The sequence below is a fragment of the Aricia agestis genome, chromosome 15, assembly GCF_905147365.1.
Source record: "Aricia agestis chromosome 15, ilAriAges1.1, whole genome shotgun sequence".
NCBI lineage: Eukaryota > Metazoa > Arthropoda > Insecta > Lepidoptera > Lycaenidae > Aricia > Aricia agestis.
In genome coordinates this window covers 9,234,369-9,356,264 of record NC_056420.1, presented here as the reverse complement: position 1 = coordinate 9,356,264, position 121,896 = coordinate 9,234,369, and the positions used below count along the sequence as shown (strand labels likewise).

Here is a 121,896-nt window from a genome sequence, read left to right as displayed (position 1 = left end):
ACAGTCAGCAAGTACAAAGCTCGACTAGTAGTAAAAGGCTTTCGACAAAGAAAGGGAGAAGACTACGACCAGACTTTTAGCCCTGTAGCCAAGATGGCAACAGTCCGAGCGGTATTGAGTATTGCTGCTAGTGAAGGCATGAAACTAAGTCAGTTCGATGTTTCAACAGCTTTTCTTTACGGATCTCTATCAGACGAAGAAATATATATGAAGCAGCCAGAAGGGTATGATGACGGGACGGGTCGAGTCTGCCTGCTAAAGAAAAGTTTATACGGTCTGAAGCAAGCTCCTCGTTGTTGGAACAGGACTATTCTGGATTTCTTCAAGGAAATTGGCTTTGAAGTCAGTGAGGCAGATCCATGCCTCTTCAAAAGAGACATTGGATACGAAAAGCTGATAGTGGCTCTCTATGTCGATGACGGGCTGGTCGCTGGTACAAGTGAAGGTGTAATTGAGAAGTTCCTTGAAAAACTAAAAGAGAGGTTCAAAATTACAACGAAGGCAATCTCGTATTTCCTGGGAATAGAGATAGAAACCAGAGAAGGTGGTGATATAAGAATCCACCAGACAGCTTATGTTAAGAAAATTTTGAAACGGTTTGGAATGCAAGAATGCAGGCCGGTATCCACTCCGATTGTTAAAGAAGAAGTAGTTCAGAAACCAGAGAAGGACGACGACTTTTTTATCAGGAACTACAGGCAAGTGGTTGGTGCACTCGCATATCTGATGGTTGGCACAAGACCCGATATCGCATACGCTGTGAGTGTGGTCTCCAGAAAACTAGAAAATCCCACTCCAACAGACTGCGTAAGGTTGAAGCGCATTCTACGCTATCTGCAGTATGCACCCGATTTGGGAATACTTTATAAAAGGAATTTTAAAAGGGGTAACATAGAATGTTATAGTGACGCCGACCACGGCGGAGATATTGCGACAGGAAGATCTACTTCTGGAGTTCTATGCCTATATGCTGGTGGAGCAGTATCGTGGCTCAGCCAGAGGCAACAAAGCGTTGCAATATCTACCACAGAAGCCGAGATAGTCGCTGCCAGTGAAGCTGCAAGAGAAAGCATTTGGCTAACTCGTCTTATTGGTAGTTTGGTGAAGACGGAAGGCCTACCTGTACTGTATGTAGACAACGAGGCAGCTGTACGTCTTGCTGAGAACCCTGAGTTTCACAGAAGGACAAAGCACATACGCATTCGGCACTTTTTTGTACGAGAGCTAGTGGCGAATGGAACTATAACTGTGAAGAGGATCAGCACTGAGCTGCAGCTGGCAGATATTTTTACAAAGCCTCTAGCTAGGACTCGGTTTAAACATCTGGCGAACTGTCTTGGCCAGCACATCTAGAGAAGGTGTTGAGGTAAACCTCTTTAGTGTAAGATGGTGTTGGCCGTTCAGATTTTAGAAGATGTTTATTTCCTATGTTTTTGATATTCGACACTTTGTTAGTTTTGAGTTCTGTTGATTGTCTAAAGAAAACCAATATATGATTTACTTTATGTACATTGCTTTTTATTAATTTCACAAAGTACTTCATTCCACCGGAGCCGAATTAGGATAGAAAACGACTCCCTGTAAAAAGGAGAACTGTCAAAAATGACGTTTTTGTATGATAAAAGCGTTAGTTCCTTTTCTCGCCACGTTCTTTTACAGCCTTGTCGAACTCTAACAAGTTCTGACAGAAATTGTTAGAATTTTATTGAACATGACACTCAATTATGAAGTTGACAGTCAGCTGCCAAACTGCGAAAAAATGAAACGAACACGGCTATTTTGATGCAGCAGGAGTTAGGACTGTCAGGAGTGTCAGGACTCAGGAGTCATCAGTCAGGACCGGCCCCGGGGCCCGAGCCCGACCCGCGACCGCCCGGGCGAGAGCTGGAGCAAAGATGAAACTTGAAAGGACTAAACTTTATACTAAGGAGCTGGCGCCTAGCGAACAATACTGTTTGATCCACGGTTTGATTAAATCATATATTGTATTATCATGGTATTATCTATGGATCCAGTCATGATTTATGATTCATTCCATATTCATTCCAACAATTTTCAACAACTTTTTAATTTTTATACCGTAGTTTTTTATCTCAAAGCATAGACTATCTAGAATCTAGAGAATAAATCAAGGAATAAATACATTCTGACTTATTTCAGATGGTTAAAGCGCTTATTCCTCTTGTCCTATTTAGAAAGTCCTAGCTAGGATCCTAAAAAAATTAGTCAAGTGGAATAACATTTAGAAAGCTAGGATCCTAGCTAGAATCCTAAATCGGAAAAAAATGTGGCTCCTGAATGACTAAATCAGTGTTGCCAGATGGTTTTCAACCTTTTATCTGTAGTGGGAACTGCTAAATCTGTATTAAAGTCAATTTATATTATGTTATAAGATCTGGAATCCATTCGTAGGCAATTTCTTAAGTCTGCTGGTTCCAAGTAGTTCAGAAAGTTCATAATTCATAATTTTACGTGGAGCAGAAATTCTTTCAACCATCTTTTTCGCCTTTTATTTGTTTTTATTTTCATTGAGCCAATAGCTAAGCCTATGAGAAGACCAATTTTTTGTTGCTTTGATAGAACTGGAGCCATTAAGAAGACGTCTGACCAAAATTACAACTGATTTACGGCCGTTCCCAATATTTTATCTATCTCTGGTTTTGCCCTACTAGAGATAGGAATAGCTCAAATTAGACATTAGAGACATAATATATTTTATGTCAATTGTGAGCTATTCCTATCTCTAGTAGGGCAAAACCAGAGATAGATCAAATATTGGGAACAGCCGGTAGTCACTAATTTAGGACAAGTGGAATAAGAAGCGAACTAATTAGTCTCCTATGTAGGATCCTAGCTAGGACTTCTAAATAGGACAAGTGGAATAAGCGCTTAAGGATGTATATGTCGCAGCCGACTGGTTTAAATAGCCGTTCAATCAAACAGCTAGCCTTTTGACTGAACAACGCCATTCAATCACACGGCTATTCGGAACGTGCACGTCAGTAGTGACATATTTTAAACGAAGTTTTGTGGGCATGTGTCAAAAAATAAACAACAAGAGTTTGTTTATTTTGTAAATATTATAGCAAATAAAGTATATTTAGAACAATATATAATGATATTTGTTAAAAGGTTATATTTAAATAAAAACTACTTGTGGAAAATGAATATAATCATAAAAACCTGGTTTTGAGAGTGTAAAACACTCAATAAGTTTCAAGGCCCAATCTATGCTAAAAGGAAATAAATTGGTGTTAGCAGGACATGCAAGGGATGTAGAAGAACTAAGAACTAATGGCAATGTTATTTAATACGAGCCAATATAATTCGCCGAACATCGGTGACTTTAGCACCCTATAAAACAAGTTCAACCGTAAGTACTCAACCAACCAAAAAACGTAACAAAACATTTGGATAAAGCAAGTCTAAACATTTTTATTCATTCTTACAGATATAGATAATAATGATCGGGTTGTTGCTGAGGTAAAATGCAGCTGCGTTTATAACCAGAGCGGCAAGTGCAAACATATTGCTGCTTTAATCAGTAACAAAAATACGAGCAATAATTGAAAAAAAAAAATGTAATGTTTTTAAAAATCTTGTTATTATTTATTTTTTACAACATTTATACTCTTGAAGAAAATCGAAGTCTATAAATCTCAATCACTGCAAACATTCTTGATGTTTCTGAGTCTTTGCATTAATACACTTTCAATCAATGAGTTCCTAAAATAGTAACATAGAATATCATTGCTTTCAATATGGATTCTTACTCAAGCAATATCATAAGTCCTTTCGGTTTCCTCCGTATAGCCGTGTGATTGAATGGCGTTGTTCAGTCAAAGGGCTAGCTATTTGATTGAACGGCTATTTAAACCAGTCGGCTGCGACATATATAAGGTCAAATTCCACACTACATCCAATTAAATTATGAAAGTACTAAATATGTAAAAAATTGGACACCCAGACACTTATTATGAATTCTAATGATTTTTTTATAATGGATTTTTAAAGAACTATTCGATATTTAATTATTATTGAAAAAAATTTTGTTGTAATTTGACTATCGCAAATGGCGGCCAAGAAAGCTCGGCAAAGCTGGCGGCTGGCTGGCGATGCAGGTGGCGAAAAAAGGAACTAAGGCTGGCACATACAAAAACGACATATTTGACAGTTCTTCTTTACCAGCAGCGCCCCCGCCCAAGTTCATATAAAAGTCTTGACGCACCCTTCGAAGGATAATTTTCATAAATTTCAATTTGAAATATTTCCTCAGAAATACCGGTGAACCCACTTTTTTTTGGGCTTGAAAAATCGCAAATCGTACAAAGAAATGAATAAGCAGTTTTTTAGCTGTTCATCTTTGATACAAAGTTCCCAATTCTGACGAATTCTCAAAAATTGTAACACTTCCGGCAAACATTACGTATGATAATTGATAAATGGAAATTTTAAAATGAATTATTTCACGTAACTTATCGGTAAGGTATTGATTTTTGGTATCAATCGATGCAGGATGTTTTATTCTACTATATATTTCGAATTTAGGTCAGAATCTTTGAATTTATAAATGTTATATACATCCGTATAAAAGAATTGGCTTCGGCCTTCACTATCATTTATAATGGCTGTATAGGCAACGCTCCCTTTGCCTGTCCCGACCGGGACGAATTAAAAAAAAACATTCTGACTCTGTCAAGTGTCAAACAGGTGTCAAAACTCAAATGACAATTATTTTCAAACACACGTCATTTCCCTATTGTTTACAATAATTATAATAGATTTGCTTAGATTTAACTTATTATTGAATAATTATTTCATCATTACCATGTATTAAAACAATGATTATTATATAGCAATTAGAATTTCTTACTTTTGTGCCGTAATTTACGACATTGAGTAATACAAATGTCTACGAAGGAAGGAAATATATTTGACCGTTTATGCAACTTTAAGAACACATGGAACAAATTAATGAAAAATAAAGCTTTTAAATTCGGCTTACCATTCGTAACTTTCGTAATAGGAGGATCCTTTGGTCTTAAGGAATGGACAACAATAAGGTGCTTTAAATTTGCTATTACATAATATTTTGTTCAGATAACTAAACAAGATAACAGTGTTCCATGGTGTTATTATTGAACCTTGTAAATAACTCTTGATAATACTTGCAGGTATCAATTTGCTAAAGTCAAAGGTGTAAGTAAAGAGGAAGCAGAAAAAATGGGTCTACACAAAGAGAGAGATGTTACGCTAGAAAGCACATACGAAGAAATCCAAAAGTTAGATATAGATAACTGGGAAAATAAGAGGGGTCCAAGGCCCTGGGAGGAAAGTGGCCAACAAGCACAAAGTGGTCACAAAAAAAGATAAAAAATTTATAGTTTTCCTTAGTTTTCTTGTAAATATTTATGTTATGGAATAAATGAAAAATAATTAGATTTTTGTTAACAATATTTTCTCTCTTCTTTCAAATTCCTTAAATACCATTTTAACTTAAATTAAAATAATAATATGATTGGGATGTTCTTGGGCACTTCCCTCCCGATAAAAACCTTGCATGGACTTCCATGAATATTTCAAGACTTCTTCCTAGTCGTATCCTCATGACTGAGGGATTTCATAATGTCTAGTCTTGGGGTCATCAATAGATTTTCAATTGTTATGTGGAAGCCGGCTGTTGCTTGGGGATTGATGGGTAAAGTTCTTAATGTGAAAGGTAAAAATGTGGCCTATAACTGTCCTGAAATAGTCCTAGCACAAGTCTTAGCCATCAGGTTGGCTCTACACTTGTTTTACAGTGCCTATGAGGATAATCCATATCCATACTAATATTATAAATGCGAAAGTATCTCTGTCTGTCTGTCTGTCTGTCTGTCTCGGTTTCACGCCAAAACTACTGAACCGATTGCAATGAAATTTTGTACACAGTTATTCTAGAGTCTGAGAAAGGACATAGGCTACATTTTGATGTGGGAAAATATCTTATTTCCATGAAAATATTGATGAAAATTAATTCGCATTGCGCATGGCCAGCGCTCATCCCGGGGGTCCTGGGTTCGAGTCCCGCAGGTGGAACAAAAAGTTTTCAATGTTCCTGGGTCTTGGATGTGTATTAAAATAATATTTCAAAAATCTTAAATATATTTTATGTATAATATTATAAAAAATCCAGAAATATATCGATGCAATGAACATTTTAGTTCAAATACGATTCAACAGATGGCGTTTTATTTTTTACTTCATTGTTACATAGAACTGATCATACTTATTAGTTATTATGTTTTTGTTTATAGTTTTTAATACGTTAGAATATTATGTTGAATAATATTATCACTTGGTATAATCAATCTATCTTATCTTATAGAACTCCTACTGCATTTCTAATATATGTGACAATTTGACAACAGAAGGAGTTCGAGTGTACCGTGTTGGCCTATATTCCATCCAGAAAATCTATCAATGCAATCAACATTTTAATTCTAATATATGAAAACAGATGGCGTTTTATTTTTTACTTCATTATTGTAACAGAACTAATCATACCTACTTTATTATATTATTATATTGTTTTTATTCATAACTAGCTGTTGCCCGCGACTTCGTCCGCGTGGACTTTAGTTTATAGCGCGCGGTGTCAACAAAATTTGTGTCAAATTTAAAAACTTTTTAAAACCCTGGTAAGTGGTACCCCTCTTAGGGCCCCGCTACACTGGAATGGCAGCGCTGAAAGTGCTCGCCTCGCCGCTGCCATTCCGGTGTAGCGCGGCCCTTAATTAATCAAAATACCCAAAAAAAGCTGTGCAGTGTGCACATAATCTATACTAATATTACAAATGCGAAAGTATCTCTGTCTGTCTGTCAGTCTCGCTTTCACGCCAAACGCCAAAACTACCGAACCGATTGTAATGAAATTTTGTATACAGATAGTCTAAAGCCTGAGAAAGGACATAGGCTACTTTTTTACTGGAAAAGAGGGTTGTAAGGGGGTAAAAATGCGTAAATTTGTTCAAATTAAGTTAGTTCCAAAAATTCATAATAGATGGCGCCGTGCGTCTTCTACATCGCGCTGACGCTTGCTCAAAAGTCTTTCTATAAGAGGTGGTATCATCTTACATTTAAGTTTCGATTTTTTTCGATTGTTATATCTATTCCACGGTATTAATTAACTCAGTACTTTATCTGTGCAGTGACGTAACCATAAACCTATCAATGATAAATAGTTTATGGGTAAAGTTGTGTAATTGGGGGGCTAAATAAGCTATAAAATTTGGCATAAAATATAAAGTTTAATATAAAAAAATGAAATACTTATTGTGTGCACACTGCACAGCTGTATTGATTTAAGGGATACCAGGGTTTTTTTATAAAAGCTTTTGACACCAATTTTGTTGACATCGCGCGCTATAAACTGAAGTCCACGCGGACGAAGTCGCGGGCAACAGCTAGTATTATATAATACTCAATAATAATATGTTGTCAAGAAACAAAACAACAATAATATTTATTGTTGCGATACCAAAACATACAAAACAATAATGCCAGTGAACTCTGTTGACCATAGGAATAGCCCAGACATAGATAATTTGCTAATTTTAAATGTAACACATATTTTGGTCAGAACCACAATAACAATGATAAGAATAATAAGATACCTACCTACTTGAAAGTTTTTTCTTTATTGCAATATAAAGATTCCAATTTCCATTCCTTTATCACTATTATTATCATAATATTATTATCAAGGTGTCCTCTTTCACAATATTTTGTTATTATTAATTAAGTAAGTACTTTGTTTTTTCTAAGCAAACCTATAGATACCTCTGCCCTCTAAGGGGGGTATTACATTATCATTTATATTGGATCATTTCTATGATCATATATAGGATCCAATATAAGTATATGATCATTTGATCATATCTGCGTATTAAATTATCATATTTCATTGATCCTATTTTTTGAATTGGCTATTGAAACCACATATGACGTATCATATGTGGTTTCAATAGCCAATGGAGAGCGCTAACGCTGACAGGTATCCAATCTCTCAGCAAATGTCAAAAATCTATGATCAAGGAAGAAATGAATCGTATGTCTATATTCTACGTATAATAGTTTTTATTTTTCGTAGTCTATATTACATTATCCAATATCATTGACTCAATGATCTCGGATCCAATATATATGATAAATGATAATCTAATATCCCCCTAATGCAGGAATCCATACATGTGTTCATTTACCTTCTATAATTAAAATAAAGTAAGTACTTAGGATTAGTCATTAGACTCAGTAAGTCAGTAGTGTAATGCTATTAGGAATACAACTTTGTGTACCTACCTATTAAAACTCTGCTATTGACCATAATAATTATAAAAGTCCCTTTGCCTATGCCATGCTTATCTTTTTTTTTTACTTATGGACAACAGAGCAGTCCAATTTGATCCTAATTCTTCATACTTACAAAAATCTTCTTAAAAGACACCTACAAGAGCTGATAATAATAATTACTTAATGATGTAAGTATTTAATAATATAAGTATTAATAGTGATAAGTAAGGGGTTTGCCTGGACGTTATCTAATAGAATTCTGAATTACTTCCAAACTGTTTTATTATGTAGTAAGTAATATAATATAATAGGTATTGTCTTGAATCTTAATAAAATGTAAAGCGTTTTTGTTTATGTACGTACTTAGTACAGTGTAGGCTGTAATATTAGTGTGTACCGAATGTGTACCACCATAATTATAACTCCATACAAAGAGAATGTACTCCATAGTGATTATAATATTTTAGTGTGTACCAACTACTTTGGAGTTTGGTATAATTCTCGTAATTTGTTCTCTTTCTGCGAAATACTTAATTCAAAAATAATTTTAGTGACGTCATAAAGAAATTATTTCTGTAAAATTCTAGAAAACAAAATAACAAAAACAAATATTGCTATCTCAGATTGGACAAAGTGTTAGACAGAGATGGTAAAAAGTAACAACGGCTTCGGATTGGTTCGGACGGCATTGATTTTATGCCGTCGTTCATCGGCCTGTGTCGTCGACCAATCACAGGCAACCGCGCCGTGCTACTATTGATCGTCATGACCACTATAAAAACGATTGAAAGTTAAAATTTCCTTGTATTCTTATTTCAAAAATTATTGTTGACGTACGGAGTTGTTACTGTGAAACATTTTATTTGCTTACTGCAATAATTATAATATTTTGTTTTGGTGAAAAAGGAAAAAGGATTAAATACATAATCTGATAAATTATTAGTGAAAAGCAGGTATGTAAAAAATCTATTTTGAATTATTTTTGTTCTGTTTAGAGAAATATCTGATTGATCATTGAGGTATATTGCGCACCTTGTTCGTATCTTGTAAGCATTATTATAACAAAAAAATATTACAACGTTAAAGAACGTTATCCAGGATATCAAGGATTATATTTAAAAAGGTGACGCAACTTTGAAAAGAATAATTATTGTGGAAATAAATGACTCAACGCGAACTAGGTCATGCAGCTGTTGCAGACGCCATATTGTTGTTCTAACTAGGATGACGCAGCTGCAAAGAAACTAAGTAGTAACATATTAATTTTACTTTATTTTATCCATTTTAGTTGGTTCTGTAACATATTTTATTTGACAAACATTTATTCCGTTTCGAAAAACAAGTACTTACTAGGTACTTAATGTTATAATTATTTTATGAAGTTCTTAACAATTTGATTGAAAACTTCCGCATGGTATAAAATATAAGTAGCTAATATTATTGTGATAAGAAGTTCGAACTAGCGCGTACGAGCGACAAAATTGTCTTTATTAGTAATTAGTCGTTCAGAAGATCTTATCATCGAAATACAAATGAATTTGTATTTGTAAGATTTTTATTTTCCTATTCTGCAAGACATTACTGCCTTGATGCATATCGTGTTGAAGTTGATAGTAAAAATGTGACGCCCGTGTGTTTTAATGTTTTTGCAAAATGCATTGCCATCAATCATAATATATTTTAATTATTATGCAATAGCGGAAATCTATGAGTTGAGTTGTGACGAATGAACTAGCTGTTGCCCGCGACTTCGTCCACGTCAGCAAAATGTGATAACAAAGATAATAAAAAAGAGAAAAAAAAATCCCCTTTTTGAAGTTCCTTTATAAAAAAGTAAAATATATCCTCCTCCTTTTCGGAAGTCGGTTAAAAAGTAGCCTAAGTTATTCCTTACTACATCAGCTATGTGCCTAAAAAAGTCCCGTCAAAATCGCTCCAGCCATTTCAGAGATTAGCCGAAACAAACAGACAGACAGACAGACATACAGACAGAAATTGTAACAAATGTTGTTTTGGTGTCTGTACCCTATATACATACATTCATATGCATGTAGAAAAAAACGGTTGTTTCAATATTACAAACAGACACTCTTTAGACTTTTATTTATATACAGTATAGATTAGTTGTAACTCGTACGTCTTCTTTTTTTTTTTTTCTTCATTTATTTAAAGTCGCTTAAAACATCGAAGGTCATTAGCGACTACAAGTAATAACAATATTTAAATACATTAAAATACAGAATAATATTAGGTTAACCTTAGAAATTTTACAGTGTTTTCCCAACTTTATTTTCCTATTCTGCAAGACATTACTGCCTTGATGCATATTGTGTTGAAGTTGATAGTAAAAATGTGACGCCCGTGTGTTTTAAATGCATTGCCATGAATCATAATATATTTTAATTATGCAATAACGGAAATAAGTTTCGGAATTCGGAATTAGAGTTGTGACAAATGAATTTCTGTTGTAAGTGGAATAAGTCGAAGAAAATTAGGTTTTATCATTACCTATTTAATTATATTATGTACGTATTATTATTTCTTTTATTGATTGTGTACTTTCATTGTTACAGATCAATATGCAGATCTTTGTGAAAACATTGACTGGCAAGACCATCACTCTTGAAGTGGAACCTTCTGATACTATTGAAAATGTAAAGGCTAAAATCCAAGACAAAGAAGGCATTCCTCCAGACCAGCAGCGACTTATCTTTGCTGGCAAGCAGCTGGAAGATGGACGCACACTTTCAGACTACAACATTCAAAAGGAGTCTACTCTGCATTTGGTATTACGTCTGCGTGGTGGTATGCAGATTTTCGTAAAAACTTTGACTGGCAAGACCATCACACTAGAAGTTGAGCCATCAGACACCATCGAAAATGTTAAAGCCAAAATCCAAGACAAAGAGGGCATTCCACCAGACCAGCAGCGACTTATCTTTGCTGGCAAGCAGCTGGAAGATGGACGCACACTTTCAGACTACAACATTCAAAAGGAGTCTACTCTGCATTTGGTATTACGTCTGCGTGGTGGTATGCAGATTTTCGTAAAAACTTTGACTGGCAAGACCATCACACTAGAAGTTGAGCCATCAGACACTATCGAAAATGTTAAAGCCAAAATCCAAGACAAAGAGGGCATTCCACCAGACCAGCAGCGACTTATCTTTGCTGGCAAGCAACTGGAAGATGGACGCACACTTTCAGACTACAACATTCAAAAGGAGTCTACTCTGCACTTGGTTCTGCGTCTGCGTGGTGGTATGCAGATTTTCGTAAAAACTTTGACTGGCAAGACCATCACACTAGAAGTTGAGCCATCAGACACTATCGAAAATGTTAAAGCCAAAATCCAAGACAAAGAGGGCATTCCACCAGACCAGCAGCGACTTATCTTTGCTGGCAAGCAGCTGGAAGATGGACGCACACTTTCAGACTACAACATTCAAAAGGAGTCTACTCTGCACTTGGTTCTGCGTCTGCGTGGTGGTATGCAGATTTTCGTAAAAACTTTGACTGGCAAGACCATCACACTAGAAGTTGAGCCATCAGACACCATCGAAAATGTTAAAGCCAAAATCCAAGACAAAGAGGGCATTCCACCAGACCAGCAGCGACTTATCTTTGCTGGCAAGCAGCTGGAAGATGGACGCACACTTTCAGACTACAACATTCAAAAGGAGTCTACTCTGCACTTGGTTCTGCGCCTGCGTGGTGGTATGCAGATTTTCGTAAAAACTTTGACTGGCAAGACCATCACACTCGAGGTTGAGCCATCAGACACCATCGAAAATGTTAAAGCCAAAATCCAAGACAAAGAGGGCATTCCACCAGACCAGCAGCGACTTATCTTTGCTGGCAAGCAGCTGGAAGATGGACGCACACTTTCAGACTACAACATTCAAAAGGAGTCTACTCTGCACTTAGTTCTGCGTCTGCGTGGTGGTATGCAGATTTTCGTAAAAACTTTGACTGGCAAGACCATCACACTCGAGGTTGAGCCATCAGACACCATCGAAAATGTTAAAGCCAAAATCCAAGACAAAGAGGGCATTCCACCAGACCAGCAGCGACTTATCTTTGCTGGCAAGCAGCTGGAAGATGGACGCACACTTTCAGACTACAACATTCAAAAGGAGTCTACTCTGCACTTGGTTCTGCGTCTGCGTGGTGGTATGCAGATTTTCGTAAAAACTTTGACTGGCAAGACCATCACACTCGAGGTTGAGCCATCAGACACCATCGAAAATGTTAAAGCCAAAATCCAAGACAAAGAGGGCATTCCACCAGACCAGCAGCGACTTATCTTTGCTGGCAAGCAGCTGGAAGATGGACGCACACTTTCAGACTACAACATTCAAAAGGAGTCTACTCTGCATTTGGTATTACGTCTGCGTGGTGGTATGCAGATTTTCGTAAAAACTTTGACTGGCAAGACCATCACACTCGAGGTTGAGCCATCAGACACCATCGAAAATGTTAAAGCCAAAATCCAAGACAAAGAGGGCATTCCACCAGACCAGCAGCGACTTATCTTTGCTGGCAAGCAGCTGGAAGATGGACGCACACTTTCAGACTACAACATTCAAAAGGAGTCTACTCTGCACTTGGTTCTGCGTCTGCGTGGTGGTATGCAGATTTTCGTAAAAACTTTGACTGGCAAGACCATCACACTCGAGGTTGAGCCATCAGACACCATCGAAAATGTTAAAGCCAAAATCCAAGACAAAGAGGGCATTCCACCAGACCAGCAGCGACTTATCTTTGCTGGCAAGCAGCTGGAAGATGGACGCACACTTTCAGACTACAACATTCAAAAGGAGTCTACTCTGCACTTAGTTCTGCGTCTGCGTGGTGGTATGCAGATTTTCGTAAAAACTTTGACTGGCAAGACCATCACACTCGAGGTTGAGCCATCAGACACCATCGAAAATGTTAAAGCCAAAATCCAAGACAAAGAGGGCATTCCACCAGACCAGCAGCGACTTATCTTTGCTGGCAAGCAGCTGGAAGATGGACGCACACTTTCAGACTACAACATTCAAAAGGAGTCTACTCTGCACTTGGTTCTGCGTCTGCGTGGTGGTATGCAGATTTTCGTAAAAACTTTGACTGGCAAGACCATCACACTCGAGGTTGAGCCATCAGACACCATCGAAAATGTTAAAGCCAAAATCCAAGACAAAGAGGGCATTCCACCAGACCAGCAGCGACTTATCTTTGCTGGCAAGCAGCTGGAAGATGGACGCACACTTTCAGACTACAACATTCAAAAGGAGTCTACTCTGCACTTAGTTCTGCGTCTGCGTGGTGGTATGCAGATTTTCGTAAAAACTTTGACTGGCAAGACCATCACACTCGAGGTTGAGCCATCAGACACCATCGAAAATGTTAAAGCCAAAATCCAAGACAAAGAGGGCATTCCACCAGACCAGCAGCGACTTATCTTTGCTGGCAAGCAGCTGGAAGATGGACGCACACTTTCAGACTACAACATTCAAAAGGAGTCTACTCTGCATTTGGTATTACGTCTGCGTGGTGGTATGCAGATTTTCGTAAAAACTTTGACTGGCAAGACCATCACACTCGAGGTTGAGCCATCAGACACCATCGAAAATGTTAAAGCCAAAATCCAAGACAAAGAGGGCATTCCACCAGACCAGCAGCGACTTATCTTTGCTGGCAAGCAGCTGGAAGATGGACGCACACTTTCAGACTACAACATTCAAAAGGAGTCTACTCTGCACTTGGTTCTGCGTCTGCGTGGTGGTATGCAGATTTTCGTAAAAACTTTGACTGGCAAGACCATCACACTCGAGGTTGAGCCATCAGACACCATCGAAAATGTTAAAGCCAAAATCCAAGACAAAGAGGGCATTCCACCAGACCAGCAGCGACTTATCTTTGCTGGCAAGCAGCTGGAAGATGGACGCACACTTTCAGACTACAACATTCAAAAGGAGTCTACTCTGCACTTGGTTCTGCGTCTGCGTGGTGGTATGCAGATTTTCGTAAAAACTTTGACTGGCAAGACCATCACACTCGAGGTTGAGCCATCAGACACCATCGAAAATGTTAAAGCCAAAATCCAAGACAAAGAGGGCATTCCACCAGACCAGCAGCGACTTATCTTTGCTGGCAAGCAGCTGGAAGATGGACGCACACTTTCAGACTACAACATTCAAAAGGAGTCTACTCTGCACTTGGTTCTGCGTCTGCGTGGTGGTATGCAGATTTTCGTAAAAACTTTGACTGGCAAGACCATCACACTCGAGGTTGAGCCATCAGACACCATCGAAAATGTTAAAGCCAAAATCCAAGACAAAGAGGGCATTCCACCAGACCAGCAGCGACTTATCTTTGCTGGCAAGCAGCTGGAAGATGGACGCACACTTTCAGACTACAACATTCAAAAGGAGTCTACTCTGCACTTGGTTCTGCGTCTGCGTGGTGGTATGCAGATTTTCGTAAAAACTTTGACTGGCAAGACCATCACACTCGAGGTTGAGCCATCAGACACCATCGAAAATGTTAAAGCCAAAATCCAAGACAAAGAGGGCATTCCACCAGACCAGCAGCGACTTATCTTTGCTGGCAAGCAGCTGGAAGATGGACGCACACTTTCAGACTACAACATTCAAAAGGAGTCTACTCTGCACTTAGTTCTGCGTCTGCGTGGTGGTATGCAGATTTTCGTAAAAACTTTGACTGGCAAGACCATCACACTCGAGGTTGAGCCATCAGACACCATCGAAAATGTTAAAGCCAAAATCCAAGACAAAGAGGGCATTCCACCAGACCAGCAGCGACTTATCTTTGCTGGCAAGCAGCTGGAAGATGGACGCACACTTTCAGACTACAACATTCAAAAGGAGTCTACTCTGCATTTGGTATTACGTCTGCGTGGTGGTATGCAGATTTTCGTAAAAACTTTGACTGGCAAGACCATCACACTCGAGGTTGAGCCATCAGACACCATCGAAAATGTTAAAGCCAAAATCCAAGACAAAGAGGGCATTCCACCAGACCAGCAGCGACTTATCTTTGCTGGCAAGCAGCTGGAAGATGGACGCACACTTTCAGACTACAACATTCAAAAGGAGTCTACTCTGCACTTGGTTCTGCGTCTGCGTGGTGGTATGCAGATTTTCGTAAAAACTTTGACTGGCAAGACCATCACACTCGAGGTTGAGCCATCAGACACCATCGAAAATGTTAAAGCCAAAATCCAAGACAAAGAGGGCATTCCACCAGACCAGCAGCGACTTATCTTTGCTGGCAAGCAGCTGGAAGATGGACGCACACTTTCAGACTACAACATTCAAAAGGAGTCTACTCTGCACTTGGTTCTGCGTCTGCGTGGTGGTATGCAGATTTTCGTAAAAACTTTGACTGGCAAGACCATCACACTCGAGGTTGAGCCATCAGACACCATCGAAAATGTTAAAGCCAAAATCCAAGACAAAGAGGGCATTCCACCAGACCAGCAGCGACTTATCTTTGCTGGCAAGCAGCTGGAAGATGGACGCACACTTTCAGACTACAACATTCAAAAGGAGTCTACTCTGCACTTGGTTCTGCGTCTGCGTGGTGGTATGCAGATTTTCGTAAAAACTTTGACTGGCAAGACCATCACACTCGAGGTTGAGCCATCAGACACCATCGAAAATGTTAAAGCCAAAATCCAAGACAAAGAGGGCATTCCACCAGACCAGCAGCGACTTATCTTTGCTGGCAAGCAGCTGGAAGATGGACGCACACTTTCAGACTACAACATTCAAAAGGAGTCTACTCTGCATTTAGTACTTCGACTTCGCGGTGGATATTAATTTTTGGCTCTTAAAAATAAATACACGAATTAAATTTACTTTGCATTTTTATTATTATTTTGTTTTTGTCAATTTACCTAAAATGTTTTTAAGGAAAATATTAAACAACAACAAACACTGATTTACGTGCTTCTAAAGGAAGTTCTCCGGATTTGGATTCTTTAGTTGATTCCCTAGCACATTTTTATTTCTGCATATTTTTGAAATCACTAATCACATACAATAGGTATATAAAATTCTCGTGTCACAGACCACAGTGTATGTGCTTAACTCCTTTAACATTTTGATGCAGCGTAATATAATATTATAATTATTAATAACCGAAATGACTGGGAGAATTTATGCTATCATTTTGAAAAACTGAAAATAAATACAAGGAGTGGGAATTAACCCTTAATTAGGATATCCTAAATTCGATATTGAAGAGCTGATTATTGAAGATGAAAGTGCCTCTTCACTGTGACACCACTGATGTAACTACATGGAATATTATTTGGATGATCATATTTTATTAAAATAACAAAACCCTGTTTTTCACTTATTTATTTTTTGTATTTTCTTAAATAAGTATTTCCATAATAAAAAAAGATTGAGCTTCTCTCAGCTCTCACTGGTAATCAAAGTTGAACGTGGGAGAGCCATGCTTCGGCACGAATGGGCCGGCTCGACCGGAGAAATACCACGTTCTCACAGAAAACTGGCGTGAAACAGCGCTTGCGCTGTGTTTCGCCGAGTGAGTGAGTTAACCGGAGGCCCAATCCCCTAACCTATTCCCTTCCCTACCCTCCCCTATTCCCTTCCCATCCCTACCCTCCCCTATTACCCTATTCCCTCTTAGAAGGCCTGCAACGCACCTGCAGCTCTTCTGATGCTGCGAGTGTCCATGGGCGACGGAAGTTGCTTTCCATCAGGTGTCCCGTTTGCTCGTTTGCCCCCTTTTTTTTAATAAAAAAAAAGACTGGTCCAAAGAATGGTATGGACTATGGACTAACATAATATCGTTTTACCCACGAACATCTACAGAAAGTGCTAGAAACTACAGCTTTTTTCTTTTTTTCTTCTTCATAATCCAGCACTAAACTAAGCCGCGTTTGATCAAACCTTGAAACGCGTCGGAACACGATCAAACGGTGCGTCAAACACAACGAAAGTATGAAATTTCATCAAACAAGCTTCAAACACGTAAATGTATGACAAACCGTTCAAACTAGCTTTGTAAACGATCAAATCGGTTTGAGTCAAACCAAAATTTACGTGTTTGAGTCAAACCGACGGTTTGATCGTCTTCGGGGCCCTTTATTATAAAAGTCAATGAATGAAACTACGCAGTATCGTTTGACAAACCATTCAAACCGACATCAAACCATTGCATCAAACACGTAAGGTTTGAATCAAACCGTTTGATCGTCCCGCCCTTTTGATCACACACCTTAATGTATTTATGGCTAGCTCCGTGAGTAGGGTAATTTGTATTCTGTGATTAAAGTGAGTAGTGTGAGCTGTCAGCTGTCACTTGTGCTTGTTTTGAATTTTCGTGTAGGTATTATACTTCCATTTAATTTAATTTTCTAGCTTCTATTAAATTATAAGACAAATTAATTATTAAAATCAACCAGCTACGACAACTGTATTCTTGTAGGAATGTGTACAATTAGTTTTTACTAATACAATTTTTATAAAGTCTAAACAGTTGGCGAATGTTGATGGTTTTCTTGTGTCCAATTTTGTTATGAGAAAATATGGTACAAAACAATAATAAGAGATCCAAATACAAAAAATCTATTTGAACCTGTAAAAGTGTATAAACAGTTGTAGTCACAATGTGTATTCCTGCATTATTTGTAATTGTATTGATTTTTGGTGCAGAAGGTAAAGTATCATTTTTCATGAAATTAAATTTATTGTTAGGCATAAGTTGGGTTTGGTTACAAGTAATTTAAATTATTGCAGCATCTCTACATCATAATCTGAAACATTATGAGACACTCCATGTATCTAAATTCTCTCATCATATAGTTAAAAGAGGAGCAAAATTATCTAACCATCCCTTCAATACAATAAAGGAGCTGCACTTCCAAACTCTGGGAAAAAATTTTAGACTCATCCTGCATCCTCACACATCTATATTGCACTCAAATTTCAAGGCTTATTCTGTTGATGCAGATGGAAATAAAACTTTTGTACATGTTGGTATGTATTTATTTTATTCAGATAAAGGACAGATTGACATATGATAATCTACAATGAATAACTGTAGCCTGTAGCTAGAGATATTATTAGAATAAAGTTCAATTACTTAATACTTTTCAATAAGTAATATTTAAAAATTTTTAGACAGAGACAATTTTTACACTGGGCGTGTGTTTGGAGAGAGCTCGTCAGACGTGAAGCTACACATTCATGATGGAGTTATAACTGGAATCATACACACACCTGGGGAGACCTACCACATTGAGGTAATGTTAAGAAACATTATTAAAAACATAACCAGTTCACATAGATGTAAGCAAAAGTATGTACTATCAAAGAAGTTGATTCCTAGGCAGATGGCAGACCTAAGTAATTTGGTCACGTTAAGTCAAACCCATCCGGCCTATTACAGCTAACATTGAATTGATATACGCCGACCATATGACGTAGGTCCGTCAACTGCCTAGGAATCAATTTCATCGATGGTATGTAATATATTATGATTTAGTTATGGCAAATTTAATGAATATAGTTTCTTAATAATAATTTTGCCTCAGCTAAATACTCTTTTACATCTAGCTTACCTAAAAAATCCATTACATAGTACCTGTACAAAATATTTCAAATATTTTTTATATGTATAACCAGTAAAAGGTGTAAAAGATTTTTTAATACTTTATTTTATTTAAATATCATTTTAATTTGTTTCCAGCCATCATGGCGCCACTTGCCGGAGAAAGATGACAAGACTATGATAACATACAGATCTTCAGACATAAAGTATAGTTGGGCTGATCCTAACAATAGCAACAAAAAGATTTGTGGCTACGTCAAGGAAGGCAGAGGTAAATCTCCCTTAAAAATACATACTAGAGTCTAGACATTGCCTCTTGAAGACTTAACAGATGGATAAACTGTTACAATGATAGTGTTAGTTTTATTATGCAGAAGCAACTTAGGGCACTTATGCTAGGCGGTGAATTTTTGTAACATTAACTTATTTGAAGCTTAAGAAAAAATATTTTTATCATTTAAATTTTGCGCAATGTTACAGAATTCTTTAATGATTTTTTCTATTCTATCAGAGTTAGAAGAAGATGATGATGATCAAACCACAGACATGGAGGCAATGCTTCAACAGTCCGAGAAGGATAAGTATTTTGACAAGGATAATAATAACTTAAGTAAGGAGTCAACCGACGCTAAAACAGATATAAAGACTGGCAGGAGAGTGAAAAGACAGAGTGATTATGAGTACACACCAACTAAAACAAGGTGCCCCCTATTGCTGGTCGCAGATTACAGATTTTTCCAAGAGATGGGAGCAAGTAACACTAAAACGACTATAAGCTATTTGGTAAATATGTATATTAAATCTGTTAATTAATATTAACTTTTGAAGAATAAAACTAATTTAATTCACATACATACTCGTAATTTTTTCATTTAACAGTGTTTTGCCTATCAAGTTTGGTTAAGTAATAATTCATGCAGTTTTGCAGAAGCATAAAAATTGCACTATTATTTTCAGATAAGCCTTATTGATCGAGTTCATAAGATTTACAATGATACAGTGTGGCAAGATCGCCAGGTAAAAATATATTTTATAAATTAACACCCTCGATACTTACAAGGTCTACCTTTAAATGTAATAAATACACATATTTTTTAACCTATACAAGACAAGTACAAGAACTAAAATGTTTGTTTCACTTTCTTACTGTGCTTGTCTGCATACAGTGTGCACTGTGCACCTTTTATATACTGGATGTCACAAAAATACTTTAGGGTGTGTACATGTTCCTTGTAGAGAGTTCACTGTGAAAGTAGCAGCATTGAAAGAGCAACATTTTTTCTCACTTTTGTATGGGAATACTCGTGACGCTAGGGCGCTTGCCCATACAAAAAAAAATGGTATTTCAGCGCTGATACTTTCACACTGAACTGTTTACAAGGAATACGTACATACCCTAAAGTATTATCACTTAGTTTTGTTACACTCTGTACACTAACTAGTATGTAGGTTTGTGGCGGTACACGCAGGACACAGGTTTATAATATTTTGTTTTTTATAATTTATATATAAAAGTAGTGTTCTGTATTACCAGTATCTAAAACTAGTAGAAAAAATGGAATTGTCTAATTTTGTTACTTGATGCTCTAACAAAGTATAATGAATTAAATAATGTTGTATTTATAGGATGCAGACGGTTTCAAAGGCATGGGATTCGTGATAAAGAAGATCCTGGTACACTCGGAGCCGACTCGCGTGCGCGGGGGCGAGGCGCATTACAACATGGTGCGAGAGAAGTGGGACGTACGCAACTTACTCGAGGTACTGCTATTTTTTTAAGGGCATTGGGCCACCAGTCACCACCCATTCCTGTGGTAGGAAATTCCTACCACGTCACTACTGTCCTGCCGCAGGACAGTAGTGACGTGATACAGACTATAGATCCGTTTTGGCGCCAAAATTTAAATTGACAATTTTAAACCGCATTTTTAGCAGTGAATTCCAGTGTTTTAATTTTTTAATATACTTGTGGTCTATTAAATAAATATAAAAATAAAAATATCGCATCTTCCCTAATTTAATCACTCAATCCGTAGGTGTTCAGCCGCGAGTACTCACACAAGGACTTCTGCCTGGCGCACCTGTTCACGGATCTCAAGTTTGAGGGCGGCATCTTGGGGTTGGCGTACGTCGGTTCGCCGCGCCGCAACTCGGTGGGCGGGATCTGCACGCCGGGTATGTCACGTGATTGTCGTTTCCTGTTGGCGGGAAAATGTTTCAAAATAGTTTTATCGTTTTAGTTGGAACAAGATTACGCTCTACCGAATGCTCTGTAGTCTATACTACGCCTAAGTGTGCACCCCTGGTACGTTCAAGTGCCCGTGCGCGCTAACTATCTCTTTCACTCGCGCACGATTGTTATGTGCGTGAAAGAGACAAGTGGTGGTAAATTATTTTAAAATAGTTTTGTATTTGGAACAAGACTACGCTCTACCAAATACTCTAGACCAGTGTTTCCCAATTAGTGGTACGCGTACCCCCAGGGGTACGTGAAATTGCATCAAGGGGTACGTGCGGCTATCAGTAAAAACAAGAATAATTTCCGGATGTTAATCCAGGGTGTCAACTTACTACCTGTATTGGTAATTTCATCAAAATTGGTCCAGGCGTTTGAGAATGAAAAAGTAACGAACATACACACACTCACAAACTTTCGCATTTATAATATTATTAGTGTGATTGCTACAATAAGGGGTACGCAGGTTTGAGGTCTTTTTTGAAGTGGTACGCAGCAAAAACTAATTGGGAACCACTGCTCTAGACTCTAGAGTCTAATATTCTAGTGACTAGTCTACGCCCACGATTTGCACTGGGTACGTTGAAGTAGGTACACGTGACTACGCTACCTGTCTCATTCGTACGCGCACGATTGTTGTGTGTGTGAAAGATAAAGTTGCGAAAACGTAAATTAAACATTGTTTTCTTTTTGTCAAGATTATGCTTTTAATATATTTTTGTTTTAAAAACATCCTGTATAGTCAATATGAATATTTTTCTTTTACTATAAACAGCAAACCATTGTGTTGATTTTACACTTTTCATCGACTTTATGTTTATAGCACTTATTTTTGTGTGGTTTTTATATTGTGATTTTGTTAATTTATGATTTAATGTCGCTAATTTCGTAATTGTTTATTTTTCAGCTTTGTTTCGTTCAAAATGTGAGTGTTTTTGTTGTTTGCTTTTTTTACTTTTTATTTATCGCTTTGTCTTTTACTATGTTATTAATTTTGTTATATTCTTATTGCTTAATTTGTTTTTGTTATTGGGATAAACTCAACCTACAACTTGAGATTAAATTACTAAGCTAGTTAGTAAATTGAATTGAGAAAACTACTACAATTCATGCTGCGCCCTAGAATCAGCTTAAACAAAAATAAAAATATATTAAACACTCGTCCTAACATTCCTCCAAGTCTTTCACAGTATAGTCATTAAAAGAGAAAGAAAATATCTTTACCTACGACCTGTATTGTACGTTATTATCGGTCGATAATATCGCATGCGTTATTGCGATATCTGTATTCAGTACATTTTGTATTAGGATGGTCATGTAGTTACACACTGCTGCGATAATAACGCCGAAATGGACGTAGGACGTTGCGTTTCTCCGTCCTGCGATGTATACGACAGATGAAATGTATCACGTGGGTTCCGGCCTGTCCGAGCATCACCTCGCTCGGTCGGAAGATCTTCCTTTGTGGCCTCCATCCATTAACCCACAAAGTCTGCTGATTGAATCATAGAGTCAAAAGAAAGTGCATCTGAATACTTACAGAGGAACTTGGCGCCAAACCTCATTGAGTTGAGAAAATAAATTAGTGTTTCCTTGATTATTATTATTACGGATTATTGGGTTGGCGGGTTACTGAATCTTCTGGCGCAGCATTTTGTGTAATTTCGTAGAATCACTAATAAAATATAAAATTCTGTTTAAATTAACGTACGAACCAAAATGGGAACGTGAAAGAATAACAATATGCACTAACCTAACCTAACAGGATTTAGGGACAAACAATTTGTCTATTCTGACGAACGAAATTATTTCAGTGGCGTTAATAAGGCTTTCAATTGTATTATAATATTAGAGGCACTATCTAAAAGAAATACTAACACTAAACTACAACATATTTAAAACATTTTAATAGTGTGGAATAAACGGCTCTTTTTACATCAGAATACTTCAAGAACGGTTATACCCTCTACCTCAACTCGGGACTATCATCGTCACGCAACCACTACGGGCAGCGCGTGATCACGCGCGAGGCGGACCTGGTCACCGCCCACGAGTTCGGCCACAACTGGGGCTCCGAGCATGATCCTGATGCCGCCGAGTGCTCGCCCGCGGCCGCGCACGGCGGCTCATACCTCATGTACACGTACAGCGTCAGCGGATACGACGTCAACAATAAGGTGATCACGTGGTCATGCGCCCAATGTTCAGTTCTATATCGCTATGAGTTTCATTTGGGGCTCGAGCATGATCCTGTCGCGCGGCTATATCTTATTGTTTTCTTAGCAAATATTACAGGGTGCAATTAAACCTTCCTGCCAAATTTTGATATATTGACCCTTGTTAAAAATAAAAATACACGTATTTTTTCTTTTATAATCACTCAGTACTAAAATGTTGAGAAATAGCTTCCGAAAGTTATCCTAAAAAGCACTACAATTAATGGACACGACGCGTCGCCCGCGCGTGATGTGACCCCCCGCGCGCGCCTCCCCCCGCGTTACCCCCTCTCATTCCCCCGCGCCGCGAGTGACCGTTCTGCAACGATTTTAAATAGGATAAAATATGTAATTGATAAAAAAAACAACACCCAATTTTTTTTTGGGTAAATGGACCTCCTAGTGATACCTAAGCCCTGGAAAAAATTTAGCAGGAAGGTTTCTGCGATGAAACCTTCCTGCCAAATTTTTTCCAGGGCTTGCCTGTATATAACGCAAGGGGTCTTTTTCAGCCTGTTGCACACTTTGAAATACGTACATTTAACAAGCCCGCAAGAAGAAAGTATAAGTTATTTAATAAATATCTCGCTACTTACGGCTCTTAGCGCATACGTTGGAAACCTCTGGCAATTTTTATTAATTAATTATGTTATAATATGTATAATGTTATGTTTTAGAGGTTCTCGCCGTGCAGCCTGCGGTCGATCCGCAAGGTGCTGCAGGCGAAGTCCGGGCGCTGCTTCTCGGAGCCCGAGGAGAGCTTCTGCGGCAACCTGCGCGTCGAGGGCGGCGAGGAGTGCGACGCCGGCCTGCTAGGTAACGGCACAGAAATATAACATGTTTTAGAATTATCGCAATAGTTAATGACATTTCTCGTTAGTGTGGCCCGATCATAACAATATGCGAAAGTAGCAGCGCTGAAAGAGTTACTTTAATTGACTTCTATGTTGCTATGCGAACCCCGACGCGACGTCCACGTAATGAACTTGCCCATAGAGTAATAAAAAAAGTAACTCGTTCAGTGCTAATATAAGTTTACTATTAATTTTTTTGTTAAAATAATTATTATAATAACAATAACTGCTCTAATAATATGATGACTACAGGCACAGAGGACAACGACATGTGCTGCGACAAGAACTGTAAGCTGAGGAAGAACCAGGGCGCGGTCTGTAGGTAGCGTGTCGTATTTTGGTTCATACGTATTATACAAGGATATCATGTACTTTTTGCATGTGGTCACTAAAATTTAATTATAAAAGCAATCTTCTGTAAAGTTTATGTTAACGCGGACTTAATCTTTGTTATATCTGGCCTCTTAAAATAAAAGAATTAGTTTAAAAAAACTAAAAAAAACACGTTTTAAGCACGCACTAAGACAATCCGACATCCGCCATGTTGGATTTAAGTCACGTGACATTTTTTGTTGTATTCCTGACAGCAAAGTCTTTCATTTAATACGGTACCCATTTCATGGGAGTGCATTTCAAATAGCCTGTCCGCCATTTTGGGAGGCCGCCATATTTGATGTGTAATGACGTTTCTTAAAGGGCCCATTCACGGCAGGACTGCACGGCAGTCCTGCATTGAATGGGCCTCACTGATTGGTTCACACTCTGTGTTTCCGGCCGGCAACAATGGGCCTGCCGTGAATGGGCCCTTTTAGCTAGTCATGTATTGTCATCAGAACTCAGAGCGTGTGCAAAATTTCATCCTAATCGAAGACCGGGAAGTGGGCCAAATTAAGATTCCAAGATTTTCTTACATACCTACATATTTACTTACAAGTGAAGCTGATATAATTATATAAAGCGTGTAAAAAAAACGTAATCCTTAATCCTATGTGTACTCCAGCGACAAAAACTCGCCATGCTGTGCGGGATGCATGTTCGCGGCTGGCCTTTAAATATACAGTGTGTAACAAAAATAAGTGATAATACTTTAGGGGGGGACGTGTTCCTTGTAGAGAGTTCACTGTGATAGTAGCAGCGCTGAAAGACGATTTTTTTTCACTTTTGTATGGGCAAGGGCCCGAGCGTCACGAGTTTCCCCATACAAAAGTGAAAAAAATTTCTGGTCTTTCAGCGCTGCTACTTTCACAGTGAACTCTCTACAAGGAACACGTACACACCCTAAAGTATTATAACTTATTTTTGTTGCAACCTGTATAAAATCAGTAATTCTATTGCTTGTGTTCTTAGCGACAAGAACTCGCCGTGCTGCGCGGGATGCGTGTTCGCGGCGCCGGGCGTGGTGTGTCGCGAGGCGGCGCACTCCGCCTGCGAGGGCGAGGCCGTCTGCAGCGGCGCCTCCGCCGACTGCCCCAAGGTTAAAAAAAAACGCGAAATTCCAAATTCAAAGTTTTTATTTTTAACTTTTTACCTTGTCAGTGGTAAATTCTGCGCCTGTACCAAGATTTTGTAGCCACTTCGTTTTAGCACCAACAATCGAATCTTTCTTTTCGTTCCAAATTCTTTAAAACTGCCATCGAAATTGTTTAAACTTCCTTACAAAAAAAACAGTCTAGTAGTTTACTTGTCAAATAACAAAAAAAAATCCTCTTTATTACAATATGTGTATGGACTTTTACTTCACACTTGCAATGGTTTAAATACAGGCTGTAACAAAACTGATAATACGTAAGTGTGAATGGGTCCCCTATAAATACTGCTATGAAAGTAGCCGCGCTATGAAAGAGTTATTTTTTTAACTTTTGTATGGGAAAATTCATGACGCTGGGACGCTTCCCCATACAAAAGCGAAAAAAAGTCTTTCAGCGCTGCTATCTTCACGGTGAACTCTCTACAAGGAACACATACATATAGGTCAGTTAACTAAAGCTGGCACGTTCACAGTACTCACACTTATGCAATTCCACTATACAATATGTTTAAAAATAAATGATTTTGTAGGTAGTGCGTTGTACATAAATAAATACAAATATATGTGTTACTTGTTTATATTATGATTATTACATTATTGCCTTTAATCAGAATCGTAAATTAAATCTTCTACCCTACTCAAACTTTCATCGCTCGAAGAACCTGATGTTTCACCGTCGCGCATCGGAATTTCCTTCAAATTTTTCATTGAAAGATATCCACCGTCACTGTTTTTATTGTGATGCATGAAATAGTTAAAACATTGTACACTATTTCACGCGATTGTCCCGTTAAAGTTTTGCCGCAACCAATTCTTTCCGAAGACAATCAGACTAATCACACGCACCGCGCGCCGATCACTCGTGAGTCATGACTGACATTGTAACATCACGCTGTATTTATAAACAGTAGCAAAAGAAAAACAATAACTGTCCCCTTCATTCCAGCTCATTAGGTAGCCCGCGCGCGAGAGAGACGGGCAGACTTTTCATGATGCGTATGCAGTACGACGTCACGCCGCGCGCTTATTCACAGACTCTAGACAAGCGCAATGTGTTGATCGTGCCAGCCTTAGTTAACTGACCAATACCCTAAAGTATTGTGACTTTGTTTTGTTACATTAAAAAATATGTATCAGGCGCCGGCGATAGCAGACGAGCACGAATGTGCGGAGCGCGGGCGGTGCCGCAACGGGTCGTGCGTGCCGTACTGCGAGACGCAGGGCATGCACAGCTGCATGTGCGATATCGGTGAGTTGTGACATAATATTATCTGTTACTTCTGTAAGAGTCTATAAAACTAGTGAGAGTTTATTTAGTCCGCGGGTCACAACAAAAAAAGAATAGTAATCTATATTGCCCACGGCCGGATTTATATATTTTTTTGAATATAGGCCATTTTAGTTTTGCCGCCCTTATGTACGAACTCTGCCGCCATCCTTGGACACTGCCGCCTCCCCTAGGACGCCATAAGACGCTGCCGCCTGCCGCCCATAGGCCATGCCCAATACTGTCTTTACATAAATCCATGGCTGACATCACTATTCCTGCTGTTGACTGCCTGTCTTCACAAACGTCGACTTTCGGACACAAAACCACTCACATTCTCACGTTCACACATACACGGTCCTATTATATATCTCCAGACTTTGGTGTATCCTTCACGTTAACAACATTTTGATGCTTTTATTGTATGTTCAATTTAATTAAATAACAAATTATGTAACAGTTGCGGACGCGTGCAAGCGTTGCTGTCGTAAGAGTCTGAACAAGACGTGTTTCCCCGTCGCGCACAACGACATCCTGCCTGACGGCACACCCTGTATACAAGGATTCTGCAACAAGGTACGATTTTTTTCATTAATTTATGAAATACAAACGAACAAGATAAATATTCAAATGGAGCTCTAGCGGAAAGCCACGTTTATGTGTTGGAAAGAAGATATTTCAAAGGGTTCCATGATACTGATTTAAATAGCTTTTTTAATAAAAATTACAAAATTCCGTTGTAAAGTTGACTAATAAATTATAGGCGAGTTTTTTTTTAATTAATAACTAGCTGTCCCGGCAAACGTTTCTTTGCCATATAAAGTATTTCGCCCATATTATTTTATTGAAGTGACTAAATAAATATGTCACCATGGCAACGTCCATCGCTATCCCGTCGCACAAACAATGGTCGCCGTCAGTCTCGAGTTGTAATAATTTACTATTATTTATTCAACAAATGCACTTATCAATATAATAAGTACCCAGTAGCCGATTCTCAGACTCACTGAATATGCATATAAAAATTTGGTTAAAATCAGTAAAGCCGTTTCGGAGGAGTACGCGGCCTAACATTGTGACACGAGAATTTTATATATAAGATAATAAATGGCGTGTTTCGTTCAGGGCGTGTGCGAGAAGACGATCCAGGACGTGGTGGAGCGGTTCTGGGACATAATCGAGGACATCAACATCAACAACGTGCTGGGCTTCCTGCGCGACAACATCGTCGGCGTCGTCGTGCTCGCCACCGCGCTCGTGTGGATACCCGCTAGCTGTGTGGTAGGTGCCTGGATTTTATGTCATTTAGGACCTGTTTCACCACTTCCTCATGAGTGCCGGATAAGCTATCCACAACTTAAATCGACAGATTGATTATGGAGTATCTGTCAAATAAGTGACAAAACAACAGGCCCTTAAACTTCACATTTTTTGTCACGTGATCGCGATTTTGTTTGCGGTATTAGTTGCTTGCACTTATCATGTTAAATCGAAGACTACGATACCCTAAAACGGAACCCTAACCGACAAGAGTATTGTCAGTTCACATTACAAACGCACCGCGTCGATGCAGTGAGCCATTCAAAACTCAACTATATTTCCTACAATATAAGTTACACACTGCATTAACTATTATAAAACTGAAATATTCTATTTACAACACAAGAAGATACATCTTATATTGACAGACTTGCCACCCGCAGTTTAGGTGGGTCATTTGAAAATTAATCGTATTGATGCACCACGTTGCAATCTGAATTGACATTTTGAGTTTTTTGGCTTCAAATTAATAGTCTGGGTTCCGTAGAACAATTTTTTTTATTACTATCAAGCTAATTTTTGTGAGTAGCTTCATTTTGATAAGACGAACAACAATTTTATTTGCGAAAAGTCTTGAAAGTGGTAGCTAACAGAGATAGAAAGGATTTAATACTTTGATGGTCCTAAAATATGAATTGTTCTATTTATAGGACAATGTTACTCTTAAATTAATCCTTCGATCGTGGATTCTCGGAAACCTATTGTTATGCTATTGTGTTTCGCTCACCGGTGAATTTTTATTAAATAATTATTAACCTATCTAAAAAATCAGCTCGTTAGGGTTCCAATTTAGGGTTCTATAATCAACAAAACTTGGTTGACTACGGAACCCTAAAACAGAACTCTAACCATCTTGTCTTATAGATCAGCTATGTGGACCGTCGTCGTCAGCGGGCGCACTTGAAGTTGTCGCAGTGGGAAAGGCAGCGCGACCTCGTGCACCCCGCCTCACCACGCAAGATCATACACACTAGGTGAGCTGGTGTACAGGGTGATTTGGTATCTCGTGAATCGGATGACGCGACTTTAGTCGGGTGAGGCCAAACGAGCGTAATTTTGGGAGTCACAGAATTTCGGTCGCGTGAATTATTTTTCATACTAATCATGACTTACAAAATTACGCTCGTGTGAATGAAGTAGAAATTTTCTATGAAACTGAATACAGCAGAACTTCTGTCAACCGAAATTCTGCGACTCACGGACCCACGGAAATAAGGCACGTATTCATTAGTAAACATTTGTTAATAAACTGTTGCGTTGTTGCGTTAAACAAGTTTACAGTAAACACATGTTTCTGAAACTTGGTCCGGCGTCCACACTTGTCAGTTGTTTACAGCATGTCGCCCGATGCGCTGCAGCGACGTGTGTAAGCACCCTTAAAACAGACCTCAGCTCAAGCTATCTAAACTTGTAGCGTCTGCACCGTATTAACTGAGTGTTTCTCTTTCAGATTGCCAAAGCAGAAACCTCCGGGATTAAAAACTATTATTCAAGGGACGAGTCAAATTTAATTCTGCTACACTTATGTAATTTATTTAAGTACTTCTTAATAATATTTATTGATTTAATAAATAGTTCTTTCCATAAGAGGTGTTTCAATAATAAAACTTTGTCAAAGCGAATAATTTGCTTTATTATTGAATTATGCTTATTACATTGAATTTAAATAAATATTAAGGTTTATTTCCCCGTGTGGGAAGTAACCTTGAATAACATTGATATAATTTATTGCAATAAATATAGCTATGGATTACATAATAACGTAGTTTGGGATTAGTTGAGTGCAGTAGAGGTGAGTAACGCGACACCACGCTCGTAGAAGGCGTGCGGGTCCTGTGCGGGCGCGATGGGCAGCCGCACGGTGAAGAGCAGCTCGGAGCGCGCGCTGTTGAGGTACACCGGCAGCGTCAGCGTCTGACCCGCGCTCGATGTGTCCTCGCCACTTAAAGGAAAAGATAGGTTCATAAATAATCGACCTTAGGGCCTAATTGTTAGGGTCTTACACTAGCGGTTAGCAGGGCGGGACGCAGCGAACAGGTCGCGGACATGCAACAAGATAGCTGAGTTCCGTCAAACGCCGACGTGTCCGCAATATCCACAGTGCGCAGCCATGGCGTGTTCGCGACATATTCGCTGGGTGCATGTGTGGTGGTGAAAAGTGGTATTCGAAAAGAGGTACATAAAGGTGAGAGTATCTTTATGGACTTTATTATACGACATCCCCGCTTGTTGTCGAGGCAGCAGCCTAAAATACCGACTCCACTCCAACCGAACCACTGCATGTCATGGAAATGTAGGAAGTGACACTACGGCCCGTATAAATAGTCAATATTTAAGATGCGACCCGGTCTCAAGACGCGGTTGGACCCTGTGATTGGTCCAAATTTTGACAACCAATCACAGAGCCTGAACCGTGTCTTGAGACCGAGATGCATCTTGAGTACTGACTATTTATACGTGCCTAAATGAAGCTATAACGTAAGTTGGGTTGACATTGAGTCGAACTTATGTGCGATGACCGTAAAGCTTAATTGTACTCACCGGACCCACGTAAGCACAGTAAGCGGCAGATCCACCATGATGGTGTTGGTGAGTAGCAGCCGGTTGCCCTTCACCGTGGCGCCCTGCAGCTTCAGCCCCGTCACAGAGAACGACCACTCCGTCTGAGCGTTCTCCGTCGGCGTACCCGGGTCGGGGATCGTCACCTGGAAAAAGACAAAATTTTATTGATGTCTAAAAGAATGTAACTGGGAGGGGGGTCCTGAATTTTAAAAAACAACACTGCAAATTTCTGTTAATGTAAATAAAAAAAGTCCTGAACATTTTCACTAGCGATCAAGCTGATGAGTTATAACGGTAGCAAAAACGGTCAATCCGTTTGAATGCATTCTATGCCACAGACAAATACACATCTAACATGTCTTCGTTGATTAAAATAATCAAAGATTATTCAACTGATTTTACTTTGAGTTTCTTTATAAAATAAAAAACGGGTCATCTGATGGAAAGTAACTACCGCCGCCCATGGACACTTGCGTTATAATTAGTGGCGTTTTACCTACCAATAAAACGCATATTAATTTACTTACCTTATTCGAAGCTTATTTAATTGAGATAGGCACTACGTTTCCCGCCATTATATCCATACTATTGACTTCCGGTTACTCCCACTTTCGTCCCACCATGGTGAAGAGGTAGGGAGAGTTTATAAAAGCGAGCTAACTCGTCTGCCAGTTTATTGCGTCTATACTCACCAGGCAGAATTTAAACTATAAGCTTCGAATAAGGTAAGTAAATTAATATGCGTTTTATTGGTAGGTAAAACGCCACTATTAATTCCCTGTACCGTTATTCGAAGCTTATTTAATTGAGAATTGTTTGTTATCGCCTGGTGGGAACGAAAGTTTACGGAATGTAAATTAGACGCCAATGTGAAAGATACAAAAATATAATATAAATCAAATAGTTTATTTTTAACAACCAGTAGTACCAACTACTATGGGATCGCCAATTTCCCCTAATATAAATAATTTATATTGGAAAATTGTCCACCCAATTTTTCAATGCAACTGCTGATCAAATACTTCCCTGCGTAGCAGTTATACCTACATCTTTGAAAAGGGATTCGATCCATCCTGAAATAATGGTCCTTGAGGCAGGTTTAATCCGACCTCTGCAAATAATAATAAATTATGTAAAATGTAATGTAATTGTATTCCGCCTAGAATCGAGTACCTTAATAGTTCTTTATTAGGTCAAGATTGCCTGTAATCAGAAAAGTCAGTTTTTGAACCAAAAGATGGCCAAAAAATATTATTTCATTTGTATTTTGTATACAATGGTCATTATCAATCTTTAGCAGGGTTAAACATAAATTATTGTTCTACCAGAACATAAGAGCAGTAAAAACGGCTATATGTCTTTGTACTTGAAAAGGGTTGTCATGTTCTAAAGCGTAATTGCTTAGATATGATGCCAAACTATCTATATTCCATATTGGTGGTTTTAAGCTTGTAGGTTTTTGTAAAGCTATGGATTTTAACATTTACTCAAGTATAATATAAGAACTAATTTCTCCAGCCGAATTCGGGTTACAAAGAGTTGAAATAACCGACTTCGGTCTGATAAAAACCTGGCTACATCTTCACCCCGTGGATTACATGAATCGACTTGATTTTGGTTTGACCAGTGTAGCCATCGTTTCCAAGCAACATTATAAGCTTTTTTGTGTAGAATTACGAGATGAATGCCATGACATACATAGAAGATCTACTTACAGTTTGCTCCAGGTTCTTATGCGCTGACTCCACCTCCATATTTCGGATTTCTAAACTACCAGTGTCATCTTGTGGACCTCGGGTGATGGCAGACCCGTCGACGCGTCAATGAGGAACTTGTTCAGGCGTGGAATTGTGTATGGGGCGGCAGTCGCTCCGGCTTTCAGATCTGATCGCCAGTAGACTTTGCTCCAGCGGGGGACTACCAGCAAGTATATTCCCTGTGCGTGATCGAGATGATTCAAAACTTTGGGTATTAGACATTGTGGCGGAAATATCCAAGCTAACTGGAAAACCCACTGCAGTAAAAAGGAGTCTAGAAAGAGCGCCCCAGGGTTGATTAAATCGAGAGAAATGTTGTTCGTTACCACATGCACCCGACTGAAAGCAAAGAAGTCGATCACTGGAATGCCCTATCTGCTGAAAATTTTATTTGTCCATTCGGACGTCAAATGCCACTCTGGTTTCCGGCAAAGCTTTGACAAATTGCCGGCGTGGCTGTTGTAAATCCCTGGAATGTGAAAAACTGAGGTGTATTTGATATCGTTCTTAGATCCTAAGTTTTTGAGATTTGGTGCCGCCTTCGTGACGAAGGTATGCGATTACGGTTTTATTGTCGCTTTGTACTAAAACTGTATTATTAGTCATTATTTTATGATGACTTTGAAAAACTTTTGACATAGCTAATATTTCTTTCTGATTACAATGGAGCATGATTTTGTCTTGCGACAAAAAACAGGTCAGACTTAAATTATTAAGACGAGCGCCCCATGCGATGTCAGAAGCATCAGTTTCAGTTGTAAGATAATGCAATGGTGAAGACATATGAATAGCCGAAGGCTTACGGCAATTCTCGAGCCACCAATCCAAAATGTTCCTGGCGTCTGCCGGAATCGTACGTCATCTGGTGCCCGATTTTAACATTCTGTTGAGCAGCATCAAAAGCGCGCGGAAATTGAGCTGACCTGTGGGTACAGTAAAACTAACAAAGTTTTATAGATCAACTAAGCTCTGTATCTCTTTAAGGGATAGGTACACGTTGCTTTTTATGAATTTCACAAATTTTTGGTTTTTAGAATTTGTAATTTCTCTATAGGAACTCGCTTTACATTAGTAGTAGAATTCCACTCGACTCCTAAATAAACTATTGACTTAAATGGAACAAGGATCGCTTTTTCCTTGTTGATAATCCATCCTGAAAATTCTAAGGTTTATACGGCAACATGAACATATTATGTCTCCTTAACTCATTTGACCTTGACTGACATAATATTACTATATTAAAGCACAAATCAATAGGCGTGATAGTTTTTCCGTAAAGTGTACCACAAAATGTTGTGGGATATTCTAGGGCTCGCTTTGCTCGGCCTGATAAATCATGATACGAATACCTTTTGCGAAGAACTTAAGCCACCCAGTTGGTTATTGTCGCGAAAGCTCTTGGAGCAGTACTCAGTCAATAGTAGACACGTCATTTCCCAAAGTTGCTTTTGATATATCAAGTGTTAGAATCTACGAGACTCGAACGTGAAAGCATACCTGCGTCAGATCCACTTTGCAGAGCCAGTCTGAAGGAAATCTGGAACCCAAAACATGTTCAGAAGTTTGAACTTCGTTGTTTTGATGTAGTAATTCAGAGCCCTTAAGTTGAAGACAGGCTGTGCAGTACCGTCCGTTTTGCGTACTAAAAACATTGACGAAGGTAAGCTTGGAGATGGATTGCATAGCTCCAAGACGCCTTCGCTTATTTTATGGATAGTGGCAGTCATGTCGCGAGAACGAGGAATAATTTGTACTGTTCTTTTTTGCATCCCCACATAAATAAGGGGGCGAAATTTCTTGCGAAATGGTATACGATACCTGGAAATTATTTTCAGTATTGTTTCTGGTGCTCCCAACTGCCTCCATTAATCCACATACGAGTATTGAGCGAGACGACCGGCCTGATATTTCGTGTCAAAAACGACGTCGCTTAACTTAACATAACCGGTGTTGTGGGCATGCGACGCGGCACGTTTATGTCCAGATCCTCTGTTTGCCTTTTTAAAGTGGTTACGTGATATGCCACGTCCACGAAATGACCCACGATTACTCGGTAGGACTGAGTGAGAGCAGTGGTGACTGCTAGCTTGCGTTGGCAGATCGTTTGAGTAACAACCACAACAACCCTGTAAGGGTTTTTTATGAGATGCGTGCTCCTGAAAGGAGACGCTGGGCTTTTTACCCTCTGCCTGCAAGGTGACCGCACGCGATTTCCTCAGAAGCCAAAACACTTCCGACTACCAGCTTACCTTACCACGCTTCGTCTACTGTAGACGTATTAATCGTCGGATCGCGAACTTGTTTTGTTATAATCTCACGTCGGTGATGACATATAATATGCAACGTATCTGAGAAGATTCTCTGATATTCACCTTCAGAAAAAAGTTCAGCGGAGCTAAAATGGTCGCATTTCGCAATTCCTCTAAAATCAATTCAGAAACTGAATCGTCAAAACAGTCAAACTGACGAATGTCAAATTAGTACAAATTACTAGCCATGAATTGCAAGCAGACTGCAGAGTGACCATTGTGATTTAATAAATAAACAAATAAAATGAATCATATTATGATTCATAATATGATTCTCCAAAGCGACCATTTTAGCCCCGCTGATAATTTTTATTGCGTATAATCCGGATTCTCCTCCTTAAACCATTTTGTGTCGTCAGTGAGTGGTTTTTGTAATCGCGTTGTTTTATGACGCACATAGTAAGCACTCCAAAAGCCTTATCATGCCGGAGGATTGGAGATTTAAAATTACTTCATTAGTCTCCAAAGCTCGTGAATCTTGGAGATGATAGATAAGTTTTTGGCTCTCCGGCGGGGAATCGAACCCCGGTCTCCCGCGTGACAGGCGGGGATACTGACCACTATACTACCGAACTGCATACCTTATATCACTCTAAGAGGCGTCGTCTAGATGTTGGCTGCAACTATAATGTCAGTAATTTCTTTGTACATCCGTTAGTATTTACCAATGATATTCTATATTTTAGAAACTCATTGGTATTTACGGTCTGAGTGACACGTGCGTTTGCCCCCTCCTTTTTTTACTACGGTGCTTAGCGGAGTCTGAAGAGCTAGTGGATGAGCTGTCACTATCGGAGCTAGAAATTAGAAAGTACGTCGCGGTGCCGATGGATCTGCAACTGGTATCAACCATTTTCACATATTTTACTAGCATTTCCATTCGTCTTAAAAATAAAATGCTGAAAAGCTAGTCATTAAATTAATAATTTCATTATGTTAAACTAAATTGTTTATAAACTTGTAAGTGATAAATAAAATTTGTAAATGATAATTTTTATCTGAACGGAAAATCCGTTAAAGAAAAATAAGATGCAAATATTTTATACTTTTTTCATCGATAGTAACAATTAATTAAAATATAATTAAAAACAGTTGTCATTATATTAACAAAATAAATTATTAAATTAGTACTTTATCATATTTTATTTCTTATATTAAAATATATTTAATTTAATTAATATTAAAAGAATATAACATACCTGTAGATATTTATTTATTATTATTCCTTGAAATAAATTCAATTATACCTGTGTAATTCCTTGAAATAAATTGCACTTATACCTGTGTAATTCCTTGAAATAAATTGCACTTATACCTGTGTAATTCCTTGAAATAAATTGCACTTATACCTGTGTAATTCCTTGAAATAAATTGCACTTATACATGTTTAATTCCTTGAAATAAATTGCACTTACACCTGTGTACAAAAACACTACCGTATCGGGCGGGAAACAAGACGCCAATGAACTGGCAGACGAGTTAGCTCGCTTTTATAAACTCTCCCTACCTCTTCACCATGGTGGGACGAAAGTGGGAGTAACCGGAAGTCAATAGTATGGATATAATGGCGGGAAACGTAGTGCCTATCTCAATTAAATAAGCTTCGAATAACGGTACAGGGAATTAATAAGTTGATTTTGAATCTAGTCTGTTTACTCATTAAAGCAACTAACCTGAAGGTTCAACTCCTCTAGTGACCAGGAGTTGGCCTGCGCGACGCACTGTCGGGTCGCGGTGATGTACGCCTCCGGGTTGAGTAGCCCACCGAGCCACACTGGTATACTCTGAAAATGTTAGTAAGTATAATGTATCTTATATCTTTAAACGAGCAATTCTTGTATATATATATTGGCGGGGGCACCGCCAATATATATATACAAGAATTTGGAATCTCGGAATCGGCTCCAACGATTTTCATGAAATTTAGTATACAGGGGATTCCGGCGGCGATAAATCGATCTAGCTAGGAATCATTTTTAGAAAATGTCATTTTATTCGTGTTTTATCAAACAGCTGGTATGAATTAAAGTATGATATTTTATTAAATTTTAATTTCATGCAAAATGTCAAATTGTAGTCTAGTAAGTTCAATAATATTATAAATTGTAACCTGTAGCACTTGATATCAGAAAATGTGTAACCATATTCTTGTAAATAAATAAAGATTACGATTATGAACCCGTCTTTGCAAAAAATAATATAAACCCATGCCACCATGGACAATATTACGAATTTATTGACACCTCATCTCAACTTTGGCCAGGCTGTAATTTACCGGTTGTAATTCTTATTAGTAAGGTTTATCTATGGGCACATAGCACATACCTGCAAGCGTCGGTCAGCCACGGCAGCAGACACCTGTGCGAGCTGCGTGCCGCGTCTGGCGAAGTCGTCGACCCACTGCTGCACGGTGCAGCCGCGCGCCACCGCGTACCGCCGCCAGCCCGCCGGCAGCATGCCCCGGACTAGCGCGCCCACCATAGCGCGCGTCTCGTTTGTCTGCTTCATCTCGCCCTGGACAAGCGATATCATTTTATTATCGTCAGTTATTTATCAGCATCTCGTTGTAGGTATCAAAAACTCCCATAGTAATCGGGAACATATTACTGAATGAAACGAGGATGACGAAAAATCAGTGATGCCTGTTCATAATATTTTTAGTAAGATATTTGTGATTAAAGTTTTCTATACCTTTCTCGCAAAATGTTATGCTCTCACGGCATTGACTACTTAAAAGGCTTATCTTAAAGTTTGTTATTTATTATTTGACCAAAAACCTAATTTGAATATAATTATTATAGTCGTCCATTAATCACATGATCCTTTTTAATAACCTAAAAATTAAAAAAGTATGGTTATTAAAAAGGATAGATTTGATATTAATAACCACATGGTTATTAAAGAAATTAGATTACCTACCGACTAGTTTCTTCAGTCATAAGCAGTTTTTTTTCATCATCAGTCCACACTAAAACGTGCGACAAGACTTTATGTTACAGCACACACACAAACAGGTCAAACTTACAAAACCCCTCTATTTGATCAGGGTTTAAAAATGTTGTATGTATGTTGTTCTTCTTTTGTCACTCACCTGGCATATAGCGAGCACGCTGCGCAGGTCGTGCAGCACCTGCTGCAGCAGCGCCGCGCCGGCCGCCACCTCGCGCTCGAAGAACCGGTACAGCGGGTCCTTGATGTTCTCCACAGTGCGACGCAGGGTCTATACGATAAGCAAAATATATTACAATTATATTGTTCGTTGATAGTTAATAAAATCTAAAGCCCTAGCATAAAGATGTATTTGGGTAGCTACATTTTGCGTAGTTTTGAGGTACCGTCCCGATCTTTTACGCAGCTAGCCGCGACCGAAAAAAAATCTAATAAAATGCCACTTAATGACTATGTCATGACTATAGGTTTCATTTTACTCTACGCCACTAGGTACACAAATGTTAGTAGAAAATATAATCGATATACATAAAACTTCAAGGTGACTGACTGACATGGTGATCTATCAACGCACAGCCCAAACCACTGGACGAATCGGGCTGAAATTTTGCATACAGGTAGATGTTATGACGAAGGCATCCGCTAAGAAAGGATTTTGATAAATTACAACCCCAAGGGGTTAAATAGGGGATGAAAGTTTGTACAAATAATACTTCTTAACGCGAGCGAAGCTGCGGGCAAAAGCTCGTATAATATAATACCTATAGTCTATGTCATATAGCAGCATTTTATTTGAATTTTTGTCGGTCGCGGCAAGCCGCGTAAAAGATCGGAAAGTCACTTTAACAAACATGTTATTTGCCATTGCTAAATATTATATTATAATACAAGCGGGCCCGACGGATTTAGTCCTGTCTTAACTTTGGTAAACGGAACTTACAGGCAACTCTTGCGGTAGAATCTGTAGCCAGTTGGTTGCGGTCTGCTGCAGAATCTTCATCCAAGCGGGTCTGCCGTCGCCAACGACTACAATCGAGTCTGAAAAGTACAAATTAAAATTAGCCCAGACCTAAAAGGTTGAAATACTTTCAGCCGGACTAGACAGGCCATTCTAAATGCATTGGAAACCCTCTAAGTTATTATGAAAAGTTTGTATCCTTGTTTTTTTAATAATAGTAACATTTGCGGTCTTATCTTAACGAAATATTTAAAATCAAATTTTTTAAAGTCGATACTAATACTGTTGGCCGCATAAACTATGTTTTTGTTATGTTTAGTTTTTATAAATAATATGTTATATGTTATAAACTCACGTGGATCGTGGTCTTGTGTGGCGGCGTTGTACGCGAGCTCCTCCTCGTCTTCAAGTTGCTGCATCTTCAGTAGTTTAGACACGAGGTCGCTGCCTTGTGTCGTCAGCAACACCTGAACACATTTAATGTTTATTACTTTTATTTCCAAAACTTTCATAATCATCTTTCTAATTCTATAGATAAGTACAAAACAAATTAGAATCAGTAGATAGAAGCTTGAAAAACTAGATTTAATATTCAAAAGAAAGTTACATTTTCTATGAAAGTATAATTATAATAACGAGGCAAGAAATTTTAATATTTTATATGAAGTTTTGTGCCAAGATTCGTCGTTAGAACTTTAGCAAAACTTAATGGGCTTTATTTACTTAACCAATATTACAATCAATTAATTTTGTAATAAAGTTCTAAATCTGCTAAGTTGTCTATTTTGTATGAAACTGTCTTAAAACTTGACAAAACACTACTCAAGCATACCTTCTCAGCGTTGTTGGGCAGACCCAGCCACGAGGGTGTCTGCCGGTCGGAGAGCTCCTCGATCCACTTGAGGAAGTGGTCGCGCCGGTTGCCGTCCGGCATCGTGATGTGACGCTGGTTGCCCGAAGCCTATAAATATACTTCATATTAAAAACCTAATCATTCATATGTTACTAAATATTAGTCCTTTACCTATATCTACCCTCCAATGACACGCTCATTAGCTACTTTCCCGTAATACCTCGATCGTGGGAATCGATTTTCAATTGTTATGCGACAGCCGGGTGCCGCTTGGGAATTGATGCGTTAAACGGTGCAATAGGGTATTTGACAGATTTTTTATATCTATCTCGAATTACTTGGTACTTACTTACTAAAATTAAATAAGGGTTCCGTTTTTTGGCATTTGGCTACGAAACCCTAAAAATACTTTCGGTGAACTCCTTAATCGCAATTAAGGAGTTCACCGAAAGTGACCTCACAAGCGTGTAAACCCAATGGCCGTGTTCTAACCTAACCTAATCGCCAGTTCTATGACAAAATATAACTACAACTCAGGCCTGGTACCGACTTCAAAATTATGAAGGTTGAGAACAGAAATACTGATTACGGAATAATAATTATTTAATACTTTTTAGTTCATTTAAGAATATTAATTATTTGTTTAAAAATAATAATTTTACTCTTTTTAGCTATCCTTAGGTTTTCTATGCAGTTCTGAGGTTTTAATCGATAGACAAACTACAGAATAATGATTAAAAACATCAGTCTCGATCTATAAGACTATCAAAAGTACCAATAATGGGGTCATAATGCGATGATGCATGGTGTAGTGATGATGATGATGATGATGATGATTAATGTAATCAGCATAGTAGCTTATGCTTTTGGTTCTACAACGCCGAAACTCCCAAACATGTATCTCAGGAGTTCTGTTCAGCACCTTCGAAACTATGGTACTTATATCATGGTGCAAAATCTTACTTTTTGGTAGCATATGATCAAAATACATCACATAAAACCAAAATAACCATATTATATTCCCATTTGAATTTCAAGGAGTCCCCTCGATTCCTCATGGTTCCCATCATCAGACCACCATTTTTGTGTACATGGCACCAACTCGGAACAATACCATGTACAACAAAAGAAAAATTTTGAAAATCGGTTCACAAACGGCGGCGTAATTGTTGAACATACATAAAAAAAATATCCACAGCCAAACATATAACCTCCTCCTTTTTGGAAGTCGGTTAAAAAAAGTTTAAATATCAAACACAAAACGCTGTTTCTAATCATAATAACATAGAGTGTATTAAAAATGTAACCATACGTAAATACATTTGAAAACTTCACTGTAAAGATGCTGCGGCTTGTTATATTTTTCAGGGCAGTAGCATACACAATATCACTTAGTTTTATTACATCTGTATAATAGTCGACAAAGGTCCTGCTTAATCAGATTTTTACCTTTACGACTTTTCAGAAAATTAAACACAAATAGTGTCTGCAGTAGGGCTTGTTCAGCGATCATCAACTTACCCCATCAACATTAACCACGAGCGGGAAGTCGGCCTCGAATGACTTAGGCGTGAACAGCTTGCACAGGAATGAGTGTAGTAGGCGCTGGTCGAACACGTTGTCGATCTTGCCGCCGTATATGCTCTGCGAAAGGAGCGTCACTAGCGCCTCCCATGGCACCTTCTCCGGGGGCAAGTTCGTGCGACCCTGGAATTTTATGTTTTATAATATTCTGTAGACACCATTTTGTTTGACTGACGTAGTAAAATCATTTTGACTACGAAGGATGTATGTGAGATGTCGCTTAGGATACTTTATGTCCTTTCTCCTATTTTGTGACACATTTTTAAAAGATTTCTAGCTTCGTTGTCGTAACTATCAAATGCGAACTTGGATACTATCGTGATTGCCTCAAATAAAGAAAAGTTTTTGGACAATTTAACAACTCTATATTACATTAAAATTGTTATTTTAATTGTGTGATATACTCCTAAACGAAATATTATTATATTATACGCTTTAGCTGTTATGTAAACTTATTATATCAAAAGTTATTCAAAGACATAGGTATAACTAAAAAGTTATATCTATGTTTTTAAATGTGTAACATTTAATGGTGGCAAAATAGGTATTATTTATTTATAACTAAATTTAACGAAGTGCCAATATTACTCCAGTGTAAAATATTATTAATATCGGTATTTACCATGGCGGTAGCATCGATCCACGTATCGAGCGTGTCGCAGGCGACGCGGAGGTCCGACTCGTTGAACTCGTAGTATTTAGCCCAGCCGAGCGGCACGTACCGCAGCCGCTCTTGCACGATACCTGCACGGGATTATATACTTTATGTCAAGGTTTTGTTTAGTGACGCAGGTCGAATATTCTGTGGCAAACGATATGCCCACAAGATAGAATGCGGTACAAAAATGCAATGTCCTTGCTCAAGTTTAAAACATTTTGGAGGCAAAATAATGAAAGAATAGGGGAATATAACTTACCGTGGAACCAGGCCAACAGGAAATAGAGCCTTGCGCGCTCCGACGGCGGTTTCATCATGCGGGCAGCTGGTACCTGATAACAACATAATATTTTTTTATTAATAAATCAATAAAATAAACTCTTCGAACTACACCAGTAAAGTCTGTAGGTACCCCATTTTATGTTCGATGATTTTTTAATTCGAGAATCGCTGATCCTCTTTTTTTTCTTTCGCATCTTGACTCAATTTGCTGATAATCTTTATCCGACGGTAAACTTCGTGTAGAAGAGAGACAATACGATTTAGAACGCGATGGCATACCGTGGCGAAAGTACGCAGGAGGTTCGCGCGGATGCCAGGCGGGGGCTCGAAGACTAGCACGCGGCCGGCGCGCAGCAGGTTGACTGGCAGCTTGGGGCTGATCTCCGTGGTGAGGAATAGACGGAAGGCGGGGTGCGGCTGCAGAGAGTGCAGCTTCTTCTCCAGCTGCACCAGCCACACAGGCGCCAGGTGCACGTTTTTCAGCATCACCCATCTGTAAAGTATTGAACGCAATTAATAAATGCAGTGTAAGTTGTAACGTTGTATAATAAATTGAATATGAAGCGCGTTTAAAATTTAATAAAAAAAGTATACTTTTAAGAAAACGCCAATGGATATAGTTATTTTAAATCTACCTGTAAAAAATACCCCAGAACCTAAAAATTATATTTTCGGTCACATATCACTGCTTTTGCTCCGTAGCGCGTATTCCGTAATCAGCTATAGTGTTATAGTACGCCGTACTTCAACAGCCGAATATCATAAGTTTCGTTTTGAAGTTAGCGCAACATGCGCCATTAAGTAAAATGCTAAAAATACTTGAACCCAAGCTTATGCTTACCTTCCAGTCTTGCAGGCGTTATTTATAGCTCTCTCGGCTTGGTTGAAGCCTTCAGCGGAACCGATGGCGATGCTCGACAGTGGCTTGTTTAGTTCAGTTGCCATATCATCCACACGACCTGCGATATAAGAAATGAATTAAAATACTGATCATGAGCTCATAAAAAATGTCTCATAAAGACCTTTCATTGCGAATATAAGATCAATTTATATAATCAAGACTACAAAAATTGTAGACTAAGTTGTGCGGGGCATACACAATCAAATTCTCAAAATCGCGCTAAGACGGATATAAAATAATAATAAAGAACCAATTTCGGTTACGTTTGACCGCTCGAGATTGTTGCTCTATTCCGCTAGGTATATTAACTTTATGCGTCAGTCTCGAGTTGTAATGTGGTTTCATGCTTCCTCACATAATTTTAGGGGTCCCGCTTACAACCCACGAGGCCGGCAAGCGTCCTGTAAAACCTTACATTTTTATTAGTAAGTAGACATAGCGCTACGTACCGCTGGCATCATATCCAGGCACCGAGCACAGCAGCGCGGGCGTGGTAGCGTTTAGTTGATGCTCTGTAATAGTCGACAACTCGAGCTCCGTCTCGGCGCGCGACATGAACGCCCCGCCCAGCACAGACGATACTAGTTGCGACGCCGCCGCTATGACGCGGTCTGGACGGAACGCCTAGAACGTTTGTTGATGTTAGTCGTACATACATCGTGTAAGCACATGTCAAGTAAATAACAGAAAAAAAATTTAGATTTGAAATATTTGTTGGTTCCTTTGTGAAAGGAACGTTATGATAGGTGATAACACTGATAATAGAAGTAAAGAGGCCCATTTATTATCCTGCATTGCAGTCCGCCGGCTAATGCAGGATAGTGAATGGTGTTTTTACGTAGATTTGGATCGTCGGCAACGCCTTTATTATGCACGACAAAACTTTAATAGTTTTCCACAGAAGCAATTTTTTAAACAGGTCTGTAAATAAATCAGGCTTAAAAGATATAAATATTGTGTTTTCTTTCTTATATAGCTTTTGGTACCATTGGTCGGCCTTGAAGCCTAGCTTTGATGAAGCCATCCTTATAACTTTAAAATCAGTGTTTTATTATTTGTTACTTATAATATGTGTGTCTGGCATAATTGATCATACTTGTATAAGCAGCAGGCGGTACATGGCGAGCGTGTGTGGCGCGGGCGGCGAGGCGGGCTCGGCGTCCCACAGCGTCGGGACGCACTGCTCGGGCGCGGCCTGCGACAGCCACGCCCCCAATTCCGGTAGCGCACACGCCTTCTCCACGAGACGACGGAACGCCACGAGTCTGTAAATGCACACCAACGTTAATCTCATAGACGGATTTTCTTATGACTTTGTTTTGGTTTACTTATTTAATATTTACCGGCTGTTATTACCTATTATACCTTTTTAACATATTTTTTTGTAATACTAGAAATAAAACAGCACGTAGATTACTCTCCAGTGTGTCCTGCGCCCCGATACCCTTCAGCTGGATACGGTACGGTACAGCGCGAACTACACTAACACACACCTGGAGCTAAGCCTAGCAGCAGCCTCGTGCTGTTGCTGCGACAGCGGCTCGACAGGCGGCGTTGACACCTGGAAGCCCTCGCGGCCGCGCAGGAACACACCGAACTGCTGCTCCAACGTGTCCTCTGCGCCTATGCCCTTCAGCTGGATGCGGCACAGCAGCAGCGCGAACGTCAGCCGGTCGGTGTGCAGCATGCCGCGGGCTACGCGCTCGTACACCGCCTATAATAATAAGAAAAGTTCTTGATTTATATTTTAAACAGGTTAGTAGCAATTTTTTCATTCTTTTTTTTGGTAGCATTATAGTAATTTCATTATTGACACCCCTCTCTAGAAGAAAAAACGCGTTGCTACCCTGTTGATTATACAATACTCACAATAAACAGCTCCTCAGTAATAGTCTTGAGTCTGCTGGTGTAGTCCGTCTGTCCGTTGAGCGCGGGACATACGAGCACCGTGCTGAATATATCGAGGAACATCTTGAGCGAGTACTGGTATAGGAAGTGGACTTGGTGGAGGGACTCCATGGTGAAGTAGATGCTGCTGCACGCCTGTGGAAAGTATGATATGTTTAATCATGCAAATATAATTAAACAGTCGTGTACCAAATATGATTGTTGCAAAAATAACTTTTTAAAATAATCTATTTTCGTTTCTGTATGCGACGCACTGACCTCCATAATACACTGGACAGGCGATCGCTCTTATTAAAATGTTCCTATTTGAAAGTCGCCATATTGGCGCTGATTGCTATGTGAAAGCAGTAGTGAGTGTACTTGGATCTTCTATTTTGCAAATGGCGGTTGTCATTTTTTATGTAATTAGTTCACAGTACGCTCACCGCGGCGCTTCAAATCGGCACAAAAATAGCTGCCAATTTGTACGGCATAGCCGGTATTATAGAGGTCAGTGATGCGACGTGTTATATTACTTTTAGTACTTTATCAAAAATCTAAATACACTTAAGTTACAACAGTTCAATTTACTTACTTGAGAGAGTGGCAGATACTGTTGACTGACTGTTTCAATCTCACCAATAACCTTGTCAGTTTCTTCCACCTAAAATTTTATTTCATTAGTAAATATATATTTTAAAGTTTTATGGATTGACAACTAAATATAGTTTATTCTTTACTTGGCATAAAAAGATATGAAATAATTTTTTACCTTTCTTCCAATGTCGTCGGCTTCTTTCTTTAGAGTTTCAAGTGTAGCGATAACAGAATCATCGTCTAAGATCTTTCCTTTAGCGTCATTGAGGGCCTGAAGCAGTGACTTCTCAAGCTGTCTCAGTCGAAGATGGAATTCACCTAAAGAAAACGTCGCCATTTGAAACGTATCACTAAATGTCCACTTTTTATAACATTTCTTATTTTGTCGCAATATACCTTCGAGCAATAAAAGCTATGCAATAGCTTAAATAACTGACATACGCACCCTGAAGTTTGAGCAGATCGGAGCGTTTCGCATCGATGTCTGGCCGCTCGGCCTTGAGCACGCGGTGCAGACACTGCGACTGTAGCGACGACCGCGTTACCGTGAAGTTCACGAATGTCACGCGAGAGCACATGTCCGGCGGGAACTCCACCGTCGGGTCCCTGTGTAACATAATCTTAAGTTCAATACCTGCGTTGGATAAACAAGTAAAAGTGTAATTGTTTATATTATATGAAATGAAATGAAATTAAGAAACGAATAATACATTATATTATGTTACTTATGTAAGTAGTTAACAAATTACAACAAAATATTTGTCAAGTACTATTTTATAAGCAACCGCCTGTACAAGGTGCTGAGTTTGTATATTCATACTATACTTGGATGCTAATAAAGTCTTTGAATCTTTGAATCTTGAAAAGTGTTGTTTTAGAGTTTGGTTAGGACAATTTAGCCCCTTAGAACCTGAAATTTATAATTAACTGTCTTGAAGTGTGTCTGCGTTGGATGGGTGTGTTAAAAGTCGGTAGGGAGGTTTATCCATCCTATTAGGTAATATAGGAAAAAAAAATCATTTGTATTGCACATACACAGAACTGGTTTTAAGGACAACGACATCTAACACCGAAATCGTTGTGGGAGCTATAATTGTTATTAATTATTATACACATCACAAAAACACAATGATATCATAAAACTTTCATCAAACTATGCCTAAAGGAATCTGTGTGTCATATACCTCGTGCTAAGGAAGATGACGAAGGAGGGGCTGAGATCTATATCCTGGTCGCCGAGCGTGATGAGCACGCGGCCACCGGTGCGCCGCAGCTCGCGGTTCAGCACCGGGTTGAGGATCGGGTCGTAGTTCTCCACGTCCTAGAATAAATTGTTAGATAAGGAAAAAAATATTTGGTTCCTATCCTAATAACAATAAGCACTAAGTTAAATAATATCGAAGTGATTTTCATTGGGGAGTAAGTTATGCATTACAACTGCTATATTTAACAAGACACCAAAATGTCAGCTGTCTCTCACTCGTGACTCAAGTGACTTAACAAAATCGCGTCGTTATTTCTGATAACATCCACGCGCTAAAAGGTCCTTTTCAGGACTATACCGTGACAGATATCCTCAAATTATTACAGTTATGTTACGTTAATAATAAGTCGTTGTTGCCATAAAGAAGAATAGAAGACAAAAGAAAAGAAGACGACGGTGTTGATTATACCTGAACCAGCAGAGGATTGCCGAACCGTAGAGCGGACTCGAGATTCTTGCGGAAGGAGTCGTCGAGGAAGGAGGTTTTAGTGATCTTGCGCTCCTTGAACTCTCGCATTATGAACTCCGTCGCCTGGCCCGATGGGTCGATGATGAGCGGGTAACGGTTGAAGCGCTGAAATATTACGAATAACGGTGAATGAATTAACGTTTTTTCAACATTCCTTTATATTTGAATAAACGGATTGTAAACTTTAAAAATGTAGCAGAAAAAGGCGGCAATATTTTCTAAGTTTTCGGTTGTGTTAGCATTTTGAAGGTGTAAATAGGTCATACATATTCAAGTACGTCCTATACCATTAACGTTGACGTTAAAGGTACGCTGTACAACAGATTAGCTGTCTTTATTTTGGCTCTTAATGCGTAATCATGAGCATTCTTTGTTTACAATGTTTCAATGACATCTTCTTACCTTCAGCATGATAGCATTCTCCACGCACAGCTCATCTGTAGGTAACGCATTAGCCTGCCAACGCAGCCGCTCGTCCGGGTTACTGAGGTATTCCGTCCGCGCGATGTCCGCGCGGAACTTGATATTTGCCGCTGCCAGGTGGCTCGTCCACGTCGCGAACAGGTTTTGACGGTACTGTTGAGAAAGTACGTTTATTAGGTTTAATAATATTTAGTGGAGGAATATAAAATAAATTGATGTTTCATGCTCTATACTCTATAGCATGCTGTAAAGATTCTGAAAATAAGTATTTTAGAATGTAGTTCTCACGCTATCTAGACGCTAACTAGGTGTAAAGACATAATATAATACCACTATACGACTTGGTTTTGCCTTTACGCTAAGAGTAAGGACGTCTCCAAATATTACAACTTGGAACGAAAGTAAACTGAGTGTGTGCGCTCGATGACTCTAAGTAATATGCATAGTTGAGCGATGCTACGCAGACTATATATTCTTTTTTTATATAAAACTAGCTGTTGCCCGCGACTTCGTCCGCGTCAACATAGTATAGAACCAAAGATGGATCGTCCGCTAACAAATATGAAAAAAGTAAAATATAACCTCCTCCTTTTTGGAAGTCGGTTAAAAAGTAGCCTAAGTTACACCTTACTATATCGGCATCTACCAAAAAAAGTCCAGGCAAAATAGCTCCAGCCGTTTCAGAGATTAGCCGGAACAAACAGACAGACAGACAGACAGACAGACATACAGACAAAGATTGTAAAAAAATGTTTTGGTGTATGTATCGTATATATAGATTCATATGTATGTAGCAAAAAACGGTTCTTTCAATATTACAAACAGACACTCCAATTTTATTTATATGTATAGATGTATAGATATAGATGTATAGATAAGGTGGCAAACGAGCAAACGGGTCACCTAATGGAAAGCAACTACCGTCGCCCATGGACGCTCGCAACATTAGAAGAGCTGCAGGTGCATTGTTTATCTTATATCAATAGTTTCTTGTTGGTACTCACGTGCTGGTCGAAGTATCCACCGTACGCGATGAACGCAGCGGACAGTAGCACGTCACCGACGATGGTGCTCATTTGCGAGCGGAACGTCTCTGAGCTCGACTCCCATCGCTCGCGCTCGATTACTAAGCTCTTGAGCAGCGCTATGGACCTATCCACCTAGAACATAAGAGTGCTTTTGCATTGACTTTTATGTAACAATCATTAATTATATCGAAAAGAAAGGCATTGAGCAGCCGATGTATAATTGCTATAGACCTGAGCATCTTGATACTAGAGAATATAAGAATCATTTTACATTGCTTTTAGTTGCGTAGACTTTGAACAGACGAATCGCTAAATTATAATAGATTCTGACCAGTGTTATCCGCCCGCATTTCTCGAATCAATGTAAATTCGAAGGCTATTTGACTTTTGGATGTCATTACAAAGGAATGATCATAAAGTTGATTAATATACCCAGCGGAATAGAGCAACAATCTCGAGCTGTCAAACGAAACCGAAATTGGTTACTTCTGTGTATAAAAATATGTGTACGTATACACTTACACAAGCATGATTGAACATGATTTGTATGAGATTAAATTGTCAACGTGCGGCACGTGCCGACTGGACGTCAAAAAGAGTGCTGCTGTCATGTATCACACGTCTCTTTTTACCACGCAGTGTTACTGATAGTGACATCTCTCTTGCTCAGGGCTTTGTTTCTCTATTCCGCTAGGTATATTAACTTTATTGGAATTATATGAACGGTATCGATTAGGAATGTCATTGCTTACCTTAGCTTGTACATTCTCGAGGTCAGCCTTTATAGCCTGGGCTTGGCTGATGAGCTGGGCATACTCCTCCTTGTACGAGGCAATGGATTTCTCCAACTGCGCTATGAGCTCCCGAACCTCATCACCAGCTTTTACATTGTGTTGCGCCTGATCTTCGAGCGCCTTCAGTTCGTTACGTAACGGCTCCACACGTTTCAACATGTCGGCGTATTCAATCTGGAAATTGATTTGTTTAGCTAACTTTCTAGGGTGCAATTCTTGTTTCTCGAATCGGGACTCGATAAGGCTGCAGCCTCAAACGACTTGTTTGAGGCCATGATCTAAGGCTGTCAAGCTCATGTCAATCGATATGATGCACGCGTGAGCGAGACAGACTTATTTTATAGGAATAAAAATAGGAGATATAAGAATTACGTCCATGTTTACGAACTGTATTAATTAAATGATTGTACTCAGTATTACCTGTGCGATCGCCCATTTGACCATAGGACCGCAGGCCATACTGGCTCGGTTCACTTTCTCGAAGTTGTAGTCGGGGTTACTCAAGTACCGACTCTTCATCTTCTCTCTCACATCGTCACTGGCCAAAAATACAAGTGATTAATATCTCTATCGCGGTCACCGAATCGAACCAAACCATATCATTGTGACAATAATTTCATGCAAAACTACTGATCATAAAACGTCACTTAACACAGCAAACTTAAAATTTAAAGACTCAAAATAAAAACCATAGATAGCAAACGAACAAAACCAAAAATTATGATAAAGCAAATAAAAAATCCATCATCTGTGAACCGGGAAACATCCTCATATACCAAAGATGACATTATTTATTGGCAAATACATTCATGCAATCTTACAACTGTTTGTGAACTATATTTTAAGTCCCATATATTGTAATAATATAAATACAAATCACACCTGAAATCAAACCTTATTAGTAATTATTGTAAATAAATGATTCGGAGTTCTATCGTTAGTAGTGAGTTCCTGTTAGTACAAAAATTGTATTAGATGGATGTTAATAATATTTCTCCTCATGAATATAGCCATCGATCATCCAACGACCAACACAAAACACATACACATGCTTTCTAAATCCATTTATCATACAATCCTATAAAAAGTTTAACTTCATGACATTATAAAAAAATGCACAAGAGTTGTTATAATAATTTCTCAAATTCAATAAACAGTATTCTTACACAAATGGGAATTGTTTTGTTTAGTTGTAAGAGTTGCTGTTGCACACAAAATCTACAAAATGTTCCTTGTTTACAAGGTCTACATTAAGTAGAAGATGACATTTGAATCCTAACTCACATCAAACGCATGCAGCACATACATAAATGCAAATATACAGCATGCAAAGCAAGCCCAAAGCCGACATCACCAACACATACTCCAATCAAAATTGTTGTCTTATAGAACCGCTTCTTTGTTTGCAAAAGACACATATTAAAAAATAAGTTGTAACTTAACAATAACTATAATTTATTTCCTTAAAATTTAAATGTAATTTAAACGTTTCGAAATGTTTAGAAACATCCAAAGCGGCGGTCCTATCAGGTGACCGCAGCTCACACGCAAGGGGCGGGGTCGGGACGGGCGGGGCGGGGCGAGGGGCGGGGCAAGCGGTCAGGCGGTGCTCACGTGATGTCCTCCGTGGAGAAGTTGGAGACGATGCTGTTGATGAAGTTCTCGCGCATGATGACCGCGCGGATCGCCTTCCAGTCGGTCGCGTTCTCGCCCAGCAGCAGGCAGATCGACTCTAGCGCGACCTTCACGGTGGCGGGCGGGTTGCCCATCGCGCGCACTTCCACCAGGTGCTGCTTCTTTATAGATTTCACCGCTGTAGCCGCCACCGCCAAGCGAGACCCACACAGTACGAGAAAATGCGTTTAGCTGACGTGTCGCATGCGCCTGGCGTTATCGACGCTGTTAGTCACGATTCCGTTAGTGTACGAACGTGTCGACGTATATTAATAACAACAGTCACATATGCGAGCAAGCGTAGCGTATTTACAACGTCCTCAAACTATTCGGTAGGAAGTAAACATTCATAGTAAAAGTCGATGCTGAGGGTACGTTTCGTGGAGCTAGTTACGTATCGAGAAACACCTAGTCAGTACGATGCACTAAGTACTCTAAAATGTCTTTGCCAATAAATACACTAATTACGAGGGACGATGCTTGCTATCTACTCGATATACATGTTAAATTGAAATCGTTACATAACAGAGGTCACACGCAGCTTCTAAAGATAAACTGAAGCGTCGCCCGACCTCCGTTGCAAAAAGCGTGTACACTAACGTGATATTTTCGGTCTCGAAGTTAACTATGGTCGATATGAAGTTGTCCTTCATAACGACAGATCGAATCCCTTTCCACGTATCGCCCTTTTCACCGAGGAGGGTGCAAATCGACTCCAGAGCCATCTTCACGACGGACGGGGGATTCGCCATGGAACGAACTTCGACCAACTGCTGTTTCTTGATCGAACGCACGGCTGTCGTGTGAGAGTACCTTTAGCTTAACTGAATTCGCTACACATATTACGGTGACTGTTTTGTTCGACACATAAACGATCTAATTATTTTTCATTCAAATTAAAAATACTTAGCGATCAAAGTAACAATAATTAGAATGTTATAAGGTGACTAGTTAAAGCGTAAAAACTAGGTTACGACAAGCAAATTGTGCTAAAAGTTTTGCGATAATAGAATTGAAAAAGAAAACCAAACCGTTTTGCGCCTCGATGACAGCCGGCTCCACTTGGTCTAGGTCGGCCATGACATCTCTACGTTTAGCTTCGATTTCTTTAGTTTGTTTTTCTAGAGCAACCTATATAAAGAACAATATTTTTACAATATTATATTATTAGTAAATGAGATAGGCATTAATAACAGAAAACTATTTATGTTCAAACCTGAATTTCTTGGCTTTCCACTTTCTTCTTTTCGGCTTCCTGTTGATCTTTGACCATTTGACGTAGTTTAGCGTTAGCGGCCTCGTTCTTGGCTTGGAGTTCCTGATTATTTTTAGAAATTCAGTTAATTAGTAAAAACATATTTTACATTTTCAATATCGACGATAGTCTTTAAAGTCTGAGTGAATTTGTTATTAACATAAATGCATTTTTGTGCAGTAAAATATGTTTACCATTACCTATTACTTCCTATTGAAAGTAAAAGTGCAAAAAATTGTAACTAATGATTTCTAACCTGCGATTTGACGGCGAGACTCTTTTGCATTTCCTCGACTTGCTCCACAGTCTCGGCGATCTTTCCCAAGCCGACGTTCAAATGCAGTTGTTGCTCCTCCAAATCCGCTCGTTTTTCAGAATAGAGCTTGACCATTTGTTGGATGAAGTCCAAGTAGTGTCTAGAATAAAATTAACGATTTTGTTTAGTTAGCACTTAAATGCACTTTATAAACTAAAATAAACACTCAAGAAATGCAGCTTATTTTTGTAATACTCTAACGTAAATATTCTGATGATATGAGTAATGATTATTTTTTTACTCATTGAACTGTCACTACAATATACAATGTGATTTAGACATGTACCCATTACTAATAAATATATCTGAACAATGGATAAACGATGCAATATTTTGTCAAACATTAGGAAAGGTGCTTGATAGACAAGGCCATAACATTTATGCAACACTTTCATCAATAAGGGACACAAGGTACAAATATAGAATGTTACTTTAACATACCTGGGCGTAATGGCCATGGTGCGGTTCGCGCGTTTAGCCAATCGCGCGTTCGCACGGTGCAGCGTCTGATGCACGTACACGCACGCGTTGACTACGGCGTCGCGTTGGCCCGGGCGAGCGGATATCTCGCCGCAAGTGGCGGGGAAGTCCGCTGGTGGGACGTAATCGGAGGAGTCCAGGTCCATACGCGACGTGAACTCTTTGCCCACCTGTTGAAGTACGATATTGTATTATTATTTATTCATTACAATTTATTACTGTATCTTTTAGGTTAGAAATAAGTTATGGTAGCGCTGCTGGGTTGTAGTCAGAGCTGCATCTGTCTAAGTAATTAAAAGTATAGTTCCTTTTGATTAAACAACTATGGTATGTTTCAATTCAACAGGAAATATTGTTATTACTTATTACTATTGTTGTTGACTACGTCCATTTAATAAAACAGAGTTATTATAACTATTAACTCATCAATCCCTAAGCGGCAGCCGGCTACCGCATAACAATTGAAAATCTATTGTGTCTGCGATACCCACGATGGAGGTGCTACACGATAGGATATGAGGAGCCCCAAAGTCTCTGACAAAGCGTTGGTCAAGATAAAGCCTCAGAGCAGTCAGCTAAGGATAAATACATATTTACGAATTCAGAAAAGTCTTACTTGGAAAAGCGCTCCATCGCTCCAATCACCGAACCAATTGAGTACGCATCTGTTGAAGAGAGCGGGCGACGTCGCGGCGCGGTCCTTCAGGCCCTCGGACGACGGGTTCATCGTAAACACCACATGCAGGTTTCGCATCACCTGACCAGTGAACCTGGGGGATAATACAAGTTATATAATTTGGCCCAATTTTTTTACCCTACTGGTATTTTTGGTCATACCATATAGCACGAGATACGACATACTTTGTGAATTTATACGACCACACTTCAGTGTTGTATTACGTCATAATATGTGTCTACGGAACTCCTAAAAGTTGTATCCTGACAGTTAAAACAGAGTATAAAAGTATAAAACTTAAAAAAGAGTTATTTTAATGAACGAAACTTGATCATGTTTATGCGGATCTTACCATTTATAAAGTTCGTCGTTGGAATCTAGCATCAAGCCCTCCCTCTGAGCGCCCTCTTTGCACTGAGTCATAAGAGCCGCAAACTCATCACCTTCAAATAGACCGGGTACCTAAACAGACAATAAAACATTACGCACGGTTCATGTCAATGTTTAAAAAAAAATAAACATTGTCATTAATAATTTGTGATAAGATTCTACATTGTGTTTTTTTTTACCAAACAGTGCATTACATTAAGGCCTGTATTTTTGGTCAGTACTCAAGATGCATCTCGGTCTCAAGACACGGTTCGGGTTCTGTGATTGGTTGGCTGTCAAAATTTGGACCAGTAACAGAGCCGAACCGCGTCTTAAGACCGGGTCGCATCTTAAGTACTGACCAAAAATACGGGTCTAAGAGACACTGAAATTATGATTGAAAGTTCTATTCTTACCTCTCCATTAGCCAGCAGCGTGTTCATTCTCTCGAGGAATCCGCTGTCGAGGACGTTGGACTCGTCGAGTATAAACGCCACCTTCTCGTCGCGACAGCCGGCGCGGCGTAGCACCGAACGGAGGTCTTCGTCGAAATCGGCGCCCGTGTATTTATTGTGCACCTAAATTATGCAAAAATTATAAAACATCCTGGAGTTTTCAATGAAACAATGGTGTAATATACAGGGTGCAATTAAACCTTCCTGCCAAATTTTTTCCAAGGCTTGGGTATCATTAGGAGAGACCATTTGACCAAAAAAATTGAGTGTTATATTTTTTATCAACATATTTTATCCCATTTTAAATCATTGCAGAACGGTCACCCGCAGCGCGAGGTAATGAGAGGGGGAAACGCGGGGGAGGCGCGCGCGCGGGGTCACATCACGCGCGGGCGACGCGTCGTGTCCATTAATTGTAGTGTTTTTTAGGATAAATTTCGGAAGCTATTTCTCAACATTTTAGTACTGAGTGATTATAAAAGAAAAAATACGTCTATTTTTATTTTTAACAAGGATCAATATATCAAAATTTGGCAGGAAGGTTTAATTGCACCCTGTATACACAGAAAATTATTATAGGTAAACAATTTTACTAATAATATGGGTAGGACTAATCGTAATTCTATATCATTGTTGCAAAACTGTTGCATTTCAGATATCGTAAAACGACAACCTGTCAAATGAAATAATTTAAAACATCGATGTTGTCAGTTTGTGTATAAAATTCTGCTGAAATGTTGACCAGATGAATAGTGAAACTTGAAACGTGAACTTTGAAAACTCTTTCAAAGCATTGCACGATTCACGCAATATTTCTTACCTTAATCTGGAAAATGCTGAGTCCGTTCATCCAGGCGACGAATCGACTGAGCGTGGTCTTGCCGGCGCCGGAGACACCGATCAGCAGGAGATGACCTTGAGGCTGGCGGAAGATACGGTCGATGCGGAGCACGTGGTCCAACACTTCATCAAACAACACTAGAGGCACATCTAGTTCCTCCTCGTAGAATACCTAGATACGATATAAGTTGATTGATTTGGGCGCATATACACCTACAAAGTGGTAAGTTCAATCGATTAAGACGATATTGAAAAAATTATAAGACTGACGTAGTCGGTGATACTATGTCTAATTTAAGAATGAACACTTATAGAATATGACGAAAAAATTCGTACCTTTAGCCTGGCTTTCACGTATTCTCTGAGTTGATCTCTCTGGACTGGTACATAGTCCTTGCTGAGCCAGTTACTGTATAGAATGGGTCGAGCGAGCGCCTGTTCTCTGTTGATGCCTAATAACAAACAGAGAAGTTATTACATACGAAATATCTGTGAACATGTTTTAATGACGTGATTTTCTTTTCGAAGAGCCTGAATAAAATCTAAATTAAATCAATATTAAACAATTTATGGAAGTTGTAATGTATAGTTTAATAATTAAATAATCTATACAGTGCCTTCTTGACTTGAAAAAAGTGCCTGAAGATAGAGTAAAAACTAGTGGTGTACCTGGGAAGAACCTCATAGCCACGTTATCAATGTTCTCATCGGTCCACTGCCGCTCGGAGTCTTCAACAAGTCTGTCCTGGAACAGACGAAGTGCCTCGTGCGCCCACAGCCTGACCAGTCCTTCGACGCTCAAGTTATCTAGCGGCCTGGAAAAAAGTAGATTTAATAACAATGGAATATGTTGTATGATGAAGTAAGTCTCTTTATTGTTATTCTACTAATTTTTTATACAGAGCAGAGCGGATCTGAAAATATTACTGTGCGTGTTACTTACACATTCATTTCAGCATTCACAACCAACTTGATGGATTGGATTTATTGAACATGCTTCAATGCAGAATATTCTTAAATGTTTAAGTTTTTAAAACCACAACCTCTTGTTTTAATCATAATACGGTCAGTATATTAAATATGTTACACAAAATATTTTAGAACATCATGTTATATGTTATAAAATATTTTGTTGTATATCATATGTATACATTTTGTACTTATACATGTTGACTTTTTTTTTTATTAATTTATTTAAGGTCGTTTTCAACATCAAGGTCATTAAACGACCACCTTAAATACAAATAATTTTAGTTCAAATACATTTATACATACATACATACATGTTGACTTTTATTCATGTATGATAATGTTTATTACCTGATGGCCTCGCATATACCGCGCACCCATCTCGTCATCTCACGCGGCGAGTACACGTAGTGCGGCTGCATGTCCTGCGTGAATCGCTCCTGCGACGCCAGATACAACCGCACCATAGCTTGCGTGAGCGGTTCCGCGTAGCCACGCAACGCGGGCTGCATACGCAGCATTGCACGCGTGAATGTACCGTAGATCTGCAAATAAAACAATGTTAATAACCTGGTGCTACACACAGATGGCGATGTTTTTGTTGATTGATGGATTTTACAGACTCAACTTATGAATTTTGCAGTCACAAGCTTAATTCAATTTACTACAAGAAAAAAGTAAAATATTTAATATGCAGTAAAAAAAATTAGTATGGCATAAAACAGAAAGCCTTAATAAACTTCAAAACAAAAGTCGTAAACACCAAGGACTATGCAGCGGACAAATCAAGAGTATTATACCTGTTCGAGCGACGTCTCTCCGGGGTAGTCGACGTATATGACGGGAACGTGGCGCAGTAAACGGTGCGATAGTGGCTTGCGGCCGGGGTCGGTGGGCGGGTTGCACGCTCCCACGAATTGGATACGCTCGAGATGCACCCATGAGTGATCTGAACACAATTTTTAATATTGTTTAATTTCTCTTATTTTTTAAAATATGTTTTCACATCCAAATATTTTATAATGCTTCTTTTTGAAAATATTGAAACAAAGTTAGAAATAAACAAATGTCGATTAAATGCTTACAACATTTTAAAACCTACAATCGTCACTTAACAATGGCTTATAAAGAAGACTACATAAAATTATTAGTCGTAAAAGCTTCGTAGAAATCAATAATTACCACTTGCTCTGTAGAATCCTTTATGTTCGAGTAGCTGTCGGAGGAAGGAGATGACTCTCTGCGTGCCGTACTGATCCATGTCCGGCAAGTTGATCTCGTCGCAGAATAATACTAGCCATTTGCCCAGCTATGTAAGAGAAAATAAAATTAATACAGATATACAGTATTTATAAGGTAAACCCAAAATGATTTAGTCTTCCCCCTTTTTTCAGATTTACCCGTTATATATTTAAAAATATTTTAGTATTCCTTTCGAATTGAAATAAGCTAATATCATTAATGATTAACAACTTGTATCACGCAATATTAAAAACCATACATTTTTGATTTTAGACAAGCAAGTTAGGTCGCTAAGTACTCGGATACAGTATCTGGCAAAGTATCACAAGTTCCGGCTCTATATCAGCACTGTACTAATATTGTTTAAATTCGTCATATCTAGATTCCAGTGGCTGTACTTACATAAACATGGTTCATCCAGGTCAGCATTTTGTATGTATCAATATAAAGCAACACATGCAGTTTTTTAAATACCTGCACTGGCGCCAGCACGACGCCATTAGGAGTCTTGCGGTACTCGCAGTAGTGGTCGAAAGTCTTGAGGAGCAGCTCGGGCGTGGTGGCGGACGAAAAGTTGAGGCCCACTACCTCCATGTCTGGCAGGGCTCGCAGCGCCGAGAACAGCGTCATCGTTTTACCCGAACCCGGCGGACCGCAGAGGACTAGGAAGTTGGTTTATATTTTAATGATTTGATGATGAGAGAAAAGAAGTACATGCTTTAAAAAACTGGCATATTAATGTATTTGGATTATTTGTGAACCTCTTAATTTGGATAATATGTTGAGTTGTGTAAATTCATACAGTGACCTATTTTTAGTATCTATTTATCTCTTACTGAAGCACAAAATATTGCTATAACACTCCTATCGTGACCCTGTGGAAACGTAATGCAAACGATGAGGACAAGCAGATATGATCTACCAGCTCTGCGACCACACTGCATATTAATTGATATGTCAAATTAACAGTATACACTATACAGAATTAGTGAAAATAGCACTGGTGTAGCGGTGTAAGGCGCAGTTATGTTTTCCTCATTAATGTGTAGATTGCAGTAGCTCCATCTGTGTGTGTGTGTGTGTGTGTGTGTGTGTGTGTGTGTGTCTGTGCGTATAGCGTACTAACACATTTCTCCTCATTTGTCAAATTTAGTTGCATCTCTTTCTCTCTGCCTGTGTACTTACCGAGAGGCTTATGCTCAGCCAACCACGTGTATAACAAGGCCTCGTGTCGCACGGTATCGAGTGTTGGCACGACCACATCGGGCGCCGCAACCTTATGGGTCTCCACCTCGATCTGCGGCACCTTCGCCGACCACGGCACCCATTCGCCGGTCATTGATACCTGTCGACATATTCATCGATTAATGAAAGAAACGACTAAGCTAATATGTGTGAGTGAGAAAAAAATATCAGTGCGAGCAAGACAAAAGATTAAGTGACATTTATTGTCTTTAAGTGATTCTTACACTTATTATATAGTATATACGTCATATTATCTAATTTTTGTTATTTGATCACCAAAAACGTATTTATACAAGGTGTAACAAAAATAAGTGATAATACTTTAGGGTGTGTACGTGTTCCTTGTAGAGAGTTTACTGTGAAAGTAGCAGCGCTGAAAGACCAAAAAATTTTTTCACTTTTGTATGGGCAAGGGTCCGAGCGTCACGAGTTTCCCCATACAAAAGTGAAAAAATTTTTTGGTCTTTCAGCGCTGCTACTTTCACAGTGAACTCTCTCCAAGGAACACGTACACACCCTAAAGTATTATCACTTATTTTTGTTACACCCTGTATACTTTATTACTACTAAAATTTAATTTAACATAAAAAACATCCATAATGGGATCTGTACAAATTGTAGGTGCACTTAATGAGTGCGAAAATTACCTCAAAATCGATTATGTGCTGGTTAGGTCCGCAGTTAGGTAGCTGCATTGTGCTCGCTGATCTTATGAAGTCACCCAACTCATTACGATCCTGTAAGAAAATATTAGATGTATTGCTTATTGAAATACCCTACAAATGCAACATCACTTTCACGCAAATCTTATTTACACCTTTTTATATTAAAAGCTAAAAGTGTTATACTATGTTTATGTGTGCATTTAACTGTTTACCTTTAACTTAGCGTCACCCGCGAACGACCACAGCAGGGAATACACGAGCCATTTCGGTACGTAGGCCTCTAACTGTTCGTTCGTGATCGGGAAGTCGGGGTGTTGGCGGTTGTATGCCAGGATGTTCCTAATTACATAAATCTCGATTAACAAATAGAACATTGAATATTCGAATTTAAAGAGCAACACTGAGAATAACAAAGCTAATAAAAATAAACGATGGTTAACTACTATGTCAAGTGTCCTACATCCTAGCTATTCCGCCTTCTAGTTTTGTCTTTGTCATTCTAAGAATTTCTGTCCAACAAGATAGTATTTTTGTGCCCCGCAATAAAATATCTTACCTGACACCACGGTTAAGCATAGAGTGTAGCGACGAGAGCGCACGATGGCGGGTGAAGTCCATAATATGGTCTAGGGACACGGCGCGCTCCAAACACTTGACTACCAGACCGTCTCCGTAGAACAGCGGTTGGAGAATCGCGGCTACATCGCGTTGCGTCTAAGAAAAAAAAAAACAAAGGCAAAAAATTAGACTCGTCATTTTAAAATTTGAATGCAAATATTGTATCGACTAAAATACTGCTAAAGAGTGACTGCATAGAGTTATATTACCTGAATGTTCTTTTTAAAACAGACTTTAGAATCACCCTTTAGCATTAGTATGATTTGTAATCATAATCAGTTGAATGTGATTCCTAACCACATCACTTTTTATATCATGCATTAACCTGAATGTTTAAAAATAAATAAGCAAATGTCTATTATAGCAGAAATGTTTATTACCTGTAACGCTGGTGACAGTATGTTCTCAACAGCATTTTGATCCCCGCCCGCAGTGGGAGCCGCCATCACAATACTGAACGAGTCTTCTTCTCCGTCCTCCAATGGGATATTCCTCAGTCTGGTGGAGAAAAATGAAGGTAAGGTAATAAATAAACAAAATGTTAAATATCTACCATGCTCTATGGTTTTTTTTTTATTTTTTTTTTCTTGTTCCCCCTTACATGATAAGGGACAATTACTACATTTATTTATTTACTACATGTGCGTTTTAAATAGTTTTACATGTCCTAGTTGTTTACATTTATATATTTGTGTATTTTTTTAAGACATTAATCTTTTACATTTTTTACACTTGGTTTTTACTATCAACAATTATTTCCTTTCAATATATCTTTCTTTGCTATTACAACTTTTTACTTTGTCTTATTAGTTATTACCTATAAAATTTACATTATAATTTTTATTTCATACTTATACATTTACAATATATTTTACATGTATAATAATTTTACATTCAGTTTGCACATTTTATGATTACAATATTTAGTACATGGTACATTCTTCCTTATCTTATAGGTCTTGGTTCGAGCGAACATCAGTAATTTATGGTTTCAGCACATATTCATATATATTAATTATTGCATCACATTCAGCCGGTGTGGCCGATTCGACGTAGAAGTACTGATGATTTGATACATAAATGTAGAGCCGTTATGTTATATACAAATGTTCTTAATACTATTAGGCTATTTTATTTAATACTATTGGTTTACATTATTAATACTATTTGACTATTATAGGAATACATAACTTAATACAATAATACAATATATTACAATAATGTTTCTACTTCTGCTTTATTTGCTACATCAAATAAATGCTAAGTAAAGAGATATAATTTTTTTTTTTTTTATAAATACATATTGCTACATTGCTATGATTGCCGCTGTAAATTCACTATTTACTACAAACAATACAATTAATTATTTTGAACACTTAACTGGCTCTACATTTATGTTAACAGCTGTACTGCGACGGTATCGTAGTATCGTCACGTGTGCGTTCGTAGAGCCATGTACGTTCCACGAACGCATCGTCTGCAGGATCATACGACACCGCCGCATGCGCTATACCTTCCCATTTTCGCCTAATCGGGCACTCCGAACTGAACGCGCCATGGTTTGCTTTTAAATTATTCTTATTACAATTAATGCAGCATGGCTCAGTACCCGCCTCGAAACCCTCACACTGTGATTTGTGGTGTGTTCCGGAGCAATGGCCGCACCTCACTTCCGCAGCAATATCGGCGCAGAATCGCTTCCCGTGTCCGTACCCCAAACAGTGCGAGCACTGTATTAGGGGGGACTGGTCGGCGACCCGCACCCTCTGCATATCAATGTATGCGCGGCCTTCTCTAGTGAGGCACAGCCATATCTCCGGAGAAACCTCCAGCACGACGTGCTCAGTATGGGCATCCTTACCACGCTTTCGATATTTGACCCTTATCCTGTGCTCATCCCCATCCAGGATATGCTGTATGAGGTGCTTATTCTGAACACGGATTGCGTCACAAATGTCGTTGTCCGTGTTCGACTTCAGCACCCCATACAGAATAACCTGGGGGTCCTTATTTTTCACTATTTCCACTTCTAGCTTATCCCTTGCACATATCTCTATCTTTTTTCTTACTTCGTCTCTCTCTTTTCTGTCCCTAAAGCCTATTATCACCTTCCTCCCTTTCCCTTTTCGTATCCTTTCTACTTTTATACCCTCCTTTCTTGCCTCTATTATTTTGCCTACACTATCCACTATCTCTTGTCCTGTCATTTCGTTTTCTTTGTCCGTCACCGCTAAGGAGTGGACGGTTATGGGCCTCGGCTCCGACGGTAGGGTTTTTACTCCCCCCGCCGCCGCCTTGACGGCATAACTCTCACTACCTTAGAAGTATCCTTTCTTGTTTCCTGCTCTACCTCATCATTTGCTTTATTAACGAACATCTTAATCTGCTCTTCTGCAAGTTCCTTTATATTGTCTGTCCTATCATGTATTTCAAATTTTAGCCTATGGTACATTTGTAATATTAACTCCTTGCTATCGCAATTAGTAGTATTCCCTTCGTTTGTTTCTATTTTACATTGTACTTCCGAATCCTTTATAATTCCTTTTCCTTTTCCTATCGATTCCCTCCTTACTAATCGCTCTATGTCACCTATTTTTCCTTCCAGTTTTTCCAGATTATCTGCTAAACCTGACCTCAAGTCTCCTCTCATATTACTGTTCTGGTTTAGCAGATAGATACTGTTTTTAACTATCCCGCTTACCTCTGCCAGAAGGGCCTCAGCGGAATCTGTTCGTTTCTGCAATATAGGGCTGCTTTGTTGGTAACTCTGCAGGACCTCAAGGGAGGGCTTGCCCTTTGTCTTTTTCGGTTTTGCACCCATCTTAGGCGTATGTACCATGGCCATTTTGCTTGTTTTATTGTTTTAGTTTAGTTTATTTATTGGGGGAACGCGTCAGGTTATTAATATAAATGTATATCTAAAATAGTGTAGTGTTTTATTTTAATATGTGTATATAATTATAAATTTCTATGTATAATAAGTGGTTTAAAATTATTATTAAAATGTAAATATTAATAGTAGTCCCAATAGGGGAATTTTTGTCAATTATAATATAAAAATAATAAGTTATTTTCAATAAAATCTGCTTTAAAACACTACCCTAATTACACTAAATCTTATTCTAGTCGGTTGTCCCAATAGGGTACAGCCGGTCAATAAAACTCTAGTTAAACTAAAATATTAAATATGAGACTAAATACCTGAGCAAGTAGTTCTCGAAGATCATTTCCGTGGTTAGCACGTCTTGTGAGAACCACACCATGCCACAGCGAGACACGGTGGCAAGCGTCGCGTATTTCAGATCTTGAACCTGATGACAAAAAATTTTGGTTTTAGTGGTGATACACAAATTAGAAATCTTTCCAAGAGGTATATAGAGTAGCCGGGTCTTTGTCCGTCAATATCTCTGGACGTTTCCGAAACGCGTACGTTGGGCGGCAGCGAGTGTTCTCCACCCACTCCGGGTCCACGTCGCCGTCGAATATGATCCATACGTGATGATGCTAGAATGTTCTAGAACACACCTCGAACATGACGCGCACGTTGGGCGGCAGCGACAGTCGCTCGCCGTTGGGCAGCGTCAGCAGCTTGTTGTCGTCCAGAACGGAGTTGAGGTTCTCCACCCACTCCGGGTCCACGTCGCCGTCAAATATGATCCATTGACGCTTGTTGATCTCGCCGCGGACGTTGTCGATGATTTTTCTACGAAATATTTGTTTATTTATAATTATAATTTAATTTGATAACTAACAATAGGTAGCAAGACTTGTAGGAATACAACACAGAAGTTGTTTTGATATAATTTTCGCAAGGTTGTGGCAAATGTTCGAGTCAAGTAAGTCATAAGACAAGTCCGCTAAGAAGTTGATAAATGACACCGACATGACGCTTTACATGATAAACGTACTCAACTAAAATAAAGTACCAACCTTAGCACATGCGTAAAGAGACCGTCCGTCCATTCTCGGGTGTTGGGATCCAGCACACCATACAGGGTTTCCTTGGACATGGCCTTCGGGTCGATAACATGAGCCACGCCCTCTACTCCTTCGAAACTATAGAAACACAGAAATTTAATTTAAATAAACGAAATAGTGACATGATTATGAGTCACATAATGAGGAGATTATACAAAAAAGTATACAAACCGTTCCAATGCCTTCAACAAGACGCGCCAAGCAGTAGATTTGCCACTGCCTGATGGACCGACCATCATAAGTCCATGGTTCAACTTGCAGATTTGGTACAGTTGGAGCACCTGTATTCATAATATTCCATTAAAACAATACTGTCTACTTAAATTAGAAATGTAGAAGGAAGAATTAAAAGCTTGGCCTTTAAGAAATAATAAAGAATTTTTAACAGGTATTTAGCGTACCTAAATCATGCAAACATGTTCATAATATCCCAATTGAACAGTAAATTGCGCATAGACGCATGGTTAATAGCTCGCTCGCGCCTTTACATTTGTGACCAAATCGTTGACAGCAAATCAGCACGCATTTTGCGTACACAACAATTATGCGTCGCGTCTATACGCAACTGCCGGAGGAGCTACTAAGTTTGAGTCCAATAAATACAAATACTCGTACTTATTTCATCATTAATGTCCATCGGTGCTGTGTGACGTCAGTGACTTATTTTTTGAAAGTGAAAATGAATATAATGAAAAAATGGCTGTGGAGCGAAAGAAAGAGAAAATAAAAAAGTGCGACACTTTGCAAACAAGACATTTGAAGCTATACATAAGTGAACGTAGATTAAGATTATTTGTGTTAGTGAAGTTAGTATTGTATTAATCAACCCATACCAAACAATTGTTAGTTAAATACAATAAAGTTCACCAATGTAACTTCACTTTACCAGCATTATTTATCAATCTATGTATTTTTGTTTGCGACAAAACTACAGTTTTCGAAACGTTAGCAACAAATCCACGAAATTCTACAACATGCCCCCAGTATATTCCCATACAAATGAAGACCATGTAAGACTATAGACAGTTTTGACAATATAATCCATCCAATTTGAGAAGGTGGGAGAGTGTTCGCGCACACGTACACACTGACCTTCTCTATCCACGTGCTGTGCTGCGCGCGCGACGCCGCTGTACGCCGCTAGCGCCGTAGCGGTTAGCATGGAAACGTATTGCATTCACTCACGGACCGACCACCGTGTATGCATGCATGGACTGTGCTTTACAACTAACTAATCTTACTCATTTACTAACCCGTAATAAAAAAAAACAACGTAAGTGATAACCAGAAACCAAATAATATAGCCAATTACATACTACTAAAATTATCTCCAATAAAAAACACATTTTTTTTTCAGTGGCGACAAGACTAAACTTTTTGTTAGACTTTTTAAAGACAGTCGTAAAGTACAGTCCGTGTTATAAACTTAAATTAAATTTAATAAGCAAATGTTATAAATGTTATTTTAATCCAATCAGTTAATGATTAATATAAATATTAATGGCATAATATATGTATATATCTTATTCACTCCATCACCGATTATGACACGTCAAAAAAACTCGTGTTCGATGGTCAATGACGGTAAATCGTGCTAGGTTGCGATTAATTGTTAAATTGTTTAGAATGGGTTTGTAAAATACCTTTTCCATCCATGTGTTGCCGTGTTCGTCTCCCTCACCACAAACGAGGAATTCCTCCGCGCAAACTGCTCGAATTTCGTTCTTCAAGCCTTTACGAAATAAATGATTTTGAGAAAGTGACATAATAAGATTTATCTTTATGTTAGTATTTTAATTTTCTGTCCATGACCCCTAACCAATTTGATGTCAGCGTACATGAGTGCCGTGCTTTGTGAACACGTATCTTTTAATTTTAATGGCTTATGCTTCAAATGTGCGACTTAGTTACACAAACTTTATTATATTCCACGCGTTAATTTTGAAAAGTAGATCGATAGATCGAGAAGTAGTCTCTATCTCACTCTAACTAGCAATATTTTTGACATACCCTCGGATTTGGCGCAAAGTATATCAACATTCTACTTCCTCTAACTCACCGGTCATCTCAGCCCGAGTATACCCCACGTTGGGGAACACGTCGTTAAGCAGCGAGAACAGCAGCGGTATGTCCTCTGCCACGAGTTTGGGCACCATCGTCTCGCACACCGACTGAATGAGGATGTCTTGTTCGGGCAGGGACTCGGCTATCGACGCCTCGTCCGGTACTTCGGTTCCACGCTCGATGAGGTTTTCCTAGGGATAAATATATCAATAAGTCGTTGCATTATAAAATTATGAAATAAATAAACGTAGTATCACAAAGTCAGATTGATACAAATTGCGTACAGCAAATATAAAAAGATACAAGACTCATGGCCGAATTCACAAACTATCTAGTAAAATCTAGTCACATCAGTAGTAATTCATTCACATCTTTTAGATTTACCAGGTGACCCGTTTGCTCGTTTGCCCCCTTATTTCATAAAAAAAGCTAGTCAGTGGTAAGCATCACTGAAGATTCGGTGTTTGAAAAAAATAAGATGCAAAATTAGTATGTGTCGTCATAAAGTTAAAAATTACCTTAATCTTCTGTATGCGGTCTCGTTTCACGTTACCGGCGGACACTAGCACAGACTTGAGCGCACGCAGACCGAAGTCGTAGTGGGATTGGTTGGACAGTTGTTCGTCACATAATCTGTTAAAAATTAACAAAAAAAGTTTAATAATTGCAATTAGATTGCTTACATAAAAGTGTTCAAGCAGGATTTTGTCGTCAATTTCCATAGTCGTCTCTTTCTACGTAACAGGTACAAGCACCATGAAACTGTTTTGAGACTCTGATTGTTTGAGTCTCAAAACAGTTTCGTAGTAGGCCTACAGGGACGATACAGAAGCACGATAACATATTTTGAAGACCCTACTTGGTACTAAATAATACAATGTCAACCAAAGACTTTTCTAATCCAAACTATACTCACTTAAAGAACGGCACAATCTTGCAAGCCAGTTTCTCCGCAGTCCTGAATCCCTGGCTGAACAGCATCACTTCAGCTATGAGCTGTCTGTCCGGGGTCGTCATGGCTAAACTACGGAACAGCTTCTTCAGGTTATCGGGCAGGTTAGAGCGGCCGGCGTACCCGGGGTTCATGGTGATGAATATCGCCATGTCCTGACTCACGCGCACTTGTTTGCCCACTAGCTCGACTGTGATCGACTTAGCTAAAAGAAATAAATTAAAGTAAGCATCACGTTCAAGGAACAGGCAAGTGTTAGAGTGGAGACCACGCTTAGGCAAACGTAGTGTAGAACGTCCCGCGAGTCCGCGACACGGTGGATTGACGATTTGGAGAAAGTGGCTGGTAGCGGATGGATGAGGGCTGCCCAAGATCGAGATCGTTGGCGCTCATTGGGGGAGGCCTACGTGCTACGTTCAGTAGTGGACGGCAATAGGCTGATAATGATGATGATAATGAAGCATAACGCAAGATTTTTCCAAAAATATTAAAATTAATTTGTAATTACCATTTAAAATAAGTATTGCTATCATACTTGTATTTACATTGTAGTTATGTTTTAATATAGGAAAGTTATAAACTTGCTTTCAGTTATACCCCCATATTTAAATCAATATTTACACTGAGAAATTGCTTTACAACATATTTTTATTCTAGTTTATTTTAATGGTGAAAGTGGCGTTACAAACAAGGACTAAACTTTGTATAGCGTGTTAAAAGTGTAACCTTTTTTTACTAAAGGAGTTAAAGTTATAAACGAACCCGTATTATCTCCCTCCTGGTGGCTCTTCAGCGCCTCTTGTATGGTCTGCACCTGTTGCGACACGGCGGACAACATCCTCTCCTCCAGACGATTGAACTCGTCGAAGCAACCCCATGCTCCTACCTATAGTCATATACAACTTATTATAAACCCAATCTATTACTATAGCTGTCTAACATCAAGTAAATATCATCAAATCAAAACTGGAGATACAACATGTCTAAATTTTTTTGGTTTTAACTTTTAAGTATTACTTACCTGGCAAAGACCGACGAAGATTCTGCCCATAGCTTGGAAGTCGAATGTTTCGTCGCAGTTGAACACCAGCACGAAGCGACCCAATTGATTACCCAACGCTTTCACGGACTCCGTTTTGCCGGTACCAGCCGGACCTATGAAAGAAAACAAAAGTCGTATCATCGAGCTTACAATCTAAAGAGCGGTGACGATATTTCCAACATTGTTATGTTGGAAATATCGTCACCGTATCGTATCGTGTCTGAAAATAAATTTCCTTTGCGAAGTTACTTTTATACAAAAACAAATTGCGCCAAGAGGCTTCGATTGGCCGATACTGTTGTTATATCTTTGATATTATCCAACCACAACATTATACTATAACAGTAGAGTAGTATTACTTAACCTGTTGCCTCTTGGAAAAGACTTTGAATCTCTATTTTTTATGTTTCACACCAAGACAAACATCTTACCGAACGGAGATCCTCCCAGTCTAGCCTCAAGCGCCTGCGTCATGGTGAGATAGCAGCGGTCCGTCAGGGGAGTCTGTACCAGACGGTCTTGGACTCCCAGGTACTCGAAGCCGTATAGGAATTTAGCGTTCGCCATGTGGATGGTCAGTTGTTGTAATACCTGTCAAATTGAATATTTATTAGTGCTGGTTCAGTAGTTTCATGCTGGACATGTTTACATCGATCAATGTTGGTTCAGCGCTCGTTACTTTGTCAACATACAATGCTTGTTAGAGCTATTTCCTATACAATATTCAAGTGTTATTATAACTCAAGAAACAAGAAACTAATTTCTAATAATTTCTCGACTTACGTCATTGTTCCTCGGGTCGAAGTAGAATCGCATTTCGCAGAGCCATTCGAAGGATCGCGGACTGTTTACGTCGGACGCGATCAAGCGACGGGTCACCGTACGTTTGTGGACGAATTCGTTAATCTGTAAAGCAAAATCTTATTAAATAAGGAACGGTATTTTTTTTATTAGTTACATTCGTAATCAAAATAACGGTCTATGTTATTTTGATACGTTTGCGGCGTGGTGTGTAATATAATGCTATCTCTCTCTAATGAACATAAATTTATTACGATGTTTTCTCCTACTCAGATTTTAGAATCACTATCTTGTGTAATTTGCTATCTATCTATTGCAATACACGTCACAACACACCAAATGCTCGAGTGGTCTGCACATGTTCAGCTCCCCACGAGCCGTCGCCCTATCTCTCTCGGTTGTATTGCCATCTCTGTCACTCACCAGATGCTCGAGGCGGCTGCTCCTGCAGCACAGAGTCGGCGATCATGTTCAGCATGTTCTCGACGTGCAACTGCACACACTTCAACCAAGAGCCACCGCCCTATATCGCTATCTCTCTCGACTGTATTGCCATATCTGTCGCTCACCAGATGCTCGAACTTGCGGCATCGCAGCGGCGGCTGCTCCTGCAGCACGTAGTCGGCGAGGATGTTCAGCATTTTCTCGATGTACAACTGCACACGCTTCAGCCAAGAGCCACCACCCTATATCGCTCTCTCTCTCGGCTGTATTGCTATCTCTGTTACTCACCAGATGTTCGAGCTTGCGGCGGCGCAGCGGCGGCTGCTCCTGCAGCACGGAGTCGGCGAGGATGTTCAGCATGTTCTCGACGTGCAACTGCACACGCTTGAGGCCCGAACCGCCCCCTGCCAGCGCCGCTTCCACGTCCTCCGACCATAGGATTTGAACTGCTAGGATCACGATCTGCGCCTGTTGGGGATAATGAATAGGATTATTGTCTGCCATTGTAGGAACTTCAATGGTGAATTTAAAGCAATTAGGGACTGAGGAGCGGATGTGATACTGCGTCTGACTATAGCAAAATACTTCACACTTTCCTACTTGGCGCCAAGTAGGCGTGCGACAAGACAATGTTGTTGTGCCCAAAAACGAAAAAAAAACAACCGCGATCTATTTTTTCTTGAATTTAGACATTACCAGAAAAAAAATATTTATATGCTTTAATTCTTCATTAATTGTTAGTTGTTACCTTAATTATTTTCAAAACTCACTTGATATTTATCACACCAATCAATAAACTTCTGCGGATCGACGTTCCCGTCCTTGAATTGTTTGACGTCAGCGACGGCGTCCTTGAGACGGCACGCCAGAGTGACGCGCATCTCGCGCTCAACCATAGACAGCCACGAGTTGATCTTCGGGTTCTCGACCGTAGACACCGGTGATGTGAAGTATACCTACAGGTAAAAAAAAATTGCAACATTTTGTATTTTATTAGGGTTGTAAGCAACATGATCCGATCCTAGAAATAAGGAAAACACTGCCTAATAAAATATGTTTGCTATAATTATTTACAAGCTTTATATCTTCATATTAAGGCCATGAAATATTATAAAGTTGAAAGTTGATCATGGCTGATGAATTACGTTATTTATTTTTTCATGCCAGAAAACTACTAAAATGGTTTACAGTTTGTCTGTAGTTTTGCAGGAATTTTAATAAGTTCTTACCTCTTCTCCCTCACGAGAGGCGATACCGTTGATGATAGTGTTGTCTTCATTAAGGATGATAGCGGCTACTCCGGCGAACATCTTCTTGAAGTGTTTCTGTAGACGCGCTATGTTCTTGCTGTTACCAATGATCTCCAAAAGATCTTCGTCACCCACAAAGTAGAATCTACAATTTTAAAAAGTCGTTGACATTAATTCTTCAGTCACTAATAACGATAACCAACATTTTAAGTCAATTTTGCTATAGCATATTATCCAAAAATACAGAAACGTTGAAATATTGTAAAAATTCAGGAAAATAAAATTAAATGGTATTAATGTCAAATCTTCACAATTAACCAATCACAACAAAGGAGTTTTAGGGAGCTGTTGTAATGTTTTCGCAATGTTACAACTTGTCAGACTTTACTTCTTTTGACTATTACATAATATAAAACATCGTACCGTGGGAAGCTACTTCTTTCACGTTCCAAGTATTCACCGAGGGCCTTCTGTATCTTGCCGAGCAGATCAGCCAGACGCTCCAACGAGCGTTGGACGCCGGGGATGTTAAGCACGTCCATTACCATTGGCGACTTGCTTACTTTCTTCATCAAGCCCAAGAACTCAGAACTGTAAAATAACAACCTAGTTATGACTCCGCACTTGCCAAACATCTACACAAACAAATATTAGAGAAAATTATTCATAAGCAGATAGTCTACGTAATTTGGTCGTTATATCGAACCAACATAATATACAGCTCGATATAACATCATCCGTCCGCCATGTGCATATGATTCGTTTTCTCTGATAGTAGACTAAAAAGTGTTTGAATTTAATTCATAAAATGATTGTAGAAATTACCTGATACTTTGGAAGCGGCTGGTCTCAACGGGCAACAGTGTTTTGATGTCGGCGGACCCACTGAAAATACCCTCCAAGTAGACCCAGCGGCGCTGCACGTCGATCCATACGTCGAACAACGCGTTTATACGATTGAGCTTCTCTTCCCAGGTTAGGGCTTCCTCTTCGAATACCTAAGAGAGCACATATTTGTTATTTCATCAGACGGACACGACAACTAACAATTTTGAAGAAAATGATTACTGGAAAAGAATACACCAAGGAGTATTTCAATCCATGGAAATGATTGGTTGCCGCGTGAAAAACGAATTTCTGCGCAATCCAAGCTGTAGGCAATAATATTCAGATCACTGTACCTTGTAATAAGGAGATAGTTTCATAGCAGCGACGCTGTTAATATGCTCCTTCACTTTGTTGAATAGGTCGTCCCAACCACGGATGATCTTACATTTGTTCTGGTAGTTGATCAAATCCAATTCGTAGCTCTGCCATGCTTCGCGAACCTGAAAATAAAATTCAGGTTGATAAAAGTATATAAAATAGATCACATAACTACACAAGTTCGGGCTCAATGTTAAAAGCACGTTAAAAAAAATCACGATATTAATTACGGTTAAAATTTACATAAGATCACAGCATCAAGGCAAAATGTACGATTCCTTCGACAAACGAAGTTCCGTTTAACATCGTAAGGAATAAGTAACAAAACATTGCATTATATACCAAGCTAGGTAAAAGTTACAGATTTTTAAATTGGTATATGCAGTCGGAAAAGCAAGATATATTAGAGTAGTTGAGTAGTTCTATACCTGTTTCAAGAACTCCTCCAAAGCCATCTCTCCCTGGGCGACGGAGACGACATCTTTCACCGTATGCTCGTTATGCAGTAGATCAGCGTCCCACACTTGGCCCAAAGTCAGTTCAGAGAGTGTCCATTCCACTTTGAGCGCGCGACACAGCTGGCGCCAATGACGCTCCTTGAGTGCGTCCGATTTCAACTCCACGATTAGCATGTTAACCTGGTACAAATACGATAATTTTGTTAGTAATCACTAATCATATAAATATGGATAAGGCACTTTCAGTGTCCACTACCAGAATAATAAAATATTTTAGTTACACATAGTTTACAAACATTGCTTCTAATATTACGTTTCAAGTTGTAGTGACTAGTGTACATAGTTAAACTTCTTTTATAAAACCTTATTATTTTGTACTCTTTAGTTTATGATATTTTGACTTGTTTACTTTTGATAGATTTTGTCATTACATTAAAAATATTCACATATTGAACATCGAGTGCGTAATTTTATTACTTTTTCTCCTTTGCACCTTCTCAACTAAAAGTCGGGCAAGCGACCTCGCAATCCCGCGAGGACCTTGCTCACTTCATTGGTGACCCCAACGGCTAAGTACGAAAGTAAAAAAATTAAACGACTTTCGGCATCGCGGGAAAAGAAAATAAGACAACTTCTTATACATGAGGAGCTCGGCGACAGAAAGCCTTCGCAGTTCTACCGCCACCTACTCAATCTTGCTGGTCCGGGAGTACCCGAAGAGTTCCTGCGGAGCATCTGGAGCAGTAGTCTTCCTGCAGGCACCCAAGCCATCGTAGCCTCGCAGTCCAAGACTGGTCTCCCTGAGTTGGCGGAACTAGCCGACAGGATCCACGACGTGGTTGACCATCAGATTCCGTCGTCTTCTGCTGTAGCTGCTCCACCACCGTCTTCGAGTGCCTACCCCGAGATTGCCGCGCTTACTGAGCAGGTACAAAAGCTGACAAGCCAAGTGGAACGACTGTCCCGCCCCAGAGGACGTTCCAGCAATCGCAGTCGCACCCGTCACCGGTCCCTTTCAACCAGGTCGGAATCTAGCTATCGAAGGTTCCCACTATGCTGGTACCATCAGAAATTTGCAGACCGTGCCCGGAAGTGTGTGAAGCCGTGTGACTATCACAAGTCGGAAAACTCACGGGGCAATATGTAATGGCGGCCGAGGATTGCCCGTACCGGTCGCATATTCGTCACCGATCGAAGGTCGAAGGTGCAGTTCTTGGTCGACACCGGAAGCGACCTCTGTGTCTACCCCGATCGGCGATTCCTAGACGACTGGAGAAGACCACCTACGTGTTGTGTGCAGCTAATGGTACACCGATACCTACATACGGGTTTATTAATTTAAATTTAAATCTAGGTTTACGCCGTGACTTTACATGGCGATTTATAATTGCCGATGTTACAAAGGCGATAATAGGCGTGGATTTTTTATCTTTTTATAATTTAGTTATTGATTGCAGGAATCAATGCCTCATCGATAACTATACAAGCCTTTCCGCCCCGGCGTCGCCTGCCCGTCATTGTGGTGATGTGTCTTCGGTAAAGGTGAGTCTCGGTGATTCCGCTTACACACATATACTACGGGACTTTCCCGACATCACTCGTCCACCAGGTATACACCGCACTCCCAAGCACAACACTGTACATCACATACGTACGACACCTGGCCCACCAGTATCATGCTCACCCCGTATATTGGCGCCTGACAAGTTAAAAATCGCTAAGGATGAATTTGATGCCATGATTCAATGTGGCACATGTCGCCCATCTGAATCCCCGTGGTCATCGCCACTCCACCTGGCGCCGAAGAAAGACGACGGTTGGCGCCCCTGTGGGGATTACAGGATGCTGAACGCACGGACCATCCCTGACCAGTATCCCATCCGTCACATACAGGATTTTGCACATAGCCTGTCTGGCTGTACCGTGTTCTCTAAGATTGACTTGGTGAAGGCCTACAATCAGATCCCCGTGAACCCAGAAGACGTCCCGAAGACCGCGATCAAAACGCCGTTCGGTCTTTTCGAATTTCCGTTCATGACGTTCGGACTTCGAAATGCCGGACAGACGTTTCAGCGCTTCGTGGACGAAATGGTCCGGGGTCTGGATTTTACGTACGCATATTTGGACGATTTTTTGGTCTTCTCGAAAGACCAGAAGACCCACGAACTCCACCTTCGCCAACTCTTCACCAGACTTAGGGACTCCGGTATGGTCATCAACAGCTCGAAGTGCATGTTTGGCGTGACGGAGATTGACTTTTTGGGCTACCATATCTCAGCCAAAGGCACAAGACCACTGCCATCCAAGGTCGAGGCAATAAAAGATTTTCCTGTGCCCAAAACGGTCAGAGAGCTACGCAGGTTCCTCGGTATGCTCAACTTTTACCGTAGGTTCGTCCCTGGGGCAGCTAATTTTCAAGTACCCTTAAATAACCTTTTAGTTGGGTCAGTTAAGGGTTCACACCCAGTAAATTTTACCCCCCAGGAGTTCGAGGCATTTCAGAAATGCAAGGACAGTCTTTGTCAAGCAGCATTACATCCTGATTGCAGCGCTAAGTGACTAGTGTACATAGTTAAACTTCTTTTATAAAACCTTATTATTTTGTACTCTTTAGTTTATGATATTTTGACTTGTTTACTTTTTGATAGATTTTGTCATTACATTAAAAATATTCAGCTTGAACATCGAGTGCGTAATTTTATTACTTTTTCTCCTTTGCACCTTCTCAACTAAAAGTCGGGCAAGCGACCACCCTCGCAATCCCGCGAGGACCTTGCTCACTTCAAAGTGTAACTATGGGAGCACAGTGCTTTGTAGTAAAAGTTATTGGTTCTGACTTGGAATATATTATACTTACTTTAGTGTATGACTGCAGCAGTTTACGGACATACTCGTAGCTGTCGTACATGCGCAGACGAGCCGGCAGCTCTTTGAGCTCGTTGAGCATAGCTTCCAGTTGTTGCCTAGAAAATTACAACTTAATGACACACTGTATAAAAAATAACCTAATATGATAATTCAGTTTCATATTATTATTTTTATAATAATATTGTCTAATCAATCTGTCAATCAAAATCACTCGCATATTGCTAAGTACTCACATACGGTTTTGCTCGATAGTTTTACTCCAAATCGAGCAATAACCACCGTGTGGACCGCCAAAACTGACAGCTCGAAGGCTCGCTTCGAGCCGGCTCGATGGAATTAAATATGTCAAATGTGTCATTTCCTTCGATTTGGAGTAAAACTATCGAGCAAAACCGTATGTGAGTACTTAGCATTAGAGTTACTCTACTGTGTACTTATTCTTTACCGTACTCATAATATAGCTTACCTCAGTTTACGTGGTTGCACAGACAACCAGGGCTTCTCACGGATATCATCGATCTGGGTCCATATTTTGCTGAGGGAGGACCAGACACCGCGCAAGTCTTGTAGCTCCTCGAGAGCAACCGTCATGCGTTCGTTGTTAACTGACGTGCCTGTGTGAAAAGTTACATAGATAATACAACAGCATTTTGAACTTCCTTTTATAAAGATTTTTTGCTTACTCCCTTACTAATAAAATATATTATACACAATGGATATGCTATGCAATGTGATATTTTTGCTACGATTCTTACCAGTTTCATGCAACTCCAGCGCTTCCTTAGCTTTAGCAACATTATCCCTCTCGTCCTTGAGGCGAGTGTATCTGGTCTCCATGGTCTGCAGTTTGGCCAAAGCGTCTTCTGGTCTGGTGGAGCCATCAGTGGGCTTGCTGCGCTCCCATTCACCAAGGAACTCGAGCGTACGAGCCTCCACAGCTTTGTCCTCGGCTACGATCTTCTGTTGCAGGGATGCAACCTGGGGAGAACATTTTGATTAGAATGTCTAAAAAACGAAAGCAGAACTTGTAGCATTGAAGAAACAACCAACTTCGTCATTCAAAAGTGGCAAATTTACACTGAATGCTGTAAAAAATTGACAGTAATGTTACTTTAGCCTACGCCGTTTTGCCAAGATTAAAAGCATTTTATTCTTTTCATAATAAAACCGCCCTTTTTAACGTATCAATGAGGACGTAACATTGTATATAACCATAGCGTCTGCATACATAGCGTGGATCTATTTATTAGTAAGGGGAGTCATCCATAACTTACTTGAGTCTGAATAGACGAATCCTTCCTGCGCATGATTTCGTTGAACGCGCTCCATTCTCCTTCGATGTTGTCTACATGAAGCCATTGAGCTGGGAACTGGAATCGTTGTCTTTCCAGAATACGCTGAGCTTCTCTGTAAATGTCGACTTGTTTCTCCCAAGCCAAAACCTCTCGCTTCAGTTGTTGCACGTAGGTGATTAGCGACACTGCATCGCTGGTCGATGCCGCTTCTGTAAAGAAAAATTTAATTTGTATAACGATAGTAGAATAAAACTTGGCTGAAGTTATACACAGCTGGATCCTGTCATAATCAGTTTGATTTCGTTTTGGGTAATTTTTTTTAAAATATTGCAGTCTAAATACACAGCCAGTCTTGCCATAAATGTCTAGTCCAAGTGATTTAATTAAATTGTTACCCTGCTCACTTTACAACTTCTCCAATAATATTTGTGCTGATATGTTTATACATGGTTTATACAGTCACTTATAGGCCTTGTTTACCACTGTTTAAACTTTTATCCCTGCTGTCAAACGGTTAACTATATTTCAACCTTAACACTCGGCAACAAGGCTCAATTTACCGATGGTCTGCTGCTTACTACGTTACGTCGCACTTCAGCGCCACCTCGCTCTGTACGTGCGCAAAGTCGCTAACTTCGACCTTAACACTCGGTAATAAGGATTACCGATGGTCTGCTGCTCCAGCTGCGAGCGGGACTTGGCGAGGCGCGCGTGGAACTGCACCATGTCGCCGCCGAGCAGCGCGCCGAACTTGCCGAGCACCTCCTTGTGCCACGCGTCGTACTTCAGCGCGACCTTGCTCTGTACGCGAGCGAAGTCGATGACCACAGGGCCGTACTCGCGCCGCGTGTCGGACGTGTCGAAAGTTGTACGGGATTTCCTGTGTAAGATTTGCGTTAATGGCGTAGCTGAGTACTAACAATTAACATATCTAAGCTCTGAAAAAGTTATAGCCAGTCAAAAAAGCGAGGAAATTAAAAACTATACCTTTCAAATCAATCTAAGAAAAAAGGGATGACACTACGATGTTGCTACTTTTTAATTTCTTCACTTTTTTGACATACTATACTATAGTAGTTTACTATAGGTACTTTTTTCTATTAGTAGATCCCAAAGATAAAGTTTTATAAATTAAGCACTGTAACTGTGGCATGGCTAAAGGCTTATAATCAAAATTTAAACATATTGATCTAAAAAGTAGTCTTGCAGTTAAAATAATACTATTAAATAATATCAATACGTAAAATATCAAAATATTATGTGTTATAGACTAAAACATAAATATAATATAATGATTAATGACTTACTTGATATCATTGAGACACTTGATCCATAGCGTTATGTCTTCGCCAAGACGTCCGTACAGACTCTCTGGCTGTAGATCCCATAGAGCTTGGTAACTATAACACAGAAAAAAATATAATTTCCACAATCCTTTTAGTTTATACAATAACATTCTATTTCAGAGTAGCACTTATCTAAGTTATTATTGTTCCTGCATAAAGTGCCTTCTTTTTCACACATTCGAGAAACGAGAGAGATAAAGTAAACTTACCGCAGCCATTCGTCGACGTATTCGCGTACTTGCGAGATCTTCTGTTCGATGGCGTCGTATGCCTTCTCGAGCGGCGAGGATCCGCGCGGGAGCTTGGTTAACAAGTTTCTGTACGTAGCGGTCTGAGCGCGGGCCACGCCCACTTGATATCTGTGTATAAAAAAAAATAACCAATAATAATCTTTATCAGCGTTGAAAGTAAATATAGCTTATGACAGGATAGTTACGATTTTGAATTTTAAATTATAAACAGAATTAAGGTTTAAAATAAATTATAATATACTAGCTGTCCCGGCAAACGTTTCTTTGCCATATAAAGTATTTCGCCCGTATTATTTTATTGAAGTGACTAAATAAGTATGTCACCATGGTACCGTCCATCGCTATCCCGTCGCACAAACAATGGTCGCCGTCAGTCTCGAGTTGTAATAATTTAAATAATAAATAAATAATAAAAAGCCCTTTATTCTGTTTATTCTCTTTATTAACACAGTGTGCCTCTCGGCATAGGCCTCCTCCAACGACTTTCACTGCTTTCTGTCTCTTGCAACCCGTCTCCAGTTTGGACCCGCTGTAAGTTTTAGCTCATCTTCCCATCTTTGGTTTTGTCTTCCTCGGTTTCTTCTACCATCCCTTGGGTACCACTCTGTCACCTCTCTGCTCCATTTTCCTTTTGTGTCCCGTAACATGTGGCCAGTCCAACGCCATTTCTGCTGATCGATGCGAGTTAGGATATCAGTGATTCCTGTTTTGGTACGAAGATCGATATTCCTCACTCTATCCTGCCTCCTATGTCCGGTCATACTCCTTTCCATAGCTCTTTGGCACCTAGCGAGCTTAGATCTTAGGACCGCAGTAAGAGCCCAAGTTTCACACCCATAAGTCAGGCTGGGCAGTATGCATGAATTAAATGTTTTTTTCTTTATAGACATGCCTAGTTCTCTCGACTTCATGATTATTATACAGCCAATAGCAATTTTCATATTAGCTTCTTTCGTCATTTGGTCTCTAAAGGATATAACCTGACCAAGGTAAGTATACTCCTTCACATATTGTAATGGTTCATTATCCAAGTTAATGCATGTCTCGGTGCTGTTAGTCATAAGTTTTGTTTTCTTTAGGTTTATTTTAAGCCCAATTTTTGCGCTTTCTCTGTTCAAGGTTGACTTCATTTGCTCTAGTTTAGTTGGATCCTCTTCTAGCAGCACCAAGTCGTCAGCGAATCTAAGGTGACTAAGTTTTTTGCCATTTACATTAATGCCATATTCGTCCCAGTTTAGTCTCCGAAATACACTCTCTAAAGCGGCTGAAAACAATTTTGTGGATAACGGATCCCCCTGCCTTACGCCTCTGTCTACATTAAACTTGTTTCCCAAGGTTTCCATCTGTATTTTGGCTTTGCTACTGCCATAAATCGTTTTAATGACGTTAATATATGTTGCTGGTACGCCTTGTTGTTTCAAGCTGTGCAAAAGGTGAGTGTGGCTTATATTGTCGAATAGGCGTAGTCGATAAAGGCTATATAAATTTGTTTATTGTACTCGGTATACTTTTCCAATATTTGTTTCAGAGTGTGGATATGGTCGATTGTCGAAAATCCTTTTCTAAAACCCGCTTGTTCGACTGGTTGTTGTTCGTCCAGTGTTAGTCGGTCTAGAAGTATCTTTGCGAAAATTTTGTATACGTTTGACATCAAACTGATTGGTCGGTAGTTTTCCATGTCGTCTTTGCTTCCGTTTTTGTGTAATAGAATAATATGGGATTTTGTCCATTGCTCTGGGATTTTACATTGTGTGACTATTTCGTTAAATATTTTAGTGAGGATAGGAGTTATTTCTTCTATAGTACCTTTAAGGAGTTCGTTTACTATTTTGTCTGGTCCGGGTGATTTCTCCGCCTTTTGGCTTTTTATTGCCTTTGCAACTTCGCATTGAAGTATTTCCGGAATTGGTATTGTATCTTCATTGTCTAACTGATTTGCTTCAGTAGAGGTGTCATTATTTTTGATTATTACTTCATCGGCTTGTTTGGCATAGAGCTTGCTGTAAAACTGCGTGGCTACTTCACTGATGGTTTTTCTTCTTGTTGTTGTTGCTGTTTTCTTTTTAAGTCTTGGTATCCACTCTTTCCCAGCATCTCTTAGTTCTTTTAGAGCCTTTCTTACTCCTCCCGTTTTCGTTATGTAGTGTTCCAGAGTTTTTAGTCTTTTAGTTTTCCTGTCCTTTCGTATACTTTGCCTAATTTTTTTACTTATATCAGTTATTGTTTTGATTGTTTCCTTTCGTGGATGACTCGATATTAAGTTTTTACGTTCTTTCAATAGTTTTAAGGTAGAATCACTCAGTTCATATTTGTTGCTTTGTTGAGTTCTGGTCTTATTTGAGAGAAGTCTTTTTTCTACTAGGTTATACTTTTGTGTTGGGTCGAGGGCTTCGCTAGTGATTTGTTTTTTTATTGCGTCAAAATCAATTGTGGCTGCTACGAAGGGAGCTGGTATTTTCTATTTGCCGATGATGTGGTTACGTGAGGTTTTAGTCTGTTTCAGTCGTAGTGAACAGCGCACCATTCTATGGTTTGTATTAAAGTTAAGATTGTTTATGACCGCTGTATCTGTGAATGCTTTTGGGAAATTGCTTATAATGTAATCGATTTCATTCTTAAAAGAGCCGTCCGGAGATATCCAGGTCCATTTGTTTCGTGTATTTTTTTTGAAGATTGAGTTAAGCACCGTTAGATTATTTTCCATGAGGAATTCTACTAGCTTTTGCCCATTACGACTTCTTTTACCATGACCGAACTTGCCTAACACATATTCTTCGCTATTTTGTCTTGCTCCAACTTGTGCGTTGAAATCTCCCATAAGTAAAATATGTTTGTTTGTGTTTCTTGTGATGGCCTGTGACAATTCTTCATAGAAAGATTCCAATACTGTTTCATCAGCTTGTTCGGTTGGTGCGTATGCCTGTATGATGGACCATTGCTTCCTGTATCCTGGTAGATCCAAGTTAAGTAATGCTAGTCTGTCCGAGACTCCGACCAGTTCTACTATGTTTTCCTTTAAATAGTGTTTAATGAGAACCCTTTTGTCCACCTGGTTCTCCTTTTTGGTACAGTATAAATTTTTTATATTCCTCGATTTTCTCACCTGCTCTCCTCATTTCACTAATTCCTAGGATGTCCAGGTTTATTTGGTCTAATGCTTGTTCTAGTTCTAATAGGCTTTCATTTGTTCTTAGAGTTCTAGTGTTCAAAGTTCCGATTTGGAGAGTTTCGCATCTTTTCTTGTTCGTTGAAGGGTGGTGGTCTGACTTCTCACGGGGACCAGCCGGATTGAGACCCTTTCTATTTGTATTTAAATTAGTTGGTTGCTATTGTTTGCCTCCGGAGGCAACGTTTGTTCTTGCGCGGTTCATGTATTGGAATGCGTTAGTTTTGTTTATTTTTGTAGCTGTGTTACTGGTGCCAGATTGGTCATAGTTTTTTGATGGTGTTTTTGATGGAGACCGCTTCCGTTTGTCATTGCCAATTTTCTGGTTTACCCTTTGTTTGACTATAAGTTTATCATATTTGATTATGGCTACATTTCCGTTTTCTTCATTTTCGTTTTCTTCCTTCTGTTTACTTTTTAGTTCTTTTCTCGTTTGCAAGACTTCGGGAGGGTAATCTTCAGTGGCGTAAGTAGGAGTTATAAATTTCTTGTTATTTCGTAGGATGTCGTACTTTCTCCATTCCAGGGTTAGTCTAATCAAGATAGGCCTGGTTTTGTTTATGTTCCTTTTGCCTAGTCTATAGACTTCGCTGATTTCCCATTTGTCGAAGTTGGTGATGTCTGCTTGTTCTGCCATTTTATTAAGGACTTCTAAGACTATGTCCAATAAATCTGTTCTTTTTTGTTCTTTTCATCAATCCCGTGGAGTATTATATTATTTTTCCTATTGCTTTTCTCTAGGTGTTGAACTTTCTGTTTTAACAAGTTCACTTCTTCTTGTAATTTCTTATTTACTTCAAAGAAAGGGTTCAATTTCTCCTCAATCGTAGGTGCCATTGATTTGGCAAAATTTTCCGTTAGAATTGCTGTTTGCTGTTTAAACTCATTCTTTATTTCTTCTATCGTTTCGTTCATCTTTACGCCGATATCTTTTATAAGATCTTCCATTTATTTTTCCATATTTGTTTGTTGGTATCACTTGTTTGAGGATGGCAACTTTTTATTTAGTCTGTGCTGGTTTGTATTTTTATCTTTAGGTTGCCGCTCTGCCTGTCAACTGTCACTGTACCGGAAGTCGTCGGTCTATTTGACGTCTGTAAGCTGTCAATCTGACGCATGAAAGCGTTGACGTGTTGTAGATTCAAACTATACGTATATAATATGCTTTTCGTCCTTATTTCACTGTTTTATGCTCGAAATCACAGGTGAACAGTTAAAACGTATGGCTTATCCTTTTCACGGGTTCTTGCACTGCACTTTTGTTTATAGTTCTTGTGGTTTGCTGAGGTATTTTCATAGATTTTTCAATAAATTACGCACTGAAGTTACGACACGATGTTACTTGACAGAAACGAAAGACATATTACCTGTAATAATTTACTATTATTTATTCAACAAATGCTCTTATTGCAATATAAAAAGTACCCAGTAGCCGATTCTCAGACCCACTGAATATGCAGATAAAATTTGGTTAAAATCAGTAAAGCCGTTTCGGAGGAGTACGCGGCCTAATATTGTGACACGAGAATTTTATATATAAGATTATTATCAAAACGTATAATAAAAGTCATATAAATAAACGTGTGATTTTTTACGTATCTAATTAAATAATTACGTTATAATAATATTATTATATTGTAATGTGTGTGCTATTTTGCATGATTGAATGGGCGGATAGAGGATCTTTGTAATTTAGTCGTAATATGTCAAGACCAACTGAGCCGGACACAACTAATATTGATTTAATATAGCCCGTTCAGATAACGTAGCTCCATTCCACCTATAATTTATCTCTCACATACCGGGTGCTCTGCAGGCGGTGCTGGCTAGTAACAACGGCCTGCCAGGCGAACATCTGGCGCATAAGCTGGAATCGCGCCTCCTCCAACGACGGGAAGAGATACATCTGCTGGTTGGTGATGCGCACCTCGTGGACCACGCGCGCGATCTGTACACACGGAGATAAAAAAAAAATGTGTTCCAATTCGATTTTCAAATATATTTTTAAAATTTGTTTTTCTTTTACGTGTTTAAAGCGGCCCATTCACGGCAGGACTGCCGTGCAGTCCTGCCGTGTGCAAAGACTTGTTATTTGCAATTTGTTAGGCCACAAATGTTATTATTTTATTTTACTTAAAATATGAGTTTTATTTTAAATAAAAAAAAAAAATAAGTTAAGTAAGATGGAATGGCTGTATCATTGTAACTACATGGGCGTGTTAAGACTCACTTAATTAAAATCTTTATAAAGTAATAAGTATGATTTCATGATATTATAGTCAAAGATTTTTACCTGTGGTTCTCCACCGGGTTTGTGCGTAGGTTCTGCCGGGGAGTAGGTGTCCATAGACAGATCGAGCTCATTAGCTTTGCCGAGCAGAGCGGCGGTCCACGCTTCGATCCCGGCCTCCAGACGAGCAGCAAGGCTCTTCTCGACCTAATTGGAAAAAGAAAGAATATCATTTTATTGGAACAAAACTAAATTGACCGTTTTTAAATTTTTTTAAGTCCATTAAATACATCTTTGTTCGTTGTGACATTATGTCACTTTTCAAAATTTTATTATTATTATTATTATTTTTTTTTTTTTTGGTAGCCAGTTTTATAAATTGTAACTAGCTGTTGCCCGCGACTTCGTCCGCGTGGACTTCAGTTTATAGCGCGCGATGTCAACAAAATTGGTGTCAAAAGCTTTTATAAAAAAAACCCTGGTACCCCTTAAATCAAAACAGCTGTGCAGTGTGCACATAATATTTCATTTTTTAAAATTAAACTTTATATATTATTAATTATGCCAAATTTTAAAGCTTATTTAGCCCCCCAATTACACAACTTTACCCACATACTATTTATCATTGATAGGTTTAAGGTTACGTCACTGTATATAATATAAAGTACTGACTTATTAAATAACGTAAAAAAGAAATAACAATCGAAAAAAAAAACGAAACTCCAATATATGATGATACCACCTCTTATAGAAATATGTTGGGCAAGCGTTAGCGCGATGTAAGAGACGCACGGCGCCATCTAGTATGAATTTTTGGAACTAACTTAATTTGAACAAATTTTCGTATTTTCACCCCCTTACAACCCTTTTTTCCAGTAAAAAAGTAGCCTATGTCCTTTCTCAGGCTTTAGACTATTTGTATACAAAATTTCATTACAATCGGTTCGGTAGTTTTGGCGTGAAAGCGAGACAGACAGACAGACAGACAGACAGACAGAGATACTTTCGCATTTATAATATTAGTATAGATTGTTAATTTTTTTACATGTATTCTGCTTTTATAGTTTGATACGAAACGTAAAAGTCATTTGAACGAACCAAAATGGCCGAGTTCCATTAAAAGCAACCTCTAGACCTAAGCAGTAAACACCCAAGCTCTGACCTATCAATTTAAAGTTCCTCACCTCCTCATCAAGCCGCTGCACCCATAGATGTAGATTGCTGTACTGCCTCAAAGACAGGTCGTCAATAGCCCGTTGCAGACGGCTCAGAATGTCCGCTAGACTCTGCGCGGAGTACGGGCACGTCTCGAGCGAACGAGCGTCGACGGATATCTGTTCTTCTACCGCTAGGAGATCTTCCACCTGACGTGTTATAATGTTTTTTTAAGTATGTAACTAAAAAGTGTTACTTACAGAAAATGAACACTCACGTTACAGCATTTATATTCGGTTTTCGCAGAGGAAAATTTAATGTAAGTATGTAAATATCTCATTCAGTCATTTCGTCATGTTCAAAATTGTCCCAAAATAAAGAGCGAACTCATAGGTGCATTTTGTCAAACTAGTGTTTGCATTTATTTTTATTGGAGAAATGTAAGATGTAAAAGAAAACACAAAAAGTTTCATTTATCATTATCATCATACTTCAGTAATTTTACTATTATTTGCTATAAATACCAACACTAAAATAATAAATCGATAACAAAGTTTTATTTTACCTTCTCTTGGAATAGTAGTACCACTTCGCTCAGCTTTTGCACGTACGGATCGAGTTTATAGGACTCCCAAACGAGCGCCATTCCTTCGGATACTTGGAACAGTACGTCGCGACGCAAGCCCGCCACCAGTGGTATTATGGACGCCTTGTCTCGGATCTGAAAACGTTAATTACAGTATGAGACCTACATAGTGACGTCATTGTTGCACTAATGTAGACGGTGTTACGTTAGAAGGGCAATAATATTCTTTTTCATAAAAACATTTACCAATGGGGATTGTCAATTTTTTTTTAATTTTGCTCATTACAAAAACATTTCGAGGAATAAGGTCAGTGATCGTTTTTCTGTATATAAACGAAAAAAATACCCATTAGTTACTTATATTTTTGAACAAATATGTTTAACCTTTGTTTGACCTTCAATGGCGTTAAATTAGCAATAAATTCGACCAACATTACGTTTCGAACTTTTGGTAGGCTTCTCGTATCAGCTTTCATCTAATGAGAACTTGCATTTGACGAACCAGCCATTATAAATAAGATTGAAAGGAAAAAACATACTGCAGAGGTCAATTATTGGCCGCCGATGATGACGTCAGAGCGGAACTTTAAAAATTTATTGAGAAAAAACTAGCCAATGAATTTCAAAATTATTTAATTTATATTCTTAAAATACCCTATTTTAACGAAAAAAAAATATAAAAAGTACATGTGATTTTTTTTGGACAATGCCCATTACCATACGCTAATACGAATGCCATGTCTGCCACTGTCTGTAAAGTGGCTTTTGCAGTATAACAGACAAAGGCTACAAAATAGATTTGCATAGGCATAAGGTAAACATTGTTATTAATAAGGGAGTGCCTCCGCTGCCGGCGCCGACTGCCAAAAATATCAGTAATGGGAACCGGCGGTAAGTATACTGCCGGCAGCCGAGATATAAAACAACGGCTGCCGGCGCCGGCACTCAAAATGGGAACCGGTGAAAATGCGTAAAACGCTAGGTTCCAGTGCCGGTAAAGAAATATAACCTCAAATATTCGACTTTTTAACCGACTTCCAAAGGTGGAGGTTATATCATGTTCGGCTGTGGATATTTTAGTTTTTTGTGATGCATTTTGATCAAATGCTACCAAAAAGTAAGATTTTGCACTACAGTATACCACGGTTCCGAAGGTACTGAACAGAATTCGGACTCCTTATACAATAATACTATGTTTGAGAGTTTCAGCGCAAAGGTACTTATATGTTTCTATGCAGAATGCAGATCACATTAATCATCATCATCATCACTACCATAAAAAATATGCATTCTCACATTATGACCTTATTGGTACTTTCATTGACATAAGAAACTAGGTCTAGGTAGGGGCTAACTAGGTATAGGTCTTTGGTACTTTTCATAGTCCTTTAGCTCAAGACCCTAAAGTTAATATACCTAGCGGCTCAAGACTGAATATTATGTGTTTGATAATTATTATGACATATTTTGACTAACGATGTTTGCCGAATAGGCGCCGGCAGACATCGCGTGACTTCGGCAAATTTCGGAATACGGCGCCGGCAGCCAGTTTGGCAACCGGCGCCGGCAGCGGAGGAATTCCCTTGATAAAGCTATGCTAAAAAGGCCCCATCTTAAAACAAAAATGATTGCCTTATTTTACATTTTTACGCTATGTTACCTGACTCATGATTGTAATTCTAAATTTCTTCTAATAAATACATCAAAACATCAATATCAAAATGAATAACAGATACACAAAAAATTTAACAGATGATTAAAAAACAAAAGCTAAAAGCATCTCCTTGAAATAAATAAAACTATATCATACAAACAAAACTTAATATTTACGCCACTTTCACTTTTGAAGACAGCAACTATGAATAATGAATATACTCTATCTCCAAAAATGAGTACCATGGCTAATATTTCAACATGAATTATAAAGCTGAAACCAAACGACATAAGCCCGCCCTATCGGCAAACATGCAGCTTACAAATTAACTACCTTAGTATGGTTCCTATTATTTAGCTGCATAAATTAGAATTTGCATTAGTGATGTCATATTAAATCCACGTTACGTGAATCATGTTGAACTAGTGTTTGTCTAATTCTAGAATTTTCGTGCTGTGGAGTGTAGTGGCAAAACAGTGTCTGATCAGACGTGGCAATAGTTCTAAGACCTGCTTTTATACATTGTGCATTGACACGTCTTTAGTTGAGGAAGCCAAACCTTCTGATAAGATATACAAAAGATATACAATTTATAGTTGAACTGTATTTAGTTTCAATGTTTTAACACGTCATGTTACTACAAACAGTATATTGTGCTTCACAGAAGACTTGACTCAAAGATCAGACAATGTTTCGCAAATTGTAAACTTATTTATTAACAAAACATACCTTCTCGAGAGTACGCTCATAAGTACGGACGCTTTCGATGAGCGAGATAGCGAATGGGTATAGCTGGTTGGCTTGATGCGCTTTGTTCACAATAGCAAGGGGTACTCTGAAAATAAAAAAAATATGAATTTCAATAACATAACTGTTAATATCTTATTAAAAAAATGTTTTTCTTATGAGTATATTCCTATATTGCATTTTCAGTGCGTCTGTGTAAGTTGATATAATCTGCTTTAGCAATAAAATTGGGCGATATAAAAAGGCGAGAAGTCACTAGTCTATGCAGCCTATGGGCGGTTCTATGGCGTCCTAGAATGGCATGCAGATTATAATGCGACTCAGTGGCGAAGTATGCTTAAGTATATTTGAAACGTGAATTAGTTTATTCAGAAGGGCTTGTTTGTGCGAAGCGTTGCCGTAGTTGAAACACTCAACGTTGAGCATTATGCCGCATAATGCGCTCTAGTGCTGCTATTGCTATTAAAACTTACAATATATATCTATCTTTTTTCTTACCTGAAGCCCAAATTCTTCAGATTGCGGACCTCCTTGTACAGAGTAATGATCTCCGGTAAGAAGTTGACTTTCAGTTTGAGTATAGACGAGTTCTTGCTGGAGCGGGCGCGCACAGACTCGATAGCGAATATACGTCCCGATACGCCTAAGTTACGTTGCTGTACCTATATCGGACAGTAAATAATCATTAGCTCAACAAATATAGTACCGATCGTCAGTGGCGGCGTAGCATAGTTTGGCACCTGGGGCGGCTTTCTATTAAGGGGGCGACTAACCCAAAATTGTCGATTTTATAATTCATTTTTATACTTGAAAATAAGCCCTGAACTGATTCGTTTTTTAAACATAGATTTCCAAGAATTTGATCTGAACGAAAACATGTTATGTTAAAATGAAAAAATCACAAAAATGCATATAATTTTCACGAATTTTTCATATATTGCCGTAACCGTGCATTAAACAAAGTTAATATTTTAACACATTGTATTAAACTCTATCATTGAGACACTGACCTGGCGGATTTTTAAAATGTTGTATATTTATCGAGTTATTAAGAAAAAAAACTAACTTGGCAATGATTCTGCGTCCTCCTTTTTCACCTGGTATATGAAAGACGGGCGTAAATGTGAAGAGAGAAGGACGATGTTTGATTTTTTGCATTAATCGCCCTCTTAAGCACCCTCAAAATTATAACACCCCTCTTTTTTGTCGGGGCTTAATAAAATGACAAATACTAAACGTGCTTACAAAAATATCTTAAACTGAGCGCAGGCGCCTTGAAACTGTTATACTCAGTTTCGATAATTCGCTTCGATGCGATTCGACTCGGCGCTAGAGTACTCTATAAATTGACCCTAAGCTGCGCGAGTGAGTTGTCACCCCTTGGTACTTGGTACCCGGGGCGGACCGCCCCCGCCGCCCCCCCTTTACGCCGCCAGTGCCGATCGTATGTCTTTTCTACAGTCTCAGCATGACCACGGTGGAAATGCATTAGAATAAAAATGCTTACAGATACCGCATGTGTATGTATGTACTTCGCGTGCCATCACACGTTCCCCAACGACGAGCAACACTCGTCTTTCGAAAGTCTATTCTTTAGTCTGCGCTCCACCGTTATCGGAATCAGACGTCACGGAATTTAAAAAATGCCTAATTGTGCCGTATTGAGCTGTAGAAATTCGAATAGAAACGTTGGCATAGATAATGGACACGTTTCTTATCATCGGTACGTCACAGTAGGAAAAAAGTGGCACGCTCGTTTTCATACAAATTGAGGGACATGCGGTATATACCTTGATCTATGTCTGTGGATTTTATTAATCTTTGTCTATTTTTCCAGAGAATAAATTCTTTCAATGTTGCACAGAGCTACTATTTATGATCAACGGTCGATTAAAAATAAAACACTTTGGATCAAGTATATAAGTAGATGATAGATAAAATTACCTTACGAGCCCAATCCTCAAAGACTTCCTGAGTGTCCAACTTTAAACGGAAGCTGTCACCATCCGCTTTCAGTTTCTGACCCTCTATATGATTTTCCCAGCCTTTACCTGGAATAAAAATCTAAACTTAACAACTCCGTCCCTATCAAATCTATTAACACCTTAACACCTCAAATTTAAGAATTGGACCAGCACTTTCGGCACTACGACAAAACAAATATACAAAATAATAAGAACACAAAACAAGCTGACAACTTACTTTTCGCTTCGTCGTAGGCGAACGGCGAAAAATATGTCAAAAGTTTGGTTGTCATATTTTATTTGCTTACCTAGCACATCTTCGACTCGTTTCAAATACGCAGTAAGTTGGTGGTCGATCTGTTTAGCCCAAATGATGGAGCCAGCGACTGGTGGTAGATCGCGCACGAGCGAGAGGCGGCTGCATTTCGACTGCGGATATTGAACCTGAGAGAAAAATACACTTTTTCTCACTTTTTATATTTTAATATTTTACAAAGCATTCAGTGGCATCTAAAATGAGTTACAATAAAAGTTGAAAAGATCCTTAATATAATAACTTTCAATGTAGGAATAAAAGTGGAAGTTGTAATCACTTGGACTCCCTCATACACACATTTAATATAACTAGTAGCATTAGAATGCAGCACCTGATGAGGCTGCATACGCGGGTGATGATTCAAGCGCGTTAAACTTGACTCTAAATTGAGTAAGTTTGATGTCAAGGATGTGGCCGAGTACTCCACTGTATCAGTATTTTATTCGTAACTTATGCTACTATACTGGCATCTTAGTTCTACTGACCTTGAACTTCTCATGCAGCGCCTCAATATCGTCCTTTACGCGTTGTATGAGTTGCGTCTGGTACTCGCGTATGGCGCCGCGTATATGCGGTCTGACGAACAGCGCGTTGAACCGCGAGAATATGCGGAACATCTCGTTCGCGTTCTTCGCCGTGCCGAGCTGATCACGCAGGTGGGCCGTGATGCGAGTCTCCACGCGGTCTAGAAGAGATCGTAATTGAAATTAGTAACCAATGATGGGTGTTTAGGTAAATAAATAAGCCATAATTAAAATTAAATATAATCCAAAAAAAGTTTTACGAAACGACAAGATAGGTTTGTTTAGGTTTACTTGCACCAGTCTGTGATATTTTATAACTTTGTCATATTAGGAAAGGCAAGAATCTGTCTTGATTTAATTGGGGGTTACTTCAACTTAGACTAGTGCAAGCGAACCTTAAGCCTTGCTAGTTATTATTTATAAGTTATAGCAAGTAAGACCTTAATAAGTACTTACTCTAGAATGCTTTTCTAAGATTTAAATCCATGTTAATGTGCTGAAACGCACGCTTCGGTGCAAGTTTTTTATGAAATTATCTATGCTGTAAACAAGTTGCAATATTCACCAATTCTATCCTCATATCTCCGTACAGCCGCCTCCCAGGCGTCGCAGCCCTCGCGCGAGATGTCCAGACAGTCCACCTCCTTCACGTTCTCGTACGCGAGGTTGACTTCCGCGATGGCGTTAGCGTCGGCGGCGTCCATCGGCAGGGAGTGAGGCTGGGTCGGCTCGCCGGCGCCTGCGTCGGCTGCCGGCGCGGCGCGGGGCCGCAGCACCTAGACGATTAAAAATATATCAATAATAAAAATAAATTATAATTTAGAAATTCTTATAACTTACTGCTAAAAAGGACGACAGTAATAATCTGTAATCGGTGTACTAAAGACTGTTTTTATATCCAAAGAAATTTTGCTCCAACCAACTGCTAATTATTATAGTAGTTGATTGCTGCATTAGCTATAATTAGTAAATGTTCCGGTCTCGGGTATTCATTGTCCACAATGTTACTGTCAGGCACACAGGCTCACCATTTAACCGTTTTACAACAAATTAGGCATTTGAAATATATGTCATCTGTTGTAAGTTATTCCAATTTGAGTGCCTGTCCAAATAGTCGAATGGCTAAAAAGGTCCTTTGTGAGCAGTGTTGTCACACCTAATTTTAGAAAATCAGTAGATTTCATGCCAAAAATTGGTAGAATTAGGTAGATGTTGAAACCAAAAATTGGTAGATCTACCACCCTCATATCAGCAAAAATTTTTTAGCAATTTCTGTTCAATATTGCTTTCAAATTCATTATTTTCATGGCATTGTCACATATTGAATCTCCGGTAGGAGTATTAGTGTTCTGTGGAATGCAAGTACTACGTACAGTGTACACGTATTAAGTAAGTACATAATATTATTAATTATTACGTATTAAATATTTTATTGCTTAGTTTTTAACAAAATTGCTTTCAATGTGATTGAACCGTGTAAATCCGCCTTTTCGTTCCAAAATGTTAAATGTTCCGGTTCGCGAAAAAAACAATTAATGTATTGTTGTCACCACTCTTGTAAAGTTTCGGACCGTTTACAGACTAATCTGCGTTCCAAAAGTGAGCGAACGGCTCAGAGCAGCTGCAGCTCGTGTAGTAGCGTTCTGTTTTTGTTTTTAAATGATAATTGCTGAAGGAAGTATTGTACCAAGACGACTTGGATACCATTTTGGTACAATTTATACCAAAATGGTATCTGAGGAGTCTGTAACGTTTATTATTTGTGCGTGAACAATGATATGTCGAAAAATAGGTAGATTTGATACCGAAGTTGGTAGATAGGTAGAAGGGCGGTGAAATAGGTAGATCTACCATAAAGTTGGTAGATGTGACAACACTGTTTGTGAGCTACTCACTCTCAGCATGACGGTCCGCAGCTGCTCGTGGTGTCGTCGGAAGCGGCGCATGTGCTCCATGCGCGCCTGCAGCCGCTTGTGCGACGGCGACACGCGCCACACCATCTTAAGGTGCTCGTCACGCTTCTTCTTCACTATATCTCTGTGAAAGGTTACTATGCCAATTAAAAAAAAAAGGGGTCATGCCATCATTTAAAAAAAAGACAACTCATTAAAAAAAGTTTTAGGTCTACCAGGATCTGATGGCAAAAGGTGAGAAAAGAAATTGACTCTAGCAATACCAGGATAATTTGACATGGGAGAACCATGATTCGGCACGAATGGGCCGGCTCGACCGGAGAAATCACCACGGGCTCACAGAAAACCGGCGTGAAACAGCGCTTGCGCTGTGTTTCGCCAAGTGAGTGAGTTTACCGGAGGCCCAATCCCCTACCCTTTTCCCTTCCCTCTCCTATTTCCTTTCCTACCCTCCCCTATTCCCTCTTAAAAGGCCGGCAACATACCTGCAGCTTTTCTGATGCTGCAAGTGTCCATGGGCAACGGAAGTTGCTTTCCATCAGATGAGCTGTTTGCTTGTTTGCCCCCTTATTTCATAAAAAAAAAAAACATTTTGATCCTTTTTTGTCCCTATAGCGGCTGATTCTGAAAATCTGCCATCCAAATTTGCCATCAGGTCCTGGTAGACCTTTAACTTTTATTAATAGGCACTGTCATGCCTATTCATTCCGTTACTTCATTTTGATATATTACTTTTGTACGTTCATAGTTCCTTAATTTTAGGTATTTTTTATTGACTTAATTTTTTCAAAATCTAAGCTAACCTTGTACCAATTTTTTGCTACTACAATTATAGCTACCACCACATATAGGGTTGCCAGGTCGCTAAACCGAAAAGCCGGACAAAGCAGCTAACTTGGCCGTACATTTTTACAAAAAAGTCCTGCTATCGAGTACTTAGAATCTTAGAAATTTTATTAGGTGTAAAACTGTCTACAATTAGTAGGATTTTCATATAAAGTTATTGATTCAAAGGTCTACAAAAGCCGGACTCCTCTTAATTTTGGCTGTACACACAATCAAAGAACCTGACTGTATCCGGCTTTATCTGGACGCCTGGCAACCCTAACCACATAGTATTTTTAAAATAATAATATTTACCGCAACAGGCCTTGGAGTTTCTCATATTCGTCATCCCAACATGAGAACACCTCAAAGCACTGGGTCATTACTTTCTCAAAATCATCAAATGGAATATGCATCAACCTTCTTGTGCCCAGTACCTAAAAAAAATTAAAGTTTAAGAAAATATCATCACCAGCAAAATATACTACATAAAAACCATCAAATACGTCACCGTAATATGTTTGATGGAGCAGAGAGAGAGAGACTGATGGTCTGAAATTTATTTATTTTCATTTGTTAAAGAAATGAAAAAAAAAAAGGTAAAATTACCTTCAAAAGTTGTTGTCCCAAATCGCGAGATATAGCTTCAACCAGACGCAACCCTCGTTGTATAGGATATTTGGTTGACCGGATCTTTCGGAGATGTGAGAAGATTTGTTGGACTGCCAAACTGTAACAATAAAAAAAAAAGTTAAATAATCGGCCAAGTGCGAGTCGGACTCGCGCACGAAGGGTTCCGTACCATTATACAGAAAAAATTGTTAATTAGTTTTTATTTTATTTAAGTATTATTATTAATTATTAATTAATTAATAATATAGTTTTAGGTCTTTGTGAAAATTTCAAGTGCCTACCAATTGCCATTATTGATATCGAGCAAAATAGGCCAAAAAATCATGTTTGTTGTATGGGAGCCCCCCTTAAATATTATTTTGTTTTTAGTATTTGTTGTTATAGCGGCAACAGATATACACAATCTGTTAAAATTTCAGATGTCTAGCTATAGCGGTTCTTGAGTTACAGCCTGGCGACAGACAGACAGATAGACAGACAACAAAGTCTTAGTAATAGGGTCCCGCTTTTACCCTTTGGGTACAGAACCCTAAAAATATCAATTTTTATGATTTCTTTATTCAAAATTGAAAATATGAGAATTATCTTATTTTCATTATATTAAATGATATGTATATTTATTAAATAAATTTACCGTATTCGCTCCAGTTCAGTAGCGCTGAGTAGATCATTGATGGGAAAGTCTTTCATGAGTGGGTTGTAATCCGATACAGTTGCCAAAGCTTGTTTCAGCCCAGTATCAGTATCAAATGATACCGTTGCATGAAATCTCTTGCCATATTTGAGGATATCCAAGGTAAGAGCAACCTGAAATATATTGTGTATGTATAGAAACATGAATGTTTTATTGGTAAAGTCTTTTGCTGATGTGGTTGCAGCAAAAAGGTTAAAACTCTTAAAAGGTATGTACTTTTTTTTTTATGAAATAAGGGGGCAAACGAGCAAACGGGTCACCTGATGGAAAGCAACTTCCATCGCTGCCGGCTTTTTAAGAGGGAATAGGGTAATAGGGGAGGGTAGGAATGGGAAGGGAAGGGAATAGGGGAGGGTAACTAGTGCGAAGGAGTCACAATAGATCCTCATGGGTCGCAGTGACGTCAGGGCTGTGACCTGCCTTCTTTAAAAAAAAAAAAAAAAAGGGGAGGGTAGGGAAGGGATTAGGGTAGGGGATTGGGCCTCCGGTAAACTCACTCACTCGGCGAAACACAGCGCAAGCGTTCTGTTTCAGGCCGGTTTTCTGTAAGAACATGGTATTTCTCCGGTCAAGCCGGCCCATTCCTGCCGAAGTACGGCTCTCCCACGTATATACTTCACAAAATATATGATTGTCAAACATTATTTCAATACCTCAATGCTTTCTCTCTTCTCTTGGATGCGATGTAAGGCCCTTTCAAGATTCAGCCAGAATGAGATTTCTTGCAGCGCAGTACCATTAGATGGGTCTCGGTCTAGTTTGGTCACTTTTTGTATTTCTTTGATCCAGCGATTGACACCATTCTGCAGTTGATTGAGGAATGTGGAGTCTTCCACTTTGTCACCAAAGTCTGACACACGAGGCTTTCGCCCCTCGTCAGCAGCCCTATAAGATAATATAAAGTTAAAAACATAACCTGACTTAAATTAATATATGTACAGCTGTTGTTATGCAAACCATTATCGGTTTGCAGTCAAAATCGGTTCAACGGTTTGGGCGTGAAGAGGTAACAGACACACTTTCGCATTTATAATATTAGTGAGTATGGAGGTATGGATATTAATGTCATTATGTAGTGTGATAGAAGACCGAGAAGATTAAATGAGAAATACAAAACCACAACTAAGTTTCATAAAATAGTAGTCTAGGTATGTATGTACACTTTGGATAGCAACTGTTTCAGAATCTTCTTCATTCATTCTTTCTACCTTTTGATGACAGCAGCAACAAGGGGATGAACAGGTAAGGTGATCTCCGGAATGTCAATATTCTGCTGAAGGTGGAGCAGGCCCATTTCAAGCTCTGCAATTTTCTTCTCAACAGAAGGAGCCATTTTGTCACCATCCCTGAGGGAATAAAAGTAGTTAGTGAGTTTGTGAAAATTATATTTTCACCTAATTTAACTGGTCGATCGTGGAAAAACAAGACACAATAGAATTTCTATTGTGTCTCAATCACCGGTGACTATGGGGCTTGATGAATTAAGTCTATAATTATACTATGGCAGATTAATTTCATAAAGTTTAAAATTTTTGTTTTACATTAATATCAGTGAATTTAAATTGAATGTAGGATTAAGTTTTTTTTTTCTAATTACCTGTCAGCCCTTCCACTTTCCTTCACATAGCTTTTGAAGAAAGGTGCCATAGTCTTGCTGATGAAAGCATGAAGGGTCTCATAGGGAGAGCCATCCGACAGATTGATAAGTCGGAGCTGACTATGGATGGACTTGTCAGCTTCAATAACAATCCCTCTCTTGATGCACACAAAAGCTGCCACTCGGGGAGATGTGAAGTGAACCTAAAATAATAAAATGTAGATATAAGTTTTCGGCCGGACTACTTTTTTTTTATTTTAAGTAAAATAAATGTATACCTCAGTGCTGATCTGATAGGTAACAGCTTCTTTCTCCTCCTCGCCTTCTGTGGGTTGTTCACTGTCATCTTCTGCAAAAGAAAAAATGTTATAAAACCAATTTTTTTTGTAGTAAGTAAAATTTTATGAGATATTGGCTTATTGTACTGCAAAATGGTACCATGATTTCTCTTAATCATCTAAAAATAATATTGTTGACAAAATATTTATAGGAAATTTAAAAGAAATGCATGGCTGTACACTGCAGAATACTAGTAGTGTAAAGTAAAGCGACGTCATAAAATCGATTTCGGGTAGATTACCTTTTAGCGAAAACCGCTGCACATACAGAGAGGACACTTGGGGATCTGAGATGAATTTCCTTATGCAATCTTGGTTCACTTTGTCTTCGAGAGCTGCATTTAGAGCCGGAGGAACTATGTCATCCTCCGGCAGAAGTACCGTTGCAGCTCGGCGAAGGTAATTTGCGAAGTCTTGAAAATCAACCACGGATACGTTTTGCGCCTCCGGGGCGTTTTCACTCCCGTCGAGGGAGTCTCCCATTTTGGCTTTAAAATTAAAAAAGACTTATTGAAATAAATATAGAGAATTTAATAATTCGCGAAACTGGAAAGAGTTCCCAACTTTCCAGTTAGATTTTGACGACTGATGACGCATAAAATGAGTGTTGCTATTGTTAAAATATGTCTTTTTTTTAACATGGCAATATAGCTGGTATCAGCTGGCGCTCACGTCAAGTTAAAAAGTTGGGAAAAATTAAATATTGTTGTAAAAGATATCGTTTGTCTTTTTATTTTTCTAATTAATATTTTATTTGGTATAATATCATTATTTCATTTTTCTAATTAAGGCGCGATTACACCGCGGCGCACGCTGTGCACGGCGGCCACGCGGTCACAGTATAGCAATCTAATATTGTTATACTGTGACGCGGTGCACGGATTTATATTATTGTCTGGCTAGTCACTAGTCTACACTTCTACCAGAGTAGACAGAATGATAGAGTATGCCGTCTTAGAACTGATGTTGAAATTTTTAAATTTGACGTATTATGACGAAAATCGTCGCTAGGGTTGTTAACTTGTTACCTACGAATTTAAAACTATGACATATTCGATGGACGTGTTCCTCTTTGGTCGTATTGTTGTTTGTGTTTTGGCACATGTGATTAAAATTGTCAGAATCCAATTTTGAAATCTTTATTTTAAATATTTAAAAATAAATTATATCAGCCAGCGCGAGGCACATAACACATTCCGTTCATAATCCTAGTGAAACCCGACGAATTTGACAGATATTGAAACCTGTCCGTCTCTTTGCAGTCGAACTACTGGTCGTTAAGCCCGTTGCAGACGATGCGCAGTAGCTTGCGCAAGTACTAATACTAAGCATATATTTTCATCGTGTGAACGCATTTTGCTTAGTGAAAGTGCGAGTGCAAGTTGCTTAGTAGCACTCGCTTTGGTCCTCGCGCAAGTGCGACTCATTTGCCCCCGCTCCGTCTACTTCACCCCCGCGCTACTTCACTGGTCATCGTTTGAACATGCGTTGACCAGTACTAGCGCCAGTACTAGCGCCAGTTCAGTCTGTTTGTTGTTTTGGTAAAGATGTAGAAACCTACCACTAGATTGTTGGGGAGTTGGTTGTTTTATTGAGTCTTAATGTTTTAAGTTTGTGAATTAAAAATGAATAAATGGAATTCAGACAAAACAAAGTTTATACAACTGTATAAAGAACATGAGTGTTTATGGAATGTTAAAAGTGAAACATATAAAAATAAACAAATGCGTGATGCTGCGCTTGAAGACATTAAAACAAAAATGAATATAGATGGTTTCGGGAGTTCAGAAATTAATGCCAAGATAAGAGTTTTGAGATCAACCTACTACCAAGAAAAGAAAAAAATACAAAATTCACATCGCTCCGGCGCGGGAACTGACGATCTTTACCGCCCAAATGTTAAGTGGTACGATGATATGAATGAGATTATGACAAAAATTGAAAGCAAGACACCATGTTGGGATAATTTGGTAAGCATATTATAGTACTTAAATTAGTATTTAAGATAAAATTGCCACTCGTAAACTTATTAGGCGCTTGTCGAACATTCGCAATTTTAGTGTTTATTTATTGCAATTTGCAATGTTATTTATTAATCTTATTTTTATTATTTGGGAGAATCAGAATAAAAACCTGCAAGACGAAAGTGAACCTGCATTGAATATGGAACCAAACACAGATGAGAATAAAAATAATCCAGTGAAATCACCAAAGGCGAAAAGATCAAAACTAAATAAAATTACTGCGATAATATCCGACATGAAAAATTTAAATGACAAGATTGAAGATAACGAATTTGATATTTTTGGATCTTCTGTCGCTGCACAGTTAAAAAAACTTTCAGAGGGTCAAGCATTAATTGCACAGGAACAAATTCAATCCATTTTAACTAGATGCAGACTAAACGATGTCCGGCGTCGATCTCGTATTTCTACACCCCTCAGTTCATCAAGTTCTTGGTCTCCGGCACCACCGCTTTCCCCACCACCATCGTCTTGTACTGTCTCTGCATATTCCGGTGAACCTGTGGAAACTTGTTGTGAATACGATTTGAGTACAATAGATTGTTCTAACAACGATGCCGAAGAGGACACTCAACCTTCTGACAACTACGAGTATGTAGTTCTACAAAACTATGACGTCATCGCAAAAGCCTATGAAGACTCATAGAATTGCGAATGTATCTACCTCTTTTGTTTTTTTTTCAAAAATTATATTTTGTTAATATACACGGTGTAACAAAATTATCTACATACTATCTGAAATAAGGTGTCTCTTTTCAGTTCAGGTTTCATTAGTAGAGTAGTAGTAGTTTCATGAGTAGCTTCAGTTTCCTTTCGGATATGTCGGTGATTTTGTTACACCTAACACCCTTCAAATATATTTTTTCAATAAATAAAACTTCTATAACAACTTTATGTTTTATATTTTATTTATATTTTTAATCAATTATAGTATAGCTACGAAATCATACGTAGTTGCCAGTCAACCTCTCCAGTGGTCATAAAATAGTCTTTGTATTTGTCACGAATCAATTTTGCCTTTCTAGTTGGATTTTCGTTCTCGTTCGTAATACTACGAAGTAAATTTAATTTTTCAGATCTCCATGATCCTGCGATGATTAAACCTCTATCCAAATCTTTATAATCGACTGAACCAGGAGGCATGTAGACACTTGCTGATGTTTTACTGAGAAAATTGTGTAAAGTACAGGCAGCACGAACTATCTTTTCGACTACTTCAACGCGAAGGGATATTGGTTTTTCAAAAACTCTGAATCGACTCACAATTATGCCGAATGCATTCTCTACTATTCTCCTGGCCCTTGACAATCGGTAATTAAATACTTTTTTGTCGGTCGTTAACTGTGTACGTGAGTAAGGTTTCATCAGATATGGCTTTAAAGGAAAAGCATCGTCTGCTACAATACAACCTTCATGAGGTAGCATACCGTTTTCTAGTGCATGACACAAGGCAGAATTTTGGTAGACTCCACCATCTGAAGACCTTCCATTAGCTCCTATATTTACGTAAGAAAAACAATAGTCGTAGTCAACTAATGCCATTAATATAACACTGAATGTTTCATGATAATTGAAAAAATCACTTCCAGAATGCGGTGGTGCTCTAATTTGGATGTGTTTGCCATCCAGCGCTCCATAACAATCTGGAAAATGCCATCGGTGTCTAAAGCCCATCTCGATTTTGTTCCATTCTGCTTCTGTGGTAGGGACCTGTGAATAACAATTTTTCCTTCAATAAAAAGTTACTTAATACAAAATAGGAACATATTTTTAAAAGTTTTTTGCCTGCGGCTCCATTTTTTAGCTTTCTTTACTGCCTGCCTTTCTTAACTAATTAATGGCAAACTTACGTTTAGGTACTCCGATAAACCATCATAAATGGCATCCAATACTTCAGGAAGGAAACTTGATATTGATTACATGGAAATTCTATAAAACTTTTGAAGGCTTCTAAGACTATTTCCAGTAGCCAGATAGTCAAGTGTAACTTGCAATTTCATATAGACCGGAATTGCTTCTCTCATTATTGTATCTATCTTCTGAATTCTGACACCGATTCTATTCAATAAAAAATTGAAATTTTCTATTGTCAAACGCATAATTTTCTGGTATTCTTTTGCATCCTCCAAAGCTAGTTCTCGCATTAATAAATTTGACCCCCCAAGTAATTTCCTTCTTGCAATCCATTTTCTCACCCACAATCGTTTTCCTTTTTCTAAATTCTGTATTTCCTGCATCAGTTCCTCTGCTATCACTCCATTTAGCTCTTGAATTAGGCACTTAAAAAGTTTATTCAAAACCATACGCTTGTCCATGGTTGCCTACTATGCACTGGCACTATACAAAGCTACTTCGCGTGATCTTTTTACGTTTGAACGCTGGCGCAAGTACCTGCGCAAGTACTCGCGTAAGCTACTGTGCATCGTCTGCAACGGGCATTATGTCTATTGTGCTTCTACACTACTATTATAAAGAGGAAAGATTTTATTGTTTGTTTGTCTTGAATAGGCTCCGAAACTACTGGACCGATTTGAAAGATTCTTTTACCATTGGAATCCTACATTAATTCTGCTGAACATAGGCTAAATTTTATTTTGGAAAAAAATAGGGTTCCGTAAGATATTTGGGATTTTCGGAAGCAAGGTGTAAAAAATCAACTAGAAATGTTACTTTTTTCGCGTACGCTGCCTAAAAAGTAATTGTAGATCTTTTAAATATCTACAAAAAGGTCCGCGACACACTATACCTATCTATGTTGAGTGAGGCACAATAACCATTTTTTTATTAAAAAATCTTGAAATATTTTTGGACTACATTTAAATGCCTTTATTTTACTCATGGCATTAATTCTTATCAAAATAAATTATTTCATTACTAAGTGCAGTTAATGTAGATAATATTTGGTCTTTGAATGATTAAAATTGGACGTTTGGTTTTAATGTTATGGCGAAAATAAAATATTACGATTTCTGCTGCACGTTGCGAATTGGGTGTCGTCAAGGCGCGCCGCGCGGGTGTGCTCGCCCGGAGAGTCCACGTAAATATTATCGCGCCTTTACTTGGATAAATCGTGATTAAAGTTGACGGCATTGTATTACTTTCGTAATAGTTCTTCAGTCTTCACTATCACTATTGACTACATAGTATAAAACAAACCCCGCGTTCCATATTTTGATGTTAAAACGATCAAAACGCTCAAAATAGGAGGTATTTGGAGCGTTTTTTAGGTTTCCGTAGCCAAATGGCAAAAAACGGAACACTTACAGATTCGTCATGTCTGTCTGTCTGTCTGTCCGTCCGTATGTCACAGCCACTTTTCTCCGAAACTATACTATCGAAACATATAGTTTGTGAACCGCATTATGATTTTGATACAAAAATGCAAAAAATATTAAAAATTTTAGGGGTCCCTACATGACTGAAACAAATTTTTTTTTCATTTAAGTATTTCTAATAAGTATAATTTTTTTCTAACCTGAATAGTTGGCGAGAGAGACTCCTCCAAAGTGGTAAAATGTGTGTCCCCCCTCTAACTTCTAAAGTAGGGGCATGATAAGTAAAAAAAAAATGATGTATATTACCTATAGGAGAAGGTGGCAATGTGGCCCCCCACTTTGTTTATCAAGCATTATTTAAAAAATATAGGAGTCAAAAACCTTAAAAATACATTTTGTGACTTCTTATTCATTTGTTTAAACATGTCTTATTGGGGAATAAATAAAACTCGTGCAGGATAATCGAAAGTTTTAATTATTGCTGCTGGATATTGTAGTGTCTCTCTGGCGTCAAACGGCATTCCTACCAGCGCCTTCTCCATCGTGGTTACGTCTTCTACGTAAATAAACACTCTTACATGTAATGTGACCCCCGGGGCCACATTACGACCAATGTGAGGGGGCCAAATTACAATTATTGCTAATATTTAAACAGCCGTACGTTTTCAATTCCGTAGGAGAACAGTTTGATGTATCCGATGTTTGAAGTTTGAACACAAAAGCCAAATATTTCTGTTTCTTAACATCTATCGAAATAAAATCACACACACTTAAAGTTTCGCCGGTCGCAAGTTTAAACTCGATCAAATGACAATCGAACTTGACAGCCTCTGTTGAATTTGTACGGTGCTAAATTATTAGTAGCATACCGCGAGCATCCCGTTCCACCAAAATTATATTAGATAGCGTTGTTAAAACATTAAAATTAAAATAATGAAGAGGCAACATTACCACCTTTTTCCTGTACTATAAAAACTATTAACGAAAATTGGTATGAACGAGATCTAGCAAGTAGTTTCTTTTTTGTACTTACCTACTTCTTAAATGGTAAACCTTAATTTAAGTTTCATTAAATCAACTGAAATATAAAAATCAATCAAAAAAAAAATTTATAAAAATAAACCTTATTGCTGCTGCGGAACCCTTCATGGGTGAGTTCAACTCGCACTTGGCCGGTTTTTTTCCCTCATGTCCCTTTATTCCCTTTAGCCCGGCCGTACATTATCTGAAATTTCTGATCAGAAAAATTCGGACGCCCCCCGGAACGCACTCTGTTCTGAATACATTTTGTTGTAGAGTTGTAGACCACGCATACGAGTACTATCAGAATAAATTTCTGGCGTGTCAAAATGTATGAGCGGGGCGGGACGTCCGAATTTTTCTGATCAGAAATTCGGATAATGTGCGTCCGGGCTTAATCTTTAAAACTACGCAACAGATTTTGATGCGGTTTTCTTTAATAGATAGAGTGATTAAAGAGGAAGGTTTATAAGTATAATAACATTCATGAAATAGTGGAGAAATAATATTATTTTTGGGGTTTCTAATGTGATGTCGTAAATAATTGCATTTGTACCGCCTACATTGCAAACCAGGCTGAGCTCTACGAGATTTATCAAAATAATGTATGTACTAAGTATTGTACACTATGAAAAGGTCTACAGAAAACTCCGCGATGGTATATTAATTATTATGTATATCTCTTTTGGATATTCCACAATAATATTTCTTGTCATTTTCGAAGCGATTTTAACCAATACGACAATAATCCTTATTCAATTAAATACTTTAAATATTATTGATTTAATATAGATCTATTTAGCCCTTTACAGCATATGAACATATTACAGATTTAAAAATTGCGGGACGTAGCTTTTGTGGCGGTACCGACAAATGCGGGCCACGGGTAGTAATGAATAATACGAGGATATTAATTTAAAAATTTCTTCAGTGAGTGACATAGGCTATAATATATTTTATGCCCGTGCGAAGCCGGGGCGGGTTGCTAGTACCAGCATATACTGTGTGTGGTTTTTTAAATAATAATCGTGTCCGATACCTATCTAAAGACTTTACCTCTTACTTACTACAATACAAGGTCTGCTTGTCTTTGTCGGGCATATTGGCAACGTCTCTTGACAGATAAAGACAACGGATATTGAGTAGTTACTATACGCTAAGGAATTATTTTTAAATTTTATCAAAGGGATTAAAATAGAAAAAAAAATAGAATGTAATAGCAGTTTGATTAGTTCCAAACTTCGCCATGCATGTTCCTAAAAACTTGTACCTCTTATGTTTTTGAAATTTAGAACCAATTATCCTACCCAAGTCCAACCAACAATAGTCCTTTTTTTTCTAAATAGAAAATGCGCTTATGCATCCCCAGCAGCACCGGGAAAGGACAACTGGGGAATGTGGGACTCGTGCGATAAGACTGTGGTCCTAAAGGAATGTTGTTAAACATTCAACTGGACTTCCTCGTTATACCTATAAGTCATAAAAATTGTAAAATTATAACTGTAGAAAAAATATTGCCCAACACCATAGCAATGTGGCATTAATGTACCTCTATCTTACTAAAACAACGCACTTTTTATTTTAATTCTCTCATACATTCCAATACCCACAGGTTTACCCATATTCAATCTTCAAAGGGACTTTAGATCAAGTTATACTTCACTGCTTCGCTTGATCCATCACTGTCAACAAAAAACATAGGTATATATAACGGTAGTCTTACTATTTTTAATCCTTTAAAGAGTTTCCCACCGTATCCCAACGGAATAGCATGCATTATCGTATGGTGACATGAACACACAGGAATAGTATCATCAATGCCAACTGAATAGTTTTAGAACTGTTTGTATGTATTTTATTATTCGTGATAAGTTTTACTAGAGTTCTCTCCTCCTCCTGGAGTCCTGGATATTGAGTCAAAATCTATTAATATGTTAGAAAGCGAAGTTACCTAGATGGCGATTTCGAAAAATGTGTGAAATATTTTTAGACAAAATGTGCTGCGCACATTCTTTGATAATTATTATCCAAAGTAGCTTCCGGAACTATAGATTGATGCAAACTTTAAATACTCTGAATCGTATATGAAAATCGTATTTCCGGGAAAAAGGCTGCTGCTCTTGAATATGAAATCGAGATCGAGACAATCTGCCAAAATATCCTTAATTTTGGACGTCCTTACTCGTGGGCTTAATTGAATCTTGACTCTAAAGTTTTGTTTATTTTGGACGTCTAATTGATGTTGACGAAGTATTTCGTCTGTAAATAATTGAGTTGGATGTTGGCTAATCGTAAATAAACTTCCTATACTCCGCCGGAAACATTTTTGCTTACTAGTTGGAATATGTGGGCTCCCTTCGGATCCATTCATCCGTAAACCGGTTACGGTTTTATTTATTTCTATAGAGCACGTTTGCGGATTATTATTTGAGACCTTGAAGATTGTAATCCCCCCTTACTAATAAACATATTATTAACGCGACTATTCAATGTCTGATTTCCTTGTATGTGACAATTCCAAATTCCAATACACTAGGCAGAGACATGCAAACATAATAATTTAAGAAGCACACAAGGGTAAGAGTTAAGAGTAGTATCATCATAGTACCTATATTTGAACTCATTACAACATAATACAGATTTTTTCGTAGTTCAATTCAGTCAGTTTTCTATCAAACAGAAAAATAGCAAACGGACTACATCGAATAAGGAACAAAGTTACATTAAAAACGAAGAATGATTGTACAAGTATTCTGGCATCTAAAGATGTCCTTTTGTATTATTAAAATAAAACATTATCTATTATACATATTCAAAAGGTAAAAGGTCACATAAAATAAATGTGGCAATGTGACCCCACGTTGGTATAGCAGCGATTTGGTTAAGTATTCTATTTTCTGTAGTTGTGAAGTTTCCCCGAAAAGGGTAAGACACTTTTGGGTGGTAATTTGTCGCTAAAATCCTTATTTATTGCAACGGAGAAGTTAGATCGGCCCCGGGGGCGTTCGGAAACTTGGCTGCTTTAACTCCGCCCTAGTACCGACACCTTGAGCACATATTGAGGTCGGATTCTCGTTTTCTTGTTTCAGTTGAAATATGGTGGGAGTACTTTAATATGATTTCGGGATAACTTTGTCCCCGCGCTTTGGGCTTTGCGGAACTTTGTAACGAGAACATTATTTCATACGATTGTGCGACTTTAACTTATTGAATCCTCGCGCAAATTTATTGTATGGTACTCTCGTTGGTGTCTGATAACTTTGGGATTCACTTAACTTTCCAATTATGGTTGGTACTTCTTACTTCTAAGTTAGCTTCAATAATATAATAATAGAGATGAATATGATTTGGTATAAAACGTGACGCTTCGCTTCGAATCTGCCCAAGTGTGAGTTGAGCCTTAGTAAATATTTTTCTATACAGTGTGTTAGTGTAAACACCGTTATCCTTGAAACCATCAAATGAGCCCGTCAAAATGAACAACTTTTTCTATGAGAACAATGCTGGGAACTCAAAAAAAATGCCGTGTTCATACCCATACGGATGCCCGGGTCGGTAATTTGTATGAGTATGAAGACGGATTTTTTTGAGTTCCCAGCATTGTTCTCATAGAAAAAGTTGTTCATTTTGACGGGCTCATTTGATGGTTTCAAGGATAACGGTGTTTACACTAACATCTTGTATAAAAAGATTTATTATTAATTTTTACGTCTCTGTGCCGTAGCACCGCTACGTTTTAGTCACGTAGATGCTCGTAGCACCGCTACGTAGTAGTCGCGTAGATGCCCGTAGCATCGCTACGTGGTAGTCGCGTTTATAAGACGGTAGGTGAGTCCGTAGCACCCTCGTAGACGCCCGTAGTGCCTAGAGAGCTACGCGATGGCGCAATTGACACTATTTTTGACGTATTTAATTGTGTTTTAGTTGCTATGTCATTATTAATTATCAAAAACTGGAATTTAAACGAAATACAGAAACCTAATGATGATGATGAAATTAATAGTGATGTTAAAATTACAGTTGCACAATGAAACGAAATGAAATGTTGCAAACAAAAAAGTATAAGAATTTTAACATTCTAAAAAACTTATACTAAATTAAAATAACAACACTATTCTAACTGGTATTCACTGTTATTTTTCGTTTGAATTTTCTAACATCAAAACAATTTATCTGTGTGTAACAGTATGCCCTTTTGTCCCGTGTCAGGCCGGCTAGCGAACATTTTGAATATTGCTGTTACGAGAGTCGGGGATTAGTGAGTCCCGAGAAATAGTTGCAGCTGAAAAAGTTACTCGTACCAATAGACTCATCCTCTATCAAGAGTTGCTTGATTAGAAATGCTCTTTTCATACATTAACTAGACGTCGTATGTTCGTTCGTACAAAAAAAACCGTGTCTTAATTTATTGTGATGAAAACCATCAATATATAATATTGGATAGATGATAAAATGGTTAAGGTTCCTAATCAAAAAGTCAAATTTAAGTTTAATTACTAGCATCATAGAGAAACGATTTGGCTGTTTCTTATGTCAATGGAGTAATGTTTATTTTCTTATTGAAAATAAGACTTTAAAGACTGTATTCAGCTTTTATAATTATTTAGTTCGATCAAAGTATTTTAATGAACTAGTTCCAACAAGAGGAACATTAAATAGAAAGTATGTTATCTTTTCCATTTCACTTTAGAGCGCAATAAAGCACAAATGTTTTGAGTAATTTACAACTTAATGTACTGCCCGTACTTACTGTCTCGGTGCACTTAGATGGAACAACATTATTCATTCTTCGCACAGCTTTGACTTATTATTTAGTTTATTTACGACTTGGCTCTGCAAATTCATTGTTGATGGCAATTATTTTCAATTCTTAAATGGAATTTTATGTGTAACTTTTCTTGGAAATAAAAACTAACTTACTTAAAATTAATAGTTAGTTAAGAATTGATGGAAGATAAGAGATAGTTAGACCGACACATTATATAATCGATTTCACATTGGTACAAGATTTTACTAATACTATTACTAAGACTAAAATCTGGTATTTATGTTCATCTGTTGCAAAAATCGGTTTTTTTATTGCAATAATATTGTGTTTACCCAACAACAAAATGTTTCATACCTAATGAACATTTTTTAAAGTTTAAAGACCAACGATCTTAACGGTTTTTGTCTTTAGAATTTAGATCTATTTAAAAACACTAAAAACTGCTCCAACTCTAGAGAATTCGGTGTTTGTGGTAAATTGTGTTCGGCTTTGTTTTACCTCATATAGGACCTTTATGCTAACGGCATTAAGACAATACTCATAGAAACTCGCAGTCAAAATAACTAAAGGACTAAGCGAAGTCGATTCTGGCACCCCATTGAGATATTTGGTAGTTGCGGTTTGAGCACAACAAGTTTGAGTTGGATCCTTTTATCAGTAGGAACCAAAGACTTATGGAACCTTGTTTATCTGGCTAGACAAATTTTTGCACAAGAAAAAAAAGTATTCTAAACTCTAAATAGTAAATAGGTACCATCGAAGAAATTTCTTTTTAATTCTTCAGAGGCAGATATCGGGCTTACGCAATGATATTATATGAAAAACTCAAGGCTTACGTCTTTATGGTCTTTACAGGTTATGTTAAATCAATATTTGTCGGCTGGATTTGACATAATGTTGTGGCGGTACCCACAATTCGCCTTACGCCTAACATTCCCGCATCGCGCTATCGAAGTTTCGTAGAACGGCAAGATAATACGAGTATATACAACGTCTGAAATGACGTCAGTAGGCTTCGGCCTGACCGAGTATGCTATCTCGCTCGGTCGGAAGATCTTCCTTTTCGGCCGCCACGAACAACGTTAAATTGGTGACCACCGACAAGAACACGCATCCTTCTGGAGTTTGGACATCAATCATCATCAACACTCCCCGCCCCTCCGCACCACGTCAGCTGACATCAAGCATAACCGGGTCGCCTCGTCCGTAAGCCGCGTTAGGCGTCCGCGCCGGTCGAACTCGTGTCTGGCTTGAACGGGGCAGCCATAGGCTACAACGAGCGGTCAACAAGCAGAGCACGGGGTCCCTCTCCTGGTCATTGCACGCGTAGCTTCGGCCCACAACTGACAACGCAAGCGCATCGAAGAATACCACAGGTCTTCGGGGGGGAGTGATGTGGCGGTACCCACAATTCGCCTAACAATCTGGTTTCGGAGAACGGCAAGAGGTATAACAACGTCTGAAATGACGTCAGTGGACTTCGGCCTGACCGACCATGCCATCTCTCTCGGTCGGAAGATCTTCCTTTTCGGCCGCCACCAACAACGTTAAATAACTAAAAGACAGAGCAAAGTCGATACTGGCACCCCATTGAGATATTTGGTAGTTGCGGTTTGAGCACAATAAATTTGAGTTGGATCCTTTTATCAGTAGGAACCAAAGACTTATGGAACCTTGTTTATCTGGCAAGACAAATTTTTACACAAGAAAAAAAAGTATTCTAAACTCTAAATAGTAAATAGGTACCATCGAAGAAATTGATTCAGAGGCAGATAACGGGCTTACGTCTTTATGGTCTTTATTAGTCAGGTTATGTTAAATCAATATCTGTCAGCTGGATTTGACATAATGCGACCAAATTATATAGGTCCGCCATCCGTCTATGAATCAACTTAGTGATAGTACCATCGAGGAAATTGAATTCTATGCAGTTGACAGACTTACGTCGTTTGGTCGGCTTATGTCAATTCAATGTTAGTTGTGATCGGTCGGATGGGTTTGACTTAACGCGACCAAATTACTTGGGTCCGCCATCTGCCTAGGAATCAACTTCTCTGATAGAACATAGACTTTCGACCAGTGTCTTGTTTGCCCATATAAAATAAAATACTCTTTCAGCGCTGTTACTTCTTTGGCTGCTACTTTCACAGTGGACTCATGTCTCTTACATATAGAGTCACTTTATTTTGCTACATCCTGTATTAAATATGAAATATCAAAGTGGCCAAAAACTTGTATATCAACGTGGCTCTAATTTTTTCTCGGTTTTTGCTTCGAATTGCCATGTCTACTACATTCTATGGTACAAACTATTCTGAAGTACTAGAAGCTTTACACTTGTTACGATAGAGACCGTTCTGATTTATTTTACCTACGAGATAACCTCTATGCTAACTACATAAGAATCACTTCCAGAAAGTCCGAGGTACATTATCCTTGAACGGACTGCACTTTGCTTAGTTCATAAAGTTTTTTTGTACAGCCGCAGACTAACTTTTTAATTGAATACAGTTTTGTTTTCAACAACGGAATGTTTGGCCACAAAAATTTTGGTAAAAATTTACACGCTGTGAAATTGGCTTAGTAATCATGAAAGTATTTTAAAATATTTTGTTCTAATTTTTTTTTGCAGCCCCGTCCAGTAGAGAACACTATATTTTTGGGAATAAAAAAATTAACCTTTGTGTAAATCCACAGCTTCAATTACCTACTGCCATTTATTATGCATTCGTAGCTATCATATTATAATATTATCAAAAAAAATATTAAAAAATCAAAAATATTTATTTCCAAATAGGTTAACAAAGTTAACTCTTTTAGAACGTCGTGTCTACATGAGGCCTACCACCGGTTCGGGAACTACCCCGCCGAGAAGAACCGGCGTAAGAAACTCGCACGGGGCCACCTTTTACCAAAAAGGTGGAAAATAACAAAGATACTTAGTTTAAACTAATTTACGTTAAGTATGTAAGTACTTGTAGTAAGTATAAATAATGGTACATTTATATAAGTATATATATGGTATATAGAAGCGACCTATGGTTATTGGTATATCTAGCTTATGCTTATTCCTAGTGTTCCTGCAGTGAATGTCACTTTTTGTTTTAAAATTATTTACATTTTTTCTCACGTATAACACATTGTTCAAAATATATTGAGAGATTACGGTCAGAATTCTTATTTCTTTAAACTTTTCTCTGAGAGATTCAAAGGATGACATTTTATAAATAGATCGTATAGCTCGCTTCTGCAGCACAAATATTGTGTTAATATCAACAGAACTTCCCCATAGTAGAATGCCGTAATACATTCTACTATGTCATACCATATTACATCAAAACTAATATTCGTTAATACTTAATTGTACCATCATCCCTTTAACCATTGTCACAAACACGAATAATTGTAGTAGCATTCAAAATTAGGAAACAACAACATCATTTGTCTGCACTTACCTCGTATATATTAAATTCATTAGCTACCTCACCCTAATAAACTAAGTTGGCAGTCAGCATTTAAGAGGACCATTCAGTCGGAGTTGTCGCCAGCAGATGGGAATGTGCTTAAACTTTGGCACGAGTAAACTTTACCGACTACGGCTTTGAAGTGGAATATATCAAAGCGAAATTAATGTCGACGTAGTCACACTAAACTTGTCACAAAGCGACAATTATGATTTATTTTGGACAACGTAAATTATGTTATGTTGACTGTTTAATTTTAGCAGGGGTTTTATTAATTTTAACGATAAGATAGAAACAACAATATCAGTAATATATTGAGGACTTTACGTGCCGCGCGAGATATTAGGTTTATGATTTATTATAGTTCAAATAGTTCCAAACTTGCAGATTTGGTCTGGGAGCACTTTTTATTTCTGACGTTGCGGCTACCTTCCACCTGACGTGTTCAGGGGTAGACTGCGGTAACAGCTATTCGCTAATCTACTGTTAATATTGTACTGCAGCCTTCACGCTATTACAGCCTCTGTAGAAATGGTTACTTCGTACGGAAGAATAGATATGAAAAGCTACATTGATAACGTAAATACGAGTATTTAATTTGTCATCTTAAATTTTTTCTATTCTATCGTAATTTTACTGTTTTATATGATACTGTTAATCCAGCTAAAAGCGTTATATATTGTAGTGTATTGATAATTAATAAAGATGGACACGCCTACTTAGGTAGTAGGGGTAGTTGGAGTGGTCGCTTGACTTCGGTCTGATGATCACTTGTATACCAGCCGTCACCAGAGTACGAGTGTTTAGTTATACGTTATTCCTGTGTTTAATTCACTCGCCCAGACATTGTACATACTGTACATATATAAATTTTTCGAAAACAAAATCAACAACAAAATATTTAAAACAAAAAATCATAATGGTATTATGAAATATAAATATGGCGGCATTGTTTGGGGTTTCCGGTCACGTCGTCAAAGGGTTAGGGCGCGAATTCGATGAGTTTTCGTAATACCCTCATCAGCTCGCTGGTTGATCACTTCATTGGCATTCAGCGGGCCGCCGTAAATAGCTTAAACAAACTTACACTCCGACGAAATGAATTTTTAACAAAGGCTTGTGTTATATTTTTATTGGAACGTAGTTCCTTATCGCGCGTTGCGCCTTGGGCTAGACTAAAAAAGTTGTAACGTCACTTTTTTATTAGTAAGTACCTGCATGGTAGGAGCAGAGGCCGTTGATAGTATTTCTGTGCATCAACTAGATGGCTTTTTTTGAGAATAAACAGCGACGCGTTGTTAGTATTCCTGGGCGTCAGTAGATGGCGTTTTTTTACTTAATAATTTTTTGAGTGTATAATATGTATACAGGTTTTTTTAACATGAGAAATAACTTCGTTCCATTCGGGTGTCCCTTGACACCTCTCAAGTTTTTATATAGAGTTGTAATTTTTGTGATTGCACGTTACGTTGATTTTCATTGAAATGGAATTCATAATATTATGATGACGTATTATATAATATAATATCTATGGACGCTTCACACCACGTCAGTCTGGCCCCGTGCTAAGTACCTGAAGGACTTGTGTTACGGGTACCAGACAACGGAAATATATTTAATACTTTTTATACTATACATATATTTAAGATTTTTATTATATGATACACATATTTAATACACATCTATGACCCAGGAACTTTGAAAACTTTTTTGTTCCGTCGGCGGGATTCGAACCCGCGACCCCGGCTTGAGCTATCGACAGCCCACCCACTGAGCCACAGAGGTCGTCTCATATTCATCGCTTCGTAGCTTAAAAAAATGTTTTTACTATATTCAAATATGTTGATTACTTATCGAACCTAAAAGGAGCCGTTTCTTATTAATATGCTGCGGCGTCTATAGTATTAAACTGGCAATACGGGGACAAGTTTTACAATCGACAAGTGCCTGCGACTGAGTACTTACTAGAAATACCGAGTTTTGCATTTCAAGCTATTTAAAATCACGGGAATGTTTTTATGTGCCAAGCTCTGGTATCTTGTGTGATCTACTACGCCTGCCTAACATAGGCCTAGGCAGCTGATAGATCACCGAAGACTATCGATCTTTCATAATATCTCATTAGTTTGGCTGGCAAGACATCTTCGTAAACTACTGTCGTCTATCTATACTTTATATCCCTTTCTATCCCTTTATTAATAGGCATAATACAAATAAGTTTTAGTTGTTTTAAGATATTCTTTTTGGCATAATATTTAAGTTCTTTACTTGATTAAATTTATATATATTATACGCATTACACACGTCTTGAAAAACCCTCTAAAAACATTTCAAGCGGTCTAATAAAACATCTTCAAATGTCGCCGCGATCTTTTTTTTCTCTATTATATAGACAACATGTACAAAATATGTCTATTCTGTATGTTTTTTATCGTATTTATGGCAGCATATTTACAGTTTTACGGTTTTCGGAGCCCCGCGCCGACGTCGCTCGAGGTAATATTTATTTGAATACGTCGCGGTCGTTTACGAGGCCGTAATATATTTTCATTTTGTTCCACATTCGGTATCGACTCTTACCTTCATGTTAACATTGTTCGTGTATCGGAATGGCGATTTTATTGTTGAGAACCATCGAAAGTACCGTTAAGTCGACGTACAGACTAGACTACAGTGGAAAATTGTGGATGTCAGATTTGAATACGTTTTAACCATAAATGTTTACTTTTTAACACATTGTTATCTTAATCAGATATCTGAGCAATTATGATATAAGATAGATGGCGGACTTACGTAATTTGGTCGGGTTATATCGAGCCCAGCTCATTTGTGAAATTGACTTAAATAATCCGAGTTCCGATCAAGTCCGAATCATTCAAACATTAATAAAATTTTCAAAGAAATCTTAATTTAACTACTGAAACTAACGATATTAATGAGAAATTTATTTTACGAGTAATTTAATAAAACTATTTCGACGCTTACTGCGTTCTAATTCAGCAAATTCTCTTTTCGTCTCCTATAGTGCAGACTGGCATACGTTGAAATTACTTTTGTGAAAACTTTTTTCACTACCCTTGTACGCTCTCCTAACTACACTATAGTTTTCTAATTTGTTTCATATTATGTTATTATTGAAAATTCTTATATTGCTTTCTTAAAACTTTCAAGTTGCGCTAGTTTTGCTATATTGCTTTTAACCTTTTAAACCTAAGTAAGTTAGACGCAACTTTAGAAATAGTCTACAAAAGAGATTAGCCAAGTTATAAGTGCAAAATTTATATCAAGACATCCTCCTCATAAGTTGTTTCGGAACTTTCTAATACAGAAACATGATCTAAATATTAAATTAATACACGTGTATAGAAATGAAATCAAATATTTGTAAACGAAATAAAAATGAAGAGATAAAGAACAAATCACAAAAGGCATACCACCTTGGGATTGCTTCTTCTCACTGTTTCAAACTCAAACAATTTTATTTAATGTTATATTTCTTGGATAATTAGAAATAAGATTAATATATTAATAATGTTTGCATTAATACAACAGCTCAAGGGCTTCGACTTTCTTATATTAAAGAACAGGTGACACATTTTCAAGAGTCGATTTTTCTGCTCATTTACTGCCGCACTCAGAGTGGAACATTAATTAATTAATTGTAATTAATTCAAATTGTTGACATAAGCCCCATACATTATCTGTCAAACTCTTCATTAAATTGAAGGTTAATCGTGATTAAGTGTCTCTGAGTACGGCGGTTAGACGCAAAAAGCACGTTAACTATATCTTAATCCTACTTTAATTACTGTGTTGCTCTGAAATTTTCCCGCAAAAAATGTGTACATTTTCTTAATTATATTTTATAGATGCCCTCAGAGAATTCCATCGCGAATAAATTATAAAAATATTCCGGTTTCGGTCTGTTCGTTTATTTATGTCCTATAAAATTTCAAACTAATTTATTTAACTTCCGAAGATAATTTTTACATTTCCCAGAAGACATTTCGTTATTTTGTTAGCGCTTTATTGGTTTCCTGTCACACGCCTTTAAAAATTTAGTGTTATTAAAGTAATATTACTTCGAATATTAATATTATTTATATATAATAATTGATTTCTGACCCTCAAGTTTTTTACTATACTGATTACTACGCTACGCTAGGACCTACAATAAGTGCTACAATTAGCGCTAACGCATGTTCTACCAACTATACTGTCATGTGGTACAAGTAGCGTTACGCCCATAAAGTTAATATACCTAGCGGAATAGAGAAACAAAGGCCTGAGCAAGAGAGATGTCACTATCAGTAACACTGCGTGGTAAAAAGAGTCGTGTGATACATGACAGCAGCACTCTTTTTTTGACGTCCAGTCGGCACGTGCCGCACGTTGACAATTTAATCTCATAGAAATCATGTTCAATAATGCTTGTGTAAGTGTATACGTACACATTTTTACACACAGATGAAACCAATTTCGGTTTCATTTGACAGCTCGAGATTGTTGCTCTATTCCGCTAGGTATATTAACTTTATGGTTACGCCACATGAATTATTGTGATACGCTGTTGTGTTGCTCGTGCTTTGGTAAGTGCGTGCTACGCTACGTGATAATGCTACGCTACGCCCGCGCCGTACGCGTAGCTATAGGTCTACCCTTAGATTATGTACACATAATCTAAGGGTCTACCAGAATCTGATGTCAATTTTTGACAGAAGATTTTCAAAAAATATCCTTGATCATTGGATACATTTTTATATTTGCATGTTTAACACACAGAATCAGCCGCTATAAGAACAAAAAAGGATCATGTTTTATTTCAATTACCCCGGTATTGCTAGAGTCAATTTATTTTCTCACTGTTCGCCATCAGATTCTGGTAGACCTATACTGGCGTAGCACTCAGCACACAACGACGTGGCTCGTGAGTCGGTCGTGACACGTATACAACGTGCGTTATTCTACGTCAAAAGCTCACAAATAAATGGATCACGTTTTATAAAACAAATACCGATCGTAATATTTTCTTACTTTAATAAGACCATCCTATAAAACTGTGAAAGCGTCTTCTTTATCTGTTACACGAATAATGCAAGCAATTCGTCTTCGTTAATGGTCGTTCATCATTCTCTCAAACCGTGATATTATTCTTCATTCATCAGTGTTAAAAGACTGTAAATAATGAGATCATTCATTCAATAAAAATTCTTCACTCCTGGAGTGTCTGAAAATAATACAATCAGCTTTAATCAGTTTCACGGAAAATGTGAGATTATTGATAAAATTCGTATTTACTTTACATATAAGTTTGTTAAAATTGATGTGTTTAGTAATCCTATAAGAAATTGGTTGTAATTTGAATGACTGGCTAAAACTCTAGAGCGGACCTATTTGACTATCTATGCTTTTAAAATATAATACGAAATAAAACGTTAAAATATTTTGTGATTATGTACTTATTATAATATTTTATGACGGGAAAAGTAATATAAAGCATTGCAATTTTACTGTCCACGCACACTACAGTGTTTAACTTTATGATTCACACTCACTGACACGTCATGATTTTTACACTTAAACTTTTCTAGATAAATGGAAATAGTTTTGGTATGGTATTTATATCGATAAAAAGTTTGGGAGGCCTTTGATGTTTCAAAGCCGATGTCCGGTTTGATCACGAATAGCTAACATATTGTATTGTTATTGGATACACATGTCGTCAAACCAAACTTTTACATCAATCAAACTACAAAGAGAACTTTATGTCATAAAGCATCATCATTTTATTATTATGGCTAAAAATTCATTGTTTAAAAAAAGTATTTAATATTCGTATTCAAAGTCCATATCTGTATGTCTGTTATGTGTCCTTTTCAATATGCCAGACTAGGAGGAATAAAATATTTTAATTAATTAATACGTGCATTAACTAAATTAAAATAGAGATTATGATATTATTTTCAACTAATAATTTTGAGTGCAAAACTTTGAGCTCTCATTACATCTAAAATATTTTATCTAAATTACTTTCAAAATGATTAACAAAAAGCTAGATCTTCGCAAAACTTGTCTTATATAAAATATCAATGTGACAATTTTAAATGAATAAGAAATACAGGCATTTAGACAAATAATACATACATTATAATAGGAATGTTAGGCTTTTGTAATACAAATCCCTGTACAGCACGGCGGAACATGGAAATAGCGAACATTAATTACAACAAACATCAGATAAGTGTGTCCAAATTATAGTTTGTTGTAGTGGAACTTAAGTAATGCACTATATACGGGCCGTACGTTGTAGCGCGGCCACGAAACTAGATACCTTGCTTTAATATTAGTCTGAACAGATTCATATTAGTCACATAATTGTCATCGACGTCTATGGCAACTGTCAAACGTCATTTTGACGTTTGACAGACGTCATGTCATGAAAAGTGGTTTAACACCGTCGGCACTCGGCCGTTACTTCGGAACAAGCCGCCTTCAAGGAAAGACAGATTAGTAAGACGTGAATACTCGTATTGTACCATCTACTTTAGATATTTTAGTCTACGGATGATAATATTAAAGCTCAAATTATACATTCGTTGAGATGATTATAATACATGTTTTTAATTATTTACATAATGTTAATAGTGAAATGATAATTTAAATGTAGGTATTTCATAAATTAATAAATGGCGTTAAGTGATACGTATTTGTTTAATTTTACTCCCTTCTGAGTTAGTTTCACAATATAATAATATGGGATAGTTCTGAAAGATTTAGTTTTTGACTCCAAAGGCTCAAGAGCCAGCGACAGATGGAAGTCTCCGTCTTTTAAGTCTTTTAAGGGGCACGTACAAAAAAAACTTTAAGCTTTTATAAAATGACGAATGTTACTGGCTCTAACTGTAATACGAAAATAAATATGGTTCTATATTTTATACTGCTTTTCAAGTTTAATTCTTGATTAATGCATAATATAAATAGATGCAATTTTTTTTCACTAAAATTTACATAAAAACCATTAGTATCATTCTCTTCTTTCATTCTGTGTATCTCCTCGTAATGAAAAATAATACATAAATATGGTTATACTGTTTCGCGAACTATATTATTCACTCATTTCATCAGCCTTTCCGTAGCCTCGTAACAAGGTAAACTCCATTCGTGGCCTCTCAGCGACAAACTATTTCTGTTACCACACCACTCGTGTCTCCTTTTCGTGGCGTTCGAAGTAAGGTATGAATACTCTCACTCAGTAGCCACATAGCAAGCTGAATACTGCCGCAGCACCGCACGACAACCGCACCGTCGCTCCGCTCGTGGCCGCACGGCGAGGTGAACTATTTCCGGTCTCTCGCAGCGCCACGTTCGCACCCGTTATCACAGTTTGTTATCACTGACCGCCGCTGTGCTTTCCGTTTTCCACACGCAATTCAATAAATACCACGCTGCACTTTTTACGCCCTAAACAATTGTGGGTTAGAGAAACTGTAGTTAACAAGGTTTTAGGTGGTTTAAGTAAGTTATCAAATGAAGTAATTTGTTTCAGTACTTGTTATCAGATTTGACGTAACTATAATATATGAATACGAATGTTTGTTGGTACGTTTGGTTGTCACTAAAAATGGTTAATTTGAATAAAGACACAAATTTAGATTAATAGAGGCCGGCTTGCTATATTACGGAAAAACGTTCAGTTTCTTTCGTTATACTGATGGACAATATCGGCAAATTAAAAATTAAAATTCATTAAAAAGCAAACGGAATCACGGGCGTCATTAAAAATTAACGAGTAATCAAAATGTGAAAGCGATATTCTGTTGTTTTTAGGGTTCCGTCCCCAAAGGTTAAAAACCTACCCTATTACTGAGACTTCGATGTCTGTCGGTCTGTCTGTCCATCTGTCTGTCTCTAGGATGTATCTCAAAAACCGCTATAGCTAGGTTTCTGAAATTTTCACAGATTGTGTGTATCTGTTGCCGCTATAATAAAAAATACCTACTAAAAACAAAATAAATTAAATATTTAATGGGAGCCAGCCCATACAACAAACATATTTTTTTGCTATTTTTTGATCGATATTAATAATGGCGATAGGTAGGCACTTGAATAATTCACAAAATTCTCAGTAATATTTATACTTTAATAATTAATAATAAAATTTAAATAAAATAAATTATTAAGGGGGGCTCCCATAGAAAAAAACACATTTTTTACCTATTTTTGCTCTATAATGGTACGGAACCCTTCGTGCACGAGTCCAACTCGCACTAGACCAATTATTTAAATACAATAATTTCTTATAGGGTTTTTTTATCTCTTTTCTTAAATTGTTTGTAGTTTTGTACGAATGAAATTTAATTTAACTTAATCTACTTTTAGCTGCGTATAAATTATAATGTTAGTTTGGATATAGACAAATGAGCATCTTTAACTTTACCTTGTGACATTTAACGAACGGAAACGGTCGAAGCTATGGAGTAATGAAGCAGCAGCTCACCTGACCGCCCCGTATTTGTATGCATGCCATGTAAACGAGCTTAACTGTCCCAATTCCACTGTTAACAAGAACTAGCTGCTGAGATAACGTTAAGTAATACGGACGACGGATCATAGATTAATGTACACTAGAGTTTCTTACGGCCGCACTAAGACAATTTAATGATTAGTTAATGAAGTTTTTTACATAAACTCCATGTACATATTTTTTCAAACTCATGAGGAGTTATTATAAATTGAATGTTAAGGGTGAGTCTTTTATATACAGCGTGTAACAAAATAGTACTAGAACAATCAGACCCTTAGTACCAGCAGAGTAGACAGAATGATGAAAATTGTCAGAATCCAATTTTGAAAACTTTATTTTTAATATTTAAAAATTTATTATATCAGCCAGCGCGAGGCACATTCCGTTCATAATCCTAGTGAAACCCGCCGAATTTGACAGATATTGAAACCTGTCCGTCTCTTTGCAGTCGAACTACTGGTCGTTATGTCTATTGTGGTACCAGTCTGGCTACACGACATTTGCATTAAATAGGCAGTGCATTGACATGTAGCGAGATGTTCGTACAAGACAGACAGAGTTCATTACCCCGTACTTCAAAATAAATTCATTTTATAACACAACAAAGTAAGTTTTCCATTAAACTTCTGTAGCGAGCTTCAAGACTCAAGTTTTAATACGAAATGAAATAATTGTTTCTTACTCTCGGTAGTGAGGATATTCAAAATTGCTTTGTGTGAGGTACTCGTATGTTAGTTGAACATAATCTTTAACATTTTATCATAATGTCAAATTGCAATTTTATGATCTCAAAGAATACTTGAACGGTTTAATTATATTTAGGAGTTATAAGGCCGGAGCGGTCAAGTGACCGCATTTTCGTTTTTAATTTGCGATATTTTTGTTACCGTTGCATGAAATTAGTTTTCCTTTCGTTGATCTATAATAATTTTTGATTGTTTGAATTGTCATAACATGTTTTCAATGATGGCTCAATAATTATAAGATTAGTTCTACCTACAAACAACAAAATTTCTAAAGAAAATGGGTTTTTCTTTCAATTTTTATGTTTCTTTCAAAAGTGTTATTATTATTTGTGTTTTGTGTATTATACAGGCTGCAATTAAACCTTCCTGCCAATTTTTTTCCAGGGCTTAGGTATCATTAGGAGAGTCCATTTAACAAAAAATAGGGTGTTATTTTTTTATAATAACATATTTTATCCCACTTAAAATCGTTGCAGAAAGGTCGCTTCGCGGCGGTGGGTAGAACGGGGGCATAGTAAAAGGAGGGGAAGTAGGATAACTCCAGCCCAATCCGCGATATAATTACCTACAGTCTTAGGGTTGTCAATTTTAGGCGGCGCGGAGGCGCGGCGGGTTGGTGTGGGAGCGGCCGTCCGCGCTTCGTTCGCGCAACCGCATTACCGCATGAACAGCGGCAACGTCGCGGTCTCCCGACTTTTAATAAAAAGTAAATCTTTATTGTGCATATTTTGTGCATATTTCGGCACTTTGATCGTGCATATAATCCGATGTCTAAATAAAATTATAAAAATACACTGTAAAACAACATTAAAAACTAACGCCTGTCTCTTATACTATAAACAAATCTGTTGTTATGATTCGAAGTATTGTGATTTACAATTAGTCAATTACTTATTTTTAATTACGATTTAAAATAAGTAATTGACTGTAAGTAGTTAGTTAATATACGGTCTACAACACAGAGAAATCGGCAAATTACTATTACAAAGCAATAGCGGCAAATTAGTTGACGGATCAAAAGTACATAAAACATTATCTTATTTATACTATGTTCTAGAGGGAAAGTAGATCTGCCTACCTACCTACTTCCTTTGTGTGATAGAAAACTAATACAATAAAAAATAAGTAAGTGGGTATCTGATCATCAAGTAAAAATTATTATATTATGCTAGAATAAGTGAGTAGTACTGACCTTTCCTGTTCAACAGGTAATTTAAACAAAGACAATTCTGGAATTGTTGCATAACTATTAAAACACCCAAACACACAGCAATATCTATTACTCCTGCGATTATGATCGGACATTTTTGATTCGTTTAGCCGTGGCGCGGCGCGGCGCGAGCGTGCAGCGTAA

General features: G+C 38.3%; 4 protein-coding genes across 10 annotated transcripts; 3 read left to right on the top strand and 1 right to left on the bottom strand.

The window, feature by feature from the left end:
* The first annotated feature begins 4,779 nt into the window (after positions 1–4,779).
* On the top strand, positions 4,780–5,414 carry LOC121734171 (cytochrome c oxidase assembly protein COX16 homolog, mitochondrial). The gene is made up of 2 exons (XM_042124623.1): positions 4,780–5,063; positions 5,175–5,414. Exons 1-2 carry the CDS (start codon positions 4,909–4,911, stop codon positions 5,371–5,373), a joined length of 354 nt encoding a protein of 117 aa, XP_041980557.1. The 5' UTR covers positions 4,780–4,908; the 3' UTR covers positions 5,374–5,414.
* A 3,730-nt stretch (positions 5,415–9,144) lies between these two features.
* LOC121734054 lies at positions 9,145–16,198 on the top strand. Its single transcript, XM_042124459.1, has 2 exons — positions 9,145–9,284; positions 10,905–16,198. The coding sequence occupies exon 2, from the start codon at positions 10,911–10,913 to the stop codon at positions 16,158–16,160; it is 5,250 nt and encodes a 1,749-aa protein (XP_041980393.1). The 5' UTR covers positions 9,145–9,284; positions 10,905–10,910; the 3' UTR covers positions 16,161–16,198.
* Positions 16,199–17,544: 1,346 nt separating this feature from the next.
* Positions 17,545–49,389, top strand: LOC121734141 (ADAM 17-like protease). The gene is made up of 19 exons (XM_042124573.1): positions 17,545–18,029; positions 18,111–18,350; positions 18,495–18,616; positions 19,063–19,195; positions 19,436–19,707; positions 19,882–19,941; positions 20,551–20,685; positions 20,961–21,099; positions 23,102–23,337; positions 24,054–24,192; positions 24,483–24,552; positions 25,578–25,704; positions 26,896–27,007; positions 27,486–27,601; positions 28,151–28,306; positions 29,210–29,319; positions 29,796–29,884; positions 37,724–37,726; positions 49,379–49,389. Exons 1-17 carry the CDS (start codon positions 17,981–17,983, stop codon positions 29,854–29,856), a joined length of 2,277 nt encoding a protein of 758 aa, XP_041980507.1. The 5' UTR covers positions 17,545–17,980; the 3' UTR covers positions 29,857–29,884; positions 37,724–37,726; positions 49,379–49,389.
* On the bottom strand, positions 29,961–97,291 carry LOC121734140 (dynein heavy chain, cytoplasmic). Of its 7 annotated transcripts, none has more exons than XM_042124567.1 (93): positions 96,964–97,291; positions 96,662–96,732; positions 96,384–96,586; positions 95,995–96,132; positions 95,440–95,671; positions 94,727–94,899; positions 94,069–94,189; positions 93,775–93,896; positions 92,617–92,758; positions 91,287–91,497; positions 90,683–90,882; positions 90,190–90,325; positions 89,862–89,968; positions 88,416–88,579; positions 87,900–88,005; positions 87,504–87,527; positions 85,496–85,651; positions 84,960–85,139; positions 83,839–83,982; positions 83,348–83,493; positions 78,338–78,487; positions 78,090–78,182; positions 77,448–77,662; positions 76,762–76,991; positions 76,243–76,465; positions 75,954–76,101; positions 75,477–75,582; positions 72,590–72,799; positions 72,137–72,283; positions 71,781–71,953; positions 71,379–71,546; positions 70,935–71,100; positions 70,476–70,661; positions 69,994–70,173; positions 69,244–69,366; positions 68,892–69,051; positions 68,440–68,573; positions 68,181–68,304; positions 67,383–67,623; positions 66,985–67,099; positions 66,462–66,657; positions 66,046–66,134; positions 65,495–65,542; positions 64,574–64,683; positions 64,355–64,480; positions 63,950–64,127; positions 63,626–63,735; positions 60,805–60,922; positions 60,363–60,520; positions 60,019–60,145; positions 59,789–59,878; positions 59,082–59,241; positions 58,371–58,558; positions 57,837–57,963; positions 57,455–57,603; positions 57,006–57,199; positions 56,355–56,500; positions 56,022–56,137; positions 55,666–55,857; positions 54,807–54,968; positions 54,374–54,483; positions 53,962–54,115; positions 53,307–53,515; positions 52,806–52,965; positions 52,511–52,612; positions 52,326–52,425; positions 51,895–52,090; positions 50,041–50,158; positions 49,579–49,794; positions 48,803–48,958; positions 47,778–47,951; positions 47,316–47,480; positions 46,827–46,963; positions 46,088–46,248; positions 45,818–45,960; positions 45,641–45,709; positions 45,028–45,201; positions 44,652–44,872; positions 44,255–44,423; positions 43,608–43,782; positions 43,099–43,216; positions 42,537–42,750; positions 42,235–42,307; positions 41,940–42,061; positions 41,255–41,440; positions 39,713–39,841; positions 39,236–39,347; positions 38,863–38,960; positions 38,065–38,193; positions 37,299–37,487; positions 36,647–36,757; positions 30,887–31,050; positions 29,961–30,287 (listed from the first exon to the last, which is right to left on the bottom strand). In XM_042124567.1, the coding sequence occupies exons 1-93, from the start codon at positions 97,202–97,204 to the stop codon at positions 30,119–30,121; spliced, it is 14,016 nt and encodes a 4,671-aa protein (XP_041980501.1). In that variant the 5' UTR covers positions 97,205–97,291; the 3' UTR covers positions 29,961–30,118. The 7 variants fall into 7 exon arrangements, with proteins under 7 accessions (XP_041980501.1, XP_041980500.1, XP_041980504.1 ...); XM_042124566.1 differs by lacking the exon at positions 51,895–52,090 and adding an exon at positions 51,235–51,433; XM_042124570.1 differs by lacking the exon at positions 65,495–65,542.
* Between the last annotated feature and the right edge of the window lie 24,605 nt (positions 97,292–121,896).

Bases quoted from the DNA above. Each gene is read 5' to 3' on its own strand.
- LOC121734171 (XM_042124623.1), top strand. From the start codon at position 4,909: ATGTCTACGAAGGAAGGAAATATATTTGACCGTTTATGCAACTTTAAG. The intron at 5,064-5,174 runs GTGCTTTAAATT...TAATACTTGCAG, and splicing joins AAGGAATGGACAACAATAAG to GTATCAATTTGCTAAAGTCA.
- LOC121734054 (XM_042124459.1), top strand. From the start codon at position 10,911: ATGCAGATCTTTGTGAAAACATTGACTGGCAAGACCATCACTCTTGAA.
- LOC121734141 (XM_042124573.1), top strand. From the start codon at position 17,981: ATGTGTATTCCTGCATTATTTGTAATTGTATTGATTTTTGGTGCAGAA. The intron at 19,196-19,435 runs GTAAATCTCCCT...CTATTCTATCAG, and splicing joins CTACGTCAAGGAAGGCAGAG to AGTTAGAAGAAGATGATGAT. The intron at 28,307-29,209 runs GTAGGTGCCTGG...CTTGTCTTATAG, and splicing joins GGATACCCGCTAGCTGTGTG to ATCAGCTATGTGGACCGTCG.
- LOC121734140 (XM_042124566.1), bottom strand. From the start codon at position 97,204: ATGGGAGACTCCCTCGACGGGAGTGAAAACGCCCCGGAGGCGCAAAAC. The intron at 76,102-76,242 runs GTAAGAATCGTA...CTTTTCACACAG, and splicing joins GCTGGAGTTGCATGAAACTG to GCACGTCAGTTAACAACGAA. The intron at 56,138-56,354 runs GTACACCACTAG...GTTTGTTATTAG, and splicing joins GGCTATGAGGTTCTTCCCAG to GCATCAACAGAGAACAGGCG.